At 43.3% G+C, this 144,179-nt stretch overlaps 3 protein-coding genes across 3 annotated transcripts; 1 reads left to right on the forward strand and 2 right to left on the reverse strand.

Annotated features, from left to right (window-relative positions):
- Positions 1-25,356: 25,356 nt before the first annotated feature.
- On the reverse strand, positions 25,357-42,446 carry LOC141112496 (olfactory receptor 6B1-like). Its single transcript, XM_073605425.1, has 3 exons — positions 41,970-42,446; positions 29,206-29,290; positions 25,357-26,297 (listed from the first exon to the last, which is right to left on the reverse strand). The coding sequence occupies exons 1-3, from the start codon at positions 42,444-42,446 to the stop codon at positions 25,357-25,359; spliced, it is 1,503 nt and encodes a 500-aa protein (XP_073461526.1).
- A 26,437-nt stretch (positions 42,447-68,883) lies between these two features.
- Positions 68,884-69,822, reverse strand: LOC141132389 (olfactory receptor 6B1-like). The gene has a single exon (XM_073620756.1). The coding sequence runs from the start codon at positions 69,820-69,822 to the stop codon at positions 68,884-68,886; it is 939 nt and encodes a 312-aa protein (XP_073476857.1).
- Positions 69,823-111,361: 41,539 nt separating this feature from the next.
- LOC141112572 (olfactory receptor 6F1-like) lies at positions 111,362-112,318 on the forward strand. The gene has a single exon (XM_073605547.1). It carries the CDS (start codon positions 111,362-111,364, stop codon positions 112,316-112,318), a length of 957 nt encoding a protein of 318 aa, XP_073461648.1.
- The last annotated feature ends 31,861 nt before the right edge of the window (positions 112,319-144,179 follow it).

The following is a 144,179-nucleotide window of genomic DNA, read 5'->3' on the forward strand; positions in this document are numbered from 1 at the left end:
CCAGTCGGCACTGCTCATCACCTGTCCAATACAGTCCCAACAGTGAAGCATGGTGGTGGCAGCATCATGCTGTGGGGGTGTTTTTCAGCTGCAGGGACAGGACAACTGGTTGCAATCAAGGGAAAGATGAATGCGGCCAATTACAGGGATATCCTAGATGAAAACCTTCTCCAGAGTGCTCAGGACCTCAGACTGGGCCGAAGGTATACCTTCCAACAGGACAATGACCCTAAGCACACAGCTAAAATAACGAAAGAGTGGCTTCACAACAACTCCGTGACTGTTCCTGAATGGCCCAGCCAGAGCCCTGACTTAAACCCAATTGAGCATCTCTGGAGAGACCTAAAAATGGCTGTCCACCAACGTTTACCATCCAACCTGACAGAACTGGAGAGGATCTAGCCAAGGTTACAAAAAAAATTCTGCTGCACTTAAGGTTCCTAAGAGCACAGAGGCCTCCATAATCCTTAAATGGAAGATGTTTGGGACGACCAGAACCCTCCCTAGACCTGGCCATCCGGCCAAACTGAACTATCGGGGGAGAAGAGCCTTGGTGAGAGAGGTAAAGAAGAACCCAAAGATCACTGTGGCTGAGCTCCAGAGATGCAGTTGGGAGATGGGAGAAAGTTGTAGAAAGTCAACCGTCACTGCAGCCCTCCACCAGTCGGGTCTTTATGGCAGAGTGCCCTGACAGAAGCCACATGTAAGCCTGCATGGAGTTTGGTAAAAAAACACCCGAAGGACTCCAAGATGGTGAGAAATAGGATTCTCTGGTCTGATGACACCAAGATAGAACTTTTTGGCCTTAATTCTAAGCGGTATGTGTGGAGAAAACCAGGCACTGCTCATCACCTGTCCAATACAGTCCCAAAAGTGAAGCATGGTGGTGGCAGCATCATGCTGTGGGCGTGTTTTTCAGCTGCAGGGACAGGACAACTGGTTGCAATCAAGGGAAAGATGAATGCGGCCAATTACAGGGATATCCTAGACGAAAACCTTCTCCAGAGTGCTCAGGACCTCAGACTGGGCCGAAGGTTTACCTTCCAACAGGACAATGACCCTAAGCACACAGCTAAAATAACGAAAGAGTGGCTTCACAACAACTGACTGTTCCTGAATGGCCCAGCCAGAGCCCTGACTTAAACCCAATTGAGCATCTCTGGAGAGACCTAAAAATGGCTGTCCACCAACGTTTACCATCCAACCTGACAGAACTGGAGAGGATCTGCAAGGAGGAATGGCAGAAGATCCCCAAATCCAGGTGTGAAAAACTTGTTGCATCTTTCCCAAAAAGACTCGTGGCTGTATTAGATCAAAAGGGTGCTTCTACTAAATACTGAGCAAAGGGTCTAAATACTTAGGACCATGTGATATTTCAGTTTTTCTTTTTTAATAAATCTGTAAAAATGTCAACAATTGTTTTTCTGTCAATATGGGGTGCTGTGTGTACATTAATGAAGAAAAAAAATGAAATGAAAAATGAAAAAAGGATGATTTTAGCAAATGGCTGCAATATAACAAAGAGTGAAACATTTAAGGGTGTGTGAATACTTCTGTCCCCACTGTATTTAGTAAAAAACTCCAAGATTTGGCAAAAGTGGAATTATCATGGTCTAGTCGGTTAGGAGCCTTTAAAATTGTACTTCTACTGCAGCTACCTTATTTGTTCAGAACCCTACCGATACCGGTCACGAGTTCCTTCTTTTCCAACGCCCAATCCCTCCTAAATAAGTATCTGTGGCAAGGTAGAAGAGCAAGAGAGTTGAGTAGTACTTTTAAAAGATTACCACACTACCGCACTTCTTGCACAGGCAAAGGCCTTGTTCCCCCAGTCGCAATCATCTGATTCCAGGTGGCTGGGATTGGAAAAATCACAAATTCAGGGTCAGGACTTATATGACCTGTTATTATCCAGCAGATTCTATACATATAGAAAATCTGATCTTTCACCCACAATGGTGGCCACACTACAAACATGGAAATCCCTTTGAAACATGCAGTTCGGAGATACCGCAACTAAACCCCTTGCCACTTACCATATCTAGCATATCCATGCTCATTCCGGACACACACTATAAACATTTAGATCCATACAATTAGAATATGGCGTAGAGGACCATGACCATTATAGTTATCTACAAATCATAAATTTCCTCCATACTAATACACATACCACTACTTATCTACCGTGGAGAATGGTCCTATTTTTCACCAACCCCCTTGCTAAAATCAAAGGTATATCATTGTTCTACAATATGCTACACAACAAAAACGAATTTACAAAATCCATAACCATTAAAGCATGGGAACAGGATAAGGGATGGGCGAACAGTTCGGCCCGAGCATAAGTTCGGGCCGAACTGTGGTTGTTCGGATGTTCTGAGAACACCGAACAATATGCGGTGTTCAGGGCAAATTCAAGAGCCGCCGGAACACCGTTAAAGTCTATGGGACACTAACATGAAAAATCAAAAGTGCTAATTTTAAAGGCTTATATGCAAGCTATTGTCATAAAAAGTGTTTGGGGACCCGGGTACTGCCCCAGGGGACATGTATCAATGCAAAACTTTTGTTAAAAAATGGCCGTTTTTTCGGGAGCAGTGATTTTTTTAATGCTTATAGTGAAACAATAAAAATGAAATATTCCTTTAAATATCATGCCTGGGGGTGTCTATAGTATGCCTGTAAAGTGGCTCATTTTTCCCGTGTTTAGAACAGTACCACAGCAAAATGACATTTCTAAAGGGAAAATTGTCATTTAAAACTGATCGTGCCTTGTCGGGTCTCGGCAATATAGATAAAACTCATTGAAAAAAAGAGCACGGGAACCTCCCCAGTCCATTACCAGGCCCTTTGGGTTTGGTATGAATATTAAGGGGAACCCTGAACCAAAATTTAAAACAAAATTGCGTGGGGGTCCCCCTAAAATCCATACCAGGCCCTTTGGGTCTGATATGGAAATTAAGGGGAACCCTTCGCCAATTTTCTTTTAAAAATGGTGTAGGGGTCCCCCCACAATCCATACCAGAACCTTCAGGTCTGGTATGGATTTTAAGGGGAACCCTGCACCAAAATTTAAAAAAATGCGTAGGGGTCCCTCTCAAAATCCATACCAGACCCTTATCCGAGCACGCAACCTGGCAGGCCGCAGGAAAAGAGGGGGGACAAGAGAGCACCCCCTCTCCTGAACCGTAGCCAGCCACATGCCCTCAACATGGGGAGGGTGCTTTGGGGTAGCCCCCCAAAGCACCTTGTCCCCATGTTGATGAGGACAAGGGCCTCATACCCACAACCCTTGCCCGGTGGTTGTGGGGGTCTGCGGGCAGGGGGGCTTATCGGAATCTAAGGGCACCCTTAAACTAGGGGACCCCCAGATCCAGGCCTTCCCCCTGTGTGAAATGGTAACGGGGTACAAATGTACCCCTACCATTTCACAAAAAAAGTGTCAAAATCTTAAAAACGACAAAACACAGCTTGGGACAAGTCCTTTATTAAAAAATCAAAAAATCAAAATGCCCCATGATGTCCATTCAACTTCTTCTATCACGCCGCCCAGACCAAAAAAGAAAAAAAAAATCTGTGACGACCCGCCTCCATGGGAGGCTCCCGCCGTCTGACGCTTCTTTGCTGTGACAGTTCTTATATAAATGAGGGCGGGGGCCACCTGGTGACGTAAACGGGTGACCCCGCCCCCTCTGATGCATGGGGACTTCCCCATGGCTTCCCCGTGGCATCAGAGGGGGCAGGGCAACCCAGTTACGGAAACTGGTGACCCCGCCCCCTCCGACACCACAGGGAAGCCATGGGGAAGTTCTGTGGCATCAGAGGGGGTGGGGTCACCCGATTACGTCATCGGTTGGCCCCGCCCTCAGTTATATAAGAACTGTCACAGCGAAGAAGCATCAGACGGCAGGAGCCTCCTTTGGGGGTGGGTCGGTCGCAGATTTTTCTTTTCTTTTTCTGGGCGGCGTGATAGAAGAAGTTGAATGGACATCATGGGACATTTTGATTTTTTGATTTTTTAATAAAGGACTTGTGCCGAGCTGTGTTTTGTGTTTTTTAACATTTTGACACTTTTTTTGTGAAATGGTAGTCGTTCGCGGATTTTTTCTTTTTTTCTTTTTCGGTCCGGGCGGCGTGATAGAAGAAGATAAATGGACATCGTGGGACATTTTTATTTTTTTATTTTTTAATAAAGGACTTGTCCCAAGCTGTGTTTTGTCGTTCTTAACATTTTGACACTTTTTTTGTGAAATTTTAGGTGTACATCTGTACCCCGTTACCATTTCACACGGGGGGGGGGAGGCCAGGATCTGAGGGTGCCCTTGTTAAAGGGGGCTTCCAGATTCCAATAAGCCCCCCCACCCGCAGACCCCCACAACCACCGCGCAAGGGTTGTGGGGATGAGGCCATGTTCTTCTGCAAACCGAACAGGAGGATGTTCGGCTCATCCCTAAACAGGATATCGGTAATTCCTATACAGCAGAGCAATGGCAAAAAAGCATTACACACCATATATGCAGCGACCAAGAGTGTCAACCTATGGGAACTAACTCATAAAATATTACTTGCATTGGTATTTGACATCCTACTGAATATCCAAGTTTATCTCTCAGACTTTCCCACTGTGCTTGAGGAACTGTGGATGTAGGGGCACACTATATCATGTCATGTGGACATGTCCAGCCATGCATGCTTCCTGGTCCAAAATATTCAGATTAATTACACAACTCATAGGGATGCCAGTTCCCTTTTCCGCTGGGATGGCTATTCTGTCCTTAGGAGTAACTCACATCGTAAAAAGATATAAAGCAAATATACCACGCTGCCTGCAATCAATGTAAAAAAGCAGCTAGCACAGCAATAGATCAATTGCAAGGAATGAAAACATGTGAACAGTAAGTGCAGCACTCAGAATGAATCTAAGAATAAACTGAAAAATATATATATACATAAAGTGCACATAAATGATCCAGAAAGAAACTCAAACAACATATATATGCAGGCAATGAGCATAGACGCTAAATATACGTGTATAATAAACCAAAGAATTGATATATTATGTGACAATCAAAATATGAGTGAATGATGTCCAATGAAGTGAAGGAAAAAAAATTATTTTAAAAATAAATTATAGTCCTTAGTGTTTGGACAGGTGAACCAAACAATAAATTGTAGATATCCAAAAGGAGGTTCAAAATAACTGACACTTGAACTGGATAACGATGTGACGAAGGAAAACATGCCCAAACTTGATGATAAGTGATCCACCACCAGAGAGTCAAAAGCCTTACCGGAGCAATTGAACCCAAATGAGTGTACACCCAATGGGTCAATCAGGCTTGTAGGGTCACACACCCAGGGGAAACTGTCACAGAGGACACGACTTCCAACCAGAAGACCAACTCCAACAATGGACCTCAATAGGATAGGTAATGGACAGAGAGCCACATGGATAGTTGCTCCAATAGAACAGATTTATGAAAAGGAAGAAGTAGGCACATAGTGTAATCCCGTTTAAATAAGAAGTAATTTATTCAATAAAAAAAGGAGGAAATACACTCACATTTTAGTAGATAAACAGTGGAATAAAACACTTTGGAATAAAACAGTGACAGCAGAGCGTCCCAATGCATTTCGTCTTAAAAGACATTATCTGTTGTGTCTAAAATATTCAGATTAATTACACAACTCATAGGGATGCCAGTTCCCTTTTCCGCTGGGATGGCTATTCTGTCCTTAGGAGTAGAGTCCATCCCAGCGGCATCAAGAGCCATGGTAACTCACATCCTCCTTAGTGCTAGATTGTCAATAATGAGACACTGGAAGGAGGTAGTGGAAACAGCAAACATTCACGCTACATACGAAATTATGTTTGCATCAACACAAGGCAACTACCAAACTGTGTGCTCCAGGTAGAAACAATGGGTAGATTGGTATAAACTGAGTAGCAGCGGTAATAGCAAGCAACAATTTACTGTCTGAACCCACTTTAGGGCTATTTTTGAGAGAGTTCCCAGTGGTTTACACATTTGGATGCTTTATATGTTGCCTTGAATGCAGATCGCCATTGGGAGGTTGTAAAGGTTTTACCAAGGTCCGATTCCCATTCCTGGTAAGGACGTGATTTGCTAAAAGTAAGTTTGTGTTGAAAAAAATTATAGAATAAAGATATGCTTTTAGAGATTGTGGGTATTGCCGTGTAGAATTGCCACACCCTGCCAGGAAGAGAGATGTGGTGGTTCTTTAAAGATCTTAAAAAATTGGATATTTGGTGGTATTTGTAGATTCAATGAGAAGGTTGAAGATCGAGGGATATAGAAGGCATCCCTGTCACGTACCATTTGTTATGAAAAAGGGGTGGGATAGTATGTTTGATGTGTATACTTGTGTGCTTGGAGATGAGTAAAGAGCTAAGATAGCGGACAGAATGGGTCCAGTGAAGCCAAATTTTTTGAGAGTGTGTGTCAAGTAGCCCCAGTGAACTCTGTCGAACGCCTTCTTCGAATCCAGAGAGAGGAGCAGAGAAGGAATTTGACAGGTCCTGGCATATTGTATAATATTGTAAAAGTGATGGTGCAGCGCTACTAACAATTTGAAATATAAATGGGTGATCTAAAGTGCATAGGTAACCTGATACACATCTAAATGTATCAAAGTTAGAATAATTGTGAAGATACCAAACTAACAATATACATGTGCGGTATTAAAATAATGATATCAGGTGATTAAACCAATGTATACCATACATATAAATGCAATGATATCAGGTGATTAAACCAATGTATACCATACATATAAAATGCAGTGATATCAGGTGATTAAACCAATGTATACCATACACATAAAATACTGTTTTAAACTCAATTATAAACTCAAAAGCAATAATAGAAAAAATGAGTAAAGAAAAAAGTCCACTGAGTGAGAAAAAGTGTTGAAATGGAAATGTCCAAAACGTATGTATCTTGACACCCCAAATGGTAATTTTCAAACCACCGCTGAACGTGCATGAAAAGGGGAGATGGAGCACCGCCACCAATAACACTAATGCCCCGTACACACGGTCGGATTTTCCGATGGAAAATGTCCGATCGGAGCGTGTTGTCGGACATTCCGACCGTGTGTGGGCTGCATCGAACATTTTCCATCGGATTTTCCGACACACAAAGTTTGAGAGCAGGCTATAAAATTTTCCGACAACAAAATCCGATCGCGTCAATTCCGACCGTGTGTGGCCTGTTCCGACGCACAAAGTGCCACGCATGCTCAGAAGAAATTCCGAGACGGAACAGCTCGGCCTGGTAAACTTAGCGTTCACAATGGATACAACACTTTCGTCACAGTGCAATGTTAAAAATGGTTTAATACAGCGCACTCTCTTCTTCTTTATAACGTGAGAAGAATGAAGTTGTTTTGCTGCTCATATTCACACAGACTTCTCACAAACTTCTTTCTTTATTATTTATCAGGATTCCCTTAATATATTTTGATTTGTCACATCTGACAAAATTTTTTTTTTTTTTTTTTTTTTTTAAAGGCAGATTTTTTTTTAATTTTAGGTTTGTATTTTTTCCAAGGCTGATCTTTGTTTTATTTTAGTTTTAGTTTTACTCCAGAATATTTTTGTGTGTGTTTTGTGTGTCAAGTTACCACAACACCATTATTATCTTGTATTATTTAATCTCAAGGAGATTGATTGATGTTGGTGTCCCTTGTTAATTTCACATAGTTTTGAAATGTACCTGAATCCTCACAAATAAACTGTTCTTTTTGAAGGAAAACACACATAGGCAAGTATAATTGAAACCAAAATTCCTTTATTAAGGGCTCAGAACCAAACAAAGAGGGAGGCAACGCTGGATAAACAGCAGAAATTAGCGAAGCCTTGGACCCCCAGGGCAGACATCAATTCTTGAACATTAAAATTGGTGGCCTGAGGAGTCCATATGTAAGGGAGTGCAGTCTGGTCCAGAAATCCCAGAGATCCGGAAAGCAGCAGATGACATCTGTGTCCCCAGGCTGTGGTACCACAAGAGGCTGCATCTTTTGCCAGACCAGACTGGATCCAGGGCCATCACTTTCTGGTCTTCCTTCCACGCTTCCTTCCTGGCTGTGGCTCTGCTGTTGGAGATGTGGCAGGAGGAGGAGTAGGACCTAGAGGAGGAGGAGGACTAGTAGGACCTGGAGGAGGAGGAGGAGGAGGAGGAGGACCTGGAGGAGGAGGAGGAGGACCATGTGTGAGGTCACAAATGTGGGTCTCAGATGTTATTTGGGCCCTCAACCCCTTATTGAGAGCTTCCAACATTAATGACTCACACATGAGTTGTTGGCCCTCCTCCATCCGCTGCATTTTACAGGCAATTATGGCAGCAAAGTCCTCCTCCACAGTGTGTGGTGCTCCCAGGGCCTCTGTAAAAAAAAAGGGACATGGTTGTAATGTTTTGCATCATCAATCACAATCATAAATCAGTACTCCAAACTAACATCTAGTTAACATCATTAATTGGACAACCTGAAATATTTAGAGGAATGCTATACCAGGCTCAATCTGGGCTCCTCCACATGTTGCTGCCTGGAAGGCCCAGGTTGGGCGTCAGAAGCCTCAGCTGGGGGGGAAGGAAGCGTGGAAGACTGGAGAGTGATGACCTGGGTTCAGTCTGGCTTGCCAGAAAATGCAGCCTGTCATAGTTCCACATCCTGGGGACATAGATGTCATCTGCTGCTCCGGATCTCTGCGAATCCTTGACTTTCTGGCGCTCCCTTACATATGTGCTCCTCAGGCCACCAATTAGGATCTTCAAATATGTGATGTCTGCCGTGGGGATCACCTGCTTCACAATTTCCAACAATTGATCCAGTGCTGCCTTCCTCTTTGTTTGGTTCTTATAATGTGGGTGGTTGATCTCCCACAGACAAGGCAGCTCCCTGAACATGTCAATAAATATTGCCATGAATCAGTATCGTTCAAGATATCCATTTTCACTGCAAGACACAACACAAGACAAACCCTAATGTCAGCCAAAACTCTCCTAATCTTGTTACAATATAAGCCTCAATCTAGAAGCAGTATAGGCCCAAGTTTGTCTCTTACCTTCGTTCTTACGATCGGCGCCTCCGTAAAACTCCGTCTGGGCGATGACTCCACCATCGGACATCCGGCCATTCTTCCCCACGTCCACATACAAGAAGTCGTAATTAGCTGACACCATCGCCAACATCACAATACTATTGAACCCCTTGTAATTATAATAGTACGACCCCTAGTTGGGTGGTGGGACGATGTGGACGTGTTTCCCATCAATTGCCCCTCCGCAGTTAGGAAAGTCCCACCGCTGGGCGAAGTGGGAGGCCACAGTCTGCCATTCCTGTGGCGTGGAAGGAAACTGTTGAGGAAAACAAAAAAAACTTAGTATTTTTGCACATAAACATGGAAAGCAGATTAGACACAAAAATTCTTGGCCAACATCCAGATAACATTTCTTAAGGGGAATTTTACAACACCAAAGTATAAGGTACACCTATCATATTCCCCCTCCCCCCCTCTCATGGGCCATTTCTAACATTATAGGGGGGGAGTCTTGGACAGGTAACCCTCTTCACTTCATTGAGAGATGAATGCCTAATAGGGATGAGCTTCGTGTTCGAGTCGAACCCATGTTCGACTCGAACATCGGCTGTTCGATCGTTCGCCGAATTGCGAATGATATGGGCTGTTCGCGCCAAATTCGTGTGGCGCGTCACGGCCCATAATTCACTGCGGCATTGCAGTGCATTGCTTGCTGATGATTGGCCAAGCATGCACTATGACCCGCATGCTTGGCCAATCACAGCGCCGCCTTAACAGAGAGCCATAATTGGCCAAAGCCAAGGAGGCTTTGGCCAATTATGGCTCAGGGGATTTAGTACACGCCCCACACTATATAAGGCCACCTGCACGGCGGCCCTGTGCAGTGTGTTCCGGTGTGCTTAGAGAGAGAGAGAGACAGTGTCATTTCATTTGAGTTAGCTAGATTAGGCAGGACAGTCAGTCAGTTAGCTGCACTTAAAGTGTATTGTGTATATATATGCATCCCAGGTGTTGCATATATATATATATATATATATATATATATATATATACACTGTATTCAGTTTAGCTAGATCCGTTCCTGTTATCTTCTAGACTATTTACATTTAGTGCAGTGCGTCCTGCTCACAGTGTTCAGCTAGATCCGTTCCTGTTATATTCCTACTGACAGGCAGGCTTGTCTTGTTACAGTATTTTGAAGAAAATTACTGGTGTTCTTTTGATCCTATTAGTACCACAGTCAGGCAGCTAGACTATTTACAGTTAGTGCAGTGCGTCCTGCTCACAGTGTTCTGCTAAACCTACAAGTTAGTGGGGTGCGTCCTGCTCACAGTGTTCAGCTAAACCTACAAGTTAGTGGGGTGCGTCCACCTCACAGTGTTCAGCTAAACCTACAAGCTAGTGGGGTGCGTCCTGCTCACAGTGTTCAGCTAGATCCGTTCCTGTTATCTTCTTACTGACAGGCAGGCTTGTCTTGTTACAGTAAATACAGCTACCTGAAGAAAATTGCTGGTGTTCTTTTGATCCTATTAGTACCACAGTCAGGCAGCTAGACTATTTACAGTTAGTGCAGTGCGTCCTGCTCACAGTGTTCTGCTAAACCTACAAGTTAGTGGGGTGCGTCCTGCTCACAGTGTTCAGCTAAACCTACAAGTTAGTGGGGTGCGTCCACCTCACAGTGTTCAGCTAAACCTACAAGCTAGTGGGGTGCGTCCTGCTCACAGTGTTCAGCTAGATCCGTTCCTGTTATCTTCTTACTGACAGGCAGGCTTGTCTTGTTACAGTATTTTAAAGAAAATTGCTGGTGTTCTTTTGATCCTATTAGTACCACAGTCAGGCAGCTAGACTATTTACAGTTAGTGCAGTGCGTCCTGCTCACAGTGTTCTGCTAAACCTACAAGTTAGTGGGGTGCGCCCTGCTCACAGTGTTCAGCTAAAGCTACCTGTAGAAGGTTGGTGGTGTTCTCATACTACAGGCAGGCAGTTGATTTTGCTAGCTGCAGTATCAGTACATATATATATATATATATATATATATATATCCCAGCTTAGTGCAGCTACAGGCCATTAGTATGTCTGGAAGGCCAAGAAGGAGAGGCAGACAGTCACAAGCCAATAAGAGAGGGCAAGCAGGCTCTGTGTCTAGTGCTGGTCGTGGAGACGGTGCATCCTCATCAGCACGTGGCCATGGGACACGCTTGGCCTTTTTTTCGGCAGCTGGCCATGTTGAGCCGCAACATGCGGAAGACTTGGTCGAGTGGATGACCAAGCCGTCCTCATCCTCCTCATCCTCTCTCACCCATGCCCAGGGTACTTTGTCTGGCAAAGCAGCGGCCTCTTCCCTTGGCTCAATGTCATCAGTGACTCCTTCCCTAGCCCCACCATGTCCTCCTGAGGAGTCCCTCGAACTGTTTGACCACAGTGTTGGGTACATGCTCCAGGAGGATGCCCAGCGTTTGGAAGGCTCTGATGATGATACTGAGCTCGATGAAGGCAGTAACACGAGCACGGACAGAGGGGGTGCCCAAGAAGGACAGCAATCTGGCAGTCATGCTCCCCCTGCTGCAGCATACTGCCAGGTTTGCTCCAGTGATGAGGAGGGAGGGGATGATGAGGTCACTGACTCAACGTGGGTGCCTGATAGGAGAGAGGAGGAGGAGGAGGAGGAGGAGGAGGCGGCACATCACCAACGAGGCAGGATGCCCTCCAGGGGCCAGCCTAAGGGCAGCACATTGACTGCATCACACCCCAAAGCTCCACATGTGCAGGGCGCTGCAGTCTCTGCGCGTTATTCAAAAAGTTCTTTGGTGTGGGCCTTTTTTGAGACGAGTGCATCAGATCGCACCGCTGCTATTTGCAACATATGTCTCAAGCGTATCTCGCGTGGCCAAAACATCTCCCGCTTGGGTACCACATGCTTGACCAGACATATGTTGACCTGCCATGCAGTTCGTTGGCAAGCGTATCTAAAAGACCCACACCAAAGAACAAAGAGGACCTCTGCTTACTCCTCATCAGCTGAGATTTCCAACCCCACTAGACCTTCAGTCCTCTCTGAGACCTGCACTGAGAGGAATGAAGGTGTAGAATTAGGTGTGTCACAGCCACGTACTTGTGGGCAATCTGATTTTGGTACACCGACGTCAGATTGTACCAGGCAAATTTCCCTGCCCCAGCTGCTGCACCGCCGAAAGAAGTTTGCTCCCAGCCATCCACATGCCCAACGGTTGAATGCTAGCTTGGCAAAATTGCTAGCACTTCAACTGCTGCCTTTTCAGTTGGTAGACTCTGCCCCCTTCCGTGAGTTTGTGGAATGTGCGGTTCCTCAGTGGCAGGTACCCAAACGCCACTTTTTCTCACGGAAGGCAATTCCGGCTCTCTACCAGCATGTGGAAGGCAATGTCCATGCCTCGCTGGACAGGGCGGTCAGCGGTAAGGTGCATATTACCGCTGACTCATGGTCCAGCAGGCATGGACAGGGACGTTACCTAAGTTTCACGGCGCATTGGGTGACTCTGCTGGCAGCTGGGAAGGATGCAGGACAAGGTGCAGTAGTGTTGGAGGTTGTTCCGCCACCACGCCTACAAAATGCTAATGATTGTGACACACCTCTCTCCTCCACCCCCTCCTCTTCTTCTTCCTCCATGGCCTCTTCCTCGGAACCAGCGGTGCTCCGTAGTCGTTCAAGGGGCTACGCAAGTACGCAGGCCAAAAGATGCCATGCGGTGCTTGAGCTGGTGTGCTTGGGGGACAGGAGCCACACTGGGGCAGAGGTTCTGTCAGCTCTGCAGGGGCAGGTTCAGAGGTGGTTGATGCCACGCCAACTTAAGGCAGGAATGGTGGTTTGCGACAATGGCACCAACCTCCTCTCTGCCCTCCGACAGGGACAAATGACCCATGTGCCCTGTTTGGCTCACGTCCTTAACTTGGTGGTGCAGCGGTTCTTGGGCAGGTACCCGGGCTTACAGGATGTCCTGAGGCAGGCCAGGAAAGTCTGTGTGCATTTCCGCCGGTCATATAATGCCAGTGCTCGGCTGACGGACCTCCAAAAGGAGTTTAACCTGCCCAAGAACCGCCTAATCTGTGACATGCCCACCAGGTGGAACTCAACGTTGGCCATGCTGCAGCGGCTGCACACGCAGCAGAGGGCCATCAATGAGTACCTGTGCGACTATGGCACCAGGACAGGGTCAGGGGAGCTTGGTTTTTTTTCCCCACGCCAGTGGGCCATGATCAGGGATGCATGCACTGTCCTGTCACCATTTGAGGAGGCCACGAGGATGGTGAGCAGTGACAGTGCATGCATCAGTGACACTGTCCCCCTTGTCCACCTGTTGGAGCACACGCTGCGTGGAATAATGGACAGGGCACTTGAGGCAGAACAGAGGCAGGAAGAGGAGGACTTCCTTAGCTCTCAAGGCCCCCTTTATCCAGACAGTGTTCCTGCGTGCCCGCCGATCACACAGGAAGAGGACGAGGAGGAAGAGGAGGAGGAGGAGGAGGAAGATTGTGTCAGTATGGAGGTGGAGCCTGGCACTCAGCATCAGCAGCAGTCTTTAAGGGATCAGTCCCAAGAAACACATGGACTTGTATGTGCCTGGAAGGAGGTGGCTGTGGACCATGTCGTCCTTAGTGACCCAGAGGACTCCGGACCGAATGCCTCAGCAAACCTACGCTGCATGGCCTCCCTGATCCTGCAAAGCCTGCGTAAGGATCCTCGTATTCGTGGTATCAAGGAGAAGGACCAATACTGGCTGGCAACCCTCCTTGATCCACGTTACAAGGGTAAGGTTGCGGACCTTATCTTGCCATCGCAGAGGGAGCAGAGGATGAAACATCTTCGGGAGGCCTTGCAGAAAGGTCTGTGCAACGCGTTCCCAGAGACTGGGAGGTTACAAACTCCTGTTTCTGGACAACGTGTTGCTGAGGCTTCGGTCAGTCAAAGAAGGAGCGGTGGAGAAGATGGACGTCTGACCGATGCGTTCAGACAATTTTTTGGTCCGCAGCCCCAAGGTATGATCGGTTCCAGCAACCATCGCCAGCGTCTGTTTTACATGGTGCAGGAATACCTAGGGGCAAGATCAGACTTGGACACCTTTCCCACCGAAAATCCTCTGGGTTACTGGGTCTTGAGGATGGATCACTGGCCAGAGCTTGCACAGTATGCAATTGAGCTACTGGCCTGTCCTGCATCCAGCGTTCTTTCGGAACGCACATTCAGTGCTGCTGGAGGCGTGGTAACCGATCACAGGGTGCGTCTGTCCACTGACTCGGTCGATCGACTGACCTTCATAAAAATGAATGAGTCTTGGATCACCACCAGCTACCAAGCACCTGATGCTGATGTAACCGAATAATTTTTTTTGAAATCTCAGATCCCTTCAAAGACTGCCTATGCTGATGCTGAGTGACTATCCCTGAGTAATTATCCTCTTCCTCCTCAATCATCACGCTGATAGCTTGTAAGAACATTTTTGGTTCTGGGTGCCACCACCAGTGCCTAAGGCACAATTTTTCAGCCCCTGTTTAACAGGGGCGTGTAATTACGATTTTTGATGTAATACTTTGCAGCAGGGCTCGTTCCTGCATTCCAACTAGAGTGTCTGTGAGGGGTTGCAGTGTTGTGGCACCAGCACCAGTGCCTAAGGCCTAATTTTTCAGCTCCTGTTCAACAGGGGCATGTAATTACAATTCTTGATCTAATATCTCACAGCAGAGCCCTGTGAGGGCTTACAGTGTTGTGGCCACAGCAACACCTAAGGCCCAAATTTCTGCTGAGTATATAGGGCAGGACCCTACTTTCAAACAACTAACTTACAAACGACTCCTACTTGCAAACGGAAGGAGACAACAGGAAGTGAAATCTACCCCTAGGAAGGGAAATTCTCTCCTGTAAGAGTTAATATGGGAAAAACATTTCTCCTTTCCACTGATGCTTTCCAATCCATTGGGACAAAAAGTGAGGTGAAATCTTCTGAAGAGGAGGAAAGACAGCAAAACAAATGTCACAGGGGTGATAACCCTTCCCTATGTTTTCCAAAAAGCTTAAAAAAGATTTTTTGGCTGGAGCTAAACACGTTAAAAATGTACCCGTTCAAAATTACAAAGAGATTCTACTTAACAACAAACCTACAGCCTGTATACTGCTGTTCAGAGTATATAGGGCCTGGTGGCCCCACACCTTTCCTTATTTTAATTTGGGTGCGGGGTTCCCCTTAATATCCATACAAGACCCAAAGGGCCTGGTAATGGACTGGGGGGTACCCATGCCGTTTGTCTCACTGATTTTCATCCATATTGCCAGGACCCGACATTACATTAAACCCGCAAGCAGTTTTAAATGAGATTTTTTCCTTTAAAAATGACATTTGGTGCAGGGACTGTTCTAAACACGGGAAACACGCGTCACTTTACAGGCATACTATAGACACCCCTCAGGTACGATATTTAAAGGAATATTTCACTTTTTTTTTTTTACTTTACGCATCATTAAAATCACTGCTCCCGAAAAAACGGCAGTTTTGAAAAGTTTTTTTTGCATTGATACATGTCCCCTGGGGTAGGACCCGGGTCCCCAAACCCTTTTTAGGACAATACCATGCAAATTAGCCTTTAAAATGAGCACTTTTGATTTCGAACGTTCGAGTCCCATAGACGTCAATGGGGTTCTAACGTTCGTGCGAACTTTCGGTCCGTTCGCAGGTTCTGGTGTGAACCGAACCGGGGGGTGTTCGGCTCATCCCTAATGCCTAAATACAGGGTATTACTTGGAACAGCCCTTCCTTAGTTACACTATTGGCAGCCCACTGGACAGGTAAGAAGTGTCATAATACAAAGATATAAATACACACTGTACACATTTTAGCACATTTGGAAATTCTGCTATTACCTTTTAAGATAATAATAGGATACAAAAACTTTAAACAGTACCATTTGAAAGTATACAGGCAGGCCCTTGCACTACATGCTTTGGGGAATTCATCCATAAATCTGACCACAAAAGAGGTGGGTATAGTGTGTATGGGTTTGGCAAAGTCAGCAGATAGATGATTGAGGATAGATAGAGAATTGGGATCAGCTGACTTAGCAGTTGGGGGGAGGGAGGGTTAATAAAAATGATTTGGGGACACTACAAACAAAAGCCTCTGGCATTCTGCCTGAATTTAAAGCACAAATCACATTTCTAAATATTTTAGGGGGTGTTTGGGGTAAAGCACTACTATGGAACTGAGAAAATACATTGTTAAGTGACTACATGAGGTGAATATAGGGCCAGGAGACCATGCTGGGGAGGTAAGTGAAGGCAAATATGTATGAAGGACTAAAAAAATAATTACATAAAAATCCAGCATGAATGAGGACAAAGGGGACATTCACAGCATATTCCAATCATGGTAATTAGGGAATGAGGAAAGAAATACAATATATTAGCAAACATTAAATACAATAAAATGTGATATTAAAGGATAAAAATCTTACCTTCATATACTCCTCCTGCAGGACCTGGATGATGGCAGAACAGGTCCCATAGATAATGATCCCCAGAGCCTGGGTGGAGATGCCTGTCGAGAACTTCAAGTCCTGCAGGCTTCTCCCTGTCGCCAAGTACCGCAGGGTAGCGAGGAGCCTCTGCTCCGGAGTGATGGCTTGGCTCATGCAGGTATCCTGCCTGCTGATATAGGGGGTCAGCGAAGCCAACAAACTGTGAAATACGGGGTCCGTCATCCTGAGAAAGTTCCTGAAATCATCAGGACGGATCTCACGGAGCAAAGGCATATGAGAGAACTGGTCACGCTGAAGCAACCAATTCTTGGTCCATGAACTCCTCCCCACCCTGTTCATTGACTGGACTTGTGTCAAGGTCAGGACCCCAACACCAAGCCCCCACAAAGCACAAACTCTTCGAGGAGTACGTATACGCAACATGGCTAGAAAACGGTCGGCTGCTCAGAACGAAGTAACAGAACGCACTGAAGAACAGCAAGGCCTGTAAAGAATGACCTGAAAAACAGCAACGAGCGGGCAAGATTGCACAGAAAACTCCGATACGAACTGACTGCACACACTGAAGAGCAGATACAAACCCACAAGCACAAACTGAACCGCAGAAAACAATCTGAAAGCCACGAGTCTGAAAAAGCGCAAATCGTCTCTCACCAAACTTTTACTAACACGAGATTAGCAAAAGGAACCCAAAGGGTACCGCGCTTGGTTCTGAACTGGCCTTTTCTAGTCTCGTCGTACGTGGTGTACGTGACCGCGTGGTTGGCGATCGGAAATTCCGACAACTTTGTGCGACCGTGTGTATGCAAAACAAGTTTGAGCCAACATCCGTCGGGAAAAATCAGAGTATTTTTTTGTCGGAATGTCCGATCAATGTCCGACCGTGTGTACGGGGCATAAGGGTTACCGGAAAGTATGGATTCAGTAGGACCTACTCCCTATGAATCAAAAAGACTTGTCGGTGATTCTTCACCAAAAATAGTAGAGCCTGGATGGATATAGGCATTGATACAACTGGATAAAATAATCTTCTCACAAGGACCACCGATCAACAAGAATGGAAGCTCCAAGATATATAAAATGTCATGTGGATTCAAACATATAGGGCCAAAAAGGAATAAAAAACGCACATAGCATAAATCCGCATAACACAAATTTTATTATTAAAGATGAAAGATTTACACTCCCATTTTGGAAGAGATAAAACAAGCGCTTGTTAATCGATAAAATGACGCAATGGGAACAGCAGGCAGGTGTTATTGGTGGCGGTGCTCCATCTCCCCTTTTCATGCACGTTCAGCGGTGGCTTGAAAATTACCATTTGGGGTGTCAAGATACATACGTTTTGGTCATTTTCATTTCATCAAACACTCTTTCTCACTCAGTGGACTTTTTCCTTTACTCATTTTTTCTATTATTGCTTTTAAGTTTATAATAAGTTGTTCACAGTATTTTATGTGTAATTGTTGTAATCACCTGATATCACTGCATTTTATATGTATGGTATACATTGGTTTAATCACCTGATACCATTGCATTTATATACCGTATTTATCGGCATATAACACGCACTTTTTTACCCAGAAAACAGAGGGTAAACTGTGCCTGCGTGTTATATGTCGATATCTGTTTTTTTAATGGGGGGGGGGGGGCGGGGATCGGGCGGTCCGTCTGCCTCTCCTTGCCCTGGGACAGCGCTGCCAGGACAACTCCAGATGACAATACTGCAAGCCCCCTCCCACACACCGCTCCCTGATGCCATTGTATGGCAATTCAAACCCCTCCACCAACGCCGCTCTCCTCCTCCCGCTCCGCCCCCTTCTTCGAGTGTAGCTTGTGATTGGAGGAGGAGAGCGGTCATGTGACCGTCAATGATTCAGAGCCGAGTTATGTCACATGACCGGGTTCACGGCGCCAATGGAGATGTTCAAAAGATCCACAAGTGACAGGAGGAGCGGCGCACGAGAAGGGGCCGGCAGTGATGGCAATGCAGGTATTCAATAGCTCTGATCCAGAGCATGCTGGCAATGCTGTCCCAGGAGACTGGGGGTCTCCTGGGAGTGCAGAGGAGGAGGGAGGCTTTATAAAGAAAGTATCTGTGCACCGTGCAGGGGACTCTGTGTGTTGTGCAGGGGACTCTGTGTGTTGTGCAGGGGACTCTGTGTGTTGTGCAGGGGGCTCAGTGTGTTGTGCAGGGGGCTCAGTGTGTTGTGCAGGGGGCTCAGTGTGTTATGCAGGGGGCTCAGTGTACCATACAGGGGGTCTGTGTGTTATGCAGGGGACTCTGTGTGTTATGCAGGGGACTCTGTGTGTTGTGCAGGGGACTCTGTGTGTTGTGCAGGGGGCTCAGTGTGTTGTGCAGGGGGCTCAGTGTGTTGTGCAGGGGGCTCAGTGTGTTGTGCAGGGGGCTCAGTGTGTTATGCAGGGGGCTCAGTGTACCATACAGGGGGTCTGTGTGTTATGCAGGGGGCTCTGTGTACCATGCAGGGGGCTCATGGGTCTGTGGAAAGTTTTTTTCCTGAAACTTCCCTCTTAAAGTTAAGGTGCGTGTTATACGTCAGTGCGTGTTATACGCCGATAAATACGGTATATGGTATACATTAGTTTAATTACCTGATATCATTATTTCAATACTGCGCATGTATATTGTTAGTTTGGTATCTTCACAATTTTTTTAACTTTGATACATTTTGATGTCTATCAGGTTATCTATGCACTTTAGATCACCCATTTATATTTCAAATTGTTATTAGCACTGCACCATCACTTTTCCTCTTTTACTCTTTGCAATTGTCATTTGCGGTGCTGGCAGCTTCCCCCCCTTTTTTTGGAAAGTGCGGTATTTAGCACATTTTTTTTATATTGTATAATATTGATAACTTTCCTGGTGAACTATGATCTTAGCATAGAGTTTAACATCCGTATTTAATAACGAAATGGGTCTGAAGTTGGCTGGGAGAGTAGGCTCTTTACCTGGTTTTGGAATGGTAACCACATATGCTTTAAGCATTTCGGAGGGAAACAAGGCAGAGGACATTGCTGCAGAGTAGATCGACTTCAGTGTTGGGGAGAGAGTGTTTTGGAAGATCTTATAGTAGTTGTTTGTTAGGCCATCAGAGCTTACTGCACGGAAGGGTTTTAATCACTTTCTGGATCTCTGATTCGGTGATAGGAGCATTTAGAAATGTTAGTTGTTCTTCTGACAAGGAGGGTAGCATAAGATCTGCCAGAAAGTTTTGAATATCATTGTCTGTATGTTGTGGGGTATTAGGGTCCTCCTTGAGGTTATACAGAGAAGAGTAATATTTAGCAAATGAGTTTGCTATTTCCTTTGAGTTAAGAATTTTACTCTTATCTGTAGGATGAAACAGAAAGGGAATCTTTGTTTGGGACTTACAGTCTTTCAATCTTTGAGCCAGAAATTTACCAGCTCGGTTGCCGGACGAGTAGTGCGTCAGTTTTAAGGAGTTAATATGTTTATCATATTGTTCTATGAGCATAAATCTGAGATCCGAGCGAAGTTTAGACAGCTTATTTGCTGTGACAGTATCTACAGTGTTTTTATTTTGGGTTTTAAGCTCTCTAATATCTTTAAGGAGTTGATCTAGCTTCTGTATCCTCTACCTCTTTGCCCTTGAGCCCAGTTGCAGGAGAAATCCCCCTGATGAAGTCCTTGTGGGAACACCATAAGGTAAAGGGGTTAGATATGGATTGAGTGTTCAGTGCAAAATATTCAGTCAAATTATTGGTTATAGAAGTCACGAGTGCAGGTACTTTAAACAGATGGGAGTTAGCATGCCACACATATGCATGGGTATACTCCTCTCTCACTGTTATAGAGACAGGTGCGTGGTCGGACCACATGATGTCATGGATAGTGTAAGAAGATACGGCTTGTAGTAGATTTTTTATCAACTAGGATTAGGTCAATTCACGAATACGAATTATGCCTGTGAGAAAGAAATGTATATTCACGTTCACTTGAATGCTGACATCGCCAGACATCATAAACATCCTCAGCGTGGAGCAGGGGTTCTAGCATAGGTGGAGGACGTTTAGACTTGGAAGTGGTGTCCATCTTAAAATCCACCGATATGTTATAGTCCCCACATATTAACAAGGCCCCCTTCTTGGTAGTGATGACTTTGTTGAATAATTTCCTCAGAAAGCGAAGTTGATGCGTGTTGGGTGCATAGAGGTAGACTAGCGTGTAAAGCTTGTTATTGAGTTCTCCCACCAGGATCAGATATCTCCCTCCAGGGTCTGCATGTAATTCCTGAAGGGTGGAGGCAACAGAGTCTTTAACCGCAATAAGCACTGCCTTCTGTTTCTTAGGTGCTGAGGCCATGTATATGTGTGGAAAGTTTTTATGGTGAAAAATGGGGGTGTTGGAAGCCATGAAGTGCATTTCCTGTAAACACAGGAGGTCAGAGTGCAGGTTAAGGGCTTCCCTCCATACCGAGGATCTTTTTTGCTGGATGGTTTAATCCATGCACATTGAAAGATACTAGTTTAAGTACCATAATGGGAGGTTACATAGGAATGATAACAGTACTTTATAGGATCCCTGGCATCTCTCAGAGGGTTGATTTGGAGAGGGTTGTAGACTTTGGCATGTCTGTCGTTGTCCTGTTCCATTAGGGTCGTGGTTCATCTCAGGAAGGGAAAGCCAATAAAAGGGGAAAAAAAGGATAATAAAGGAAATAGTCAGAGTAAATATGACCAACAAGGTAAAAAAGCAGATTCTGACTGGAATCTGGTGGCAGATATACTGCACATTTGTCGGGGGTTCGGGGAGATTCTTGGGCTGTAAGCTCCATAGTGTTTCAGGAATCAGGTTTACCTGTTGTATTTGAGGTGTTCAGGTGGAATGTTTTTTATTTTTCTTCTTATGTGACACTACTTGCCAGTTGTTTTGTTCACCTAGTTTAGGTGCAGAGGAGGCTCCATCGGGGGTTGGCTCAGGTAGAATGTCCCAAGAGTGGAGAAATGCCAGGCCTTCCTCAGGACTTGTGATTGTTGAGGTATTATCATCATGGGTAATGGTTAGTTTTGTTGGGTATCCCCAGCAGTACACAGTACTGTGGTTGCGGAGGGCTTTTGTGATAGTGATCAAAGATTTGCATTTTTGCATAGTGTATTGCGAAAGGTCCACAAACAGTTGGATGGAGGAATATTCCTCTGGCGGTTGTGAATTTTTGCGAAAGGCCAGCATAAATTGTTCCTTCACGTGGAAAAAGTGTATGTGCATTAGCACGTCTCTAGGGATTAGGGATGGGCTTTATGTTCGGGTTGAACATGAGTTTGACTCGAACATTGGCTGTTCGCTCGTTTGCCGAATAGCGAACAATTTGGGGTGTTCGCGGCAAATTCGAAAGCCGCAGAACACCCTTTAAAAGTCTATTGGAGAAATCAAAAGTGCTAATTTTAAAGGTTAATATGCAAGTTATTGTCATAAAAAGTGTTTGGGGACCTGGGTCCTGCCCCAGGGGAAATGTATCAATGCAAAAGCATTATTAAAATCACTGCTCCTGAAAAAACTGCCGTTTTTAAAACTTTTTTTTTTCATTGATACATGTCCCCTGGGGCAGGGCCCAGGTCCCCAAACACTTTTTATGACAATAACTTGCATATAAGCCTTTAAAATTAGCACTTTTGATTTCTCCAATAGACTTTTAAAGGGTGTTCTGCGGCTTTCGAATTTGCACTTTTGATAATTCATGTTCATGTCCCATAGACTTTAACGGTGTTCGTGTGTTCAAACAAATTTTTTGCCTGTTCGCATGTTCTGCTGCGAACCGAACAGGGGGGTGTTCGGCTCATCCCTACTAGGGATGTTGTCAGGGAGGTGAGCGGTGGATTCTATCAATGACCACGTCTGAGTCAGGCACTGCAGGCAGAAAAGCTTTCATGAGGTCACATGCTATTGTTGCAGTTGCACAGGCTGAATGGCCTCAGGGACCCCATGGATTTTCACATTGTTCCTGCATGACCTATCCTCAAGGTCAGCGACCTTTGCCCTGAACCAAGTCACCTCAGCTTTATCATTGTGTGCATCCACCAAAGAATTGTAGGAGGAGGCGTATTCACTAATTTTTTTTCACATGGTCAACTCTGCCCCCTATTTCCCCTACTTCAGTTTTGAAATTTCTCATACACTCCATCATATCCGCATGAAGGGAGCTTCAGAGAGAGACAAGCATGTCTTTAAGGATGGTGTCTGAGATGAGCTGATTGGTAGCGGGAAAAGCATTTATGGTGTCAGCTAGTTCCCTTGTGTCCTCCATGGAGTCCTGACATGTGCTCACCCTGCTAGTGTAGGCATCTGTTGCCATGTGGGGGTTTAGATTTTGCTGGGCTGAGGGAGAGTGGTGTAGAGGCATCAGGCGAATGCTGCATGGAGCCCCCCTGCGAGCCTGGGCTTGGTATAGCAGACACGGGGCCGCCGGAGGAGGCTGGAGAGCGGCCGCCGGCGCCATTTTGAAGTGTGCCTTGGGCCGCGGGAGGTAAGTAATGCTGGAGTTTCTGTGGGTGAGACATCTGTTTCCTCTTGCAGGTCATCCTGTGGTGTTGTGCGGGTCTTTAGGCAAGTGCGGGTGTGGATGGGGTAACCTGCAGACACCTCAAAATGCTCGGATTCCCAACACTGGAGCGGAGCTGAGAAGTCAGACATCCATTCTGCAGTGCGGGAGCCATGCCCCTTCATGTTTAAGTAATTTTTTAAACTTATTTGTAAGTAATTGGTCTTATGACAGCCATTGGGGTTGGAATAGTTTTATCCCTCCTCTTAAGAAAAAAATATTTTATATTTTATGTTTTATTCTGTAGGTGCTTGTAGTGACATCTACTCCTCATGAATTAAATAGACATTCATGAAATGTGTTGAGTTACTGGATGCACTCTTTGGATTTAATCATGTGGGAACATCTCAAATCGAATATGCGCATTAATACTAATATAATGTATATTTTATACTGATGCATGGTGAATATAATATTTTGTAAATCAGCTTATTATTTTTAATTAGCTTTTTATGTATGTAATGAGATTTGTATGTATTGATTAGTAATTGAGCATATACATGTATTAATTATTTGTTTGTCATTGATATGCCTCATATAAAGTCCCATGGGAAATGTATTGGGTTGTGTACTTGTTAAGTCGGGATGGAGCCACACCACTATATTCACCACATCACAACTAAATTTGTTTGCCCTATACCTGTCAGTAAAGGGGTGCATCTCTGTGAGGTCCAGAAAGTGCTTCAGCAGCACTGACATCTACAAAAGAAAAAAAAGTATTTTAAAATATCCAAAAATGACATTTTAGCACACCTACCCCTCCAAGAATTTGCTTTGTATTTTGGGGAACCTTTGGAGGGGTATGTATGTTGCCAAGCTGTCAATGAAATGTCATTTGATGGCAATATAAACTATATAATGTTTTTCCTTAGGCAATGTCACATCCTACAGCAAGAATGAAAAACAAATTGTATAGAGCCCCCCCCCCCCCCCCAATACATACTAGACACTTTGAACCTGGTGGATTTTTAAGAGTTAACTCATGCAAAAAAATAAAAAAAAATGTGAAGTTCCCCAGGAAATTAATACCAGACCCTTAATCTGAGCATACAGCCTAGTAAGCCTGGAAAGGGTGGGGGTGTGGGGGTGGCAAGCATGTGGACCTGAGGACCTGAACCATACCAATACCAGGCCACATGCCCTCAACATGGTAGTACCTTGCCAGCGAGGGTCCCGCCTGGCAAAGTAACCCCCATATTGAGGGAAGGTGGTACCTTACATTTGTTTCCAAACTGTAAACATAAAAAAATGTCCTTATTACTTATTTTACAAAAAATGTTGTTGGAATCTAATTTTTTTTGGAAACCAATAAGTTAAACATATTTTTATCATTAAATTGTGCATTTTATAGTATGTTGATGTTGTTTATTTATTGGAGATCATTTTTGTATTTGGTTTTTACTCAGTTCAAATCACCCAAAATAAACAAAACAAAACAATAGAAAATAAAACAAAAACAAACAAATAAAATAGGGAAAAGCATCCCAAATATATTGAAAATATACATGTAAAGTGATGAAAATCTCCAGTGCTCATATATCCCCAAAGTATTCACCCAATACCTGTGAGACCCTCCAGCTATTGAAGTAAAACTCACTAGAAGATATGACCTCTAAGCATAGGTAGGTCATAACACGTATATGAATGTCCCAATGTATCCAACACAGAATCCAAAGTCAGTAAATGGGTGGATTTCTCCTATAATCTATCAATTTTCAGATGTTCAAAATAAATCAGAAACTTGCAATTTCATTTATTTGTATTTAATTTACATTTGTATTGTAAATGTCATAACGGTATGGCAGGTCTTAGGGCTAAAAGCAATCTGATTGGTCAAACTGGGCAAAGGGTTGAGGATCCTCAGTTCGGGTTACATATTGTGTCTATAAAAGTATCTGCATTAAACTGGTGACCCTGGCAACACATTTGCATCACTGCCGTGTGAAGTATCACAGACATTGCCCACATGTTGCTGTTGGATCAAATACCGAGAGGTCAGAGTTCACTCGACTGTCACTTGTAAGAAGATTTTGAAGTAAGTAGAAAGAAATTTTGAAGAAAAATATAATTTACAGAGAGTGGGAGGAAATATGCTGGATATGAATTAAGAAAAAAAAACACTTGATATTGGCTTTAAGATAAAAGTGTAACCTTTTAAGAAACAAAACATTTTTACTAAGTTTGGTCTAGTAAAAATCGTATTTGTTAATGACATCCTTGGAGTGTCTTCTTCAATGCTACTTTCACTTCTCTATTTCTAAGGCAATAGACAATTGGGTTCAAGAGAGGAGTTACAATGGAATAGAAAATGGAGACATATTTGGTTCTGTTAAATGAACTGATTTTTCTTGGCCTTACATATATAAAAAATGTTGTTGAATAAAAAATTGTAACGACTGCGAGGTGTGAGGCACAGGTAGAAAAAGCTTTCATCTGCCCCTGGGTGGTTGGAATTCTTATGATGGCCCTTATGATAGAGAAATAAGTGAAGAATATCACAGAGAGAGGTACAAGACTAATTATCATACCTAGGATGAAATCTACCAGTTCGGCAAGTGATACATCTGTGCAAGCCAAATTCAGCACTGGGGAAATGTCACAGAAAAAATGGTTGATTGTATTAGGGCCACAAAAATTTAACCTGAAAATAAAAATTGCTTTGAACATAGCAATGGAAAAACCAATCAGCCAAGATCCCACTGCCATGAGCTTGCAACAGGTGTTATTCATGATAACTGTGTAACGCAGAGGGATGCATATTGCTACATATCTATCAATAGCCATAACAGCTAAAAGCACACATTCAGTGCAAGCAAGTGATATGAAGATGTACAACTGAGCCATGCAAGAGGCAAAGTTAATCATTGTGTGTTGGGTCAAGAAGTGGCCAAGAAGAATGGGCACTGTAACAGTAACATACCAGACTTCCAAGAAAGACAGACTGCATAGAAAATAGTACATTGGCTTGTGGAGCTTTATGTTCAGTTTGATAGTTATAATGATCACCATGTTTTCTGTCACAGTTAAAACATATATTATTAGAAAGACAAAAAAGAGAAAAATTTGCATCTCTGAACGTGACGGAAATCCAACGAGAAAGAATTCAGTGACATTGTTAACTTGATATGGTTTCATCTTGATGTAACCTGAAAATGTAACATGTACATGAGACATTTAATCCTGACTCCTTTTTTTCTAATCTTTTGTTTATGGAAGAGTTAAAGCAGACCACAAAAAAATCAAGTCTGCCTATTTATTCAGGCCACCATTCCAAAATGCCGCAGTAAAGTTAAAAACAAACTTAGAGGAAATATCAAATATACTTTCCTCTGGCGTTCACCCATGGGGGTTGATTTACTAAAGGCAAATAGACTGTGCACTTTGCAAGTGAAGTTGCTCCAGAGTTTTGTAAATGAGGTGAAGCGTCACTTTGCAATGAATGCCCAATCACATGCAAGGAAAATAAAAAACAGCAATTTGTTTGCATATGATTGGACGATGGAAATCAGCAGAGCGTGCCCTCATTTACTAAGCTCTGGAGCAACTGCACTTGCAAAATGCAGTCTATTTGTCTTTAGTAAATCAACCCCACGGTGCCTAAGCGAGGGAAACATCACCATACTTCCGGTGAAATCCCATGGCATTCTAAGTAGTTCAAATCTTACATCATTTTCACATACGATCTGGGGTACTCAGCCTTCCCCGGGATCTTGCCAGGAGTATAGTGATGTCACCCCTTGCTGCTTGGAAGCTGGGGATAAAAGGAGTAAATTTACTAACTTTTTTTTCTACAATGTGTTTTTTTACTGTGCTACAGCCTTTTGGCATGGAGGGGAGTATTTTTTAAAATGTCTGTCCACTTCCTGTCCCTGTGATGCCTGTACAAGAAACAAGGGGGTTACTGTTGTTTTCGGAACAGGAAAGACAGTGGGATTCTAGCTGGAATTTATTGTTTAACATCAAATTCTGATTATCACTCGGTTTACTAAAAATCATTAACAATGCTAATCAGTAATTTTATTAGGAACTAAAGAGACTTTGTTATGCCAACATTGATTTCCAATGAGGGCAAATACCAGAGTTTGTAGAAAGAACAACTCCCCGACAAATTTAGATATTCATTTTTTACATTTTTTTTTGCACTCTCTCATAGCTCTGTTCCACTGTCAGAGCAAGGGGCATGGGTTTTCAGGAGACTGTCACATTACCCTGAATAAACAAAGTGCAAAGTCTCATTAAACTGCATAAGTTCAAAGTTAATTTTGCTGAAAATAATTGATAAGCATTGGTGTTTTTGAACAGACAATCTTTATATATCTTTTATTTGTTGCATAAAAATAATGCTCCACTGTACCAAGAGATACCAACCTGGGAAACAAGGCATATGGTTTAGTATCCCTATAGCATGAGGGCAACCTGCATGCAAGCCTCCTGCTGTATGAATACTGGCCTAAAAATTGCCCCATGCCTTTTAAAACACCAGGTATTCACAACTTCAAGCAGATGTTAACCCTAGTTGAAGAACATGTATTTTGTTAAAACATTGTCCATTTTTTTACTAAAACACTTTTCACCCTTTTTAACTCTCACCTTCAGTCACCTGCAAACACCTGTAATTCCCAGGGCAGGTTTATGGTGACAACAATGGATTATAACATTGTAAATTGCATTAAAACATACCCCTTTAGTTTCCATCAGAAGCCTATGAGAAAAGGTGACAACGTAGGTGCACTGTTGGAAGACAGGAAGAGAGCATTATTACCCTATAACAAGAAGTGCCTGAATAAGTACCTTTGTTTCAGTATTACCAGATTTTAATCAAAGCAGCAGGTTTAAAAGGTTTTTGAATGAGATCAACTGTATGGAAGATTTGATTTCCTCACTAAACCACATTGAGGACAATTTTCACTCCACCTTGTTCTAACGGAATGATTTTTGGTTCACACAAATCAAACCTGGCCAGCTCTCCACAGGAATTCAGACCTACAGATTGCTGACTGGCCCTGAGGCAAAGGAAGAGTAGAAGCTCTTGTCCATAGCCCCCTCTTCTTCCTCATTACTGGTTTCCTTTCCTCCTCCTTACCCTCATTACTTCATCAACATTAACAAGCTTTGACATGACATTAACATGTTAACAGTTATATAAGATTTAATGATTGAATTTACATATACTTTCAGTGCCCTAGACGGATGACTGATAACTTTCTCACTGCTAATGGGGTAATGTAAATTTCTTTCTTGTGTCTGGTGAACTTGTATAGAGTTATTGGCTTCTTTTTTTTTTTTAATATTCTGCTAGACAAGATATTTGTCTACATAATATTTGGATCACATTTTTTCCCAACTTAAAGTGATAGTAAATCCTTACGTAAGCTGGCTGACATGACTAGCTTTAGGTGATATACAGCAATGAATTAAATCCTTTCACATAAGCTGTACCTGTTTGTCTGCCGCCTTCTCTCCTCCACAGCTTTCCATAGTACACAGTTTAGATGGTATTTCTCAGCTTCCAGAAGGTGTGGGTGGGGAAAGAAGTGATGTCACACACAATGCTCAGTGTGATCTTAGACCTGAATAAAGGGAAAGGACACATCCCCTCCTATACAGCCTCACTGGAAAACATGAACATCTGAGGCTGTCAATCGTCTGCTGTGTGCTGGGGGATTGCCTGGTGTCTGGAAAGAAAATCGATTCCAGTCACACTGCGATCTACAAAACCGATCTGGGGGTGTCAGTAACTTTGTATTGACACCCGCAGCGATTTGCAGAGGGCAGTGTGAACAGCCTGCGAGGAAGATGCGATGTGGGAACCGGCGCTGGAATCTCACTGGTTCCCGCATCGCAATAGTGTGAACCCAGGCTAAATTAAAGTTCTTATCTCTTTTATGACTTTCATATCCCAACTCTAAAACCTTTCTAAATACTCCATGTCAGCCTAAAAGTGTGGATCCTGAAAAAGTACTCTATATCCAAGACAATTTTCTGTACTCATTAAATGTTTATTTTCTTCCTCTTTATTGAAACTAAGATTTTACTTAGTTTTTTAACAATTACTTGACATTGAATGCGTCTCAGTTTTAACAGTTTTGCTGTTAAATAGTATATCCATGTACTTCTCCAGGTTTTCCCTAGATATATTCTATCAAGCATTCAGGGCAATGTTACTACCATGCCAAAGTACATTATATGTATTTTAATTAAACTGAATTTACTATTGCATTGGCTAATTTTTATTGTAGATCTTTTTGTAATACGCCACTATCCTGAGTATTTTATCTGCAAACTGTAATAAAAAAAAAGGAGCCCGTATTTCAGGTTTGGTTCAGCTTATTCAATGTATTGCCAAATTTAATTTGTAGAGGCAACATCATACTTTTGCTAAGCCTAATTTTGGTCTAAACTGCCTGGACTGCAACACCAGCAGGCTTGAATGGCAAAGGCTAATCATGAAAAAGTGCTTACATTAACTTTGTATTGAGAGTGGAGGTAAGTACAATGGGGACTTAGAGTGTGGGGAGGGTGTTGTGAGCTAGTTCACCTTTTCCTGTTTTGTGAAAAGGCGAACTAACCCGTTAATTTAGTCCTGCCCGTTGCTTTCTGAATTAGCAGCACTGCTGAATTTTGATCAGTGTGTGACATTCCGGACTGGAGAGAAATTGATCATTTGATAAACTTCTGTCAAAGGGACAAGCTTTTTTCTCCAATTGACTGCACCCACTGATCAGTGTATTCTGACATTGCCAGGTCCCGCTGTCAGAATACAATGTTCCAGAGGGGGAATTCTGTTTGTGTGGATGGGGGTGTCTGTTCTTTTTTTTTCATTCAGCCCACTGGCTAAGTGAAAAAAAAAACTGAGTGTATGGCTAAGTCTAAGTCACTTTTGAAAGGTTTCCTTTCGCGTTATAATGTTTACTAAAGGAATAGAGCTTGTGCACATTGCAAAATACATTTTCACCTAGCTTAGCGAATGGGGTAAAGTGAGGGGAAATTCACTTTGCAAAGTGAATGTGCTCTATGTCTTTAGTAAATCAAGCCCAGTGTCAAGGTAACTATCTTTTAAAGGGGTAGTTAGAGAAATCTTCCCCCAAAGAAACAGAGTATAATACAAAAAATAAATAAAATAAATTCATGCCTAGTAGACTTTCTAACCCTAATCCACTCTATCCAAAACAAAGAAAAACTTGTCTGCAGTTTATTTTTCTTATGTGGTACAGTATGATAAAACATTATTGGATAAATGCTGTTAACTGTTGAATAGAAATCTGGGTTGCCGGTATTGCAACTGCATTACATATTTGATGCAATTTACAAATAATATTTATATACCTTTCTACAGTGCTTGAAAAATGTAATATGTTATAGCAAGCAAAAAAGCAGACAAGCCCTTTAAACACATCAAGATTTGAAATTCACAAACTTCTTATTTCATAAAGAAAACTATCATATAAATAAGGACTTTCAGACAACTGTAATCATTTCATAAAATATAAATGCTGCGTGATTGGTCAAATAAGAGCTTTAAACTTACTGCATTGTTAAAAATAATCATTCTACAATAAGTACAAAAGGAGGAAAAGAATATGTGTAGGGTAATAAAAAAAAACATTGCTGCTATATGGAAAAATGCTATACAGGTAAGCATGTCAAGCCTCTTTAAATATATTATTCTTCACATTAATGATATGAGACCATCTCTGTTAATTCTTTTTATAAACAGTTTTAAGTTTTATCTAGAGAGAATGGGTTTCTTGAGGTCTCTGTGAGGTTACTATAAGACACATGGGACATTCCTCTATACCCTTTATACAGAAGAGGAGAGTCACAGCTCATCTTTTCTTGTTTCCTTTCTATATGACTGATCATTGCAGCCTGCTCTGGTACTCCATGCAAAGAGAACAAAAAAAATGTGTCAGGTCCCCCTAAAAATCCATGCCAGATGCTTGACCCCTTCAGCTCCAGAAGATTTACCCCCTTCATGACAAGGCCATTTTTTTGTGATACGGCACTGCGTTACTTTAACTGACAATTGCGCGGTTGTGCAACGCTGTACCCAAATACACTTTGTCCTTTTTTCCCACAAATAAAGCTTTCTTTTGGTAGTATTTGATCACCTCTGCAGTTTTTTCTTTTTTTGAGCTTTAAACAAAAAAAAGACAGACAATTTTGAAAAAAAAAAACATTTTTTTTTACTTTCTGCTATAAAACATATCCAATAAAAAAAATGTAAAAATCAAATTTCTTCATCAATTTAGGCAGATATGTGTTCTGCTACATATTTTTGGTATACAAAAAAAATCCCAATAAGTGTATATTGATTGGTTTGCGCAAAAGTTATAGCATCTACAAATTATGGGATATATTTATAGAATTTTTATTTATTTATTTTATGACTAGTAATGGCGGATATCAGCTACTTATAGCGGGACTGGGACATTGTGGTGGACATATTGGACACTAAGTGACACTTTTTTGGGAACCAGTGACACCAATACAGTGCTAAAAATATGCACTGTCACTGTACTAATGACACTGGCAGGGAAGGGATTAAATCAGGGGTGAAACACAGGATCACTACCCTCCCTACTGACAGAACGACGGTCTGGCTTGTTTACATAGGCAGACCTCTGCTCTGCTTTTTTCCCGAACGATTGGTGGGTCTCGGCGGACATCAAGTCCACCAGACCTGCTGATTGACTCCCGCTGTGTCCAATCACAGTGGGAGTGGGTCACTGGAATTGTCAGATCACATTCTAGGTATGTTATCTGGCATAGAGCGGCCACCCTGCAGCAGTAAATGTATGTGGGGTGGCCGCTAAGCATTTAATCTGAACATGCAACCTGGTCGGCCAAGAAAGGGGTAGGGGCAAGTGTGCAAACCTTCCTCTTCTTAACCATACCAGGCCAAATGCCTTTAAACTAGAGGGTCCCTTAGCCATATTTGGTCAATGTCAATGCCAAAATAAGGCCAGTGGCCATATTTGGGCAGTGATGTCGTTGCTTATGTGGCTGGGGATTTTTTTTTTGACAATTCAATTGCCAAATTTTTGATTTGTCAGATTCAGCTTCCATTGATTCCAGTTGGGTTCAAGTTCGGCATCCCAACTTGCTTATAACATTTAATTTTAGAATGAATTGACTTTCCTGGCTGAAAACCACATACACTGTTAGAAATTTGTTCATATAAGATTTTCCATCCTGCTCCTTCAAATTTTCTCCTTACTGTAGTCAGTTTGACCCCACTAACAATTAGAAATGAAAAATATTTTGAATGAAATTCTGCTAGTGTATGGCCAGGTGGAACGCAGAAGATGACATCACTGGAAGCGGAACCAGGGGAAGCAACAAGGGAGAAAAATCTGGAGAGAACACACAGGCTACGCGCTCAGAGTTAACTGCTCCTTCTACAGGCTCCAGATTTTTTTTCCCTGATTCCGCTGCCGGTGATGTCATTGTCTGCGTTCCACCTGCGTTCCACACCAGACCTGGCTGTCTCCCTGGTGGCCGCAGGAAAAAACTGTTTATCTTGTCTCCCATGATTGCCTCCCCGTGGATTAGGATGGACCAGCGACCGGACTGCACCTTATGTCCACAGTACAGATGAGCCTGATTTTATTCATCTTCCTGTAAGTGCAATAATTGTTGTGTCATTAAAATCCTACCTAACTTATTGCACTTAGGTGGCGCTTCCTTCTTGTTCCCTTGTCTTAAAAAAAATATCTGTAGTAACATATTGAACTTTTGAGGCACAACGTTTTGGTAAAATTTGTAATATTCTATTTCGCTTCTTTAAAGAAGTGAACATATAATAAAATACAATTCTAAAACAGTCATTTTAATCAACTGCAATGATTTATAGCAAGTCTTTCTGCTCAACGCGTTTCATGGACATGGTCCTCTTCCTCAGGAGATAGCAGACTTGAATTGCTGCCATCTAAATAGAGTGACAGAATTGATTTGAAATAGTCATACAAATATAGTGCATTTTCATACATCATGCCATAAATCCTCCCCATGGACTGCAATAATGTGTATCCAGATATTCTTTGCAGTTCAACCATACGTGGCACCGGAATCCCAAGATGGGGAATATCCCTCCTCCTTTTCCTCCTCCAACCTCCAGCTTAATTCATTCTATTTAATACTTAATAATTCTTTCAATTGGTGGGTGACAGAAATATCACCCAAACCTTCACCTAATTAATTATTTATTTATTTTATATTCAAGGTTCATTGTGTGTGTTCCCCTCCCAGGGGTCTCCATCAAGGGTTAAATTACACATACCTTCATTCCAGAAATGTCTTAAATTCAAAACGTAATATTTACCTTATATGTTGCATTTAAAAGAAATGATTTAGACATTTAGGTCATTTCTGTTATCGTGGTGACACGTGTGGTCCATTACCCATGTGTTGCCCTTTTCCCCAAGTCGCTGTTACTTCAGAGTCGCTGGGTTGCTGGGGCCTTTATTTTCCTAGATAATTCTAGAGTTTAATGATGCGACCTACTCCAGACTTTCCCTTTAATTACTATGTGAGGCAATGTGTTCTCCCCTGACCCTGCTTCTGGCCCATTACGAATCGCTATGCTACTCCATGTGTATGGGTCAATATGTGGGTCCCTCTAAATTGTCAATTGGTGAAATTTTTTAAACCAATCATAGGTTATATATTCTTTTAATAATGACATATATTGCATTGTGCTTGTTAATTTCTTCCCCCCTATTAGCGGCTGCAATATGGGGATTCAGATAAGGGCATAGCCCTTCCTCGAAATGGTGGGCTAGGATCTGGGCGGAGATCATTGATCCTGGCCGCCAGATCATACCTGGGGAAAATTTAGCGAAGATTAATTCTCTTATAGGGTGTTGTTGTGAGTGTGTAATGGAATATTAATTAAGATCTCAGTGTTTTATTTTTCAGTGCCTCCAAAATTACGGTAAATTAGTGCATACCACAACCCTTTCCTGAGTTCGTTAATTTATGGGGTTATTTTACCAAGATATAAATATCTCCCAACAAAATGAATAAGTAAATAATTTGACTTTATTAATTAACGAGTATATTAATACAATTTTATACATAACTAGATTTTCTGGTGATTGATAGTTCACACATACATTATCAAAACATTAACACAGCAATGAAACAATATATCTAAATATTTCAATTTACTCAGGGGAGCCCAAATTGATCTGTTGGGAAAATATGTGCGGTAATCTACGCTTTATATTCAATAAACGCAATATCCCTTGTTGCTCGGGAAAACAGTCCTCTGAATTTCTCTGGCCGGAAGGAATCCAAAGTATGTCTCACAAAGTCAACAGAAAAATATTGCCAATTTGAAATAAGTATTAAACCAACAGAGCTGCTAAAATTAAATGGAGCAATAGAACTCTCCCTGGAAAAAGGGATTGTCCCCCGTAAGGGTTGCCGAGCTGTGACATGGTTGCCATGGCGTCGGGTTTCTCCTGGTTCGGGGGCCATGACGTCCACTGCGGGCCTCCACCCACCCCCGCCTCCTCCGAGGCCCGGGGGGTCGGTGGCACCGCACTGTGTGTCCACATCATGCAGCCCACAGCTCACGTGCAGTGTACTCTGCGCCGTCACACGGGCACTGTTGGGCTTTCCACATTCGGCGGAGGTGATTGGTCGCCGGTTAGTCGGAGTCTACTTCCGATTGTCGGCGCCCCTCCCCCGCTACGTGCAACACAGCATGATGGTGGTGGGCGGCCCAGTGGTGGTGCTTATAGGGGCGTCATTCCGGGCGATCACGGCACACGAGGCTCTCCATACACCTGACTATACACAATTGGAATCTCTCTTTTCTTTTGATTCCTTGTTCATACAGGTACCTTTTCACTCTGCACTCTTCACCCCCGTTCTGCACTAGCCTCATGCTCTGTTTCCATCACTTACCTCTGGTGGTTGTTACTCTCCGTGGCAACCTTCGGCTGCCAGTGCTTCACCTTATGATCTTTAGTTTTCACATGCACGGGTCCTTTTTTTGCCTATCCATCACTTGCTATTCTTGCAGTCCCAGTTCACCTCCCCCACTCCTCTTTTTCCCCCCAGAGATGCCTTGGGGTCCCGTGCCCACCCTGATTGCTGCCTGCTTGGTCGCCCCCCGCTGGGCTGTCCACCACAGCCCCCTGTTGGGAGCGCCGCCCGATGTCCTTGGTACCCTGCCACTGCACCTGTAACTGATGGGCCTCAATTGGTAGGTATGCACTTCAATGCTGACTGGGTCCTACCCCACCCCATCATTGACGGATTATTTTCCTTATCATTCCCACTATAGATTATTACACACATGCTCCTGATGAGTGGCGGATAAGCCACGAAACGCGCAGAGCTACTTGATGCCGTGTTTTCATTCATTTACATCCTGATCTTCAAGTTTTATGAAATTTGTACCTCTACAGGTTCAAGTGAGGCCTCAGGTCCTGCAGGCATTACCTCGTAACCACAATTATATCCAATCCAATTTTGGTTGAACTTCGGAATTTTATTATGGTTTTACCTATGGTTTTGTATCATCATATGTACCATTTAATCCCTTTATTATCTTGTCTAAACTTTGTACCAATGATCTCATGTGAGACATGTGTATTATTATTTTATGGTAATTTATTTGTGCCTTAGTGCCTACCTATCACTTTGATATCAACATTACATTTATGGCTATCAACAATGTACACGAAATAAAATTCCTTTGTTCAGCTCAACTATCTATGTGCTACCAAGTGCTTCATCTAAAGTCCCACTTTCCCCATTACCTTCGTTTTGTCCCCCGTAAGGGGTTTTCTAGGCAGCAAAGGGTTTGAGAAATACTACATGGAGTTGAATTAATGTAATTTTATTATAACAAAGTATCAAAAATATTTTGGACAAAAGCAGTCAAAACATGAGCTGTGGTACAAAAATGAAAAGCAACAACATCACTAATATAACAGTACACAATGGTACACAGTGTTATAAATGTGTGTACAGATGGTATATGGATACTGTGTATGAATTCTGACACGTTTTGACCCCAACTGGTCTTCTTCAGAGGATTTTGTTAGCTGTAAGGATGTTTACATGTGTTGGAATTCATAATTTTAATCATGGGGTAAAAATGACAATAACAATAATGGACATTTTCATATATAGTTACCAATCACATTGTGTTAAGTGATGTTTCAAGGACCTCTGAAGAGGTACTCCCTTGCTTGATCCAAGAATCCTCGGTCGACCGGTACAGCCACAAATGGAAGCCAAGCACTCATACGTGTCTTACGAGGAGTCACATGAATATGGCAATCCCAGAGGCCTACAAGGGGTGCGGAGTTAGATATACAGCGCCTGCATTTGAGGCATCAAATCACACTGCTAAGAATGTGTACTGTTTTTTGCTAGTAAGAATATTTTATATTGGGAGTTGTAAATGCTCGGCTGAAAGGGACAGCTATAAGCAATATGTACATATATCTATATTTTGTATTGTATCTTCTATGTGTATATTTTGTTATCATCGATCATGTGAGACATGATTAGAAATCAAGATATGAATACTGGAGAAAAAAAAAGAAAGGGGGGGATGGGGAAAGACAAAGTGAGGAATGATTGTGGGGGAAAGAAGGGAAGGGAATAAGGGAAGAAGGGGGAAGAAAGGGACATGGGGGAAGAGGAAAGAATGGGAGGGAAAAATGGGGAACGGAGCTAGAAAAGAGATGGAGGAACAATGAATGGTGAATTGTAAAAAATAAAAATGGTGAAAAAGAAAATTATGTGTGTGTGTGTGTGTGTGTGTGTGTGAAAGTGCCAAGTGAAATGTAATGAGTAGGTGATGCACAAACGAAACCAAACAAAACAAAACAAAACAAAAGTGGTTGTAACGCAAAACCTAACCAAAGGACAGTGCAAAAAGATGCAAGAGGTGATGTAAAAATATGTGTGTGGGTGCAAGCAAAGGTGAACTGGAGTGAGGTTTTTTACTTTGTGTATTTAAGAGGAATTGTTCCAACAATGAAAGGAATCACACTGTGGATATTCTAACTGCAGTATAGGCAGTATAGGCAAATCTAAAATGTCAAAATATATATATCACAATAAGTTAATTAAATTAAATCATATATAATGGTGAGGTATAAAGGGGCATCCATGGCGCAAGAAGTGCACCATGGGATATAACTCATAGAGATATGAGATTGTTGTTACCTGTCCTTAGCCTGCACAGAGAGTGTACAGCCTTCCTGGCAGAACATTTAGGGATCAAAGTGAGATCCCAAAGTGTACCATCCCCATATATAGGGAAATCGTTGATGAATTACCTTAATAGTATGCAGGTGCCTGAAATCCACCCCTCGTCTGTCCCTCCCTGGTAGGGATAGTGTTGCATGGTGGCACTCCACGTGTGGCTCCCCCCGGCGTTCCGGAAGACGGGAGTCCCGGAGCTGCCATCATTTCCGCCGCAAATGCATAATGTCGGGACGTCACGCACATGCACGATGACTTGCGCACGTGCGGGCGTGAACACGGCCTTCGGAAATGATCCAGAACGCTGCTGGCAGGGAGTAGTTACACCCTAGGTGGTGCTGCCACCACCTTATGGATGTATGGGGAAGTACAGGGCCCTTGTGCCTCCCTACCCTGCCAGGAAGACACGCTGTGGCAAAGGCTCCCCATTGGGTAGACCAGCGGACCGAAGGTCAAGGGTCAAACCTATCGAGGGGAGAGGAGAGGAGAAAAAACAACAACATCAAAAATACATAGAATATCAATATTGTTACAGGTGTACATTGATCAATAACAAAAATTGTATTCATAAATGTAGTACTAATAAAGAAAGTCCTTTTGAAAAAAGATCATTTTAAGCTGTGAGCTGTTAGGGTACAACAGTATGGAATCCACGTATTAGCTTAACCAAGGGCAACTAAGTATTTGTTATTGCTAAGTACCAAGCAGGTTGGTATTATATAAAATAGACCTGAATGACATTAATTGGTGTCGTCCTGATATTTTACTTAAGGAGAAATATGGAAGATGATAAACAAGGATATTGGATAGAAAGTTTTCGAAAAACCAGAAAGACAAAAAGTAAATAAAAATAATAAATAATAAAAGGTAAATAAAGCATAAATGATAATATTAGTCGAGAAGGCAAATATGGACATAGGCGGTAGTCCCCAGCCTTATAGATGTAAAAAATATGAAAAATTTATAAATGCCATTTTTAATGCGTTTTGCCTGAGGAGAATCCTTTTAAGAAGGGGGCAAACGAAATAGATTCTTTGAGGCCAGGAGGTGACATGGCCTGTAACTGGAAGATCCATTTCTGTTCTTTTTGTAACAGGATCTTGTTCCAGTCGCCTCCTCTATCTGGTATATGCATTCTGTAAAGTGCTGTAAAGGTTACTTTGGGTACTGTGTAGCCCAGTGGTGTATTTAGGTTTTGTGCTGCCCTAGGCCTGCCTAAACTTGGGCACCCCCTAATTTAAATACGACCCACCCTTTTCTGTTAATGCCATGGCCCTTCCTGTTTAAGACCCGCCCTGTCATCTGTAAACCACACCCTTTCCTCTTTAGGCCCCACCTTTTCTTCTTAGAGCTCCACCTCTTTCTCTCTGTACATTAACCACCTCCCACCCGGCCACCGCACATAAACGGCTGGGTGGTCATTTCCTTGTCCTGAGTGGACGTTCAGGAACATCCCTCAGAGCGAGTGCTCGCAGCACGGCCACAAGGCGCGCTGCGGCTTGATCCTGTGATTATAATGTACACAGAATCCAGCTGAGCAGAGATCGGGATATGGGCGCTGTGATCGGCCCTCCCAATCACGTGACGGCTGTGCCCAATCACAGCCGTCACAATGTAAACGGAGACGCATCACAGCCATCACAATGTAAACAGAGACGCATGTCTCTGTGACAGTTCTCCCCGCCAAGCTCAGTGCAGGGGGGGACTGCAGATCTGTGACAGCTCTCTGTGCGAGGATGATTTTACACAGAGAGCTATTACAGATCACCCCACAAACAGTACACCAAGCACCACTGTCGCCCCTGTCCCCATACACATGTCTGTGTCCCCATAAAACATCTGTCTGTCCCCCATCACTGTCAACACCAAATAAACACTAATTTAGGTTATTTTTACCAAATAAATGTAGCAGCATCATTTTTGGTCAAAATTTATCAAAAGATATTACTTATTTGCAAAATTTTAGAACAGAAACTAAGAAAAATGCTTTTTTTCTTTTTTTTCCGTCTTTTTTTATTTGTAGAGTAAAAAATAAAAACCCCAGCGGTGATTAAATACCACCAAAGAAAAGCTCTATTTGTGTGAAAAAAATGATAAAAATGTAATTTGGGTACAGTGTTGCATGACCGTGCAATTGTCATTCAAAGTGTGACAGCGCTGAAAGCTAAAAATTGGTCTGGGAAGGAGGGGGGTGAAAGTGCCCAGTATTGAAGTGGTTAAAAGTGGGTACCAAGTGCAGCCTCGTCAGTGCCCATCAATGCAGCCTCGTCAGTGCCCATCAAAGCAGCCCCATCAGTGCCCTTCAGCGCAGCCTTATTAGTGCCCATCAGTGTAGCCTCATTAGTGCCCATCAATGTAGTCTCATTAGTGCCCATCAATGCAGCCTCACCAACATTACCAGTGCCCATCAGTGCAGCCTTGTCAGTGCCCATCAATGCAGCCTGATCAGTGTCCAACTGTCCATCAATGCAGACTTACCAGTGCCCATCAGCACAGCCTCATCAGTGCCCAATAAGGGTCTCCAATTGCATTCTAATAATACCAAATTATGTGCTCAGGCTGCAGTTCCTATTTAAGCACCCATTCACATTGGGCCGATTTGGCATGCGATTTGACATTTGAAATCACATGCCAAATCGGCAGCTTTGCCAGCAATGGCACTGTCTGAATTGGTGCAACGCCAACTTTGCGGCACCGCACCGATTCCCAAAAGTAGTTTCTGTACTACTTTTGCTGATTTCAGGTGCGACTTCAATAGACCTCTGTGAATGAAGCCACACAAATGTCTATCAAGTAGCACCTGAAATCGCGCTGACCTTGCTACTTTGAAATCGTGCTACTTCAAGTGAAACAGTGTGATTTCAAAGTAGCATCAATGTGAGCTGGGGCTTAGAGATACAAGTAGCTATGAAAGGTTAACCACATATACAAGCAGACACTAAGGTGTTAAATGCCATTGATTCCAGAAGCACCAGACTGCAGATATTGAGCTGTAAAGAGTTAACCATACATGTAAGCTGCAGTGTACATGTGTCCATTGAAACAGAGCAGTAAAGCACAGCAAGGACACAGAGGGTTAATTATCAGAGAGTCCGTATTTCAGATAACAGGGAGATGATAGGAGAAACTAAGTCAAAGCAGAGATAAGCCCTGTGTGAGGATTTCAAGGAGAGACCATGAAGAGGATCGGGATTTTACTCTAACCCTCCAGGATATGCAGACTGTAGCTGAGTCTGTCCTAGGAGACGCTGACAAGTTCTCCCTCCTGTCTGTGCAGAGGGGAAGGGGAGGGGGAGGGGGGAACTGTGAGCACACGCTGTGTGTGCTCTATGTGAGAGATGCTGCTGCAGCCAGCAACCAGCCAGCAGCCGGAAATGAATGGACTGACTCGGGAGGCAGGGGGGGCTTTTTTTGTGCGGGTGGGCGGTGCGGCCGCCTCCCCCCCACAGGGTGCCGCCCTAGGCCTGGGCCTTGTTGGCCTAGGCCAAAATACAGCACTGGTGTAGCCATGTTCAAGAACGGCATGTCTCCCCACAGGGTGGTATCGGTTGCCGATTTGCATGCCATACATGTGTTTAGATATATGTCTCCAAAACTCTTGCTTGGTTTTGCCTATGTAATAGGCGCCACACTCACACTCCATGAAGTATACCACACCACGGGTCTGGCAGTTCACAAAGTGTGAGGGCGTAAAGATTTCTCCATTAGGAAGACAGAAGGTCCTTTCTTTCCTTATTAGTGGGCAGTGTTAACAATGTCCACATGGGAAGGAACCGGCAATCGAGCAATGTTTAGATCTTTTTTGTTCGTTTTTATACTCACTTTGGACAAGTCTGTCCTTGATTGAGATGGCTCATTTGTAGGTTATAGCTGGTTGGTTGGAAACAAAATGCTTTAGTGTGGGGTCATCAGTGAGAATATTCCAATGTCGTTGTAGAATGTTTCTAATGGCCACATGTTGGCGTGAGTATCGCATGATGATACGATTGAGGTTGGAATCAGAGTCCTTGGGAGATTTGGGCTTGGATAACAGATTGGACCGGGACTGTCCTATAGTTTTATTTTATGTCTTCCATAAGCACGATCGGCTGTATCCGCATGCTAAGAGACAATGTTGGAGGTTGCCAGCCTCTTCAATAAAAAGGGCATCGTTGGAGCAGTTGCGACAAAGTTGCAAGTACTGCCTGTACTGGATGGAGTTCTTGAGGAGTATAGGGTGGAAACTGTCTGCGTGGTGCACCGTGTTCCCAGCGGTGCTCTTGCGGAAAAAGGTACTAGATAGCTTTCCTTCAGGAGAGGTTTTAATCAGAACTTCCAAGAAGGTGACACTGTCATGATTGTAGGTCATAGTGAATTTCAAATTCCGATCATTTGTATTGATCAAATTGAAAAATTCTACAAGTTTAGCCTCAGGTCCCTCCCAGATGACGAAGATGTTCGTCGATATACCTAAGCCACTTGGTGATGTGGCCAGTGTATTCAGCGAGGCCCTCGTCATCCAGGAGGGACTGCTCTCACTCCCCCAGGTACAGGTTGGCGTAGGATGGGGCACAGCAAGTCCCCATTGCTACGCCTTGTACCTGGAGGTAGTGGGAGTTATCAAAACTGAAGTAATTGTGGTGCAGAATGTACTGCAGACTACTCAGGATAAACGCATTTAGTGCTGGATCGTAATGTGAACCTTGTTGGAGAACCTTCTGTACAATAGAGAGGCCCAGAGTGTGAGGGATACTACTATATAGGGCCTCTACGTCAATGGTGATGAGGATGAAATGGTCCGGTAGAGTAAGGTCATCAATCATCTGTAAGAATTGTATAGTGTCTCTGACAAAGGATGGCAAGGTAAGGACAAAAGGTTGAAGATGCGCATCAATGACACGGCTAAGATTTTCAGATATGGCCCCATTTCCAGAGACAATGGGGCAGCCGGGTGGATTTTTGGGATTCTTATGAATTTTTGGTAGGCTATAAAATATAGCCACTTTTGGATGTGGAGTTCTGATGAACTCATATAGATCCTTGGTGATGGCGCCAGTATGAAAGGCGCGATCTACCATATCGTAGAACCTGATGTTATATTGATGGATATTTAAAACGGAAATTTGTTTGTACCATTCGTTATTATTTAAGATGTTTAAACACATGGAGGTGTAATCCTGATTGTCCATAATAACTACATTGTGGTCAAATTGTGGGGATTAGATTTGGTTCAAGGTAATTTGCATATGTCCTGAATGGTCTGTTTAGGAAAAATGGTTACACTAGGATTGGTGCTCGAAGCTGGAAATTTCGTAGAGGTTATTCTCTTGGTAAAGGAGGGTCAGGTCTCGTAAGGTTTTAAATTCCTTCATACTATATGTCGACCAATCGACAGTGTCATCATTGGAATCACAGTTTGCGTGCAGGTACTTCAATAGTAATCTGCGTGCAAAAAGTTGTAGGTCTGTGATGGTTTGAAAGACATCAAAATTTTGTTCGGGACAGAATGTTAGTCCACGAGTCCCGGATAAATATCCACTGTGCGTTTCTTATTGTCTTGCTCAACTGAATCTCTGTTGGCGAGGTTTCTTTTTTGTTTTCCACGCCCTCGACTTCGTTGGGAAGGATTTTGACCCGGTTTGATGGAGGAGGTGGTCTTTGATTTAAGTGTTTTAGATTTATTTGTTTGTTTTTCCTGATGTGGGTAATTTTTAGGTTGTACCAGATAGGTGTTCCATCGATAAGCCCGTCCCTCAGAGAAGGTCGATTTATCCCTCCAGAATTGGATTTCTTTATTTTGTAAAATACCCTGGTTGAAAAGAGACAGGCCATCTTTGAGATTGGCCTGTAGTTCCAAAAATAGAGGATGCTGTGCATATGGAGTCAAAGCTAGTTCCAAATTAGCTATCACTATGTCCAAAAGGGCAATCTGTTTATTGTATTCATGGGAAAGAATGGCCATCATCTCCCGAGAGCACAATTTGAGATTGGTCTCCCACTCGGATTTACATTCATCACTTATTGAATCTATGTTGGGAAATATTTGAACACGTAGTCCAAATCGATTGATATGTTCATTAATATACCTGTCAAACGTTTTAGTGTGCCAAAAGAGGGCAGACTTCCTTTCTAATACCTTAGTTTCTGAAACAGGGAGGAAATTGACAGTTCTATTTGGTCCCCCTTTTCAAAGGTGGTTTCATATTCCGACATTAAACTGGCCCAGTGTTCACCTACAAATTTACTCATCTTAATGGAATATTGAAAACAATTTACATACAATGGATATGGCTCATATCTTGACTCGAGTGCCAAAAAAGGGGGGAAGGGGTGTTTGGCCACCCAATATATATTAGGATAAAAAAGACACTCATAAGAGAAAAGAAATAGCTGCACACCCCGGGTAATAGCAAAGAAAAAGGGATTGTCCCCCGTAAGGGGTTTTCTAGGCAGCAAAGGGTTTGAGAAATACTACATGGAGTTGAATTAATGTAATTTTATTATAACAAAGTATCAAAAATAGTTTGGATAAAAGCAGTTAAAACATGAGCTGTGGTACAAAAATGAAAAGCAACAACATCACTAATAATACAGTACACAATGGTACACAGTGCTATAAATGTGTGTACAGATGGTATATGGAAACTTTGTATAAAACTGACGCGTTTCGACCCCCCGGTCTTCTTCAGAGGATTTTGTGAGCTGTAAGGATGTTTACATGTATTGGAATTCATAATTATAATCATGGGGTAAAAATAACAATAGCAATAATGAACATTTTCATATATAGTTACCAATCACATTGTGTTAAGTGATGTTTCAAGGACCTCTGAAGAGGTACTCCCTTGCTTGATCCAAGAATCCTCGGTTGACCGTTACAGCTACAAATGGAAGCCAAGCACTCATACATGTCTAACGAGGAGTCACACAAATATGGCAATCCCAGAGGCCTGCGAGGGGCGCGGAGGTGGATATACAGCGCCTGCATTTGGGGCATCAAATCACATTGCTAAGAATGTGTACTGTTTTTTGCTAGTAAGAGTATTTTATATTGGGAGCAGTAATTGGACAGCTAAAAGGGACAGCTAAAAGCAATATGTACATATATCTATTTTTTATACTGTATCTTCTATGTGTATATTTTGTTATCATTGATCATGCGAGACATGATTATAAATCAAGATATGAATACTGGAGAAAAAAAAAAAAAGAAAGGGGGGGATGGGGAAGGACAAAGTGAGGAATGATTGTGGGGGAAAGAAGGGAAGGGAATCAGGGAAGAAGGGGGAAGAAAGGGACATGGGGGAAGAGGAAAGAATGATAGGGAAAAATGGGGAATGTAGCTAGAAAAGAGATAGAGGAACAATGAATTGTGAAATTCAAAAAATAAAAATAGTGAAAATGAAAATTGTGTGTGTGTGTGAAAGTGCCAAGTGAAATGTAATGAGTAGGTGATGCACAAACAAAACCAAACAAAACAAAACAAAACAAAAGTGGTTGTAACTAGGGTTGTCCCGATACCGATACTAGTATCGGTATCGGCACCGATACCGAGCATTTGCCCAAGTACTTGTACTAGGGCATCTGCTCCCGATGCTTCACCCGATACCTGGACAGTCAGCAGTGATCGGCGCGTGGGGGAGTTACAAGCTTCCCCCCGCGGCTTTCAGCTGCTTTAGTGAAATCTATACAGTGGTGATCGGTGCTTGTAACTCTTCCACACGTGATCACCGCTGACAGTTACTGCCCCCTCCGTTCTGCTGCCCCTCTATGTTCTGCTTCCCTCTCTGTTTGGCTGTCCCTCTCCGTTCTGCTGTCCCCCTCCGTTCTGCTGTCCCCCTCCGTTCTGCTGTCCCTCTCCGTTCTGCTGTCCCTCTCCGTTCTGCTGTCCCCCTCCATTCTACTGTCCCCCTCCGTTCTGCTGTCCCTCTCTGTTCTGCTGTTCCTCTCCGTTCTGCTGTCCCCCTCCGTCCTGCTGTCCCTCTCCGTTCTGCTGTCCCCCTCTGTTCTGCTGTCCCTCTCTGTTCTGCTGTCCCCTCCGTTCTGCTGTCCCCCTCCATTCTGCTGTCCCCCTCCATATCCTCCTCCTTCCTTTTCTGTATGGACAGAGTCAGCTGACTCTGTCCATTCACATAACTGAAACATTGTAACCTCCTGTGATTACGATGTCTCCGTTTATGAATGGTGAGGAGCCGCTGTCTTCTCTCCATTAATTTTCAGTGCAGCTAAGGCTGCAGAGAAAGGGACTGGGAAATCTCTATCCTCGGTCTCTTTCTCTGTCTCAAGGGGGAGATATCAGGGGTCTGTTAAGACCCCTGATATCTCACCAAAGCCCCCCAGCAGGGCTGATTAAAAAAAAAAACACACACAATTTTTAAAATGTATTATTAATTAGTATTTTTAATTTAAAATTTAAATAAAAAAACACACAGACACCTAAAAAAAAAGAAAAAAAAGAAAGCATTGTAAAAAAACAAAAAACAAAAATTGTAAAAAAAAAAAAAAAAAAAAAAGAAGAACTGTCATGTGACATTAAAAATAAAAGTATCGGTAATCGGTATCAGCGAGTACTTGAAAAAAAGTATCGGTACTCGGTCTTAAAAAAGTGGTATCGGGACAACCCTAATTTAGACAACATCCTTCTCCAAGCAAGCAATCCGGATCAGTTGATATATCACTGGGAGATTCTTCTACAGTCCCAAAGGGAGCTAGGGTGGCTGATAAACTCAGGGAGTGGTATCCAACATCTTAGAGATGAGGGCAGCATTCTTGGCGCTGACTTCATTGGCATCTCAAATCAGAGGCCAGAGAATACTTCTACGCCTGGACAACAGGGCAGCTGTCGCATATCTGCAGAAGCAGGGAGGCACTCGCAGAAGATCACTCCTCAGAGAGGTGCCCAGGTTATGCTCTGGGCAGAGAAGAACCTCCTGCACCTCAGAGCGATGTATCTTCCGGGCAGGTTGAACACGGAAGCAGACACGCTGTCAAGGAACTTCCTGGACAACAATAAGTGGGCCCTTCATCCCTATGTCTTCCATCAGATTGCCAGCCTTTGGGATCCCCCTCAGGTAGATATGTTCGCCTAACTGGACAGGTTCTTCTCTCGACTGCCGCATCCACAAGCCGAAGCAGTGGATGCCCTGTCGTGCCTCTGGAGGTTCACCACGGCGCATGCCTTTCCGCCCCGGGCCATTAATATTCAATTTCCTCCTGAGGCTCCTCAGAGAGTCAGTCCAGGTGGTGGCAGTACTTCCATATTGGCTGAAGAGACCCTGGTTTCCTCTAGCCATGCGCCTCAGTGTGTGCTCTCCAATAAGGATCCCTCCTTTTCCTCAACTTCTGTCGCAGGGCAGTCTAGTTTATCCAAACCCTCAGAAGTTGAATCTTTGAATCTGGAAGTTGAGAAGCGAAGGTTTGAGTCCCTAGGGTGTTCCCCAGGGGTCAAATCAACCCTGCTTAAAGCCAGAAACCCTGCAACCAATGCTATATATTCAAGAATCTGGGGCAAGTTCTTGTCATTTGCTGCCGGGAATGGCTTTGATCCAATCCTCCCCTCTACGTCCAATATTTTGGGCTTTCTTCAGACAGGTCTTGATCTGGGGCTTGGTCTGAGCTCCCTCAAAGTGCGGTTAGCAGCAATTTCTGCCGCAAAAAAAAAAGATGGGCGGAGGATCCCTTGGTGGTCACTTTCCTCAGAGGAGTATTAAAGATTCGCCAGCCTGTGAGACGCTTTTTTCCTAAGTGGGATTTGTCGCTAGTCCTTGAAGTTCTTTCTGACCATCCCTTTGCTCCAGTGGAACAGGTAGCAATATGGAACCTAACACTGAAGACAGCTTTCCTGCTAGCCATTACATCTGGCAGAAGAGTTTCGGAACTTCACTGTTTAGGGATAGGTGATGACCATATCTCCTTCTTCCCAGACAGAGTGGAACTTCGTCCCCTTCGGAGGTTCGCGCTTAAGATCGCTACTCCAAGCCACCTGTTGGAACCCTGGGCACTACCAGTATTTACAGATGCAGATTCAGAGTCTTGTCATGAGCTGGACATCTCCAGAGTGCTCAGGGCCTACCTAGAAGCCACCAGACCCTTCAGAAACTCTGAGAGACTTTTCTCTGGCATCTTGGGTTGTAAAGCTAATCCAGAAGGCCTACAGGGTGAAGAATATGGAGCCTCCATCCCGAGTGAATGCTCATTCTACAAGGGCAGTCTCAGCTTCCTGGGCAGCGAGGGCTAATGTTTCATTGGAGACTTTTTGCAGGGCCGCCACCTGGTCTTCTCACCATATGTTTCTCAGACACTACCATATTGATCCAGGAGCTCTCACAGCTGTTGAGTTCGGAAGGAGGGCAGTTCAGGCTGCAATGTCCTTTTCTGATTAAACACTTATTATTAGGGCATTATCCTACTTGTGACAGCTAGTTATTTATCACCTGTATGCTGCCATGGAGACACCAGGAAAACGGAAAATTGTATCATACGTAATTTTCCTTTCCCGTTGCCTATCCATGACAGCATACACTCCCACCCTCTGCATTCTATACTACAGAAAATGTTGGGGGAGGGACTATGCCTTTAATTTATGTTATTCACTAGTCCTGAGGGAGGAGTCGAGGCAGAGCTCTATCACCTGTATGCTGCCATGGATAGGCACCAGGAAATTTTCCATTTTATTTGAGACACAGAGGTTCACCTCATGCATTGACTCTGTACATAGCGCATTCCTGAATGTGGCTCTCTGTAGATAGCGCACTCCTGAATGCAGCACTCTGTACATAGCACACTCCTGAAGCGGCACTCTGTACATAGCGCACTCCTGAACGCGGCACTCTGTACATAGCGCACTCCTGAACGCTGCACTCTGTACATAGCGCACTCCTGAAGCCTGCACTCTGTCCATAGCGCACTCCTGAAGGCTGCACTCTGTACATAGCACATAGCACACTCTTGAACACTGCACTCTGTACATAGCACACTCCTGAACACTGCACTCTGTACATAGCGCACTCCTGAAGTCTGCACTCTGTACGTAGCGCACTCAAATTTCTCTGAAGTAAGAAAAATGTTTTTTTTTTTGGTTTTCTCTAAATTAGTTAGTTTGTTATTATTGCAAATTTTTGGATTTTTGGATTTTCATTCTTTATAACTTTCAGATTTTCCTATCTTATTTTCGGATTTTAAAATTTTTGAATTTTCTGATTTTAGAATTTGCGAATTTACGAATTCATGAATTTTCAAATTTCTGAATTTTCAAATTTTCGAATTCCAAATTTATGAATTTTCAAATTTACGAATTCCGACTTTTAGAATTTCCTTAATTTTCGAATTTCTGAATTTCTGAATTTTCGAATTTACATAGAATTTATGAATTTACGACTTTTCAAACTAAATGAGTTAGTTTGTTATTATTGCAAATTTTTGGATTTTTGAATTTTCATTCTTTATAACTTTCGGATTTTCCTATCTGATTTTCGGATTTTAGAATTTTTGAATTTTCGGATTTTAGAATTTGCGAATTTACGAATTCATGAATTTTTGAATTTCCGAATTTTCAAATTTTCAAATTCCAAATTTATGAATTTTCAAATTTACGAATTCCGACTTTTAGAATTTCCTTAATTTTCGAATTTCTGAATTTCTGAATTTTCGAATTTACATCGAATTTATGAATTTACGACTTTTCAAATTTACGAATTTACGAATTCCGAATTTTTTAATTTCTAAATTTTTCGAAATTCCAGAATTTTCGATTTTCCGAATTTTAGAATTTGCAATTTTTTTGATTTTTCACTTATTTGTGTTAAATAAGAAGCAATAAAAACATAATAGCTGTTCTAACCCCTCAACAATATAACAAAATGAAAAAAATATATCTGGCATTAGACACTTTATATGTAGCAAGGTTATGATGATTTGCTTGATTGCACAGGATTGATGCATGATTTTTTGCACATATACTTTAGTAAATGTACACCATTCTGTTTTAATGGACCAACCATATAAGGAGATTTTTCTTTTTTTTTAATGTATAAATAATCCTACCTGCTAGATGAAAAATCATAGCCTGATTACAGTCCACTTTTTTATATATATATTTTTTAATAAAGTGAGAAAGCTTGTCAGACCTGGTACAAAGCATGTCTCAAGGAAAGAAAGAAAGTGAGGTGAAATCTCTTAGGTAGGGACAAATATAGAAGTAAAAACTAGTGTTGGTTTTGACTTGGTCTGATTTGCTTTTCTCATATCTTTGACAAACTTTTCTTATAAACTCAAAAATGGATAGAGACTTTCGCAGGACACAGAAATTACATAAGAATGCTGTATCTCAGATGTCAGTTGTATCAGTGAAAGACTAATTTTGAATATAAGTTGAGTACATTTGCACAACACAATTGTTTCTTGCAGTATCTTAAAGAAAAAGCTAAACTTTTCATGGCTAGCATTTGTGTTAACATTTTTTCATGTTTGCTTTCTGTTTGATTTTGTAAACCTAGTACATATTTTTAAATGTACTATATTGACCAAGTTTATATAACCAAATATTTTTAACTTTCTAAAACAAGAAATCCATCACTTACTACTATCTGGACATATGCCTTCCAAAGGGCTTGAAGTGAAAAAGAAGGTATTTTCTGACCGGATTATATTGTATTAAAATCTAGCTCTTCCTTTGAGAGTCCCTCAGGAGTAAAGTCTCTGGGAGGTTTACTGTAAGTCATTTCACGCTTATTTCCACTGGGTCCACAGGACACTGCATTTTGTGAGAACCTCTAGAAAAAGTTTTATTTATTTATTTATTTTTAAGCAAGGTAAACATCTTTTTGTAATGAAAAAATATTGGTTCACAAAGGTGCGGTGCTGCGTTTGTTACCCCAACACTTCATATTCATAATATGTGGCTGCTGTACCCAGGGCCATCTTAATAGCATCATGGGCCCCTGGGCAAAGTAAAGCACAGGGGCCCCCACAAGCCTGCACTACCGCTCACCAAATGCAACCCATTTAAATAAAATGGTCTGTGCTGCAAGTTCCCCACAACCGGGCATGATGCAGCATTTAGAGCAGGGGTAGGCAACCTTTTAGAGGTGGAGATCTACTTGAAAATGAAAATAAAACTAATGTCATTGTAAAAATTTAAACTTAGCCTACCTTAAAAGTTGACTTCAGTGAGAAACTAGTTTCAGGCCTAATTGCAGGGCAGTGTATAGAGGTCAATAAAAAGTAGGATGGTGTACAGAGGTCAGAAATAGGTAAACCAGTGTATAGAGGTCAGTAATAGGTAGGGCCGTGTGTAGAGGTCAGTAATAGGTAGGGTGGTGTGTAGAGGTCAGTAATAGGTAGGGCAGTGTAAAGAGGCCAGTAGTAGGTAGGGCAGAGTACAGGAGTCAGCAGTTTGTAGGACAGATTATAGGGGTCAAGAGAGCAGTGGACAATGTCATTCAGTAGGGCAGTGGATGGTGTCAGTTAGTAGGACAGAGTATTGTGGCAGTTAGTTGGACTGTAAATGGTGCCAGCAAGTAGGGCAGCGGATGGTGAAAGTTAGTAGGGCTGTGGATGGTGTCAGTAAGAAGGGCAGAGAATGGTGAAAGTAAGTAGGGCTGTGGATGGTACCAGTAAGTAGGGCTGTGGATGGTACCAGTAAGTAGGGCTGTGGATGGTGCAAGTAGGTAGGGCTGTGGATGGTGCCAGTAGGTAGGGCTGTGGATGGTGCCAGTAGGTAGGGCTGTGGATGGTGCCAGTAGGTAGGGTTGTGGATGGTGCCAGTAGGTAGGGCTGTGGATGGTGCCAGTAGGTAGGGCTGTGAATGGTGCCAGTAAGTAGGGCTGTGGATGAGGTTAGTAAGTAGAGCAGTGATATATGTGTACAGGGGCTCATATGAAAGCAGAATTTTTCCTCACGTGCAGAGAAGGAAACTGCCGATGACACAGTATTCTTCTTTCTCCTGGTGCTCTGATCCTGGTCAGCCCTCCTCTCTCATCCATCCCATGTAATGCCACACACAAGCGCCTGGGATGGATGTGATAGAAGGGTCGGCCTGGATTAGCGCAGCATACAAGGTAGTTCCTTCCATGCGCTGCTCTGCAATGTAGGAGGAGCTGTCTGGGGGTCGGAAAACAGAATCGCCAATCTACCCGTCACCTGGTTGTAATCAATGGTTAGATTGCGGTCAACGGGTTGCCGGCTCTCGAATTAGGGAGTTAAAATTGGTGGTGAGGAGGCAACATATCACCTCTTCACCACCTGTCAAATGCCTCTGAAAAGCAATCCATGTATGAATTGCTTTTCAGAGTGACCAGTCTTTTTAATTTAGAGAATCAGAAGGTGGGACATATGCCATTGTCATGGTGGTGGTGGGGGGTTATACAGTTGACTCACAAATTTTGCAGACTCTAGTGTGTGTGTCCTCCAATTTGCCACCTGCTGCACACCCTCTATACATCTAGCACAGCGCTGTGTGTGTGTCCACAGGAATATGGGTGGGGCTGCCAGTGCAGGCACAGCTGGGATTGGCTAGTTCACATGGAGGTGGCGCAAACATCATGGGCCTCTTCAGCTCCCTAAAAATATTCACTTCAAATCCTTTCTCTCGATATCTCACTCACACGATTTGCATGAGTGAGATATTCCCTCAGTCAGCAGTAACATGCATGGACTTGGGGGCGAGTGGAGGTGGAGCCGCCGAGACAGGCATTCAGCATTAATCAGAGGTGACAGCTTGGAGATGGCAAGCAGAAAGTGCTGCCGGTACCCACTCAGTCAGCCCTGCTACTAAGAATAAAGCAATGGTGTCACTAGGGTTGGTGTCACCTGGTGTGGTAAAAATGGTGCCCCCCCCATTTTTGGGTCGGAGGTCAATAAGGCCTAGAGGATAGCAGGTTAGACACTTCCTAATAGCTCAATCCCTAGGAACAGTAATGGATAATGGCCATCAGGCCCTCTTACCAGATCCAGCGAAACTGCAGCAGTGATCCTTGCGGCTGGACGTTCGCTCACTCTGGGTTGCCCAGGCCGACTCTGGACAGTAGTGTAGCAAGTATGTACCCTGGCAGTGGCTCTGTCTTTCTCCCCCTTTGGTGGTGCGGGTACAGCGTGGCTCCCTCTCTGGTGGTGCAGGTACAGCGTGACTCTCTCTCTGGTGGTGCAGATACAACTTGTCTCTCTCTCTGGTGGTGCGGGTACAGTGAGGCTCTCTTTGGTGGTGCAGGTACAGCGTGGCTCTCTGTCTGGTGGTGCGGGTGCAGCGTGGCTCCCTTTCTGGTAGTGCAGGTACAGTGTGGCTCCCTCTCTGGTGGTGCAGGTACAGCGTGGCTCCCTCTCTGGTGGTGCGGGTACAGTGTGGGTCCCTCTCTGTTGGTGCGGGTACAGCGTGGCTCTCTGGTGGTGAGGGTACAGCGTGGCTCCCTCTCTGGTGGTGCGGGTACAGTGTGGCTCTCTTTCTGGTGGTGCAGGTACAGCATGGCTCCCTCTCTGGTGGTGCGGGTACAGCGTGGCTCTCTTTCTGGTGGTGCGGGTACAGCATGGCTCCCTCTTTGGTGATGTGGGTACAGCGTGGCTCTCTTTCTGGTGGTGTGGGTACAGCGTGGCTCTCTCTGGTGGTGCGGGTACAGCGTGGCTCTCTCTCTGTTGGTGCGGGTACAGCGTGGCTCTCTCTCTGTTGGTGCGGGTACAGCGTGGCTCCCTCTCTGGTGGTGTGGGTACAGAATGGCTCTCTCTCTGGCTTCCCCCAGTAAAGTCCTCTCCTGTTCTCTTCATTTGTAGCACTGCATTCCTCTGCTTTTTCCGGGCTTCCAGGTTTTCTCTCTTCCCCAGCAGAGTGCATGCTCTGTAGCCTGTTGTCTGTGGACACACCTGGGGGTGCCTATCTTCTGGGACTACGTTTCCCATGATGCTTCCCCAGTGTCTGATTGGCCCTCTGCTCTGACCAATGGGGATAGCGGGCAGGAAGATGGGCGGTGTCGCGGCAAACACATTAGAGCCGCTCTCTGTTCTACCACACGGCTGACAGGAGAAAGGGGAGGGGATGAGCGGGGGGAGTAAGATAAACCCACAGCCCGCCTCTCCCCTGTGTCATGTCGCTGCTGCCAAGCTCTCTTTCTGGTGTCATCTACCCCCCACCGGCTGCCGCCACCGCACCCTCATAGGGACACTCCTGGACTAAACTAACTTGCCAGTACTACATCCCCCCTAGTTTGGAGCCAGGGGCGTACCTAGAGCATTTGGCACCCGGGGCGGATCCTATAACTGGCCTTAAAATGTAAAAACACCCCACTGGGCCCCCTGCATACCTCTGCATCCTTCAATATCTCTTTGTCACTGCTGTGTACCCCTTTACATTACACAGCACCGCACCTCTGGACCCCTTTACATTACACAGCACCACACCTCTGGACCCCTTTACATTACACAGCACCCTGCACCTCTGGGCCCCTTTACATTACACAGCCCTTGCGGACCCCTTTACATTACACTGCACCCTGCACCTATGGACCCCTTTACATTACACAGCCCTTGCACCTCTGGACCCCTTTACGTTACACTGCGCCCTGCACCTCTGGACCCCTTTACATTACACAGCACCCTGCACCTCTGGACCTCTTTACATTACACAGCTCCCCACAGCTCGTCCATGTGAAAGGGCCCTAACAGTTCTGGACCCCCTGCATGTTACACAGACCCCCCTACAGTTCAGACCCCCCATTCAGTACAGACCCCCTCCCTACAGTACAGACCCCTCCAACAGTGCAGAACCCCCCTACAGTGCAGACTCCCCCTACAGTGCAGACCCCCCCTACAATACAGACCCCCTACAATACAGACCCCCCTACAGTGCAGATCCCCCTACAATACAGACCTTCTACACTGTGCAGACCCCCCTACAATACAGACCTCCCTACAATACAGACCCCCCACACTGTGCAGACCCCCTACAATACAGACCCCCCTATAATACAGAACCCCCTACAGTGCAGACCCCCCTACAATACAGACCCCCTACACTGTGCAGACCCCCCTACACTGTGCAGACCCCCCCTGCAATACAGACTCCCCCTAAAATACAAACCCCCCTACACTGTGCAGACCCCCCTACAATACATACTCCCCCTACAATGTGCAGACCCCCCTACAATACGGACCCCCTACACTGTGTAGACCCCCCTACAATACAGGCTGTGCCCAGGGGTGCCCGCTCAATAAGACGGCCCTGGCTGTACCATGTACTTGTATGAGAAAGTGGCCTGTTCTCTTTGTATTGCTTCCTATATGTGAAATCCCTGGTGTTCCTGCCAGTCCCTCTGCTTTCCTATTAAAAACTGACCACTCTAAGCAGCGAGCACACTGTGGTTAGTTCTTCAGCTATATTGGGAACTCAGTATGCTCTCCTCCAATGATCACATTTGTCCTTACATGCCCCCGCTGCCCAGCCATTCACTGGAGAGTTCAGTGTGCTGCTGCAGCTTCTTCTTCTTCCCCCAGCTCTTATGCAGCTGAGAACAGAGGGAATGTGTTCACTTATAAAATAGGGAAAAAAAGGTATAAAAGGTATAATTTATATATATATATATATATATATATATATATATATTTATATATATATATAAATATAAATATTTTATATATATCTATATATTATAATATAAATATAAATATAATATATATATATATATATATATATATATATATATATATATATATATATATATATATATATATATATATATATATATACCAAAAGGTTTTGCCTTTCATTTCTATTTTTTTTTTTTATTCAGTTATTTTACAAGGTGATCGTTTACAATCACTTTAAGATTGTAAATACATAAATAAATATACCTCCTGTTTTACATTATGTGTTTATACTATATTGTGCATCAAAAACTTCTTGCCGTGAACACACATGGATAAATAAATAAATGAATAGGATACTTCTCTTTGTGTTTGTCAATTGTGTCACAATTCATAAAAGCATATAAACCATATGATCAAAGAAAGTGATTTAAAGCAGTGTTTTTAAACCTTTTACAGTGAAGTACCCCTGCAGGTCTAAAAAAAATTTCCTAAGTACCTTTGTCTCGAGAAATTAATTTTCTATTGTTTGGGTGTCATGGTTTCTGTGTGTGCGTAATGTCAGTATGTGTTTGTGATGATTTTTGTGTGTGTTTGTGATGGTTTTGTTCGTGTTCAATATCATTGTATGTGTGCATGCTGCAATGACAGATACACACACATATACTGATAGATAAACACACACACAATCACAAATTAATACAATGACACCCACACATACAATCCAAAATTAACACATTGACAATTCCAAATTGTAAGACACACTTGCAGACACACAAATACCCACAAATTCCCAAATTAACAGACTGGAAGACACACACATTACCAAATTAACACACTGGCAGACACACACACAATCCTACATTAACACACTTGGAGACACACATATTCATAATCTCAAATTATCACAGTGGCAGACACACACACACATATTTCCAAAATATACTCACTAACACAGTGCTAGACTAGCTGACCATTTGGAAAATTAAAAACTTGTTAGTCTGGATGCTCCTCAGAATTATTGACCTGCAAGAGGAACATGGGGTTGGTAATTCCCAAAACCAGCCTGACATGTTACAGTTCCTTTATTGTTTTTTAATTTATTGTAAATAGCAAATTTTTTCAAATGTTTGATAATAATTTATTTTGTATTCTTTTATATTTCTTGCTATTGTATACATTAAAAAAAATGGTAAACAATCTGTTGATTGCAGCTTGGCTTTTTTTGATCTTCGGCCCCCCAGCTGATGAACTATATTGCCAATGAGACCTTGCAGGACTGTGAGAGCCACAGGTATGACTTCCTGATGCAGAGACATGATGGGATTTGTAGTTTCACTACAGCTGGAGTGCCAACGTTTGTGCAAGCCTTAGGATTGAAATTCACTATACGAATTTTCAGCCAGTTTATGAGGAACTGACAGAAATGTATTCAGTGGGTGGCCCGACATCTCTTTATGACTCAAAAGGGCAGAATATCCAATCAGGTGCAGCCACTATTCATAGCTTGCCCAGCTAGGGTAGGTGCCTGTTAAAGTACAAGAAATTATATTGGAAATCCCTACTTCCTCACATGGTCACCTAGGCACATTGGAAGATTCATCCATTTACGTTGTATATTGTGGATGGAGAAATCTGTTTATTATTTTGCAGGCTGATGATGAAAAAATATCACTGCAGAGACAGATTTATCTAACATAGAAGCCAAAAAGAGACTGAATGAAGTGTCCAAAACATTTTCACAGTAGATGTCCCCAAACCCAACCAAAATGTGTAAGATGATGTTTAAACAATCAATAAGTTTCTAGGAACAAGCTTAGGTATTATTTTGAAAGTGATTCTTTACTTTATTATCATGAAAAAGTAAGCTAAGTGAACTTTAACAAAATGGTATAACTTGTTCAAATTTGTGAGTCCCTAAGCCACACTCACCACTCACTAGTTCTAAAATGAGACAACATGCACATGTAAGTTAAATTGGTTGGGGAGGGGAGATTAAGCAAAACACAATGAACAAATTCAAAATGAAGAAAACATTTCGTGTGGGATGGTGGGCAGGGAGGATAGGGTAATGAGAAGGTTAATATATGTGAAGGTAGTAGAGAAGGAGGAGGAAGAGGATGGGAAAAGGTTGGAGAGGGTTAAGGAGGAGACAGAGGATTGAAGAGTGTTGGAGGGGGATAAGGAGGAAGCAAAGGATGAAAGGCTAGAGGGGGTTGAGGAGGCAGAAGTTGTGAGAAGGTGTGGGGGGGGGGTTAAAGATGGAAGGAAAAGGGTGTGAGGAGATGGGGAGAGGCCAAGCAGGGTGGGAAGGGATAGGAGTATGATGGATGATGGTGGGGTGGGGCACTGTGCATTTTTCTGCTGTTAAAAATCAATAGGGTTAATATGCCAGTTGGGTTAAATAGAGGGTAATTTGACCACAGATGAGCCAGACAAGATCCTATCACTTGCAATACCATTCACATAATCCACAAGTCATTTGACAAATTCTAAATCAAACCCAGAGAATGTTTGACTCAACCATGCAGGGAACAATCGGGGAATGGTTTGGAACGTACAATAGCCATCATTCTTTGCAGTAAACAATGAAAATCACCTTTCATAAAAAATCACAATAACATTTGGGTGTGTGTTGATGCACTAAGTGCAAGGGCTCAATTCACTAAGCAGTATTTAGTTCTTTAAGATCAGTGGTACAAAATCTCATAGCATTTTTCCAAAATTTTTTTTCAATTCATTAAAAAAGCTGCTAAAAAAACGCATGCACTGTTTCATTAAGGGATGTGGTATTTTAATGCCGGCACCCGCCAGCATCCTTAACAACGAGGAATAGCTGGTTCTGAAAGAGCTGGCAGCCGCCGCATCCTTCACAACTATGACTCATCCAAAGTCAGTGGGACTTCCTGCTGACAGCAGAATGTAAACAGAAGAAGAGGCGGCATAAAAAAACAGTGTGAGGTTCCGCCATATATACATACCAGGCCTTTCGGGTCTGGTATGAATTTTGAAGGAGACCTCATGCCAAAGTTTTAATAATGGCATCGGGATTCCCCCATTCCAGACCTGATTTGAGCATGCAGCCCGGCAGACCAGGAAAGGGGTGACGAGCGAGCACCCCCCCTGAACCATACCAGGCCACACGCCCTTAATGGAAAACAAACAAATACTCCTGCACATAAGTCTAGTGGCTAGCCCAATAATGAATAATGGTCCACTGCTCTATGGATAATGTTTCCTGGCTTTGCTTCCTTCTAGGACCTGGGATGTTCTTATTGCACTAGAAAGACAAAGAAAGAGAGGGCCCACCAGCCTTGTGCATTATCCCAAGTAAATGTATTTTGTTTAAAAAAGTTAAAACTACTCACAAGCACATAGGTTGGACTTGATGGAATCACATAGGTTGGACTTACCTTCGAAAGCGTTAATCAGAAGGGACCCCTACATGGTCTCCCCTATGATCTGGAAAGTACAGGTCCCAGGACTGTTTAACTATGGGATGGAAGCCCGTTTATACGTATTTATTTTCACATGCTTGTGAGTAGTTTTTATCTTTTTTATACAAAATAAATTTACTTGGGATAATGCAAAGGATAAAGGCTGGCGCGCCCTCTCTTCATTTATCTTTCACACGCCCTCAATATGAGGGGGTGCTTTGGGGTGGTCTTCTCCCCCAAAGCCCCTTGTCCCCATGTTGTTAAGAACAAGAGCCTTTTACCCACAACCCTGGCCCAGTGTATCACCTCCCAGTTGTGGGGGTGTAAGGGGTGACATATTGGAAAAGGGAGCCCTCAGATTCTGGCCCCCCCTCATGTAAAAGAGTATGGGGTTCAAAGTACCCCTACTCATTCACCAAACAAATGGGCAAAGTAAATAAAAATGCAGAGGCATTTTTTGACAAGTCCTTTATTAAAAAAGCCAGAGAAAAAAAATGTCCCCTCAAGTAAATCCGGCATCAATCACGATGAATGCTGGCCACCGACCGGCAAGAAAAAAACCCAATCCGCTGACTGACAGCTCCCCTGCCTACCTGCTGCTAAAAAACTAAGGGGTGGGGTGACCCCGCCTCCTTGTGATGTCAACAACCAGGGCATGTTGAGGGCATGTGGCCTGATGTGGTTGGGGGGGGCGCTCACTCTTTCCTCTTCCTTTCCTGGCCTGTCGGGCCCCACACCATATTTTTTTTAATTTTAGCATGGGCTCACCCTCAAAATCCATACCTAACCCAAAGATTTTTTAAATTTTTTAATGCCAACTCTTTTGTCTACATTCTGCTGTCAGCGGAGAATCCCACTGACAGCAGATGATACATATTTGTTAATAACAGCTGCCGGCTCTTTAACAACCAGATATTTCCTGGTTGTTAGGAATGCAGACGGGTGCCGGCTCCTTAACGATCAGCTGAAATTACTTACACTCTTTAACCATCATATGCCTGGACCACTACTTATTTAAAATATGCATTTATTTATTTATTTCCTTTAGTGAATTGACTTTAACGCTGTTTATGCAGTATTTACCAAGCATTTTTGCTTTTTGAGGTAAATACTGCATAAAGGGACAGTGAACTGGCACTTTTAGTATTACATGTGATAAAATGGGAAAAATGTGACCAAAGTACTGCAGGTGGTATCCTTTAGTGAATAGAGCCCTTAGTTTACCATCTAATATTAATGTTTATGAATGTTCTTATGAGTAGAAGCCCCACACTGATGCACATGCAAACATTTTTGTATTTATCATGGGTTTTGCCATTTGTCACAGGGTCTTCATTCACTATGCATGCAACTCTACATGGTTACAATACTGCACCACTGGAAAAGTAATTTTTAATTCCAGTGTAATTTCGTTACTCTGGTAGTAAATCAGACCTATAGTGTGATACACGGGCAGTGAATTATTATAGGTTTAATCATATTGTTACTTTGTAAGCTATTTCCATTTGTAAGTTTGCATCTGAAATGATTTTGTATTTTCTTGTCTCTTGGTAGTTAGATGATAATACCCAGTACTAGGGATGAGCTTCGCCTTCGAGTCCAACCCATGTTCGACTCGAACATCGGCTGTTCGTTCGTTCTCTGAATTGCGAACGTTATGGGCCGTTCGTGCCAAATTCGTGTGGCGCGTCATGGCCCATAATTCACTGCGGCATCGCAGTGCATTGCTGGCTGATGATTGGCCAAGCATGCACTATGACCCGCATGCTTGGCCAATCATAGCGCCGTTGGTAGAGAGAGCTGTAATTGGCCAAAGCCAGGATGGCTTTGGCCAATTATGGCTCAGGGGGTTTGGAATACGCCCAACACTATATAAGGCCGACTACACGGCGGCCCTGTGTAGTGTGTTCCGGCGTGCTGAGAGATAGAGAGAGAGACAGTGTCATTTCATTTGAATTAGCTAGATTAGGCAGGACAGTCAGTGAGTTAGCTGCATTTACAGTGTATTGTGTATATATATGCATCCCAGGTGTTGCATATATATATATATAAATATATACACTGTATTCAGTTTAGCTGGATCCATTCCTGTTATCTTCCTACTGACAGGCAGGCTTGTCTTGTTACAGTATTTACAGCTACCTGAAGAAAATTGCTGGTGTTCTTTTGATCGTATTAGTACCACAGTCAGGCAGCTAGACTTTTTACAGTTAGTGTAGTGCGTCCTGCTCACAGTGTTCAGCTAAAACTACAAGTTAGTGTAGTGAGACCTCTGCACAGTGTTCAGCTAAAGCTACAAGTTAGTGTAGAGTGTCCTGCTCACAGTGTTCAGCTAAAAGTACAAGTTAGTGTAGTGAGACCTCTGCACAGTGTTCAGCTAAAGCTACAAGTTAGTGTAGTGCATCCTGCTCACAGTGTTCAGCTAAAATTACAAGTTAGTGTAGTGCAACCTCTGCACAGTGTTCAGCTAAAGCTACAAATTAGTGTAGTGAGACCTCTGCACAGTGTTCAGCTAAAGGTACAAGTTTGTGTAGTGTGTCCTGCTCACAGTGTTCAGCTAAAACTACAAGTTAGTGTAGTGAGACCTCTGCACAGTGTTCAGCTAAAGCTACAAGTTAGTGTAGTGCGTCCTGCTCACAGTGTTCAGCTAAAACTACAAGTTAGTGTAGTGAGACCTCTGTACAGTGTTCAGCTAAAGCTACAAGTTAGTGTAGAGCGTCTTGCTCACAGTGTTCAGCTAAAATTACAAGTTAGTGTAGTGAGACCTCTGCACAGCGTTCAGCTAAAGCTACAAGTTAGTGTAGTGCGTCCAGCTCACAGTGTTCAGCTAAAATTACAAGTTAGTGTAATGCAACCTCTGCACAGTGTTCAGCTAAAGCTACAAGTTAGTGTAGTGAGACCTCTGCACAGTGTTCAGCTAAAGGTACAAGTTAGTGTAGAGCGTCCTGCTCACAGTGTTCAGCTAAAACTACAAGTTAGTGTAGTGAGACCTCTGCACAGTGTTCAGCTAAAGCTACAAGTTAGTGTAGTGAGACCTCTGCAAAGTGTTCAGCTAAAGCTACAAGTTAGTGTAGTGCGTCCTGCTCACAGTGTTCAGCTAAAACTACAAGTTAGTGTAGTGAGACCTCTGCACAGTGTTCAGCTAAAGCTACAAGTTAGTGTAGTGCGTCCTGCTCACAGTGTTCAGCTAAAATTACAAGTTAGTGTAGTGCAACCTCTGCACAGTGTTCAGCTAAAGGTACAAGTTAGTGTAGTGCGTCCTGCTAACAGTGTTCAGCTAAAACTACAAGTTAGTGTAGTGAGACCTCTGCACAGTGTTCAGCTAAAGCTACAAGTTAGTCTAGTGTGTCCTGCTCACAGTGTTCAGCTAAAACTACAAGTTAGTGTAGTGAGACCTCTGCACAGTGTTCAGCTAAAGCTACAAGTTAGTGTAGTGCGTCCTGCTCACAGTGTTCAGCTAAAACTACAAGTTAGTGTAGTGAGACCTCTGCACAGTGTTCAGCTAAAGCTACAAGTTAGTGTAATGAGACCTCTGCACAGTGTTCAGCTAAAGCTACAAGTTAGTGTAGTGCGTCCTGCTAACAGTGTTCAGCTAAAACTACAAGTTAGTGTAGTGAGACCTCTGCACAGTGTTCAGCTAAAGCTACAAGTTAGTCTAGTGTGTCCTGCTCACAGTGTTCAGCTAAAACTACAAGTTAGTGTAGTGAGACCTCTGCACAGTGTTCAGCTAAAGCTACAAGTTAGTGTAGTGCGTCCTGCTCACAGTGTTCAGCTAAAACTACAAGTTAGTGTAGTGAGACCTCTGCACAGTGTTCAGCTAAAGCTACAAGTTAGTGTAATGAGACCTCTGCACAGTGTTCAGCTAAAGCTACAAGTTAGTGTAGTGCGTCCTGCTCACAGTGTTCAGCTAAAACTACAAGTTAGTGTAGTGAGACCTCTGCACAGTGTTCAGCTAAAGCTACAAGTTAGTGTAGTGCATCCTGCTCACAGTGTTCAGTTAAAACTAAAAGTTAGTGTAGTGCGACCTCTGCACACTGTTCAGCTAAAGCTACAAGTTAGTGTAGTGAGACCTCTGCACAGTGTTCAGCTAAAGCTACAAGTTAGTGTAGTGCGTCCTGCTCACAGTGTTCAGCTAAAACTACAAGTTAGTGTAGTGCGACCTCTGCACAGTGTTCAGCTAACACTACAAGTTTGTGTAGTGAGACCTCTGCACAGTGTTCAGCTAAAGCTGCAAGTTAGTGTAGTGTATCCTGCTCACAGTGTTCAGCTAAAACTACAAGTTAGTGTAGTGAGACCTCTGCACAGTGTTCAGCTAAAGCTACAAGTTAGTGTAGTGCATCCTGCTCACAGTGTTCAGCTAAAACTACAAGTTAGTGTAGTGCGACCTCTGCACAGTGTTCAGCTAACGCTACATGTTAGTGTAGTGAGACCTCTGCACAGTGTTCAGCTAAAGCTACAAGTTAGTGAAGTGCGTCCTGCTCACAGTGTTCAGCTAAAACTACAAGTTAGTGTAGTGAGACCTCTGCACAGTGTTCAGCTAAAGCTACAAGTTAGTGTAGTGCGTCCTGCTCACAGTGTTCAGCTAAAACTACAAGTTAGTGTAGTGAGACCTCTGCACAGTGTTCAGCTAAAGCTACAAGTTAGTGTAGTGCGTCCTGCTCACAGTATTCAGCTAAAACTACAAGTTAGTGTAGTGAGACCTCTGCACAGTGTTCAGCTAAAGCTACAAGTTAGTGTAGTGCGTCCTGCTCACAGTGTTCAGCTAAAACTACAAGTTAGTGTAGTGCGTCCTCCTCACAGTGTTCAGCTAAACCTACAAGTTATTTTTTTGCGAGCTCTGCACAGTGTTCAGCTTAAGCTACCTGTAGAAGGTTGGTGGTGTTTTCCTGATCCTATCACTACCGCAGGCAGCTAAATAAGCTACAAGTTAGTTTTTTGCGAGCTCTGCACAGTGTTTAGCTAAAGCTACCTGTAGAAGGTTGGTGGTGTTCTCATACTACAGGCAGGCAGTTGATTTTGCTAGCTGCAGTATCAGTACATATATATATATATATATATATATATATATATATATATATATATATATATATATATGTATCTCCCAGCTTAGTGCAGCTACAGGCCATTAGTATGTCTGGAAGGCCAACAAGGAGAGGCAGACAGTCACAAGCCAATAAAAGAGGGCAAGCAGGCTCTGTGTCTAGTGCTGGTCATGGAGACGGTGCATCCTCATCAGCATGTGGCCGTGGGACACGCTTGGCCTTTTTTTCAGCAGCTGGCCATGTTGAGCTGCAACATGCGGAAGACTTGGTCGTGTGGATGACCAAGCCATCCTTATCCTCCTCATCCTCTCTCACCCATGCTCAGGGTACTTTGTCTGGCAAAGCAGCAGCCTCTTCCCTCAGCTCAATGCCATCAGTGACTCCTTCCCTAGCCCCACCATGTCCTCCTGAGGAGTCCCTCGAACTGTTTGACCACAGTGTTGGGTACATGCTCCAGGAGGATGCCCAGCGTTTGGAAGGCTCTGATGATGATACTGAGCTAGATGAAGGCAGTAACGTGAGCACGGACAGAGGGGTGCCCAAGAAGGACAGCAATCTGGCAGTCATGCTCCCCCTGCTGCAGCATACTGCCAGGTTTGCTCCAGTGATGAGGAGGAGGGGAAGATGAGGTCACTGACTCAACGTGGGTGCCTGATAGGAGAGAGGAGGAGGAGGAGGAGGAGGCGGCATATCACCAACGAGGCAGGATGCCCTCCAGGGGCCAGCCTAAGGGCAGCACACTGACTGCATCACACCCCAAAGCTCCGCATGTGCAGGGCGCTGCAGTCTCTGTGCATTATTCAAAAAGTTCTTTGGTGTGGGCCTTTTTTGAGATGAGTGCATCAGATCACGCCGCTGCTATTTGCAACATATGTCTCAAGCGTATCTCGCGTGGCCAAAACATCTCCCGCTTGGGTACCACATGCTTGACCAGACATATGTTGACCTGCCATGCAGTTCGTTGGCAAGCGTATCTAAAAGACCCACACCAAAGAACAAAGAGGACCTCTCCTTGCTCCTCATCAGCTGAGATCTCCAACCCCACTATACCTTCAGTCCTCTCTGAGACCTGCACTGAGAGGAATGGAGGTGTAGAATTACGTGTGTCACAGCCAAGTACTTGTGGGCAATCTGCTTTCAGTACACCGACGTCAGATTGTACCAGGCAAATTTTCCTGCCCCAGCTGCTGCACCACCGAAAGAAGTTTGCTCCCAGCCATCCACATGCCCAGCGGTTGAATGCTAGCTTGGCAAAATTGCTAGCACTTCAACTGCTGCCGTTTCAGTTGGTAGACTCTGCCCCCTTCCGTGAGTTTGTGGAATGTACGGTTCCTCAGTGGCAGGTACCCAAATGCCACTTTTTCTCACGGAAGGCGATTCTGGCTCTCTACCGGCATGTGGAAGGCAATGTCCATGCCTCGCTGGACAGGGCGGTCAGCGGTAAGGTGCATATTACCGCTGACTCATGGTTCAGCAGGCATGGACAGGGACGTTACCTAAGTTTCACGGCGCATTGGGTGACTCTGCTGGCAGCTGGGAAGGATGCAGGACAAGGTGCAGTAGTGTTGGAGGTTGTTCCGCCACCACGCCTCCAAAATGCCACTACTAATGATTGTGACACACCTCTCTTCTCCACCCCCTCCTCTTCTTCTTCCTCCATGGCCTCTTCCTGTGCTTTGTCCTCGGAACCAGCGGTGCTCCGTAGGCGTTCAAGGGGCTACGCATGTACGCAGGCCAAAAGATGCCATGCGGTGCTTGAGCTGGTGTGCTTGGGGGACAGGAGCCACACTGGGCAGAGGTTCTGTCAGCTCTGCAGGGGCAGGTTCAGAGGTGGTTGACGCCACCCCAACTTAAGGCAGGAATGGTAGTTTGCGACAATGGCACCAACCTCCTCTCTGCCCTCCGACAGGAACAAATGACCCATGTGCCCTGTTTGGCTCACGTCCTTAACTTGGTGGTGCAGCGGTTCTTGGGCAGGTACCCGGGCTTACAGGATGTCCTGAGGCAGGCCAGGAAAGTCTGTGTGCATTTCCGCTGGTCATATAATGCCAGTGCTCGGCTGGCGGACCTCCAAAACGAGTTTAACCTGCCCCATTTGAGGAGGCCATGAGGATGGTGAGCAGTGACAGTGCATGCATCAGTGACACTGTCCCCCTTGTCCACCTGTTGGAGCACACGCTTAGTGGAATAATGAACAGGCCACTTGAGGCAGAACAGTGGCAGGAAAAGGAGGACTTCCTGAGCTCTCAAGGCCCCCTTTATCCAGACAGTGTCCCTGCGTGCCTGCCGATCACACAGGAAGAGGAGGAGGAGGAGGAAGTTGTGTCAGTATGGAGGTGGAGCCTGGCACTCAGCATCAGCAGCAGTCTTTAAGGGATCAGTCCCACGAAACACATGGACTTGTATGTGGCTGGGAGGAGGTGGCTGCGGATCATGTCATCCTTAGTGACCCAGAGGACTCTGGACCGAATGCCTCAGCAAACCTACGCTGCATGGCCTCCCTGATCCTGCAAAGCCTGAGTAAGGATCCTCGTATTCGTGGTATCAAGGAGCAGGTCCAATACTGGCTGGCAACCCTCCTTGATCCACGTTACAAGGGTAAGGTTGCGGACCTTATCTTGCCGTTGCAGAGGGAGCAGAGGATGAAACATCTTCGGAGGCCTTGCAGAAAGGTTTGTGCAACGCGTTCCCAGAGACTGGGAGGTTACAAACTCCTGTTTCTGGACAACGTGTTGCTGAGGCTTCGGTCAGTCAAAGAAGGAGTGGTGGAGAAGGTGGCCGTCTGACCGATGCGTTCAGACAATTTTTTAGTCCGCAGCCCCAAGGTATGATCGGTTCCAGCAACCATCGCCAGCGTCTGTTTTACATGGTGCAGGAATACCTAGGGGCAAGATCTGACTTGGACACCTTTCCCACCGAAAATCCTCTGGGTTACTGGGTCTTGAGGATGGATCACTGGCCAGAGTTTGCACAGTATGCAATTGAGCTACTGGCCTGTCCTGCATCCAGCGTTCTTTTGGAACGTACATTCAGTGCTGCTGGAGTCTTTGTAATCGATCACAGGGTGCGTCTGTCCACCGACTCGGTCGATCGACTGACCTTCATAAAAATTAATCAGTCTTGGATCACCACCAGCTACCAAGCACCTGAGGCTGATGTAACCGAATAATTTTTTTAAAAATCTCAGATCCCTTCAAAGACTGCCTATGCTGATGCTGAGTGACTATCCTGAGTAATTATCCTCTTCCTCCTCAATGATCACGCTGATAGCTTGTAAGAACATTTTTGGTTCTGGGCACCGTCACCAGTGCCTAAGGCCCAGTTTTTCAGCCCCTGTTTAACAGGGGCGTGTAATTACAATTTATGATGCAATACTTTGCAGCAGGGCTCGTTCCGGCGTTCCAACTAGAGTATCTGTGAGGGGTTGCAGTGTTGTGGCACCAGCACCAGTGCCTAATGCCTAATTTTTCAGCCCCTGTTTAACAGGGGCATGTAATTACAATTTTTGATGCAATACTTTGCAGCAGGGCTTGTTCCTGCGTTCCAACTAGAGTATATGTGAGGGGTTGCAGTGTTGTGGCACCAGCACCAGTGCCTAAGGCCCAATTTTTCAGCCCCTGTTCAACAGGGGCATGTAATTACAATTCTTGATCTAATATTTCACAGCAGGGCCCATTTCTGTGCCCACCAAGAGCGAGTTACGAACTTACAGTGTTGTGGCACGAGCACCACCACCACCACCAAAGGCCCAATTTTTCTGTCCCTGTTCAACAGGGGCATGTAATTTCAATTCTTGATCTACTATTTCATAGCAGGTCCCTGTGAGGGTTTATAGTGTTGTGGCCACAACAACACCTAAGGCCCAAATTTCTGCTGAGTATATAGGGCAGGCCCCTACTTTCAAACATCCAACTTACAAACGACTCCTACTTGCAAACAGGAGGAGACAACAGGAAGTGAGATGAAATCTACCCCTAGGAAGAGAAATTCTCTCCTGTAAGAGTTAATATGGGAAAAACATTTCTCCTTTCCACTGATACTTTATCACCAATCCTTGTTTCACAAAAAACCCCAAATTTTCAAAAAACATTTGTCATTGGGACAAAAAGTGAGGTGAAATCTTCTGAAGAGGAGCACAGACAGCAAAACAAATGTCACAGGGATGATAACCCTTCCCTATGTTTTCCAAAAAGCTTAAAAAAGATTTTTTGGCTGGAGCTAAACACGTCAAAAATGTACCCGTTCAAAATTACAAACAGATTCTACTTAACAACAGACCTACAATCCCTGTCTTGTTTGCACCGCCTGTATACTGCTGTTCAGAGTATATAGGGCCTGGTGACCCCACACTTTTCCTTTTTTTAATTTGGGTGCGGGGTTCCCCTTAATATCCATACAAGACCCAAAGGGCCTGGTAATGGACTGGGGGGGTACCCATGCCGTTTGTCTCACTGATTTTCATCCATATTGCCAGGACCCGACATTACATTAAACCCGCAAGCAGTTTTAAATGACTTTTATTCCTTTAAAAATGACATTTTGTGCAGGGACTGTTCTAAGCACGGGAAACACGTGCCACTTTACAGGCATACTATAGACACCCCCCAGGTACGATATTTAAAGGAATATTTCACTTTTTTTTTTTTACTTTAAGCATCATTAAAATCACTGCTCCTGAAAAAATGGCCGTTTTTAAAAGTTTTTTTTGCATTGATACATGTCCAAACCGTTTTTAGGACAATACCATGCAAATTAGCCTTTAAAATGAGCACTTTTGATTTTGAACGTTCAAGTCCCATAGACGTCAATGGGGTTCTAACGTTCGTGCTAATTTTCGGTCCGTCGCAGGTTCTGGTGCAAACCGAACCGGGGGGTGTTCGGCTCATCCCAACCCAGTATACTTTTGAACTTGAAAAAGCGGGGGTGCCTAAAACGTTCTGCTATCTAACGTTCAATTGGCTAAGGCCCTACAACAGCCATTTTTTTTTTGTGTAGGATATTGATTGAACCACTGTGAGGGTGTGCCTTTTTAGACATGCCATCTTACTTACTGTCAGGACACAAAGGCGGTATTTACAAAAACTGGAGTGTGCAAAATCTGGTGCATCTCTGCATAGAAACCAATCATCTTCCAGGTTTTATTGCCAAAGCTTAATTGAACAAGCTGAAGTTAGAAGCTGATTGGCTACCATGCACAGCTGCATCAGATGCTGGGTGCAACAGTTTTAGTAAATCTCCCCCAAAGTATCTCTTCAGTGGGAACATTGATAGATAGACAGATAATGGTATATTTTTGATTTACTTTTTGTAATTGTCCTCTTTGTTACAAAGGATAGGTTGGCTGGATTGTGGCTGCCTGTCCAACAGTCATCTAAGATCTATGGCTAGATTAAATAGAAAAGATCAAACAACAGTAATATTTTAGTTTGCTGCTTTTTCCAGCAACAATATTCATTCTAGTGTCTCATACATTAGGGATATTTTTCTGTTCGACAGAGGTATTTTGTTACAGTATCCCAAATGTCTTTGTTTCTGAGGCAATAAATAAAAGGATTAATAATTGGAGTGAACACAGCATACAAAAGAGATATAAGCTTATTTACATCCGATGACTTGGCTTTCTTTGGCCGGGCATACATAAAGAGTGTGGTTGAAAAAAATATGGTGACTACAGATAAGTGAGAGGCACAAGTGGAAAATGCCTTTTGCCTTCCATCAGTGGTGGATATGTTTAAGATGGCATGAATGATACAGAGGTAGGACAAAGCAGTGACTAGCAGAGGGATGAGAAGAATGACCAAGGCAAGAATAAAGTCCACCAACTCTGCTTCTGACATGTCTATACAAGCTAGATTAAGCACTGGTGAAATGTCGCAAAAAAAATGATTTATTATGCTTGGACCACAAAAGGATAATTTAGATATAAAATATATCTTTATTGCAGTAATGGTAAATCCTGATATCCATGAGGTCAAAGCTAATTTAATGCATAAATTCTGATTCATTATCCTAACATAGTGTAATGCATGACACACAGCAATGTATCTGTCAAAAGCCATTACCGCAAGAAGAACGCACTCGGTGCACATCAGAGAGATAAAGAAAAAGAGTTGTGTCATGCACCCAGAGAAAGAAATTGTTTTATTTTCAGTCATAATATTTAATAATAATTTAGGAACAGTAACTGACACATAACAGATCTCAAGAAATGAGAAATTGCTTAGGAAAAAATACATAGGCTTCTGAAGCTTTGAATGTAGTCTTATCATCATAATAATAATTGTGTTTTCAGATATTGTAAGAATGTAAGCAATCAGAAAAAATATAAACAATATTATTTGTAGTTCAAGTAAAGATGGAAATCCACGAAGGAAAAAATTATTAATTTCAGTTTTATTGCTATATTCCATCAGGTATTCTAAATCTATGAAGAATGGCAGTGGTCAAAAACTGATACAATAATTTACCGCAGACATGCTTAAAAAGCATAGTACTAACTGCTGTAAATTTTAAAAATCGATCACAACGTTTTATTCCCATAATATTTCAATACTCTATATGTATATGAGTAACATATACTAATTTAAAATTACTCATTACTAAAATAATAATTAATGTGATCATTCAATGGAACTGGGATAAAAGCAGTATGTTGTATGTTCTATAAAATAAGGATATAGATTGTGTTTAATGTGTAAATATTTTTTTTTTATGCATGTTGCATGCGGTCCTAATAAAGCATAAAACAATGGAATAAATTTAGAGCAATGTTTAATTTAAAATAGTAGGTATAGTCTGGGTTTTTTTTTAACGGCAAAGTTTCAGAGACTGCCCAAATGTTTTATCAAGCATATTATATTTTTGTAAGAGTAATGATCTGTCTCGAAGCTTGAATTTTTATTCTGTTCAGTGTATAAAAATATTACTTCAACTCTACCTTGATGTGATTCTCAAGCTGGTTACCAAGGTAAAACAATCTGTTATATTAGTAAATGAGTGACATATAACTTGTCTTCAAACCATGTCTTGTAACAAAAGCAACCAGGAGCAATAAAATATTGTCCAATGAGAAAAAGTAAATACAAATTAAAAAGTGTATTATCTGATTGAAAACTATGTGATTGCCTCAGATTAGAATAAGCATAGCTGATCCAAGCCAAGTGATAGATCTAACCCTTTCTCACTATCCAAATCAAAAAGCTGGAGTTTGATTTTAACCACTTCAATACTGGGCACTATTACCCCCTTCCTGCCCAGGCCAATTTTCACCTTTGTTGTCACAATTTGAATGACAATTGCATGGTCATGCAACACTGTACCCATGAGAAATTTTTAGAATGTTTTTCGCACAAATAGAGCTTTCTTTTGGTGGTATTCAATTACCACTGGGTTTTTTATTTTTTGCTAAATAAACAAAAAAAGCCTCAAAATTGTGAACAGGCAAAAAATGTGTGTGAACATGGGAACACCGTTAAAGTCTACGGGACACGAACGTGAAAAATCAAGTGTTCATTTTAAAGGCTTATATGCAAGTTATTGCCATAAAAAGTGTATGGGGACCCGGGTACTGCCTCAGGGGACATGTATCAATGCAAAAAAAAAATATTTTTAAAATGGCAGTTTTTTCAGGAGCATCTATCTCATGTGTTTTACTATGCAGCAGCAAAATTACATTTCTAAAGGAAAAAATGTAATTTAAAATTGCTTGCAGCTGTAATGTAATGCCAGGTCCTGGCAATATAGATAAAAATCGAGGAAAAAATCAGCGTGGTTTCCCCCCAGTCCATACCAGCCCCTTTGAGTCTGGTATAAGTTTTAAGGGGAACTCCACGCCAAAATTAAAAAAAAAAAAACAGCGTGGGGTCCCCCCCAAAATCCATACCAGGCCCTTCGGGTCTGGTTTGGATTTTAAGGGAAACTTCATGCCAAAATTAAAAAAAAAGGACTTGGGGTCTCCCCTAAAGTCCATACCAGACCCTTATCCGAGCAAGCAGCCTGGCAGGCGAGCGCCCCCCCTTCTGAACTATAGCAGGCTGCTTGCCCTCAACATAGGGAGGGTGCTTTGGGGTCTCCCCAAAGCACCTTGTCCCCATGTTGATGGGGACAAGGGCCTCATCCCCACAACCTTGGACATTGATTGTGGGGGTCTGCGGGCGGGGGGCTTATCGGAATCTGGAAGCCCCCTTTAACAAGGGAGCCCCAAGATCCCAGCCCCCCCTGTGTGAATGGGTATCGGGTACATTGTACCCCTACCCATTCACCAAAAAAAGTGTCAAAAAGTAAAAAACACAATACACAGTCTTTGCCAATTCCTTTATTAAAAAATAAAAAAAATAAATAAAAGTGTCCCGCTATGTCCATCCATCTTTAATCATGCCACCTGATGAATCTGAAAAATTGAAAAAAAAAATACTCTGCCTCCATGGCATGCGTCCCGCCGACTGCTGTCTTTTCGCTGTGACAGTTGTTATATAGACAAGGTCAAGGCCACCCGCTGATGTAACCAGATGACCCCGCCCTCTCTGACAGCACATGACATCACATGATGTCACAGGGTAGCCCCGCCCTTGCCTATATAACAGCTGTCACAGGCAAGAGACAGCAGTCGGCGGGATGCCTCCCATCGAGGCAGGGCTTTTTTAAAATAGTTTTTGGGTCCGTCGGGCGGCGTGATTGAAGATGTATGGACATTGTGGGACACTTTTTTTGGTGAATGGGTAGGAGTGCAATGTACCCGATACCCATTCCCATAAGGGGGTGGGATCTGGGGGCCCCCTTGTTAAAAGGGGCTTCCGATTCTGATAATCCCCCTGCCCACAGATCCCTACAGCCACCGGGCAAGAACCCCCAAAGCCCCCCCATGTTGAAGGCAAGCGGCCTGGAGCATCCCTCCATCCTGGCCTGCCAGGTGGCTTGCTCAGATAAGGGTCTGGTATAGATTTTAGGGGGGCGACAATTTTTTTTAAAATTTGGCGTGGAGTTCCCCTTAAAATCCATGCCAGACCCAAAGGGCCTGGCATGGACTTTGGGGCGGACCCCACACCGTTTTTATTTTAAATTTTGGCGTGGAGTTCCTCTTAAAATCCATACCAGCCCAAAGGGGCTGGTATGGACTGGGGGGGAACCCATGGCATTTTTTTCTTAATTCTGTCATAGAGTTCCCCTTAACCACTTCAATACACTGTATTATATACTGTACACTGCCTGCACTGTATATATATATATTCTACACTGAATGCAGAATATGCAGAATGCGGTATGTATATATTAATACACTGCCTGCACTCTATATATAGTCTACACTACACTGACTACACTGTATATACTGTATATATATATATATATATATATATACTAAACTGCCTGCCCGCCACTAACTAACCTAACCTGCCTCTAGCTAACTTCTCTCAATCATAACACTATTAAACCCTAACATAGTATGGGGCACGGACATAGTCCCCTGAGCCATGATTGGCTAAAGGCATTCTGCCTTTGGCCAATCATGGCTCTCACAGCAGAGCGCACTGTAATTGGCCAAAGCATGCAGGTCAGGTTCATCAGACATCAATGCACTGCGATCTCGCAGTGCATTATGGGTGTTCCGCAGCGCTCGAATTTACCGCAAATGCCCCATAATGTTCGGTATTCGCCGAACGAGCGAACACTCGATGTTCGAGTTGAACTTACGATCGACTCGAACATTGGGCTCATCCCTAGTGAAAATAACCCAAATCAGTGTTTATTATTTAGACTATAGGAAAGGTATAGGGTCCACAAACTATGGTATATATATATGTATAGACAGGAGGATAATTTGGTGGGATTTTATGGGTGCCAGACAAATAGAATTACTAATACACCAAAGTAAAAAACATCAAAATGTATTAGACATAGGACAAATTTAAAAATTGTACTGGCTATGCATAGATTATGCAGACATCAGTACACATCTAGTTAGATGATAAAGAAAGTCACCAAGCAATAGTATCCCGACATGTTTTGCCCGCTAGGGCTTCCTCAGGGGATGTTTGTTGAGAGACAAAGGTAGATGTGTCACTGCATGAAACAAAGTACAATTATAGACAAAATAAAACAAAATATGCACCGCAAATATACTAGAAAGAATGCCATTGACCATCCGAACCCAACGCTCATCTGCCATCCAATGGGGAATTACCAGCGATTAATGTTGAGCCAAACTAGGGAAACGGACACTACGCTGCACACAGAGAAGTTGGCCGAGAAAAGCCCAGGGATAAGGCCATGGGGCCAGTCTCTGCCCAGTGGAGAAAGAAATGTAAGCGTAATGGCCAAAAAAAACAACAAAAGACATGGGAGCAGGATGTGATAGTGGGGGGAGTGAGGGGGAAAAGGGGGAGTGAAAAAAGGTGGGGGGGGAGGGAGAAGGGGGAGGGGAAAAGTAGGGGGATAGGGAAGGGGGAGGAGGCAGGGAAAAGAGGGAGAGGGAAGGGAGAAGGAAGGGGAAGGGGAGAAGGGGGGGTTGGGGTGTTGGTGGAGGTGGGGGAGGGAAGAAGGGGGGTATAGTGAGGGGGGGAGATAGTGAGGGGGAGGGGGGAGGGAAAGGGAATTAGAAAGGTGAGGGATGGAATAGTGTGAAGATGCTAAGATGTATAAATCTCACCAGGGATAAAAAGGAAGAACCCAGAGTGGGGGGAAGGCATGGGGCAGTGAGGTGAGATAACACCTGAAATTATTAGGCAATTGTGAAATGTACTTACAAGCAACCCAGCTGGGTCTAAGAAAAGGCCAGGGCTGCCATATAAAGGTGTAATCTATTTGGGAGAGTATAAACCATAATAAGTATCCACTTCAATTAGTAATGAATATAAAAGAGAAAATGAACGCTGCAATGGTGGGATTATTTCAATAAGAATTAGACTTGTAAACAGTATAAAAGGACATATATATTGGTCATCTATATATTAGAGGGCCATGACCCTGTGTACAGATCGTCTGCCCCACTTGAAAACGGAAGGTGGGGAAAATTACAGAGGGTAACAGGCAAAATACAGTAGGTGAAAAGTCAACGTATTAAGCAAGGCTAATCAAATGCAGCGAAGCTTGGACAGAGAAACAAAGGGGTTGAAAGAAGATCACGCTCAATGAAATAAAAGAGACATATTTGGTTCAGTGGATTACCTTGTGAGCAAAGATATGTCAGCATGACAGCCCATCCAGTGTCTGGCATTGTGAGTGAGAGGGGGTGTTTTTATGTATACGCGCGCCGTGCACATGTTGACCCACATCGAATGATGCGGGGAGGTGGGCGGCGCGATAAAGCTTAGTGAAATGAGGGGTAGAAGACTACACTACCCATAAAGCACCGCAGACTGTGAGCGGATGTGGAGGAGGCACTGGAGCAGCTGACATGCCCCAATTAGTGGGCGCGCCTCTATCCTCCGTCTCCGCTCATAGGGGAGTGGGGGAGTGGATAGCAGTAGTGGTGTATATACAGTGGGGACGGAAAATATTCAGACCCCCTTAAATTTTTCACTCTTTGTTATATTGCAGTCATTTGCTAAAATCATCAAGTTCATTTTTTTCCTCATTAATGTACACATAGCACCCTATATTGACAGAAAAACACTGAATTGTTGACATTTTTGCAGATTTATTAAAAAAGAAAAACTGAAATATCACATGGTCCTAAGTATTCAGACCCTTTGCTGTAACACTCATATATTTAACTCAGTGCTGTCCATTTCTTCTGATCATCCTTGAGATGGTTCTACACCTTAATTTGAGTCCATCTGTGTTTGATTATACTGATTTGACTTGATTAGGAAAGCCACACACCTGTCTATATAAGACCTTACAGCTCACAGTGCATGTCAGAGCAAATGAGAATCATGAGGTCAAAGGAACTGCCTGAAGAGCTCAGAGACAGAATTGTGGCAAGGCACAGATCTGGCCCAGGTTACAATAAATTCCTGCTGCACTTAAGGTTCCTAAGAGCACAGTGGCCTCCATAATCCTTAAATGGAAGACGTTTGGGACGACCAGAACCCTTCCTAGAGCTGGTCTTCTAGCCAAACTGAGCTATTGGGGGAGAAGAGCCTTGGTGAGAGAGGTAAAGAAGAACCCAAAGATCACTGTGGCTGAGCTCCAGAGATGCAGTTGGGAGATGGGAGAAAGTTGTAGAAAGTCAACCATCACTGCAGCCCTCCACCAGTTGGGGCTTTATGGCAGAGTGGCCCAACGGAAGCCTCTCCTCAGTGCAAGACACATGAAAGCCCACATGGAGTTTGCTAAAAAACACCCGAAGGACTCCAAGATGGTGAGAAATAAGATTCTCTGGTCTGATGAGACCAAGATAGAACTTTTTGGCCTCAATTCTAAGCGGCATGTGTGGAGAAAATGAGGCACTGCTCATCACCTGCCCAATACAGTTCCAACAGTGAAGCATGGTGGTGGCAGCATCATGCTGTGGGGGTGTTTTTCAGCTGCAGGGACAGGACGACTGGTTGCAATCAAGGGAAAGATGAATGCGGCCAAGTACAGGGATATCCTGGACGAAAACCTTCTCCAGAGTGCTCAGGACCTCAGACTGGGCTGAAGGTTTACCTTCCAACAAGACAATGACCCTAAGCACACAGCTAAAATAATGAACGAGTGGCTTCACAACAACTCCGTGACTGTTCTTGAATGGCCCAGCCAGAGCCCTGACTTAAACCCAATTGAGCATCTCTGGAGAGACCTAAAAATGGCTGTCCACCAACGTTTACCATCCAACCTGACAGAACTGGAGAGGATCTGCAAGGAGGAATGGCAGAAGATCCCCAAATCCAGGTATGAAAAACTTGTTGCATCTTTCCCAAAAAGACTCATGGCTGTATTAGATCAAAAAGGTGCTTCTACTAAATACTGAGCAAAGAGTCTGAATACTTAGGACCATGTGATATTTCAGTTTTTCTTTTTTAATAAATCTGCAAAAATGTCAACAATTCTGTGTTTTTCTGTCAATACGGGGTGCTGTGTGTACATTAATGAGGAAAAAAATGAACGTAAATGATTTTAGCAAATGGCTGCAATATAACAAAGAGTGAAAAATTTAAGGGGGTCTGAATACTTTCCGTCCCCACTGTATATATGAAAATGAATAAGTCCTGATGTACTGACACCCCCATCTCTTCTTGAAGCCCAAAAATGCCAGACAGTACAAATACCCCCAAATGACCCCTTTTTGGAAAGTAGACCATCCAGGATATTTAAAAAGAGGCATGGTGAGTTTTTTGAAGTCGTGTCAGGGCTGGATCAGCTCTTCCTTCTCTGAGCTGGCCGCTCAGCTGTCGGCTAATTGCCAGCTCTCATCTCTCTCCACAGTTAACCAGCTGTTGTGGATCTGCTCATCAGTCCCGCCTACTTAAAGATCTCCAGCTCATTTCATTCCTGCCTTCGCCTTGGTCACATCACAAGAAACCATCTCCTGCATTCCTGTTTAACGACGGGCTTTGCTGACATCCCTTCTTGCTCCTTATCCTGCTTGCTGTTCCTCTACTTGGATCCCTGACTTCTAGCCTGACTGATTACCCGATCTCGTTACTGAACTCTGGCTTGGCTGATTACCAGATCTGGTTACTGAACTCTGGCTTGGCTGACTACCCGATCTGGTTACTGGACTCTGGCTATGCTTTGACTACACTTACTTTATTTACCTTTTTATTTTTATTAATAAACAAGTGTGATTTTACAGTACTTCTGTCTCGGTCTGGTTCATGGTTTCTGACAGTAGGCGAAGGCCATGAATTCAGAAGATACAATCAATCCACTTGTTGGTAATATTTTTTCCAGATTGGATGAGCAAGATCACCGCACGGATCAGTTTGCCATGGCATTACAAACGCTCCTGAGTCACACGGCCCACCTGGAATCCCCCACTGTGGCTGCTCCGGTACAACCTGAGTTGCAGGCCGTCCCTGCTGCTGCGCCAGTCTCTGTGCAGGCACCCGTCTTGACTATTGTCTGGTTCCGCCCCGCTTCCCCAGCGATTTGGGGGCAATCCATTTCAATGCAGAGGGTTTCTCAACAAAGTTGAGATATACTTTGAGATGCTGCCCCAGGCGTTTCCCACGGACAGAAGCAAAGTAGGGTTCGTGATATCTTTGCTTTCTGAGAGCCTTGGCCTGGGCTAACCCTCTATGAGGGATGCAAAAACCTGTTGTCTTGAGTTACCCAGAGTTTGTGGCCTCTTTTAAAGGGTATTTGACATTCCTGCACGCTCCGCTTCTGCTGCCAAGTGCCTCATGTCCATCAAACAGAGTACGAGAACTGTTGCCGACTACGCCATTGAATTCTGTACTCTGGCAGCAGAGGTTGCTTGGAACAATGAGGCCCTCGTGGCTGCTTTTTCTCATGGTCTCTTGGATTTCATCAAGGATGAGATAGCAGCCTGAGATATACCTACTGAGCTGGAGAGTTTTATCTCGTTTGCCATCCTCATTGACTCCAGACTTAGAGAAAGACTTTCTTTTAAGGAGCGCTTGTGGAAGCCTCCTGTACATTTGCTTCTGAGCTTTGCAGTCCCACCCAGGCCTCCCTCACCTCCCATGCCTCCCTCACCTCCCATGCCTCCTGGTACCGAGTCGGTCAGTGAAGATGAACCCATACACTTGGGCTTCACTCATCTCTCTGCGGATGAGAGAGCCTTTAGGAGGAGGCAGAGATTGTGCCTTTATTGTGGCCAGGCAGGTCACTTTTTGAAGTCTTGTCCTACCTGTCCTGGGAACACCCGAACCTTGAGGTCCTGTTATTGAGAGACCTTTTGTGGTGTTGTGTCGTCCCCGGTTATCCAGAAGGATAAGCCCCTGGTTTCGGTCACCCTTTCTTGGGCTAAGTCGTCTATCGAGATACCGGATCTAATCGACTCTGGGGTTGCAAGCCTGTTCATTGATGCTGCTTTTGTATCAAAGCACTCGATTCCACTGCATCTGCATGACACTCCACTTGCCATTGAGGCTCTTGATGGGAGACCTCTACAGCCTGCCCATGTGACTCATGAGACAGTTCCTTTGTCCATGGCCATAGGGGCTCTTCACCATGAGATAATCCAATTCCAAGTGATTTCCTCTCCTAAGTTTCCACTGGTTATTGGTTATCCTTGGTTACAGAGGCACAACCCCTCTTTTTATTGGCTCCATGCTGAGGTTCTCTCCTGGTCACCACAATGCAGTGAAACATGCTTCCAGAAGGTAGCCAAGGTCCTGTGTAGCTCTTCACTCTAATCCCTGCCAGAGGAGTACCGTGATTTTAGCGATGTCTTTGACAAAGGTCAAGCCGGTAGTTTGCCTACACACCGGCCATATGATTGCGCAATTGACCTTCAACCTGGTGCCACTCCTCCTTGTGGCCGGGTTTACCCTTTGTCGGTCTTGGAGGATAAAGCCATGGAGGAGTACGTTGCAGACGCACTTTCTCGGGGTATCATCCGCAATCCTTGTCTCCTGCTGGTTTCTTCTTTGTGAAGAAGAGGAGCGGTGAACTGAGACCTTATATTGATTATAGGGGTCTCAATCATTTCACGATTAAGAATGCCTACCCGATCCCGTTGATTACAGAGTTATTTGACCGTCTCAAGGGAGCAACGGTTTTCACTAAGCTTGATCTGAGAGGGGCTTACAATCTCGTGAGGATTAAGGAGGGCGACGAGTGGAAAACCACGTTTAATACCAGAACAGGCCATTATGAGTATCTCATAATGCCTTTTGGCCTTTGTAACGCCCCGGCAGTTTTCCAGGAATTTATTAACAATGTCCTCCGAGATTTGTTGCAGTTATGTGTGGTGGTTTATCTCGATGATATCCTCATATTTTCCAACTGGAGAAGTGTGAGTTCCATCGGGAACAGGTTAAATTCCTTCATTTCCACTGCTGGTTTTTTGATGGACCCAGAGAAACTTTCGGCAGTCCTACAGTGGCCTCGACCCATGGGGTTAGGTCCTCTGCAGCGTTTCCTGGGTTTTGCCAACTATTATTGGAAGTTTATTCGTAACTTCTAGTCTCTGGTCAAGCCCCTGACTGATATGACCAGAAAGAACGGTAACCCACAGAGTTGGTCTCCGGAGTCCATTAAGGCCTTTGAAAGTCTCAAGGCTGCCTTTGTTTCTGCTCCTGTGTTGGCACATCCTGATCCTATGTTACCTTTTATCCTTGAGGTTGATGCTTCTGAGACTGATGTTGGCGCCCTTCTGTCTCAACGTCCTTGGGGCTACTTTTCCAAGAAATTGTCTCCTGCTGAGTGCAATTATGAGATTGGTGACAGAGAGCTTTTGGCAATCATTTTAGCCTTAAAAGAATGGAGACATCTCCTCAAAGGTACCACTTTGCCGGTTCTCATTCTTACTGACCATAAGAATCTTACATTCTTGTCTGAGGCTAAACGCCTCTCTCTCAGAAGGGCGCAATGAGCTCTTTTCTTGTCAAGTTTCAATTACATTGTCTCATTCTTACCCAGTATTAAGAATGTAAGGGCTGACGCCTTTTCATGACAATTTTCCTCCACTTCCAAGTTGGAGCCGGTTCCGGTTCCTGTGATTCCTCCTGATCGTATTCTGGCTACGGTTTGCACCAGTCTTACTTCTCCTTTGGGTGACAAAATTCTTGCTGCTCAGGTCGATGCTCCTCCTGAGAAACTTTGTGACCACTGCTTTGTCCCAGAGTGTCTCCATACTGCCGTGCTCCAGACTTACCATTCTCCCAAAGCAGCTGGCCACCCTTATAAGAATCAACTCGTTTGGGCCATTTCCCAACAATTCTGGTGGCCTAGTCTACGTGCTGATGTAACTGCCTCGTAGCTGCTTGTTCCGTCTGTGCTCAGAGTAAGACTGCATGACACCTTACAGTGGGCCTCCAACAACCCATACCTAATGGAGAGAGGCCCTGGACCCACTTGTCTATGGATTTAATTGTGGAGTTGCCCAACTCCCAAGGCAATACAGTTATCCTTATGGTGGTTGACTGGTTCACAAAGATGTGTCATTGTATTCCACTTAAGAAGTTGCCCACTTCTAAGGAACTGGCTTCCATTTTTGCTTGAGAGATCTTTCGCTTACATGGGCTACCCAAGGTGATTGTCTCGGACAGGGGTAGTCAGTTTGTGTCCCGGTTCTGGCGAGCCTTTAGTGCACAGCTGGGAATTCAGCTTGCTTTCTCCTCTGCGTATCAATCGCAGTCTAATGGGGCTGCAGAATGAGCCAATCAGTCCTTGGAGCAATTCCTACGTTGCTATATTTCTGACCATCACAACAACTGGTCAGACCTATTACCATGGGCAGAGTTTGCTTACAACAGTTCTTTGAATTCTGTTTCCCGATTGTCTCTGTTTATGGCGAATTATGGTTTCCAACCTTCCATGTTGCCTGACTCGTTTGTTCCGCAGAGTATTCCTGCGTTAGAGGAGCATCTCCATGGTCTTCGTTCCACGTACTGTCAGGGCTGGCTGTGGGCTAATTGCCAGCTCTCATCTCTCTCCACAGTTAACAAGCTGTTGTGGATCTGCTCGTCAGTCCCGCCTACTTAAAGATCTCCAGCTCACTTCATTCCTGCCTTCGCCTTGGTCACATCACAAGAAACCATCTCCTGCGTTCCTGTCTAAAGACTGGCTTTGCTGACATCCCTTCTGGCTCCTTATCCTGTTTGCTGTTCCTCTACTTGGATCCCTGACTTCTGGCCTGGCTGATTAACCAATCTGGTTACTGAACTCTGGCTTGGCTGATTACTCAATCTGGTTACTGAACTCTGGTTTGGCTGACTACCCGACTCTGGCTATGCTTTGACTATGCTTACTCTATTTACCTTTTTATTTTTATTAATAAACAAGTGTGATTTTACTGTACTTCTGTCTCGGTCTGGTTCATGGTTTCTGACAAGTTGCAATTTTTTTTACATACTGTCACCAGTGCAGTACAGCATTATCCTATAACTGGTGTGGTGGTGATCAGGAACACTGACTGGTTAAACTTTTTTTTCAATTTTTTATTATATTTTTATCTTTTATTTACAATTTTTTTCTAACACACTGTAAACAAAGCATACAGTGTTACCCTAGTAACTTTGGGGAAGTGATCAGGATTGTTTTTTTTTTTTTTTACATATTATGATTGCTTATACCAGTGACTTTCATTGGTATAGCAACCATTTTTACTGAATGAAACTGGTTCATTCAGTGTCTTTTGTTTGTGATTAGCTGTAATTGGCTATTTCTGTACCATGTGATCACTGTGACCAATCACAGCTTGCAACACAATTGTATACAATGGATGGCATGAAAGGAAGCCATCCATTGTTTACAGTTGTCATGTTTCTGCTGTGATTGATCACAGTGATCACATGGTATTGGCAGCCGGCCGGTACAGTGATCAGTCATCGGCTGTGTCCGGTGGACACAGCTGTGACAGATCGTGCCGATGCGCGGTCCCACAGCTGCGCAAGAGGTGCATTCTGGGAGGACGTCATATGATGGCCTCCCAGAACAATAGTGCTCCCCCCCAGTCATCATTTTGCTATAGGCCATGCGGGAAGGTGTTACATAGTTACATAGTTACATAGTAGGTGAGGTTGAAAAAAGACACAAGTCCATCAAGTCCAACCTATGTGTGTGATTATGTGTCAGTATTGCATTGTATATCCCTGTATGTTGTGGTCATTCAGGTGCTTATCTAATAGTTTCTTGAAGCTATCAATGCTCCCCGCTGAGACCACCGCCTGTGGAAGGGAATTCCACATCCTTGCCGCTCTTACAGTAAAGAACCCTCTACGTAGTTTAAGATTAAACCTCTTTTCTTCTAATTTTAATGAGTGGCCACGAGTCTTGGTAAACTCTCTTCTGCGAAAAAGTTTTATCCCTATTGAGGGGTCACCAGTCCGGTATTTGTAAATTGAAATCATATCCCCTCTCAAGCGTCTCCTCTCCAGAGAGAATAAGTTCAGTGCTCGCAACCTTTCCTCATAACTAAGATCCTCCAGACCCTTTATTAGCTTTGTTGCCCTTCTTTGAACTCGCTCCATTTCCAGTACATCCTTCCTGAGGACTGGTGCCCAGAACTGGACCGCATACTCTAGGTGCGGCCGGACCAGAGTCTTGTAGAGCGGGAGAATTATCGTTTTATCTCTGGAGTTGATCCCCCTTTTAATGCATGCCAATATTCTGTTTGCTTTGTTAGCAGCAGCTTGGCATTGCCTGCCATTGCTGAGCCTATCATCCACTAGGACCCCCAGGTCCTTTTCCATCCTAGATTCCCCCAGAGGTTCTCCCCCCAGCGTATAGAATGCATTCATATTTTTGCCACCCAAATGCATTATTTTACATTTTTCTACATTGAACCTCATTTGCCATGTAGTCGCCCACCCCATTAATTTGTTCAGGTCTTTTTGCAAGGTTTCCACGTCCTGCGGAGAAGTTATTGCCCTGCTTAGCTTAGTATCGTCTGCAAATACAGAGATTGAACTGTTTATCCCATCCTCCAGATCGTTTATGAACAAATTAAATAGGATTGGTCCCAGCACAGAACCCTGGGGCACCCCACTACCCACCCCTGACCATTCTGAGTACTCCCCATTTATCACCACCCTCTGAACTCGCCCTTGTAGCCAGTTTTCAATCCATGTACTCACCCTATGGTCCATGCCAACAGACCTTATTTTGTACAGTAAACGTTTATGGGGAACTGTGTCAAATGCTTTTGCAAAATCCAGATACACCACGTCTACGGGCCTTCCTTTATCTAGATGGCAACTCACCTCCTCATAGAAGGTTAATAGATTGGTTTGGCAAGAACGATTCTTCATGAATCCATGCTGATTTCTGCTAATGATATCGTACGTATTACTAAAATCCTGTATATAGTCCCTTATCATCCCCTCCAAGAGTTTACATACTATCGATGTTAGGCTAACTGGTCTGTAATTCCCAGGGATGTATTTTGGGCCCTTTTTAAATATAGGTGCTACATTGGCTTTTCTCCAATCAGCTGGTACCATTCCAGTCAGTAGACTATCTGTAAAAATTAGGAACAACGGTCTGGCAATCACTTGACTGAGTTCCCTAAGTACCCTCGGATGCAAGCCATCTGGTCCCGGTGATTTATTAATGTTAAGTTTCTCAAGTCTAATTTTAATTCCGTCCTCTGTTAACCATGTAGGTGCTTCCTGTGTTGTGTCATGAGGATAAACACTGCAGTTTTGGTTACTGAAGCCCCCCGATTCACTCGTGAAGACTGAGGAGAAGAATAAATTCAATACCTTCGCCATCTCCCCATCCTTTGTAACCAGATGTCCTTCCTCATTCTTTATGGGGCCAATATGGTCTGTCCTCCCTTTTTTACTGTTTACATACTTAAAGAATTTCTTGGGATTTTTTTTGCTCTCCTCCGCTATGTGTCTTTCATGTTCTATCTTAGCTGTCCTAATTGCACGCTTACATTTCTTATTGCATTCTTTATAAAGTCTGAATGCTGAGGATGATCCCTCAACCTTGTATTTTTTGAAGGCCTTCTCCTTTGCTTTTATATGCATTTTTACATTGGAGTTAAGCCATCCAGGACTTTTGTTCGCTCTTTTAAATTTATTACCCAATGGGATACATTGGCTAATGCCCTTATTTAATATGCTCTTAAAGCAAACCCATCTCTCCTCCGTATTCTTTGTTTCTAATATTTTATCCCAGTTTATGCCTTTTAGCAAGGTTTGTAGTTTAGGGAAGTTGGCTCTTTTGAAATTCAGTGTCTTTGTATTCCCTTTATGTTTCCTATTTGTGTGATTTATACTGAAACTAATTGACCTGTGATCACTGTTACCTAAATTGCCCCGCATTTCCACATCCGTGATCAGGTCTGTATTGTTGGTAATCAGTAGATCCAGTAATGTTTTATTTCTAGTTGGTGCGTCTACCATCTGACCCATAAAATTGTCCTGCAAGACATTAAGGAACTGGCGAGCCTTAAATGAATGTGCGGTTCCCTCCGCCCAGTCTATGTCTGGATAATTAAAATCCCCCATTATGATAACACTTCCCATTCTTGCTGCTAATCCAATTTGTGATAGGAGATCCGTCTCCACTTCCTCCCTCAGGTTTGGGGGCCTATAGCATACTCCCAGTATTATTTTCCCCTTAGCTTTATCCCTTTGGAGCTCTACCCATAAGGATTCCACCTCCTCTCTAGCTCCCTCAGTGATGTCATCTCTCACATTCACTTGTACATTATTCTTGATATATAGGCATACCCCTCCCCCTTTTTTACCCTCTCTATCCTTGCGGTATAGGGTATACCCTTGAATGTTTGCCAGCCAATCATGAGAGCTGTTGAACCAGGTCTCTGAAATTCCCACAAAATCCAAATCCTCCTCGTACAACAGTATCTCTAGTTCACCCATCTTGTCCGCCATGCTCCTGGCATTGGTGAACATGCCACATAGTTTAGACCGGTCGCATATTGTCCTCGTATTGGGTGTTTCGAGATTGCAACTAGGACTTGCTACTATACTCACCTTGTGTTTTTGTGCTTTGGTTAACCTACCACTAATGCCCCCAATACTAGCCTCTGGAATATCTTCCGCGCTGGCTATCTCTGCCTCTGGACCCTCCCCCCCATCGCCTAGTTTAAAAACCCCTCTAACTTTTTGGCCATCTTCCTTCCCAGCAGATCTGCACCCTCCTCATTTAGGTGCAGTCCGTCCCTTCTATAGTACCGGTTACCAACTGAGAAGTCGGCCCAGTCCTCCAGGAACCCAAACCCCTCCTTACTACACCAGCTCTTCAGCCACTTGTTTACTTCCCTAATCTCCCTCTTCCTTTCTGGTGTGGCTCGATGTACCGGTAGTATTCCTGAGAATACTACCTTGGAGGTCCTTTTCCTCAATTTAGCTCCTAAGTCCCTAAAATCGTTCTTTAGGACACTCCATCTGCCTCTGACTTTGTCATTGGTGCCAACGTGCACCATGACAGCCGGGTCTTCCCCAGCCCCTCCCAGTAATCTGTCCACAAGATCCGTGATGTGCCGAACCCGAGCGCCCGGTAGACAACATACTGTTCGGCGCTTCAGGTCTTGGTTACAGATTGCCCTCTCTGTCCTTCTAAGAATTGAGTCCCCTACCACCAGAATCTGTCTTTCCTTTCCCTTTGCTGCCCCCCCACTCTCACTGGAGGAGTTCTTCCCCCGGCAGCTAGGAGAGTCCCTCATCTCCAGCAGTGCTGGTCCCTGACTGGTTTCACCAATGACACTCAAAGTAGCGTACTTATTGGGATGCTCCAGTCCTGGATCGGCCTCCCTGGCTTTTCCCCCTCTACCCCTCCTGACTGTCACCCATCTACTCTTTGCTAGTGCCAGCACCTCTTTGTCTCCACCCGCCTCTGTGCTGGCCCCTGCCGGCACCTGCCGTGTACGTTCCTGGCTCTCATTTAGTATGGAGGGACTTCTCAGTGCTGACAGTTGCTTCCCCAGATTCAGAACCTGGGCTTCCAGGGAAACAATGTGCTTACATTTTGCACAGCAGTATTCGCCCTCGATCTGATGATCAAGGAACGCATACATGCGGCAAGATGTACAAAGAGTCGCCTCTCCACACCCGCCGGGCATCGTACCTATTAAATTTAGTGAGGATTTGGGGATTTTACCCTGTCCAAATTACCTAACAGCTAGCTTCCTGGCACTAATACTCAAGACAATACACAGGTACACAACAAGACAATACACAGGTACACAACAAGACAATACACAGGTACTCACAGACCTACGTGCAATCGCAGAACAGTCGCAGACCTATGTACACTCGCAATACTCAAGTATACAATACACAATACACAAGTACTAACGATCCACACACACTACTCAGACAACACTCATGTACTCACACTACACAGGTACTATGACCCCTGTTATAATCTCCTGTTTTAAACTCTGGTTTTAACTCACCACTTAGAAAAGTTCCACTTGGTATAAGTTCCAGCAATCTCCCAATGAGCAGGCTCAGGATGAGTCCTACACACAGTTATATAGACTGCAGGCACCTGTGAGCAATCACCCCTCCCCCTACTTAATAGCCTGAAGGAACCAAAGAAGAAAAAAAAAAAAAAAAAAAGCTATTTAAAAAGTGACAGAAAAGGCTAATTAAAAAGCTAAAAGGAAAAGCCCCAAAAATGCTACCCAGCAAACAAAAAGTAAAACTTGTTCACTCTCCGTCTGGTTTTAACTCACCACTTAGAAAAGTTCCACTTGGTATAAGTTCCAGCAATCTCCCAATGAGCAGGCTCAGGATGAGTCCTACACACAGTTATATAGACTGCAGGCACCTGTGAGCAATCACCCCTCCCCCTACTTAATAGCCTGAAGGAACCAAAGAAGAAAAAAAAAAAAAAAAAAAGCTATTTAAAAAGTGACAGAAAAGGCTAATTAAAAAGCTAAAAGGAAAAGCCCCAAAAATGCTACCCAGCAAACAAAAAGTAAAACTTGTTCACTCTCCGTCTGGTTTTAACTCACCACTTAGAAAAGTTCCACTTGGTATAAGTTCCAGCAATCTCCCAATGAGCAGGCTCAGGATGAGTCCTACACACAGTTATATAGACTGCAGGCACCTGTGAGCAATCACCCCTCCCCCTACTTAATAGCCTGAAGGAACCAAAGAAGAAAAAAAAAAAAAAAAAGCTATTTAAAAAGTGACAGAAAAGGCTAATTGAAAAGCTAAAAGGAAAAGCCCCAAAAATGCTACCCAGCAAACAAAAAGTAAAACTTGTTCACTCTCCGTCTGGTTTTAACTCACCACTTAGAAAAGTTCCACTTGGTATAAGTTCCAGCAATCTCCCAATAATGTTAAATATAAGGTATACACCAGTCATGAAAATATGTAGCAACCAGTCATGAAAATATGTAGAACCTCATACCAGTTCAGCTCCAGTCATGTCTGAGCCTTTATAACTCCAATGTCCAGTATGGCCCTAAAGAAAAAGAGAAATTCTACTATGGAATATTAAACTGTGCTGCAAAATTTAGCTCTACTATATATAAGATCCTTGGGAAAGGGGAAAGGGTGTTATAATAAATTGGTTTAGTAGATTTAAGGATTTTTCTGTAAAAGTAAAGTTGTCCCTTGAGTAATCACCAGAGACAGAAAAAGACGTAGCATACAAGACCTGATAAAAATCATCAAGAAGCGGGGAAAATGGGGATCTACTGGTTACAAATAATTTGACAAAATTAGGGGGCTCAAATGTGGCCCAGGGACTAAAACAATGCAACAAATCTGAGCAGTGAGCACTGCTGACAAGATACTGGAGACTATGAAACCAATTTGGGGCTTTGTAAGTGATTTATAATTAGCTGCTATTAATGCTAAAAGCAATTATTGTTGTACACATACAGTATATTGCACTGTTTAATAAACTTCCCAAACTCTATAGAGAAAAGAATGATTCTCACAAGGCGTAAAAGCAGCATTTACACAATGACCAGAGTAAAACAAAGACTGCAGCTCTGTAGATCACCCCTTTGGTCATATGATCATGAGGTTGAGAAGATGCAGTAGAGCTGCTGTGATAGAATAGTTGTTCTAAAATGGAAGCTAATATGTGTTGTGAAAAATAGAATTCATTTTGAACATTAATAGAAGCACATGACAGCACCTCAAATACCTGTACCATTCAAAACTTGAAAGAGGTTTTAATCCTTACTCACACTATTAAAAAATAATATAATCAATTTGACTGAACATACACTTAAGTACAGCAAACTAAAATTAGTTTGCTGAAATTAGGTCCAAAAGTAAAGCTCAATAACATTCCTCATTTTTAAATAAGGTCCAGGAGCTGTGGATCTGTGATTTATAGATGAAAATATGCTTGCATGTCACGAATCCATACATTGAAAAAAAAAATTGTAAGGAGAAAATAAAAATTTTACCTTTCATATGGCAGTTAGAAACAATCCAGTAGTGTTAATTTCAGAGGACAAAATGTTATCATAATCATTGCAGTGTCAAGTAAATGTAATCTGCTTAGAGCAGGCATGCTGGCATTTTCTGAGGTTTTACACTTGCTTATGTATTGTTCCCCATTTATTGTTTCTGCATTGATTGGGCAGGTGTAATTTTCAAACCATGATGATTACATAAGGGATTAATCATCTATCCTAAAAGGAATGAATGCCTGAACTGTTGGGACATATTCATTAATACAGAGTTTTTTAGTTTGTTATATTTTTGTGTTAAAGACAGTAAAATTTGTAATGGTCAATTCAAATTGTACACAGCTGTGTATTTTCAATTTAACTTTTTTGTTACATGGGATTTCGAAAGGACAAAGATAGTCAACTGAAAGCACCACATCCCATAATTGACTATGAACTAGGAATAAAGGCTGTTTTGCCTATAGAGGGGGAGGGGAAAAAGATTTTTTTTTCCCCAAGGGACTTTTAAGGTGCTCTTTAAATCAACAATTTGATCAAAAAATTTCTGTACAATTATATAAAAAAGATTTTTTATTTTATTAAATCAAGGTTAAACCATCTGTGCCTCACATGAAAAAATGAGACATGATTCTAAAAATACTTAGACATGAACAATTTCACCTAAATTTATTCACATTATATAGTGCAACATAAAGCAACTACTTAAAGGTGCCATGACAATCTGCCGCTTGCTCGACATGTTTCGCTCTAGTACGTACTTCTTCAGGAGTTTTAAAGGCAATGATTGTAGTGGACTCTAAATAATGAGAAAATGGGCAATGATCAATACATCCATAGTTTAAACATATACAGAATGCATCCAATAATCTTGGATTCAATTGGTAGAATAAAGATTAGTACAGAACATTCCAATACATACACATAAGTTTGAAACAATCAAACAATCCAACCGATTATATATAGAAGATTTGAATTTACATATCTTACCAGGCTGTAGTACACCAATGCAACGTAAATGCTTGAATAGAATAAAATTGCTGCCAATTTCAAACCGGGGGTTTCTCATATAGGAGGGACCTCGCTGCCATAAAGTGACCACAGGGGAATATAAAGTACTTAAAAAGGCCCTTTAAGAAACACAGATAAACTGTAGATTAGAAGAGAGGGATCGCATCTGATGTCATTCACCTTTAATTTAGGGAGTGTATTACCTTTAGTAGAACCAATCATAAATCCTGGCCTGGAACATAGAAGTCTCACAGCCTATACAAATTCTATGAATAGAGATGGCACCATAATCTGGTGAACTGATCACTGGTAAATGCACAATTTAATTGTCCAAAGGGAGCGATTCCCATCAGAACAGTTTTCTAAACAGAGAAAAAGAAAATACAATGAAGGGACCATTAGGATTCAAAGAGTGCGACTTACTGTCAATGGTGACAGGGCTGCAAGGAAATAACTTACTTTGGAGACATTGATACGGCACGCGGGCTTGAGAAAGCTTCACGCATCCTCTGTGGAACGGCACCGGTAACAGAACTATGAGCGGTGTGTAACCGCCTTTATATACCCCCATCACGGCGGTGTCTGATCTCACCGCCGGGATGCGGACGCTCACTGAGATTACCTGCGTCATGACGTGGGGGGACGTAGCGGCGTCATTCTGACGTCAGCGGCGTCCATAAAGCTCAGTGCGCATGTTGGTATAGTTTGAGCCTGTAAAGCATGTAGGCGCCAACGGCGCCATCTTGGCTAAGGGAAAAGATAAGGGAAAGGCAAATAATTTCGCCTTAAAACAAAATGCCCGTCCGAGAATACTGTTGCTATCCTAAAATCTTAAGGGAGATATTTCCTAAGATGGTATTAAAGGCTCATAAAAATAGTTATTTGATCTAAAGACCCCAACGTAACATGACCGGACTCAATTGTATAGGGCCACCACCGTGGGGGCGATTGGTTCTTCACCTCCAACGGTGGGTGCCCCGGGCGTCCGTGTGGTCTAGATTGACAGGGATGGCCCCAATATGAGAATCTTTCCGGGAAATTTTTACCAAACGATTGGAAATGGGAGCAAAATTTGTAAATATATATACTAACAACTATAGCCTGCAAGATAAATAACAACAACCCAGTGGAGGTTCAATGATGTCACAAACATAATACAAAGTATACATGGTCATATTTCAACTATTTATATCCGTTTTATACAGCTCATATATACAAATAGTGCCAACTCAATTTAGAGTTGGAAGTGTTGGATATAATTAATGACCTAAAAGAAAAAAAGAAAAGAAAAAAAGAAGAAAAGAAGGAAGACCTGGGAATAAAAAAAAAAAAAAGAGAGAGAGGGAGAGGCCAAACCAAGGCTGAAGATGCCTCAGTTTTCAAAGAAATGGCTTGAAACTGAACGCATCATTCATGCCTGGATATTTAAGGGCCGACAACTCGTGTATCCAGTGTGCCTCCTTTTGAAGGAGGAGCCTATCGTAATCTCCCCCTCTATCTCCAGGAGGAATATGTTCCAGAGCAAAGAAATGTAAGCAGTTAGTGTCAAAATTATGCTGTAGACCCGCATGGCGGCTGATCGGAGTCTCCATTCTTTTTTTCCGTATCAGGGAGACGTGATCCCTGATTCCACAGAAAAAGGGTCTCTTAGTCTTTCCGATATAAAACATCTTACATTCGCATAGCATAATGTATACAATGCCAATGGATTGACACGTTACTGCAAATCTTGGTTTGTATAGGTGCCCGTTGGGCAATAGAAGATTTCGGGTCGCCAAAATATACCTGCAATAGGAACAATGATGGCAAGGTCTGCTGCCCCTGTCAGTTTCTCTAACTTTAATAGTGTGGCTTTCATAGTGGCTGTGTACCAACGAATCCCTCAGAGATCGACATCATCTAAACGTAATCTCCGGATACGGGTTTAAATGTTTGGCCACTTTTTCGTCCCCCATCAATAAGTACCAATACTTGCTAAGGATTTCACGTGTTTGTTTATGTTGACTAGAGTAAGTAGTGATGAGTCTGACTCCAGGATTCGCTTTTTTAGGTCTAGTATTGTGTAGAAGAGAAGCTCTATTTTGATTTTTAGCTCTAAGGCAGTGGTTCTCAACTCCAGTCCTCGGGACCCACCAACAGGCCAGATTTTAAGTATTACCTTGGGGGAGATGCAGACTAGAATACTGCAATCACTGAGCAACAAATGAGATCACCTGTGATGTATTTCAGTTATCTTGCAAACATGGCCTGTTGGTGGGTCCTGAGGACAGGAGTTGAGAACCACTGCTCTAAGGTATGCTTTTTTAAGGCATTTTTTACTATATCCTCGATTAAGGAAGCGTAAACGTAAACATTTAGCTTCCTTTTCAAAGTCAGACTCATCACTACAGTTACGTTTTGCTCGCAAGTATTGCCCATAGGGCACACTAGTGATAAGGGGAACTGGATGAGAACTGGTGGCATGCAGCAGGGAATTTCCTGCGGAAGATTTACGGTATAGGGTTGTTCTAATGCTACCATCTGGTTTAACTATGATTTGAGTATCCAAAAAGGTCAGACTGGATTGACTGAATTCAACCGTGAACTTAAGGTTGAACCTATTGATTTTTAAATTTTCCAAAAAGGACAGAAGAAGATCTTTAGGGCCCACCCATATGAAAAAGACATCGTCAATAAATCTCCTCCATAGGGGGATTTGTTCCATATATTGCTGCATATCGTCTCTGGAAAATAATTCCCGTTCCCACCCCCCCAGATATAGGTTGGCATAGGAGGGGGCACACTTGGTCCCCATGGCCACCCCCTGTATCTGGAGGTAGTGGGATCCCCCAAATAGGAAGATGTTGTTAGAGAGGATAAACAGCAATAAGTTCAAAATGAACCCATTATACTGGGAGGATATCTCATGATTTTGAGAAATGAAATCTTTAACAATCTCCACCCCCTGCTGATGGGGAATAGAGTTGTATAAGGCCTCCACGTCGAGGGCTACCAGCCACGCGCCCACGGGAAGGGAGATCCCATCGAGGGCGCGTAGCAGGTCATTGGTGTCCTGAAGATAGGACACCAAACCCTCGACGTGGGGCCTAAGGAAGTCATCAATTAATTGGCTGGCTGTCTCTGTGAGACTGCCATTACCGGAGACAATTGGGCGGCCCGGGGGTTTAGTCTGGCTTTTATGAATCTTAGGAAGTGCGTATAGTGTGGGTATTCGCGGAGATGTAACATTTAGGAATTCACAAGTGGACTTATTGATAAGACCGCTACGGTAGGCAGAACCAATTAGGTATTGGTAGCGGTTAATGGTTAGAGTAACGTGGGTTGGTGATACTTTGCGGTACCATTCCTGGTTCTGGACTATGGCCAGCACCATGGACTCGTATTGGCCCCTGTCCATCACCACCAGGTTACCGCCCTTATCGGCAGGCTTGATAATAATGTTTTGATTTGATTGTAAAGATTTTAAGGCCCTGGTTTGAGAGGGGTACAGAAATTTTTTGATCAAATTGTTGATTTAAAGAGCACCTTAAAAGTCCCTTGGGGAAAAAAAATTCTTTTTCCCCTCCCCCTCTATAGGCAAAACAGCCTTTATTCCTAGTTTTTTGTTACATGATAAATATCGTAGGGGTTAGACATGTGCATTCGTTTTCGTCCGAATGCATTTTCGTCCAAATTTCAGGTATTTTCGTTATCGTTTTAACAAACGATAACAAAAGCGCAGAATACGAAAACCGCAAGATCCGGCATAAACAAATGCTTTATTTTCATTTTCGTTGCGACAACAGTTCAATATAGATAGGAGATTTGACATGACGATGACAATAAAAATCTGTGTCTATCGAACCTGTGTTCGAATGTGCCTAACCTTAACTCTATTAGTCCAAGATTATTCTACATAGAGAGAAAAGATTCAACATAGAGAGAAAAGATTCGACATAGAGAAAAGTTCGCTGCTGGAATTGGGTGGTGGAAGTAAAATAAAAATAATGATGATGATGAATGTTATTGGCCATTTGTAACCAAAGAGGAGGGGCAGTAAAATAGCTAGAACTAAGTACACATGTACAGCCAACTTACTTTCACTTACCATTTGCTAGCAGAGAGAGACACACACACTGAATCATTTCAGAAGACAGTCAATCTTAGCTGGTCCGTTTGTCAGGGAACCTGAATTATTTAGCAATTAAGCATAAGCACAGCAGCAGAACAATAGTGAAGCAAGCTACAGTTCAACTTAACTTTTTCATAATAATCTGCTGCTATTGTGTGAGTGTTGTGAACGTGTCGTGATAGTGATATTAGTGTTGCTAGTGTTGTGATAGCCTCAGAGGCTGCCCGTGGTTGTGGGGGGGGGGGGATTTATTATTATAGATTCTATATTATAATGCCATATCAATATCTGATACAACGTCGGATGCCGCGCCCGCCATTGCACTTGGAGATTGAGAAACTAATGTGAAAGTTGGCTGACTGTTGGGGTAGATTAGACCATTCAATATGAACGACAAAGATTTGACAGAGCAATGAAAAACATACAAACATTGAATCTTTGGCTTATGGTGTCTGTCGAAAGTTCTAAGAAGATTCGATGGAGCAGCTAAACTGTACGACGCTGTAATCGTACATTTCCGGTCAAATGCATCTGCTCATAGGCTATAGAAAAATTCTAATGATGGTTGACTAGTTAAATAATTAATAAATATAATTATTACTAGTCATACAACATTAGAATTCTACTACAACTAGCTTGTAGGCGGAAAATTCGACTGGAAATGTACGATTGCGGCGTCGTACAGTTTAGCTGCTCCGTCGAATCTTCTTTGAACATTCGACAGACACCATAAGCCTTCAATGACAGATTCGACCTTAATTAATTTGGATTTTTGGACGAATGCAATTTTGTAACGAAAAACGAAGTGAATAAAAACTAATTTCGGGAGTAACTAAATAAATGTATTTTTCAGACGAAAATGAAATTCCGAAACAAAATTTTTCAGTGTGCACATGTATAGTAGGGATTGGAAAAACAGATTTCAATGTTTTGGGGAAAATGTTTTTTAGTTTATATGCAAAGGTTCAAAATAACTATGCAGTGAGCCAGATTGGCTTGCCTGCTGAACCAAATGGCATAAAAGTTCTAGAGCTCATAATCCTGCTCCATTTCAGGTGGTGCAGGTGGTATTTTCCTTACTGAGGACTAGCCCAGAGATCACACTACTGCATGAGGCATTACCCCACCACAAACTGAAATAATCAAAGCTGTGTAAACTTAGGCCCCATACACATTATTAGATTTTCTGCAGATTTTTGTCTTCAGATTTAGCAAATCTTAAGAGTTTCAGTTTGTATGCAACCAGGCAAGCCCTTGCACTACATGGTTTTGGTAAATCTGAAGACAAAAATCTGCAGAAAATCTAATAGTGTGTATGGGGTCTAACAGGATGGCTAGGTAAAGTTGTCCAGTCAGAGGATGCACATTTCTTTGAGGCTCAGATTATCTCTCTGAAGGTAGATTTCACACCTGATTTGTACTCAAAGGTCAGGAACTTCCCCCTCAGCCTCACCTCTCTCCAAAGATCAAGTAAGTAAACATGCATTTGAAGCTGTAAGTTTCTCCCCACCTGAGGTCTGTGAGCTAGCAGCTGATTTTTCTACCTCCAACCAGCCCACTTCTGAACATACGTTGAAGCAGATATTGTTGAGTTTAAAGACAGAATTGCAGATCTTATCAGTAAACCTATTAGAATGTGAAAATCTGAGAATCCACTTTCATAAGGAGCAGGTAAAAAGAAAAAAATAGACCACATAGAAAGGAAAATAGGGCAATATGGAAAGGTGTTTAACGATCTGAATGATTTCCACAATTACTGTGTTAGTGCTAAAGACAAAATATCTGATCTTGAGGACAGATGATGGAGGAATAATATAAATTCAGGAGGATTTCAGAACCTATTAACCCACCTGAGTTAACATTTTACATACAACAGATCTTATAGCTAAAAAGTTACATAGTTGGTAAGGTTGAATAAAGACACCAGTCCATCTAGTTCAACCTGTGTATGTGTGTTTATGTCAATATCATTTCCCATATGCCTGTATATTGCATTCGCTAAGATACCCATCTCAGAGTTTTATGAAACTATGGACAATTCCAGCTGACACCACTGATTGTGGAAGTGAGTTCCACATCCTTACTGCTCTAACAGTAAAGAACACCCATGCAGTTTAGAGTTGAACCGCTTCTCCTCCAAATTCAATGAGTGGCTGTGTGTCTTCTTAAGCTCCCTGAAACTGAATAGATTTGTCCCTTTGCTGTAATCATCACTGAGGTGTTTGTATATCACCATCATATCTCCTCTCAAGCGTCTCTTCTCCATGGAGAATAAGTTTAATTGTAGTCGTTCCTCTTAACTGAGGTCCTCCAGTCCCCTTATTAGCTTTGTCACGGGTACTCTGGACTCTTTCCAGTTTCAGCACATCCTTTCTGAGGACTGGTGACCAGAACTGGACGGCATACTCAGGAGGTAGACGAACCATAGTCTTGTAAAGTGGTAGAAATATAGATTTATCTCTCTCGTACCCTTTTTAATGCTAATATTCTGTATGCTTTGCTTGCTGTAGTTTGGCATAGCATGCCATTGCTGATCCTGTGATTTTCCATTGTGGAATCCCCAATGGTTCCCTTTCTAGCAAGTAACTTGCATTCATGTTTTTGCCCCCCCTCCCCCCCATGCATTACTTTATATTTTTCAACATTAAACCTGATTTGCCTTGTAGTTGTCCATCCCTTTATTTTATTTGAGGTCCTCCTGAAAGGTTTCTATAATGTGCTATGAAGTTATTGCCCTGCTTAGCTTTGTATCATCATTTATGAATAATTTTAACATAATTGATCCTAGGACAGAGCCTTGGGGCCTTGAAGTAGGCACTGTGATCAGCTGTGATTGGACACAGCTGATTACGTGATAAAGGGCTGCCATGATTGGCCCTTTAACACGATCTGTGATTGGCTGTGTCTAAAGGGCACATCGATCACAGAGCATGCCGGATGTGCACCAGAGGGGGTGCGTGAGAGGCATGGTTTCAGGAGGACGGTCATGGATGCCCTCCTGGAACAACAGAGCCATGCTGTAGCCATCTTTCAGCTATAGTGTGGTAAGGAAGTGGTTAAAGTAGGTGAAAATACACTTTGGGTGGTTATCAAATCAACTGGAGAAGGTTGAATTGAGCATCAATGGATTTTTATTTAATGATATGGAATGATGATTGATTTCTAGCACACAATTTTTGCAGCGTAGATCTAGACTTTGTGGATTTTTATTATTTTTCATGTTTGGGTTTTTGAACCACACTAGAGCACATATTTGTTTTATGGTTTCCTTTTATCTACAAAAATGCACAAAAATTATATATTTTTATGTTGAATATTTTTAGCGCTGCACTATAGTATGTATATGTAGCCCCCTTGTCCTAAATAGGGGCTACTATGTCAATTTAGTTTTTGGCTGGGCTATAGTCAGCTTAGACTGATTGTATAGTTTTTCACCTGGTTTTTCCATTAGCTTAAAGAGGAAGTAAAGCCTCTGAAAAAAAAAAAACACCCTGCTAGACAAAGGCATAATGAGCTAGTATAGTATACTAGCTCATTATGAATTACTTACCTGAGATCAAAGCCCCCGCATCGGCCCTCGTTCACCTCCTCCGAAGCCTCCATCTATCCCGGAGTGACTTTCGGGTATTGCGGCTCCGGCGCTGTGACTGGCCGGAGCCGTGATGATGTCACTCCCGCGCATGCGCACTGGTGCCGCCACTAACGGCATAATTGCCGTTAGAAACGGCATGCTCAGTGAGCCTGCGCCTGATGTCTACGGCGCATGAGCTGTAGACATCAATGCTGCTGTTTCTGCAAATATCTCCTAAACCTTTTAGGTTTGGGAAATATTTCTTGCACCTACAGGTAAGCCTTAATTTAGGCTTACCTGTAGGTTAAAGTGGTTGTAATGGCTTGTGATTTCTCACTGTTGCTAGTAGTTTCCACTGGTATCACTCGTTATAGTATGATATTTCAGAAACAAAACTAAGTTATGAATATTTACATTTCCTTCAGTCAATCCAGTAGAGGTGTATGCCACTGGTGCATGCTGGGTGGAGGGTATAAATATTTGGGACAGGCCATGTGCTTTCTTTCTTTCCCTGGGCTTAAGCCTAGGGAGGTGCCACTGGGTGAAGCTCTGCTGTTTGACCAATAGCCTGTTTTGTGGCCTAATGTGTGCTGACGTGGTCCTGAAGCTGTCTTGCCTGGTCTTGAGGAAGCTATGCCAAGGAGAAGACCCAGGGAAGGCCCCTTGCTGGAGACAGCCAGGAAGAAGACTGGTCTCTCAGAAGGGCCTGGTAACTCACTTGGATGATGCACTGGCAGCCTACAAGGATGCAGGATGGGGCACACCACTGGAGCTAGATCTGTCACCACACATTCTGACACCTGGTGGCTGTGACAAACCAGTAATCTTCACCTTCTTCTCCTCAATGCCCTCTTCTGGTGGGTTATCTTTAGGACTACCAGTTCCCCCAAGCGACCAAGAGACTATGCAATGGCTCAGGTAAAACACTGCCATGCATGTTTGCAGCTGGTATGCCTAGTGAACAGGAGACAAAGTGGAGAAGAGATTCTGTCAGCCCCATTGGCTAACTCCATGTCATCTTATGTGAGGAAAGGTCATATATAACAACAGCACCAACCTGCTGTCTGCCCTTTGGCAGGGAAAGTTCACACACATGCCATGCCTTTTAAACTTCATCAACCTGGTGGTGTAGTGCTTATGCTTACAAGATCTACAAAATCTTCTAAGGCAGGCCATAAGAGTTTGTAGATATTTCAGCTGGTCATACCCAGCCAGTGGTTAGCTGCGTGAAATTTACCATAAACTCTATCTGCCCAATATATGATATACCCACCTGTCAGTACTCTTTCTTGGCTTTTTCTTTCTCTTTCTTTCTCTCGCTTCCCAGACCCATTACAAACCACATACTCTCCAGCCACTGTGCCATATGCTTTGTTGTTTCTGAAGCATGGGGGTAGATTTACTAAAACTGGTGCACTCAGAATTTGGTGCAGCTGTGCATGGTAGCCAATCAGCTTCTAACTTTAGTTTGTTTAATTAAGATTTAGCAATAAAATATGGAAGCTGATTGGTGTCTATTCAGAGCTGCATTATATTTTGCACTCTCTAGTTTTAGTAAATAACCCCTATGGCACGCTAATTTTTTTTTGTTTACCTTAACAAATGTCTTGGAATATGGATTTGTGGTGTTGTGGTGCACCTGGGGTGGCATTTTGTTAAATGTTGCACACAATACAGTGTGGTACTGAAAAGAAGATTGAAAGCTATGCTATGTGACTTGTTTTGACACTGTTGGACAATATGTATGAAGTTGATAATGTTAGCTTCATTTCTTTTCAGAGTATATACTTTGTGATAGATATTAGGGACTTCCAGTGCTCAATTATTGTCTATCGCTGCTACACAAAAAAATAGTTGTCTTTGAAAATACTAATTAAAAAAGATTTTTTGACTGGAAATCAATCATATTGGATTGCTGCTGTTCTGTGTAAGTCAACGCATAATGTACAAGTAAACCAAAGTATTACACATGCAATTTATGGGATACCTCAGTGCAATGTCCTAATGCTGCCCTTGCCAAACCCTTTCCTATATTTAATAAAGTGACTATCCTCCTACATAAGTTGTATCTGTTTCTTCGCAGCCATTTGTTCTTTACGTCCTTGTAAAACTCAGAGATGAAAATATTTTTTTAAGAGACTCACAAAGCAGATAGTGGGGAGCTACAGATACACAATGTACAAGAGCTGTAAGAACTGACTGGAGAGAATGGACCCCCCCTATTCACACAGCACACAGGAATGGAACTGAGGCTGTCAATGACAAGCTGAGTGCTGGAGATCCTTCCCCTGTCACCTTTTTTAGCTCTTGGTGTCAGGAAAACTTGTCAAAAGTGACTCATGCTAATAGGAACGAGACAGCAGAGATAAATGACACAAGGTGCTTTGAGAGAGTAAATTAAACACTACAGAACTATTAGTGGTTCTATAGCATTCTAACTGATTCCTGTCATCAAATTCAGTCCATATAGTATAGTAATTCACTATAATCCAAATCACAACCAAGGATTTTTCCTCAATAGTTTTCTTGACAGGAAAATTCCAGCAGGATTGCCCTATGTTGCGTGGAGATTTCACTGGCAATATTGACAGCAAATTGGACTCCTTCAGTATCAAAAAGTGACACTCATATTTCCAAACCTCATTCATGATGCATGTTGTTTACCAGCAGGGGCGGAGTGACCAGTCGGAAGGGGGCCCGCTGGTGTTCTGCCGAGAAAGTTCTCCTCAGCGGATAAGAGCACCTGAATCAGCTGTACACGGCGCCTGCGTGCCAAGACTATTGTAAGAAAAACAGTTTGTAACAGGCCCCTCGCGGGCTCGCTACGCTCGCCACGCTTCGGGCACAGCCTCGGCGCCTGCGTGCCAAGACTATTGTAAGAAAATCAGTTTGTAACAGGCCCCTCGCGGGCTCGCTATGCTCGCCACGCTTCGGGTACGGCCTCGCTGCGCTCGCCACGCTTCGGGCACGGCCTCGCTGTGCTCGGCATATTAATATTCTAACTCTATGTCCACTTGGATGGTGGGGCTTTAACGTGGACTTAGGGCAGAATGTAGTGCGCAGGCGCCGTGTAGAGCTAACGATCAGCTGTTCATCTTCGGCTATTTTCGGCGGCTCCGTAGTCGTTCGTACTGCGCAAGCGCAGTACAGGGGGGTCCTTATCCGCCGGGGGAACTTTCTCGGCAAGACACTGGCACCGCCTGCCAGAACTCACTGGTGTGCAGCGACCATTTATTTTGGGCTCGACTGGGTCCCTGTACTAAGTAAGATCATAGGAAGGGCGCCCCTGGCCCAAGTAGAAGAAACTACACCAGCAGCAAGCCCAGTGCTCGGAGGCACACGGCACGCCCACACCATGTCATTATGTATTGCACCACGCACTGTGCCCGCTCATCTGCTGCAAACAATCTAGTAGTTGTAACCAGATAAGCTGCCGCCTCCCTCCAAGTGCCTCCTTCACCACGACAAACTGCCCGGAATGTCTAAAGAGGAGAGGAGGAGGACACACCACCACTCCAGCCAGCCACAGCAGGGTCAGGGGTGCCAGCCACCCACTGTGACCCACAGCAGGGTCAGGGGTGCCAGCCACAGTGACCCACAGCAGGGTCAGGGGTGCCAGCCAGCCACCCACAGTGACCCACAGCAGGGTCAGGGGTGCCAGCCACAGTGACCCACAGCAGGATCAGAAGTTCCAGCCAGCCACCCACAGTGACCTACAGCAGGGTCAGGGTTGCCAGCCATAGTAAGCCACAGCAGGGCCAGGGTGCCATTCAGCCACCCACCCATGACCCACAGGAGGGCCAGGGTGCCAGCCAGCCGCCCACGGTGAGTTGGTGACCCACCTACAGCAGAGCCAGAGTATCAGCCAGCCACCCACCCACAGCAGAGCCAGGGTGCCAGCCACCCACTGTGACCCACCCACAGCAGAGCCAGGGTGCCAGCCAGCCACCCACAGTGACCCACAGCAGGGCCAGAGTGCCAGCCAGCCACCCACAGTGACCCACCCACAGCAGGGCCAGGCTGCCAGCCAGCCACCCACAGTGACCTACAGCAGGGTCAGGGTTGCCAGCCACAGTAAGCCACAGCAGGGCCAGGGTGACAGCCAGACACCCATAGTGACCCACAGCAGGCCCAGGGTGCCAGCCAGCTACCCACCCATGACCCACAGCAGGGCCAGGGTGCCAGCCAGCCACTGACGGTGAGTTGGTGACCCACCTACAGCAGAACCAGAGTATCAGCCAGCCACCCACCCACAGCAGAGCCAGGGTGCCAGCCACCCACAGTGACCCACCCACAGTGGGGCCAGGGTGCTAGCCAGCCAGCCACCCACCCACAGCAGAGCCAGGGTGCCAGTCACCCACAGTAGGGCCAGGTGCCAGCCAGCCACCCATAGTAAGTCGGCAACCCACCCATAGCAGAGCCAGGGTGCCAGACACCCACAGTGATCCCCCTACATCAGAGCCAGGGTGCCAGCCACCCACAGTGACCCACCCACAGCAGGGCCAGGGTGCCAGCCAACCACCCATGATGACCCACAGCAGGGCCAGAGTGCCAGCCAGCCACCCACAGTGATCTACCCACAGCAGGGCCAGGGTACCAGCCAGCCACCCACAGTGACCCACTGCAGGGTCAGGGGTGCCAGCCACAATGACCCACTGCAGGGTCAGGGGAGCCAGCCAGCCAGCCACCCGTGACCCACTGCAGGGCCAGGGTGCCATCCAGCCAGCCACCCATGGGGAGTTGGTGACCCACCCACAGAAGAGCCAGAGTGCCAGACAGCCAGCCACCTACCCAGCCACAGCAGAGCCAGGGTTCCAGCCACCCACAGTGACCCACCCACAGCGGGGCCTGGGTGCCAGCCAGCCACCCATGGTAAGTCGGTGAACCACCCACAGCAGAGTCAGGGTGTCAGCCAGCCACCCACAGTGACCAACCTACAGCAGAGCTAGGGTGCCAGCCACCCACAGTGACCCACCCACAGCAGGGCCAGGGTGCCAGCCAGCCACCCACAGTGACCCACCCACAGCAGGGCCAGGGTGCCAGCCATCCACCCACAGGAGTCAGCCAGCCACCCACAGTAACCCACAGCAGGGTCAGGGTTGCCAGCCAGCCACCCACAGTGACCCACAGCAGGGTCAGGGGTACCAGCCAGCCACCCACAGTGACCCACAGCAGGGTTAGGGGTGCCAGCCACAGTGATCCACAGAAGGGTCAGGGGTGCCAGCCAGCCACCCACAGTGACCCACAGCAGGGTCAGGGGTGCCAGCCACAGTGACCCACAGCAGGGTCAGAAGTGCCAGCCAGCCAGCCACCCACAGTGACCTACAGCAGGGTCAGGGGAACCAGCCACAGTAAGCCATAGAAGGGCCAGGGTGCCAGCCAGCAACCCATAACCCACAGCAGGCCCAGGATGCCAGCCAGCCACCCACCCATGACCCAGAGCAGGGCCAGGGTGCCAGCCAGCCACCCACAGTGAGTTGGTGACCCACCTACAACAGAGCCAGAGTACCAGCCAGCCACCCACTCACAGAAGAGCCAGGATGCCAGCCACCCACAGTGACCCACCCACAGTGGGGCCAGGGTGTCAGCCAGCCAGCCACCCATGGTGAGTTTGTGACCCACCTATAGCAGAGCCACCCAAATTGATCCACCTTCATCAGAGCCAGGGTGCCAGCCACCCACAGTGACCCACCCACAGCAGGGCCAGGATGCCAGCCAGCCTGCCATCCATGGTGACCCACCCAAAGCAGGGCCAGCCACCCACAGGAGTCAGCCAGCCACCCACAGGAGCCAGCCACAGCGGACATGGGAGCCAGCTAGCAACAGAGGACATGGGAGCCAGCCACAGCTACAGTACCCATAGTTAAGGGAAGAGGAGCACTACACAGTGCCAATTTTATTTCTACTTTGTGAGAGGTTGGGGCCGGGGTGAGAGTCATGGCATAAGGAGGGGGTCCCACGAGGAACAGAGTGAAAGTGTTCACTGTACACTCTGTTAGAAGGGGCCCCCTCCAGGTCCCATTATACATCTTTGTAGTCTCTAATGGGACCTGGAGGGGACGCTTTTTAACAGACTGTCTGTTGTACTTTGTGCAAAAATGTAGAGGTGGGGCCAGGGGTGGGGCATGGGCAGGGCCTGACAGGGGGTCCTCCAGTTTACCAGTATGTTTTTTACTGGGTGCTCAGGTTTTACACATTGTAGATCAAATGGACAGATTATTGGGTGGGGTTGGGGAGGACCCAGCTGTCATAGTACACATTGGTGTAAATAAGAATGTTAATGGAAGGTGTATTGTCCTGAAAAACAAATTCAGGGACTTAGGTGCTAAGTTAACAAAGGACCCCCAAGGTAGTATTTTCAGAAACACTTCATGTGCCATGACCACACCAGGGAGGCAGATGTACTGTAAATTTGACAGCTAAACAAGTAGCCAAGAAGCTGCTGAAAAAATTCCTGGGTTCCTGGATCCCAGGAATGAAGCCACCAGCTGAAGCCAGCTATCAGCTCTACAGTATGGAATGACTGCACTCAAACAGTTCAGTTGTGAAGATTATCAAGCATGCCATTCCAATTCTGTGCAGGAAAGTTTTCACTCGGCCTCCTACTGGACCATCTTTTCCAGGATGTTCAGTTGGTTTAGGCATTTATACAATGAGGATATAACCCCTTTGCCCTGGGGGAATAAAGAGAGATATATTTAAATTGGGCAAAGGGACTTGAGGGAATAACGGAGTAGTGGTGCCTATAAAAGTGTTTCCCAAAGACTTTCTAGAATCTCAAATAAAGCAATTGTAGCGTCACTCTGAAGATCACCAAGGGTTGTCAGAGGGTATTGGGTCCATCTAGCAAAGTCTCACCTATGCTGAGATACAGTGGGAAATGAAGGGTCACCCAGCAGAAAAACTAGAGACAGAGCTAGAGATGCCAAACCATATAAACACTTGTATAAATCTCACAGGATGAAACGACTGGGTAACAACAGAATAAGGTCTTTATATAGAACAGATGTGGACCATATGAGCTCTAGAAGGTGGTAAGCAAATATAGAGGAGAACTCAAAGTGAAGCCAAGGGATGTCAGCTCTGGAGGTTTGTCATTGAGCTATGCTGTATATAGGCAAACCTAACTGCTGGGTGATAGAGCCATGCATTTAGGAGGCAGAGGCAATAAAACCTTCAGGATCTATATAGGACACATTTATCATATCTAGGTTTTTGTTTAGGTGACACTTCCAAAAAAGTTGTGTTATAGGAAGGCTATAGAGTATGGATGCCCTCAGTCTTGGTAAATATTGGAAGATTATTGTGTTGAAGAATGATTGTATAGTGGGAGTTATTAGTATTCCCAAATATAGAAGAGTATATGAGGACCAGGAAAATTGAAATTGTGTGTTTTAAGTAGCTGGCATAGTGAAGAAGGTGGGTTAATATTTATTGCAATAGATTTAGACAAGTCAACTCCATGGTCTGTCAGACGAGGAAAAATATTTAGAGTGGAAAGGAGCTTATGTAGTGAAGTCATAGGGGTAGATAATAACATTAAAACTTGCACAGTGTACAATCTTTAACATAACCTTTAAAATGTAAATCATTTTTTGATTGCAAATGCCAAGGGATCTATGGTGAGTGCAAAGAGGAAAAGTAATAAGGGTTCACAAAATCTGTTACAAAATCTATTTTTGGAAACCACACTTAGATGATATTATGTTGAGAGAGGGCCTGGTAACACTGTCAAAAGTCTTGTGTTTATCAAGATTCATAAGAAAACGCTATATATAGAAAGCGCTATATAAGTACCTGAAATAAATAAATAAATAAATAAATAGAAAGAGTTGCATTTTATGCATTTTAGCATCCTGAATTATATTAGTAATTAGTTTGATATTATCAGTAGTTTGTCTAAACAGGATATAGCCTATTTGGTTTAGTAATGTCATCATAGTGACCACCACAGTCAGTCTATCAACCAGCAATCTGCCAAATACTTTAAAGTCAATATTAATTACTGAAATAGGGCAGTAGTTTTGTGGTAGCATGTGCCCTTTATTAGTTTAAAGAATGCATAATATATTTGCCAATAACATTCACTCAAGGAAGTGATAGCCCTTTTGAAAATAAAAAATTGTATTGACTGTATATATGAAACCCCTTGGAAAAAGTGTGCATATCTTGGAATTAATTGGTTTTCTGCAGTAATTTGCCATAAAATATGATCTGGTGCTCATCTAAGTCACAGCAATATACAAACACAGTGTGCTTAAGCTGACAACACACAAACAATTCTAATTACTTGTGTCTTTATTGAACACACCAATAAAACATTCACAATGCTGGAGGAAAAGTAAGTAAACCCATAGCTTAATTACTTCAACGAAAGCTCATTGGAGTCAGTAGTCTGCACACCTAGAGTCCAATTAATGAAATGAGTTTGGAGGCGTGGTTTAGAAATACTTTGATTAATAAAAGACAAATTATATGTTAGGGTAAAAATGCCACCAAAGCTGGGATCGAAAAATAATTATAACAAATAATTTTCTATTATTCTTATGGGAGTGGTGGACGCCAACTACATTTCATATCAGTTGTGGGAGCCTATGGGGGTCAAGGAGATTCCAGAATATTCCAATAGTCTACAATGGATCATTGGCTATATAAAATATGTCACTGGATTCCCCCAAGAAGGCTTCTACCATGCACAACAGAGCCGGGTCTGCTATATGTCATCATGGTGGATGAGTCTTTTGGAGTTGCAGAGAACTTAATGTGGCTCCACATGGACTTAGCCACAAATAAATAAGCCATGCCCTTTGAGGAGTTGAATTTGCATTTGGAGTCTGTACTGCAAAGTGTCATGTACTCCTTTCTGTCATAGAATTAAAGGTGGAAAACACTATAAAAGTTGTTCTAGTATGCTGTGTGCTCTAAAATTATCTAATTGACAAAGAAAGAGGCTATATTGAACCTGCCCCCCAAACCCTGCTCAGAATGTACAGTTTATGGACTTGTGCTCCACTTCTTGAGTAATGCAAATTAAAAATCAGTTTGCTGATTTCTTTGTTCCAGCAGAATGTCAACTGTATGTGTTTAATTTCTCCAACTTGAAGTTCACTTTGAATTTATGCTAATGTCTTTTAGCTTAAAATAATATCTGTTTTCATTTGAATAAAGTTTTTAAAAATACTTTTTTTTGTCTATTGTTTTGTTCTCATCATTGCAAAGTTGTGTTTTTCACCAATATGAGGTAAGGCTTCTGTTCACAGAGAATGGGAAGTTTACCCCACGTGGGTGAAAAAGAGAATTATGCTTTTCTGTCAGTATGAAGTATTCTCCATTAGACATGTGCACACTGAAATATTTCGTTTCGGAATTTCGTTTTCGTCTCAAAAATAAATTTATTTAGTTACTCCCGAAATTCGTTTTTATTTATTTCGTTTTTCGTTAAAAATTGCATTAGTCCGAAAATCCAAATTAAGGTCGAATCTGTCATTGAAGGCTTATGGTGTCTGTCGAATGTTCAAAGAAGATTCGACGGAGCAGCTAAACTGTACAATGCCGTATAGTTTACCTGCTCCGTCGAATCTTCTTAGAACTTTCAACAGACACCATAAGCCAAAGTACGTATGTACTTAGTTCTAGCTATTTTACTGCTCCACCTCTTTGGTTACAATCAGCCAATAACATTCATCATCATCATTATTTTTATTTATCTTTTCTCCCCTACGTCGAATCTTTCCTTCCCTACGTCGAATCTTTCCTCCCCCACGTCGAATCTTTTCTCCCCTACGTCGAATCTTTTCTCCCTTACGTCGAATCTTTTCTCCCCTACGTCGAATCTTTACTCCCCTACGTCGAATCTCTTCTCTCTACGTCGAATCTTTTCTCTCTGTGTAGAATAATCTTGGACTAATAGAGCTAAAAAAAGGTAGGCACATTCGACCACAGGTTTGATGTACACAGATTGTTATTGTCATCATCATGTCGAATCTCCTATCTATATCGAACTGTTGTAGCAACGAAAACGAAAATAAAGCATTTGTTTATGTCGGATCTTTCGTTTTTCGGACTCTGCACTTTCGTTATCGTTTGTTAAAACGATAACGAAAATACCTGAAATTCGGACGAAAATGCATTCGGACGAAAACGAATGCACATGTCTATTCTCCATGCGAATTGCAAAATGTACCCCACACGGATAAAAATATGCATTGTTTTGTTCAGCATTGTGCAGTAAGGCTTCCGTTCCCTGAGAAAAAGGTGAAAAAGTATCCAGTGCAGTATGCAGTGCATCTCAAACTTTTCCTAGAACTGGAAAAATAAATAGCCAATAACAAAATGTATGTGCCATAAAAATGTTCATTAATGGCAATAAAGTGCAAAAAGTGGCCCCAGCAATTGGCCAAATGGACTAAAAGATAAGTGATTGTACTAAAGTGACCACAGCCTCCTCCCAGCCATAACATTGTGGCTGCGGAGAGTGGAGGAAATTAAGAAAATGGAAGATTTGATCTTCACTGCACAACATAAACAAGAGGTCCACAAGCAGACCTGGGACATTTGGAATATCTTCATTTATTCTGATGAGGGACAGCACTTATTAGGATCTTAATCCATCTCTATGCAACTACTGGGGCTGCACACCCCTCTCTTTTGATAATTCACCAGCTCAGCTACCGCCATGTCTTCCCCCATGTCTTCCCCCACGTCTTCCCCCTTTTCCTCCTTTCTCTTCTTTCACCCCCTTTTCATCTCTTACCTTCTCTCTCTCCTATTACCTCATTGAAATTTTTTGTCTTCCCATTCTTAAGAAAAGTTGAAAAAGTAGATGAGGAACACCCCAATATCGTGATACTTATAACAAACATCTGACCTTCACAAAGGTGTATTTTATCAGAGATAAACGCATGTTCTATAGTTTCATGATTACCCACGTAATGTACATTGTCTTGAGCATATTTTACCTCTGCAAAGCCATTGTAACTAAGTTTGTATTCTCACTAATGGTTGTACTTTATATTTGAAAAAAAAAGTGACCACAACAACTGGCCAAATGAACAACAAAATAAGGCACCATAGTTACCAGGGACTGTACTAAAGTGGGCACAACAATTGGCCAACATGAGTATAAACTAAAAAACTTTTTTTTTTTTTAAATGATACGTTTTGATAAATGCAGCAAATGGGGGAGGATTGGCTCTAGTGATTGGGAGGGATCCACTGATCTGTGTTGAAAGGAGGGATCTGGGGTTTGGCTCTGGTAGGAAGGAGTGTGGGGGGCGGAGGAGCTGTGATAGACATGAGGGGTAGGGGGATATGTCATGGTCGAGGCAGTAGGGTAGATGAGTGGACCTTGAGAAGCTGGTGCAGATGTCATGTCATTCCTATTTGCTGCTGTTAATTAACCCAGGTGTGCATAAATAATGTCCATTGCATGCTTTTCCCACACCCCGCCAAGATCATCCAATACTAGCCAGAGCCTGTGCTAGGAAGTTGCCTGTGGATCTCTCTGATCTATGAATGGATCCTTGTGTTGTGCTCCCTCTGGATTTCACCAAGCACTGAAAGGATCATTTTTTCTGTCTGTTCAGTGAATTCCTGTCCCCTCTGCAAGTGCCCCTGTCCACAACCGGCGGTGCCAAGGTGCACCACTGATGCAGCAATCTAAACAGGGACAAAAAATGTATTACAAATAATGTATAGAAAAAGGATAAATTATGGAGACAGATAGATATAGATAGACAGACAGGTACCTGACCTGTGAGAACTTGGCTTTCTTCATCATCTGGTCCTCCTGGAGTAGCTGAAGGTGAGGTGACTGTTGTACAGCTCATTTATGTGCTAACATTTGTGGGAGCATTGGAGGGCCTGACCTTACTCTCATCCACACACTCCTCGCTCTCTGTTAGATGTTGTTCTATAAAAAACATAACAAACCAGATCAAGCAGAAGTGCAAAGTGGTCACTTTTGTAAAATTATACCTGTATGTGGTCAGATGTTCACACAAGCACATCTATTATTACATCTTAATTGCCATTTACTTTTTTTTAGTAACAAAACAGTACTAAAGTAAAGGTTGAACAGGGTTCCCACCCACCAAAAAAAATTACAACTATACTTACTCCCTCGACTCTATTGAGTTTCTGAGGAACTCTAGCTCCCTAGTGTATGAATGAGGTTTTTGGGCTGGGCTTCACTCCTGGCTGCCTCCTTCTCGGCTGTAAGGTCACATCGCACCCAATCCTGGAGAGACTTCCATCTCAAGTGGAGTGCTTTTCCTGAAAAAAAAATAACATTTCAATTTACAGTAAATAAATAATAAAACAAAATAATATATACACCTGTATACCTATTATGTATTCTTGATGAAGAGCAATGGCACCACTAACAAAAAAATTTTCTTTGAAACTCTCTTCCTTCTTGCACTGTGGTGGATGAAGCCTTCGTGACCTATATTAGATCTTTGGAAATAAATTATTATTTAAAGAATTCAATCAGAGAAAATTATTTTCCTTAAGAGGAAGCGTTTTTTATCCAGCATTTTTTCCAGCGTTTTTTTTTTTTTTTTATTTCAATAGTTTTTTTGTTCAAGTTTTTTTTTGCACAGTACAGAGTAAGAACCATGGCATTGACTTTTAACAGTATATAGTTGTCATAGACAGTGTAGCATACAGATTAAATACTGACAATCCACCTTCTATACAGTTGAGGTAGGGTGTAAAAATCTCTGTTATATTCCTTTGCTCATCTAATATCCTGGTAGTGGAATCAGTATACACGTTATACGGTGAACCATCCGTGTTATGCTTCGCACTGTACCCCTTATCCTTTTAGCAATTCTATGGTATGGTTTCCAGGGTACGCCCTCCGCTCCAGGAGACCCCAGCTACTCAATAGGGAGCCAGGATATCCCGCTCCTTCATGCCTCGGAGGGCGCACTTCGGGCCTGACAACACCTGGGTCTTCCAGCATTTTTTTTAGCTTAAAAAAAAATGTTAGTGTGCATGGAATTCAGTGTTGGGGTTGGTGAGGTGCTGGGAGAGGGGAAATCTGGGAGAAGGAGTTTAGTAAAAACTATGATTCACGATTCCATGTTACCATTGCTTTTTGATTCTATATATGTAGCCCTTGATCAGATTATTATCTCCAGTCTTTAACATAATGTATACTGTAAGATGAGCTAGGAAAAATACTTACTCATGCAAAACTTTATTAAAACTTTTTTCTATATATAATATTAAGAATTTTTTACAACTGTTCTGATTATTATAATTAGTAAAAAAAAAAGTCACAGAGCCCAGTGCAGATTAACAAAAACAAACATATTAGCACAGTGAATAACATGAAATGTTGGGAACATGGTGCTCCCCAGTGGAGGATTACACTAGTATTTAGATCTTCCATTCCTGACTGCCTTGTCATTTACTGGCCAACTACAGCCAATATTTTTATTTTACAAGGACTTAATGAAATGTCAACCATGTAGCCTGTCAGTGGAGTTGATGTAAAATACCTATCTAATCTAAATCTAAATCTATCACCAAAATGTAAGTAACTATAAACATATTTTGAAATAAAAGTGCAACTTACTGGAATTAATATATACTGTATATTTTATAAAGACGCTAAAAGAGTGTAAACATGTAGAGTTTTTTGTATAATGTGCTATATTTTGTAAGTTTTCTTTAAGCAGGTATTAAGCTTTAGTAAACTGAGAATACCGCTCAAACTAAGGAAGATATTTACTGAAGAGATTTTTATGCTGGCCAAGCTTTCCTGCATTGATTTGGTAATTTACATTTACTTGATCTGTATTACCTATCTGCTTATACCGCAATTAATATAATAATAAGAAGAAGAATTTGAGGTAGCCAGTATGTAGCATGTGAGGATAAAAAAAAAAAACAAGACGTATGCATTGTCTATATCTGATCTTAGTTTATAACTGTTCACTTAAAAATAGATGTATAGATGTTTGACCTCAAAGATCAATAGATGTAGTAACTTAATATAGAGTTATGTATGTACTCTAATTACACTATAACCAAGACTAATGACCAGACAAAATTAGACCTCATGTCACACTTTGATTATGTTCATATTAATAGCATCATCATGTGAAATATATAAATATTATCACACCCATATATTGGTCAATTAAAAATCCATATAAAATCAATCATCAATTCCCAAAATATATATATGAGCATATATGTATAAGAAAAATTACACAAAACAGCTATTATAAGTGAGATTACTGTGTGAAATGATTCATCTCTATGTACTTAAATTGTAAATACATAAACAAAGTTATCACAAAGTCATACTTACTGTTTCAATATTTTATAATCATAATGGACCTCTTTTTGTCCATTACAGCTATCATGAACACAACAAACAAACCAAGGGTAAAAGAGTTCATTATTGAAGGATTTTCTGATGTAAGGGAGATTCAACTGGCCTTGTTTATCATTTTTTTGGTAATGTATATTCTGACCTTTACACAACATGCAGCTATTATTATTGTTATTAATCTGGATTGTCATCTTCACACACCTATGTATTTTTACCTGAACAACCTCTCATTTCTGGAGATAAGTTATGTCACGGTTACTGTACCCAAAATGCTCTCAAGTCTCCTAACAAGGATAAGGACAATCTCCATCCATGCCTGTTTTTCTCAGCTGTACATTTTTTTTGCCCTAGGGAGCACAGAATGTTTTTTACTGACTGCCATGGCATATGACAGATATTTGGCTATCTGTTCCCCTCTTCATTATAATGGAATTATGAACAAACAAGCTTGTTCTAAATTTGCAGGTGGTTGTTGGACAGCTGGAATTTTATCACCTCTGATTCCAACCATATTTGTATTTCGGCTACCTTTCTGTGGCTCAAACATTATTAACCATTTCTTTTGTGATGCACCTCCATTACTGAAGCTCTCATGTCAGAATATTAATACCATTGAGGTCATCAATTTTATCTTGGGTTCACTAATTCTGTTAACTTCATTGCTGCTTACAATGGTTTCTTACATTAATATAATCTCAACAATACTTAAAATCCCTACTGCAGACGGACGGAAGAAAACATTTTCCACTTGTGCATCCCATCTGATTATTGTATCTATATTCTATGGCACTACCATTTTTACATATGTTCGGCCAAGGACTCTTAATGCTTTACATTTTAACAAATCGGTGTCTTTAGTTTACTCTGTTATCACTCCAATGATCAATCCACTTATATACAGTTTGAGAAACAATGATATTAAGCAAGCTTTGAAAAAGGCTGTCAGCTTTAAATAAGCAAATCATAGGACCATAAAATAATAATTAGTAATCATCTTCTACCTCTTTACATCTTAATAGTTACTTTGACACAAGGTCAACTTGTAACCCTCTATGCTTGCTTGTTTAATAGTAACTGTTCACTTTTGCCTGTAATCCTGATCATGCACATTTTAATAGGTTTAGTTATAGAAACTGTCATATAATAGTGGGTTTCTATAGAAAATCATAAGGCATGGGACTGACTTCTTGTGTTCAATAGATACCAAATTTTGAGAAACAAATTTTTAATGGGAATGGTTATCAACACAGGTAGCATTTTAGTGTTGGGTGCTTATAAGCCTTTAAGATTTTATTAGAAACATTTGCTTACTGGAGTTCTCTATCTGGTGGGCATTACTATATTGCTTGTTTTTTTTTAAATAAATCTCCACTCTTTGCTGACCTCAATAATTCTGTTAAATGTTATCTCCAATAATATCATTTTTTGGTACTTTTGTTGTTTTTAGCAGGCTCTAATAGTTTGCATCATTATTATTATTCCTATTTTAAACTGTCAATCTCTCATCCTGGTAAGTTTATGAATAAATGGGATTAGGCTGAGAAAAAAGTATGGGTATTTAACTAGAGGTTCAATAAGCAAATGAGGTTATGCATTGGGTATTAACTATAGCTTAGCATTTAAAGTGCATATATAGATATTTAGGAACCGAGTGTATAAGGGTTACAGCTCCTGTCGATTTTTACTTCTATTCAGGGCTTTGTTGGAAGGGACGGGAAATGAGAGGAAATGAGGGAAGATCAACAACAGGAAAACAGAAAACAAATAAAACATGACATAGATGTTAGCATTCCCCCCCTTAACTTAAAAAAGCATGTTTACAAGGTTGTTCCAGGGATAGGAAGTGAGGGGAAATCTATTTAACTGAGTCCTATATAACAGTAAAGCCAGAACAGGAGTTCTAATCCTTCCCCTTTGGCTATAGATGCTTTAACTGCAAATTGTATTTTCATTGACACATTTAATTTTTCTATAGCTAAAATCCAAATTGAGTACAAATTATAATTAAAAAAAGATATTGCGTGGCAGATATATTAGGTAACATATGTGGAATCAAAATCCTGCTTAACCCCCTTACTATGCTACTGAGTCACTTAGACGACATAGAGGGAGACCGCTACATTAAACTCTGCCTTACTTATTCCCTATTTTACGCTAGGAGAGAAATACTCCTTAGGTGGAAACAAAAAGAACCCCCGACTATAGCAGCCTGGAAAAAGTCAATCAATGGTGTATTGCCTGTGTACAGGCTTACCTATGAAAGCAGGAACTGCCCACAGAAATACGACAAAATATGGTCAAATTGGGTAAATACATGTGGATGAGCGTTGTCTGGGTCCATGGCCCTTTTAGGATGGGGAATACTTGTGATTTAGATTGCATAATGAGTTGTGACCTAACAGACATAAGACACCTAACTTTGGTGGGATGCGGGGAGGTTGGAGGTAAGAAGCTGAGAGGAGAAGAAGGAGTCAGGGAGGAGGGAGGAGGGGTAATAGACATACTTATTATGAAAATGTGTTGTGGTGGATGGTGTTTTTCCCCCCTCCCCTTCGCCCCCCCCGCCCCCCCCCCCTCCCCTCCCCCCCCCCACATCCCCTCCTACCCCTGCCCAGTTCTCCACATTTCCCCTTCCACCTCCTCCTTCTCTCTGCTGGAGAGCCAGGGACGAATTAATATCACTCAGGGGGAGACTTCCCGACCCCTCTTTGCTTCGGTTTTCATGTGAATGATTTTGAGGCTACCCCATCTGTATTAGCGTATGTAAATCTCATAAATTCCTTGGTTACTCGATAGGATGTTATATTAACAACCAATTACCCATATAAAGTAAAGAAAGTATATTATTGGGAAATTCTGTATCTGTATTTAGTGATATTCCTATGTATGACTCCTTCTAAATTTGTACTGTCTTATTGTTTAATAAAACTTTTTTCTGTTAAAAAAAAAAAAAAAAAAGATATTGCAGGCATAGAATGGAATGACAGAATTAGGGGAAGTTATTCTTCTTTGTCTATTGTAGAGATAAGCTTTGAATTTGGGTCAACCATGAATTCAACCCAAACCCAGGCTGTTCACAGTTTAGGCCCAGTTTGGCCAGTTTATCCACCTGCCTGAACCTTCTCCTGCTACAGCCAAAAGTCGCCCATTTAGTGGCGGTAGCACCACTGACACTAAATTACAGCTTCTCATCCCAAATATGGTAAATGACATCAGCCAGGATCCCTGGAAAGTTTTTTTGGCATTCAGCATCTAGTCAAGGAGCTGTCATTTGCAGCAGAAGTGTGACAGGAGGAGATTTTTGCATTTTGGGTCATCTTGTCAGTAGGCCATCTGTTCGCCGTTCATTGTGATTGATGCTGGATCTACATTGCTGGACAACATGATTAAAATTATATTTACATCTTGGGACATGATGTAATCATGACATCATGGGATTATTTAAATAAAGGACTTTTACTAGGGTGGGTGTTATATTTACTATTTACTTTTTTTGAATGAGTAACAAACAGGTACTGTGTACCCTGTGCTCATTTGTTTAGAGGCTGGACAGTTGGAGACCACCTTATTTCAAAGGCGTTTCAAGAGTCAGAAAATACTTCTACATTTACTGGGCTAGAGATGTGGGCATGATGGTGTTGTCCCTCAACATCATTGGTATGCTCCCAATGTAGAGAGTATGTAGCTTGGTATGGTTCTGAAGGAGGAGTAGTGGGTTTGTTCCCCTCCCTTGAATGTTCAGCAAGGCCCCCATCAAAAACCATACTAGAACTTTCAAAAGGATCTGATATGGATTTTAACACCATACCAAACCCTTATCCTGCTATGTAGACTGGGTGGCCTGACAAGAGGATTGTGCCCTCCCCTCCTAGACCTTACCAGGCTAAGAGCCCTGAAGAAAACAAACATACAAGCAAACAAACAACACAGGTTCCCTTTCAAAAAATTATATCAGACCATTATCCTGGTATGTAGCCTGGTTGGCTAGGAAAGGGAGGGGCAATGAGAGTGCACCCATCCTCTTTAACCATACCAGGTCACTTGGCCTTAACATTGGGAGGGTACCTAATTGTTGTTGGGGACAAGGTCTTTATCCCCACATTCCTGACCTGGTGAATATGAAGGTATGCAGAGGGGCTTATCAGAATCCCCCAGATATCCACCCCTCTCTATGTAAATGAGTAAAGGGGTACATGAAAGCCTTTGTTACTCATTCACAAATAGAATTGAAAAATTCTGTGAACATGCAGACATAATTGAAAAGGCCTTTATTAATAAAAGTGAATAAGAGAATAAACTCTGGCCCTTGATGGAAACCCAATATCAATCATGTCATTCAGCAATGTAGATTCATCAATCAGGATGCATAATGCCCCAACAACCTGCAGACATGATGGCCCATACCACAATGATCTTCTCCTGTCACTATGCAAAGAACAGCTCCCCAGCTGACTGCTAAATATCAACAAATTCAGGGGATGCTGCCTGACATCATTGACCATACAGTAACATCTTGCAGGATCCACATATAATTCACATGCAGGTTAATGCATTCTCTAATCATGTTATTGAAAGATTGTGTGTATTTTTAATTTTGCCTTTTAAGCTGCATTAAAAGACCTGCTCCCTGCTGATTGTTTTTTTTTTTTTTTATTTGATTTGATTTAGTTTCTGATCCTCATAGCATAGCTCAGTTACCAGTGTAATTTTTTGCCAAAAGCTTGCAAGATTTGGCTCATTTAGACTTCAGTGGGGTTCAGGTGCTAAGTTTGGGGCTTGCAGATTTCCCACTTGGTTTGGCCAACATCCAGTAAAGCAAAACTTTGAATGATTTACTCATCCCTAGTCTATTGCAACCCCCCCCCCCCCCAAAAAAAAACCTGGAGCTACTTTACATTGAATGTTGAATCTCAAAGGCAGCTATGAGCTTCACAACTTTAGGACTTGAGAAAGAGGAAAACCTAAATATGGAGTCTGTCCCACACAACAGTGAGAAGTGGACTAATTTCACCATTTATTATTTATGTTTGAGCGCAGCTCCTTTCCACCCATTTATTTAATATTTGTGTGTATCCCACAACTGAGTTGCTGCTTTTGTTTTAATTTAATAGGCTAGCGCAGTTTTCTATTTCTATGCAGAGCAGTGGAAGGTGTCAGTAGAGCAGTGGAAGGTGTCAGTAGAGCAGTGGAAGGTCTCAGTAGAGAAGTAGAAGGTGTCAGTAGGGCAGTGGATGGTGTCAGTAGAGCAGCGGAAGGTGTCAGTAGAGCAGTGGAAGGTGTCAGCAGAGCAGTGGATGGTGTCAGTCAGTAGAGCAGTGGATGGTGTCAGTAGAGCAGTGGATGGTGTCAGTAGGGCAGTGGACAGTGTCAGTAGAGCAGTGGAAGGTGTCAGTAGAGCAGTGGAAGGAGTAGGGCAGTGGACAGTGACAGTAGAGCAGTGGAAGGTGTCAGTAGAGCAGTGGATGGTGTCAATAGAGCAGAGGAAGGTGGCGGTACAGCAGTGGATGGTGTCAGTAGAGCAGTGGAAGGTGAAAGTACAGCAGTGGGTGGTGTAAGTAGAGCAGTGGAATGTGGCAGTACAGCAGTGGATGGTGGCAGTACAGCAGTGGAAGTTGGCAGTACAGCAGTGGATGGTGTCAGTAGAGCAGTTGATGGTGGCAGTACAGCAGTGGATGGTGTCAGTAGTGCAGTGGAAGGTGGCAGTACAGCAGTGGACGGTAGCAATACAGCAGTGGAAGGCGTCAGTAGAGCAGTGGAAGGTGGCAATACAGCAGTGGAAGGCATCAGTACAGCAGTGGAAGGCATCAGTACAGCAGTGGAAGGCGTCAGTAGGGCAGTGGATAAAGAGAATATAATTACTTATGCACTAACCAATACCAACTAATATGACAAAAAACAGCCAATGGCAGTTGCCAACACTATAATGTGTCCCCACTGTTACTAAAAATAAAAAGTGTGGCACTATCCCTAATTCAATAAAACAAAGTGTAAAAATACATAACACAAAAAGACCCATTGGGTACTAAATCAAAACCCCAGTGCTGCAAGAGGTTCAGATGAATGTACAAAAAAGCAAATAATGTAAGGAACATCAATAACAGAGATCATTAATACTCTACTGGATATTACAACTAAAAACACCAGTGCTGCATATAATTAAAAATGTGCAAACAAAGCGGAATAAATAGATAAAAAGGAAAAATACCATATACAGATCAAATTCATCAATGAAGTTCAATTGAATGTGCAAATAAATAAGACATAAAAATCAATATTACCCTGCTGGATATTGCAACCAAAAGCACCAGTGCTCCAAATATTAAAAATTGTGCAAACAAAGCAAGATAATTCCACATGCAGATAAAGTTCATTAACGCGGTAGCAATATCCAAATCAGATGACCCTGTTGAGTATTGCAACCAAATGCACCAGTGCTGTAAGAAATCATGTGCAAATATGGCGAATAGGTAAACCAAATAAATTTCATAGGATAATGAAGTTCATCAATAAAGTGTCCTTTTTTGTGTTTTACATCGCACATCAATGTGTCCAAGTAAATACATTAAATAAATCAAACTGATCCAGGTGGTGATAGATGTGCATATACGAAGAAATCCTTAATTGATGGTGTGATCACTCCGTGTGTGCTAACAGCTCACCTCACATCAAGCACTGGTGCTTTTGGTTGCAATATCCAGTAGGGTACTATTGATTTTTATGTTTTATATATTTATTTGTTATTTGGACATTCACTTGAACTTTATTGATGAATTTGAGCTGTGTATGGAATTTTTCCTTTTTTATCTATTTATTCCGCTTTGTTTGCACCTTTTTAATTATGTGCAGCACTGGTGATTTTAGTTGTAATATCCAGTAGGGTATTAACCACTTGCTTACTGGGCACTTAAACCCCCCTCCTGCCCAGACCAATTTTCAGCTTTCAGCGCTGACGCACTTTGAATGACAATTGCGCGGTCATGCAACACTGTACCCAAATGAAATTTTTAGCATTTTTTTACCACAAATAGAGCTTTCTTTTGGTGGTATTTAATCACAGCTGGGGTTTTTATTTTTTGCTAAACAAACAAACAAAGATGGAAATTTTTGAAAAAAAAAAATCATGTTTAATAGTTTGTTATAAAATTTTGCAAACAGGTAATTTTTCTCCTTCATTGATATGCGCTGATGAGGCAGCGCTGATGAGGCGGCACTGGTGGACACTGATATGCTCCACTGATGGGCACGGATAGGCTCAGATAAGGCAGCACTGATGGGCACAGTTATGGCGGCACTGATAGGCACAGTTATGGCGGCACCGATAGGCACAGTTAAGGCAGCACTGATGGGGACAGATAAGGCAGTACTGATGGGCACAGATAAGGTGGCACTGATGGCCACTGATGGGCTCTGATGGGTGGCACTGATGGGTGGCACGGATGGGTGGCACGGATAGGTGGCACTGATGGGCACTGATAGGTACCACTGATGGGGGGCACTGATGGGTGGCACTGATGGGGGGCACTGATGGGCAGTGATGGGTGGCACTGATGGGCACTTATGGGCACTGGTAGGTGACACTGATGGGCACTGATAGGTGGCACTGATAGCTGACAGCTGATCATGTGGTAAGGGGTCAGGACCGACCCCTTACCCTGATCTTTGATCAGGCGAGTCTCATAGACTTGCTGATCACCGAGCGCGCCGCGCGCGCCCTGCAGGGGGCGCGCAGGCCGCTCGTACATGGGACAACGTCAATAGACGTAGTCCCGGCAATGTAGATCCGCGCTGTTGCCGTCATTTGGCAATGGCCCGGATCTGAAGTGGTTAATTATCTCTGTTATTTATGTTCCTTGTGTTATTTGCTTATTTGTACATTCATCTGAACCTCTTATAGCACTGAATTAGGGAAAGCCACACAGTCACTACACATTCCATTATGTCCAGGACTCACCCCTCCCCCTCCCCCATACTGGGTTCCTGTCACTTCCTCACATATGGGATGTTCCCAGTACAGGGGGAGTTCAGAGAAGTCTCAGTCCCACTCAATGTATAGAAGCTCCCCAGCCATGTCAGTGTCCTGGACTTTAGAATGTTCACACTCCCTCCACATACCCCCTTCCTCTCCCCTGCACCTGACCTGTAATAAACTTGCTTGCAGTATCTCCATCTCCTATCAGCTCCAGCTTAAAAGCATGTATCCCCAGCCTGCCCCACCATGACTGAGAACAGGTGAGGGGGGGTGGGGGGAGCTGGGGGAGGCAATGAGAGATCAGGGAGGTGAGGAGAGATAAGTGTGCACGGACTTGTAGTGATAGATGTAAGGGGTGGAGGGGGCGGAACCAGCTCACATAGCAGCAGGGACAGGGAGAACACTCACGCTGCTTGGAGGCAGCTGGGATGCTAAGTTCTGTGGAAGAGAATGGAGAGCTGATGGCCCGCCCATTCAACTCAGCAGCCCCGTTGCACGTGACACTGGAGGGGAGTGGTCTGTCACATACTATTCCTCAAGTAAAGGCTTCTCAAGTAACCCCGCCGCCCCCACACAGGCACAGCGGCATAAAACCTGATGTGACAGGGACCCCGCATGGGCCCCCCTGAAGCACGGGCCGGGTCGCCATGGCAACCCCTGCAATCCCTGACGTTACGCCCACGGCCGTCAATTTACACAGCACTTTACATATACATTGTACATTCATATCGGTCCCTAACCTCAAGGAGCTTACAATCTAAGGTCCCTAACTGACATTCATATACTATGGCCAATTTGGACAGAAGCCAATTAATCTACCAGCATGTCAATGTTTTGTCACTTCAGTCTTTTAGGCACCGTTCACATCTGGTGGTTTATGATCGTGGGCAGAATCGCCATGATTCTGTCCATGATTCCCAACCATACTACAATAGTGGCAAAAAGCACCACATGTGTTTGAGTTTGACTTTAGTGGGGTTGGTTGATGTAAAGGGGCAGAGCACGCTACTGTGTGTGTGTGGGGGGGGGATAGGGGGTGATGTGTCAGGGCAGAAATGACTACTGGGAGGTAATATAAAGGGGCAGACATCTCTACTGTGTTTGTCGAGGGGGATGTACAGGGGCAGTGAGCCCTACTGGGGAGGTGGGGGGGTGATGTAAATGGACAGAGAGCCCTATTGTGGGGGGGTGATGTAAAGGGCAAGGGAGCCCTGCTGTAGGGGGGGTTGATGTAAAGGGACCGAGAGTACTGCTGTGGGGAAGGCAGGGTGTAGAGGGGCAGTGCTGTTGGGGGGTAATGTGAAGGGGGCAGAGGAAGCCACTACTGTGGGGGTGATGTGAAGGGACAGAGTGTCAGAAACCATGAACCAGACCAAGACAGAAGTACAGTAAAATCACACTAGTTTATTATTAAAAAGACTTCAGATATGTGCCACATAGTTTACATGAGGAGATATAGTATTATTAGTAGGTACCATCATCCTGAATATGAATAGGGCAAAGAATGAGGTTTGAGAGAGAAATCTACACAGGGACCTCTCCAACTAGGTCCAATCTCTTTCAAACAACTTTTTATATAGGACTATTACGGTACCAAGGGAAATATAAAGAAACTTTAGTAAAAAAGTAAAGAAATTTATTTGAAATCACAATAAAAAGTCCTACAAGGGACGCATCATATACATTTTTCATGGTTTAACATACACAAAAAAAAAACGGTAATTATTACAGCTTTGTTGACACTTAATTTAGTAAAACTAATGCCCACACAGATGTATGAACAGAGGTTGTATAGTATAATACTTGCAGACGTGACCTCTACAGTTTCGCGGTCACAGCCGCTTCTTCAGGAGGCGTCTGATAGTATATAATCTATAAAGAGAACAATACAGTATCAACATAACAAAGAAATGGGACAATGTCATAAGAAACATACACTTCATGTTGGAGAACATGTTTGAAGTTAAAAATTGCACTCACCAACCTATAACCCAAAAGGGTTTTCCGGAGAGATACTGTGAGACGCCCTCTAGAGGCGTTTCCCCCGGGGGCGGGCCAGGGAGGCAAATTTACGTGAAACTATTGTAAATAGATATAATAAAGACAAAATTTAGAATTTAATACGGCATGTCTTCTAATTGAAAGATCACCCGGGAGTGTGAAGTTAACAAATGGAAAGGCAAGGGAGAGGGAAAAGGGAGAAAAAAAGGAAGACGGGAGAGAGGCTGAGGGGAAAAAAAAGGGGGGAAAAAAAGGGAGAAAAAATGAAGGGAAGGAAAGAGAGGGAGAGAGGGGGAGAAGGAGGGTAGAGACGGGAAGAGGAACATAGAGAAAAGGGGGGTGGGGGAGGGGGAAGAGAGAAAAAAGGGGGGGGGAGAGAGGCTGGGAAAAAAGGGGGGGAAAAAAGAGGGAGAAAACAAAAATAGGGAGGTGAATGACAGAGGCAGGCAGGGAGAGGGGAAGGAGAGAAGGGGAGGGGGAGGGGGAAAGGAGAAAAGGAAGGGACACAAGGGCAGAACAGACAGAGGAGAGTGAAAGGGAACGGGGAGGGAAAAAAGAAAGGGGATAAACCCACAAGAGAAACAGGAAGGAAAGACAGAGGGAAGGAAAGAAATGGGGGGGGGGGACAAAAATGGGGGGGCTTGAACCTACCACCTGTGAAAAGAAGTAAAGGAACAATTTTAAAGCAGGGGGTAATAGTGTCGCTAAAATTACCCACCGTTGCTGTATTGATTATTAAAAGCCAGACTCAGAGACTAATGACACACAGGATGAGGTGACTGACACAGCAATGAGCCGTTGAGTCACACCATAATGCCGGGGGAAGCCACTGTAGAGGAGATATATGGAGAGGAAAAAATGTTAAGGGATGATCTTGGGGATCGGTATGCATTATAAAGCACGCCGAGCAAGGAGGGGGGGAAAAAATGTGTAATAATCAAATGATAATAGTCCCCACTCTTGCTATAAAACAATCAGTACTTACAAGGACTCCAAGCGGCGCAGATAGATTGCTGGATGTCTGCCTGTGTGGATTGACTGACGAGTCTGGGCATCTTAAATGCCTCCAACCCGGAAGTTAAACAGCGCTGGAGATAGCCGCTGTTATTGCTTCCGGGTCCGGTCCTCCACTGTTGCGCAGGCGCGGGGAATTAACCCAGCGCATGCGCACAGCTCAATACTGATCAATGCCAAAGCGTTGATCGTAAGAGGCAGCAGCTGGGCTCCATAGAGCCCCGCCTGCTGCCGGAGGAACGCAAGCCCGCCGAAGGGGGAGAATTAACTCCTCACATCCCTCCGGAACAGGAAGGCGCGTGCAAATAGCAACAATGACTTGAACCAATATACAATAAGGCAAATAATGAATGAATTAAAGGAAAGGGGGGAAAAAAGTGCAAAGTCTCCGGCGGTGGGGACGCGTGGGAGCCCACGGTCGGAGAGATGCATAACCCGATCCCATCCTGAAACAGTAAGCACATTACAAACAACATACATAGCTTTTAATAATAAAGCATATAATATACTGGAAACTTGAAGTCAGCCATAAAGAGAAAACATTAAAAAACTACATATTACACAGTGAAATCACTGTGTATAGAAGGTCCGCTTACGAAACAGACAACAAGGGGGGGGAAAGGGGAGAAGGATAGGAAGGGGGGGCAAGGGGCAGAGTGAAGCACGATACACAATTGAGACATCATATTTTGTGTGTTCGGTATACTATATTGCTGACAAGAGGGGGGGGAAGGGGGGGGAAAGGGGGAGGAAAGGCGAGGGGGGGAAAAGGAGGCAAGGCGAGGGGGGGAAAAGGAGGCAAGGGGGGAAAAAAGACAATGGTTTTAGAGGTTTTTTAGATCACGGCAAAGACTGGGGGGGCTATGGAGATATTATTCCAAAAAGTGCTTGTATGAGTGTGCCTCATTAATGCCAGGAGGAACACATGCGTTCAGTCGCTCAGTCCAGAGGGACTCACGCTTTAAGATTTCACGGTCCCAGTTGCCCCCTCGGGGGTCTTCAGGGACAACCTCTAGGACCGTGAATCTGATATAATCAAGGTTAAAACGATGATGAATGCCGATATGGCGGCCCACGGTGGTGAGCTTGCCATTTGTGGAGGCATATAAATGATCCCCCAGTCTTTGCCGTAACTCCCTAATTGTCTTCCCCACATAAAAAGCGCTGCAAGCGCAAGTCATGAGGTAAACAACACCACATGTACCACAATGGGCTGAATGTTTGGGGAAATACATGTTCCCATTGGGGAGTAAAAAGTGTTGTCCTTCTTGGATCCAGGGGCAGTGGGGACAATTGCCGCACTTAAAGGTACCTCTGGGTTCCAACGGATCAGAAGAGGGGATCTTGTAATGACTATGTGTTAATCTATCCCTTAAAGAGGTGGCCCTCCTAAAGACCAGGTCGGGAGTTGTTTTAATATATTTTCTAAGGGTATGATGATCAGTTAAGATGTGCCAATGACTTGACAATATGTTGCGTAGCTGGTGATGATGGGTGGAAAATTTTGTGATAATTTTAGTCATATAAGGCTGTTTGGGGCGTGGAGGGCCGAATAATAATCTTTGTCGATCAAGGGCTGAGGCCCTATTGAACGCTTTCCTTAAGACGGTGCGGTTGTAACCTCTAGCTAGAAGTCTTGTACGAAGAGCATTAGCTTGTCTATGGAAATCCCCGTCCTCTGTGCAGTTCCTTCTCAGCCTAAGATACTGAGCATAAGGGATACTGCGAATCAGAGGGCGGGGATGGAGACTAGAAGCATGCAACAAGGTGTTGCCGGCCGTGGGTTTGCGAAATAAATCAGTAGTTAAATGCCCTGTGGAATTTTTGATGATCTGTACATCCAGAAACGGGATGCTCAGACTATTATAGGAAAAGGTAAAATGAAGGTTGAAAGTATTGATGTTGAGCTTTTCAATAAAGGTTTGCAAATGTTGCTCCGTGCCTGTCCAGATGACCAAAAGGTCATCAATGAACCTGAACCATCCCAAGACATGGTTCAAAAAAGGTTCCATCAGGTCGTCACTAAAGACGGCCCGTTCCCAGCCGCCAAGATACAAATTCGCGTATGAAGGGGCACAAGACGTGCCCATTGCGACACCTTGAATTTGAAGATACAATTGATCCAAAATAAAAAATAATTCCTAGTCAAGATAAATTCCAAGAGTTTTAAAATGAAAGTATTGGTGGGCCAGGTGTGATGGTCCTGTTCCATCAAGAAGGAGCCAGCCGTTCGGACGCCCTGCTCGTGGGGGATGCTAGAGTACAGAGCCTCCACATCAATAGCCACGAGGAGGGCGTCCGGAGGGATCTGGACACCTTCAATGTGTTTCAGAAGATCAGTAGTATCTCTGATGTAAGAAGGTAATCTCGATACGTGAGGTAATAAGAAAGTGTCTACCAGTTTGCTGGCATTTTCTGTTAATGAGCCTTTGCCAGAAACAATAGGTCGGCCAGGAGGTGATGAAAGGTTCTTGTGAGTTTTGGGCAAGGCATAAAACGTCGGAGTACGTGGGTGTTGTACATTGATGAATTTATAGGTGTCTTCATCGATGAGGCCCTCTAAGAAGGCCCCACCGATGAGTCCCCTAAATTCATCAATGGTTTGTTGAATAAAATGATTTTCGATGGGTAGATACCAATTAGAATTGGAAAGAATTTTAAGACACATTGTCTGGTATTGGTGGTGGGTCATCAATACTAGGTTACCGCCCTTGTCAGATTGCTTTATGACAAGGTCAGTACTCTTTTGTAGTCTAGTAACTGCCCGAAACTGTTTTTGGGTCAAGTTGGAGGGTAATGTTTGCCATCGCTCTTTTTTAAGGGATAGAATACATTCGTGCAAAAATGCCCAAATGGATGGGCATGTCAATAGATCGGGGAAGGCCTTGGATTTCATTTTCAAAGTGATCTTAGAGGTAGGGTAAGAGGACTGAAGAGTATTATCCATTTGACTGGAGGGGGAAGAGTCGGAATCGTCATCTGACGAATCCGGCTCCACCTCACCTTCATCAAATAGCAACATAAGGTCCCGTAGGGCTCTAGATTCTGCTATGGTGAAATTCTTGGTTTTTTCCGCTAGTTCTTTTTCTAGATTCGCACGTTTTCGGTCTGGGTCAAACATGTAATTGAAAGTCAATTTGCGGGCAAACAGATATAGATCTTTAATTGTCTCATAAATATCGATTGGCTCCGAAGGACAGAAGCCCAGGCCTAATTGAAGGACCTGTTCCTCCTCCGGGGTCAGACGATAAGATGTTAAATTGATGATGTTAAGGGAGTGGGAATCTTTTCCATTGGTGGGAGTGACTACTCGTGAGACGTGCTTGGAACCGGGGCCCTTTGCACAAACGTGTCCAGATTCCCTTGTCTGGAGGGCTCTGGGGTTGCCTATACCAAAAAACCCGGTTGTGATAGGAGTGTTTGGATATTGGGTTGTAACAATTTCGGGATGACGTTGTGTAAAGTGGGGTGGAGGGAACCCATGGAGGGGGTCTGTCCACTTGGTCTAGGTGTTTGTGGTGTTTTTAGTGATTTTCCATGTTGTTTGCCTTTTTTAGGGTGTTTGATAGTGGAGTTATCCCCAGTGAGGGACCTTTTACGAGGAGCACCAGGTGCTCGTGACAAAGTGGATCGGGTGGTGGCCTGTGAAGCCAAAGAGGATATCGATGAATCCGATTCCGTATAGTCTGTTGCCGTCGGGATCGAAGGTTGCCAATTGTGACGTTTGTTTTTGCGGGAAAATGATTTTCCGGACCATTTGTATGCATAGCCCTCCGAAAATGCCAATTTATCCTTTTTAATAATGATGTCTTTGTTAAGGTTTTCAATTTTATCTCGTATTTCCTTCCACTTATTTGGGAAGGAAGTAGAATTCTGAATGTTGGGAAATTGATTTAATAGTCAGTCTATTTCCGCATCCAAAGTCATCATGTCAGAACGATACTGAGTGGTGAGCTCTGACATGAGTTCTATGCTGCACTTGGTTAAAGTACTTTCCCAGGACTTTTTAAAATCCATGGAAGGGTCCCTAATGGTGGGGAACAGTTGGATACGGAGTCCAAGAGGACAGACTTTTTCCGTTATGTACAATTCAAAATATTGAATGTGCCAGTGTAGATGAGATTTTTTCTTAAGCAGGTTAAACAGCCTATCAAGGAACGTTTTGGTTTCATCCTCTACCTGTTGATTGGCTAGACAGCCTGCTTGTATGGTGGACATAAAGTCCCCCCAGGCTGTGCCTAGAACATCCATGGCCTAATATGTGGAGGGTAAGGTAAAGCCCTAGCTGTAAGTAAGCGGAACTCAAACTATGAAATTGATAAAATAGCAGGCTGCTACAAGACCAGATATATCTACAAATTTACAATATATATAGAGCAAGTTTATGTAGAGTGGCAAAGGGAAAATAAAGAAAAAGGGGGAACAAGGGAATTGGATCCGAGGATCCGGGTGTGTTATCCACCCAAAATATTAGACTTCAGATATGTGCCACATAGTTTACATGAGGAGATATAGTATTATTAGTAGGTACCATCATCCTGAATATGAATAGGGCAAAGAATGAGGTTTGAGAGAGAAATCTACACAGGGACCTCTCCAACTAGGTCCAATCTCTTTCAAACAACTTTTTTATATAGGACTATTACGGTACCAAGGGAAATATAAAGAAACTTTAGTAAAAAAGTAAAGAAATTTATTTGAAATCACAATAAAAAGTCCTACAAGGGACGCATCATATACATTGTCATGGTTTAACATACACAAAAAAAAACGGTAATTATTACAGCTTTGTTGACACTTAATTTAGTAAAACTAATGCCCACACAGATGTATGAACAGAGGTTGTATAGTATAATACTTGCAGACGTGACCTCTACAGTTTCGCGGTCACAGCCGCTTCTTCAGGAGGCGTCTGATAGTATATAATCTATAAAGAGAACAATACAGTATCAACATAACAAAGAAATGGGACAATGTCATAAGAAACATACACCTCATGTTGGAGAACATGTTTGAAGTTAAAAATTGCACTCACCGGAAGGGCAGGAGGCGGAGCCTAGCAGAGCAGACATGCATTGTTAGAGCTTCACACCGCTGAGGAGAGAAGAGAAGGACAAAGCGGAGCCTGCAGGCTCAAAAGGTATCCATTTGAACCTTTTTGCCCCAGGGAACAAACTGTGAAAGTTTGGGCAGGAAATATGGTACTGGGAGGAAACCGTGGCAGAAATAAAAATCACCTCACAAAGAGCTCACAGGCACTCACTGCAGCTGAAGCAGCTCCAGTCACCTCACAAGACACAGCATCAGGGCGCTCTCACAGACAGAAAATGTCACAGCAAGACTCTCCATTTGAGTCAGATACAGAACAAATCCTCTCACAAACTTCTCCACAAGCCTCCTCAGTATCCCCAGTAATATTATTACAATTTGAAAAGATGCTTCATAAGGCTTTAAAACAAACCTCAGACCAAATAACAAAAAGCCTAACCAAAGAAATAAGAGAGCTGGGAAACCGCACCACAGCCTTAGAAATAAAAATGGATGAAATTGAAATTACAACCCAAGAAAATATAACAGAATTGGAACAATTAAAAAAAGAGAATTTAATACTTCAAACTAAGCTCGAAGATTACGAAAATAGAGCCAGACGTTCAAACTTACGCATAAGGGGAATACCTGAAACTTTGACAGACCTGCAATCTACTATTACTGCTCTATTACAAGAACTAAAGCCAGATATCCCTATTGAACGTTTAGAACTGGACAGAGTACACAGAGCCCTCACAGCCAAAAAGAAAGATGGACCCCCACGTGATATAATCACAAAATTTCATTATTACAGAACGAAAGAACAAATACTAATTGCTGCAAGAGAAAAAAAGGAACTTAATTTTCAAGGACACAATTATCAAATTTTTGCTGACCTATCCCAACTTACTATTACTAAAAGACGATCCATGAAACCCCAACTAATGGAACTGCAACGCCACAACATTATGTATCAATGGGGCTTCCCCTTTTCAGTCAGATTTAACTACCAAGGTACAATTTACAGAAGCAGATCAGCAGATGAACTACAACAAACCCTTTTAAAATTAAATCTGACAGAACCCACAAGCAGCAACACTCCCACACGCAGAAGAATGGCGTCATCTTCACCTTCAGGCAGCACCCAGAAAATTTCAGAACAAAATGGGAATCATCATTCTCACAAAAGAGGCCGTTATGCCACATCATCCATGGACCAAGAAGATTCAATGGACTGACATCCTAATTCCTGATATCTCTTTATTATACTAAGAGATGGTTCTCTATAAAAAACCTATATTTATAACTGAATGTAACTGCATTCTGATAGTCACACACTGTGTGGGATCATGTTACATTCCAGTTATATTTCTTATTACTTCTGATTCATATAGCCTTAGAATATATAAGTGAAATAAGGAAATTCTTGTTCAGTTATATATTATCAGGTAATAACAATAGATTTATTACTTTTTAGGACAAATATGTTCAATAATCCAGAAGTAATGGAAGCTTTTTCTTTCTTTTCTTAAAACAAATATATTATTACCTAACTAGTTCCTAGAATTATGTTTTTGTTTATTCTAATCTGAAGCAATACAACCTCAATTTTATGTTAACATATCTAAACAGTTACATATGAATAAAATATGTAATTGTTTACTCTAAAAGGGTTAAAATCCCAAAATAATTCAAACTATCTTCATCAATACCAAAGTTATTAACAGTACCTTTCTAACTGAATTATTTAGCCTAGGGCAAGACTAACCATATACAACCACCCTGGAATAAATAATTTCAACAAAAACTATATTCTGCACTCCAATTAATGAAACATCATTTTGATGTCTTTTGACATAGCACTTCTCTCCTGTAAGCGGAAGATCCGTGTACCCCCATTAGCCCTCCTCATTCTCCCAACCATATTATGTGGGAGTGTGACGAAGGCACTTATTCCCCTGAGAGAGATATTTATTCTCTTTCACGGGTAAATTGTGATTACTTGCAAAAAATAATTTATACAATGTATCATCTAATCTCATATGTTTTTTGTTTACTCTTTACTCCAGAATTCACTGGTTTCTTTTCTATCTATTCATCTCTTCAGTCCACACAGGTTGATCTGCGCAGTCAGCTCTGCATAACAAAAAGTAAGTCAAAACTATTTGATCTATTGCCATGGCACCACTGAATATACTTTCCCTGAATGTTCAGGGAATAAATGTCCCTCAAAAAAGGACCAAAGCCTTCCGTACTTTCCATAACAAGAAGGCTCACATAGTATGCCTCCAAGAAACACACTTCACCAAAGATTCTAATCCAAAATATATTTCTCCTTTTTATCAACAAATTTACACGGCTTCTGCCTGTACCAAGCAAAGGGGAACTCTAATTGCATTTCACCGATCCACACCATTCACCTTATCATCAGAAATTAAAGACCCAGAAGGTAGATACCTGATACTCATGGGTTATATAATGGATACAGCAATCACGGTGATTTCCTACTACGCTCCTAACAAACAACCTACACCATTCCTCTCACATATATTACAAGTGATTAATACACACAAAATAGGAACAGTGATAATGTGTGGGGATTCGAACCAGGTCCTCCTCCCATTTCTAGATAAATCACCTTTTACACCATCCAAAATAACCTCTAGATTACCTTTTTCTCAACTTCTTTCCAAATACAATCTGGTAGATTCATGGAGAGAAAGTAACCCAATGAAAAAGAAATTCACTTATTTCTCGCACCCTCATCAAACCTTCACCAGAATAGATCATATTTTTCTAACAATAGGAATGATACCAGAAATTATTGCATCAGATATAATTCCGATTCCGTGGTCTGACCATAATGCAGTATACACTACTATAGCCTCAGCCATACCAAAAGCGCATGACCCAACGTGGTACTTACCGGACATAATGCTCAAACACCCACTACATCAGATGGCCATTGAACAAGCTTTAAAGGAATACATATCAATTAATAATACAACAGACATCTCCCCAATAACACTGTGGGAAGCTCATAAGCCTATCTTGCGTGGTACAATACAAAGACAAATGGCACTATTTAAACGGGAACGCAAAAATCTAGCAAAAAAACTAGAACTCAATTTTAATGCAGCCTACATATCATTTCAAGATAATCCATCTCAGAGTACAAAATCTCATCTGGAAAAATCTAGATTGGAATACGATCTATTTCTCACTGAGTCAGTTGATAAATCCCTCAAACGCTCCAAACACAATTTCTACATGAATACAAACAAACCAGGTACATATTTGGCTCGGGCATTAAATTCAACTAACAAATCTTTCAAACCAATACGTTTGAAATTATCAAAAAATGTTTACACTTGTAATCCAGTTAAAATAGTCCATAAATTTCACTCACATCTCGCAACTTTATACAAGACAAACAATGAATTTAATCCTACAGAAGCTGAATCCTTCTTCTCAAAAATAACCTTACCTGAGTTATCTCAGAATCAAAAAAGCAGTTTGGATGAGCCTATAACTATAGATGAAGTTGCTAACGCCATAAAAGACCTAAAACTTAACAAAAGACCAGGCCCAGACGGCTACTCGGCTTTATACTATAAAACATTCTCAGAAATACTCTCTCCCATTCTCACTGAAACTTTTAACAAACTTCTAGATGGACATTCTTTTCGGCAAGAAACACTAATGGCAATTGTTTGTATGATCCCAAAACCCCTTTCTGATGATACTTCCTGTGTGAATTATCGGCCTATCTCTCTGTTAAACCTCGATATTAAATTATTAGCAAAAATAATAGCAAAACGCCTCAATAGCATTATAGGAAAATTAATACATAGAGATCAAGAAGGCTTCATGCCAAATAGACAGGCAGGCGATAATATACGCAGGGCAGTGTTATTGGCACATATTGCTAAAAAACAGAAAATCCCTTTATGTTTTCTATCTCTCGATATTAAGAGGGCATTTGACACAGTATCCTGGCAATATATGCAATATTCATTACAAAAATGGGGTTTTGGACCCCACTTTTTAACATGGATCAAAGCATTATATAATAAACCCAAGGCCTATATAAAATATGCTGGATACAAATCTGAAGCCTTTAATATCGAAAAGAGGTACCCGACAGGGTTGCCCATTATCTCCCTTATTATTTGCCCTTATACTCGAACCCATGGCCCAATACATCAGAACAAACCAAACTATAACTGGCATTGAAGTAGGAGGTATTACACACAAATTATGTATATTTGCAGACGATATATTACTTTTTCTATCATCACCACAGGTCTCTGGTCCTAACTTAATACCAGCTCTTGATGGATTTGCAGCCCTATCCGGCCTTATGATTAATCCTAAGAAATGCCTAGTGCTTAATATTTCACTCACAAACATGGAATTGATCCTGGCTAGGGCTGCACTCCCATTCACATGGGCAGAAAAATCAATCCCATATCTTGGAATTCATTTAACAGCATCTCATTCTGACTTATTCTCAACCAATTATCCTCCTGTATTAAGACAGATCACAAATCTAATAAAACAATGGTCGTAACTTCCTTTATCCTGGATAGGGAAGATTAATGCAATCAAAATGACTATTCTACCCAAATTGCTTTATCTATTCAGAGTCCTCCCTATTCCAATTCCTTCCTATTTTTTGAGAATAGTACAAAAAAGAGCAACTTCGTTTATATGGGGCTCTTCTAAACCACGTATACCTATACACACACTACATCTTCCCAAAAATAAAGGAGGCCTGGGATACCCTAATTTTACTAACTACTACAGAGCAGCACATTTGGCCAGTCTGTCCAAATACCATGCAAAACAGGAAATCCCATTATGGGTATTTATAGAGGCTTCAGAAAATGACCCTCTATTAATATCAAATTTATTATGGCTTGATCCTAAAGACCGCTTTAAAATTCATAATCCCATAACTAAACACTTCTTATCTCTCTGGGATAAACTAAAAACCAAATATCAGTTACAATCTCCACACAATCCTCTCCTTTCTTTTATCAGAAATCCGGCCTTTTATCCGGCATGGATCTACCCAAATTCTTTTAAAGCTTGGACAACATCAGGCATTCAGACACTAAATGACTTCATAGCATCTAAATCATTCCTTTCATTCCCATCGCTTAGAGAAAAATATGACCTACCAAACTCTGAGATATTTAGATATCTCCAAATCAAAAATTTCTATACACCATTCCTAAAGGGGGATACACCATTATCCCAATTATCCATTTTTGAATCAATCTGTACAAAAGATCCATTTGCTAAAGGTACAATTTCATCACTTTATAATCAATTATATGGAGTAGCAAATCTTAATAGACCCTCTTACGCTCAGAGGTGGGAGGAGAACCTGGGACGAACTTTAGAAGACACGGACTGGTCTAATATATGGCTCACATCTAAGTCATCTTCACCCAACATCTTGGCACTGGAGACAAATTATAAAGTCCTAACTCGCTGGTACCTTGTACCCGCTAGAGTGGCAAAATATTCACCTAATACCTCAACTCTTTGTTTTCGAGGATGCCCAGAAATAGGCACATATTTACACATATGGTGGACGTGCCCAGTAATCCAAACCTTCTGGAAGGAAGTCTTCGTGATTGCATCTAAAATATTTTAAAAAATAATACAACCAGATCCATATTTAACTTTACTTAATCTAAAACCGGAATGGTTAACACTCTCTCAATTCAAACTTATGATCCAACTAATAACGGCTGCAAAACAAACAGTGGCCAAGGCATGGAAATCTCCTACATTGGTACTAGCAGAAACAATTCACAGAATGAATAATACAATGTCCCATGCTAAGATGGTAGCCATCGATCAAAATCAAATTCCAAAATTTGAAAAACTTTGGCATCCTTGGATAAAACAACAGTTCCTGTCAAATTTCAATGACGCTGTCCTGTTGCCATGGTAACAGATTAAATGACTTACAGAGACACCCATTCTTAGGCTTCAAAGAGAACTAAAAAGAATAATAAACTGACGAGCGGGACAACCTTGTGGACCATACCTCTACCTTTCAACCCTTTTTCTTCTTTCTCTTTCCTTTTCTCCACCTTACGATTAAAGCTCATTATCAGAATTTATTTGACCTATATACACTCTACTTGTAAACAATATGTATAGTAGGTATAAATCATTTAAATACCTACAAAAGTAACTAAGGAAATGATATATATCTTTAATTTAGGTTTACGTGAACCCAATGTTTAATATTTGAAATTTCATGATATTTACCTATATAAACCCTACTGTAAAACAATGAGCTTACTTTATAGATCCTTGTAAACTTACTTTATGTATCTTTATGTATCTTTATAACATTGTATACTCAATAAACTTCTTTTGACAAGGAAAAATTGCACTCACCAACCTATAACCCAAAAGGGTTTTCCGGAGAGATACTGTGAGACGCCCTCTAGAGGCGTTTCCCCCGGGGGCGGGCCAGGGAGGCAAATTTACGTGAAACTATTGTAAATAGATATAATAAAGACAAAATTTAGAATTTAATACGGCATGTCTTCTAATTGAAAGATCACCTGGGAGTGTGAAGTTAACAAATGGAAAGGCAAGGGAGAGGGAAAAGGGAGAAAAAAAGGAAGACGGGAGAGAGGCTGAGGGGAAAAAAAAGGGGGAAAAAATGAAGGGAAGGAAAGAGAGGGAGAGAGGGGGAGAAAGAGGGTAGAGACGGGAAGAGGAACATAGAGAAAAGGGGGGTGGGGGAGGGGGAAGAGAGAAAAAAAGGGGGGGGGGAGAGAGGGGGGGGAAAAAAAGGGGGGGAAAAAAAGAGAGGGAGAAAACAAAAATAGGGAGGTGAATGACAGAGGCAGGCAGGGAGAGGGCTCTATGGAGCCCAGCTGCTGCCTCTTACGATCAACGCTTCGGCATTGATCATTATTGAGCTGTGCGCATGCGCTGGGTTAATTCCCCGCGCCTGCGCAACAGTGGAGGACCGGACCCAGAAGCAATAACAGCGGCTATCTCCAGCGCTGTTTAACTTCCGGGTTGGAGGCATTTAAGATGCCCAGACTCGTCAGTCAATCCACACAGGCAGACATCCAGCAATCTATCTGCGCCGCTTGGAGTCCTTGTAAGTACTGATTGTTTTATAGCAAGAGTGGGGACTATTATCATTTGATTATTACACATTTTTTTCCCCCCTCCTTGCTCGGCGTGCTTTATAATGCATACCGATCCCCAAGATCATCCCTTAACATTTTTTCCTCTCCATATATCTCCTCTACAGTGGCTTCCCCCGGCATTATGGTGTGACTCAACGGCTCATTGCTGTGTCAGTCACCTCATCCTGTGTGTCATTAGTCTCTGAGTCTGGCTTTTAATAATCAATACAGCAACGGTGGGTAATTTTAGCGACACTATTACCCCCTGCTTTAAAATTGTTCCTTTACTTCTTTTCACAGGTGGTAGGTTCAAGCCCCCCCGTTTTTGTTTCCCCCCCCCCCATTTCTTTCCTTCCCTCTGTCTTTCCTTCCTGTTTCTCTTGTGGGTTTATCCCCTTTCTTTTTTCCCTCCCCGTTCCCTTTCACTCTCCTCTGTCTGTTCTGCCCTTGTGTCCCTTCCTTTTCTCCTTTCCCCCTCCCCCTCCCCTTCTCTCCTTCCCCTCTCCCTGCCTGCCTCTGTCATTCACCTCCTTATTTTTGTTTTCTCCCTCTTTTTTCCCCCCCTTTCCCCCCCCCCTCTCTTTCCCCCCCTTTTTTTCTCTCTTCCCCCTCCCCCACCCCCCTTTTCTCTATGTTCCTCTTCCCGTCTCTACCCTCTTTCTCCCCCTCTCTCCCTCTCTTTCCTTCCCTTCATTTTTTCTCCCTTTTTTTCCCCCTTTTTTTTCCCCTCAGCCTCTCTCCCGTCTTCCTTTTTTTCTCCCTTTTCCCTCTCCCTTGCCTTTCCATTTGTTAACTTCACACTCCCGGGTGATCTTTCAATTAGAAGACATGCCGTATTAAATTCTAAATTTTGTCTTTATTATATCTATTTACAATAGTTTCACGTAAATTTGCCTCCCTGGCCCGCCCCCGGGGGAAACGCCTCTAGAGGGCGTCTCACAGTATCTCTCCGGAAAACCCTTTTGGGTTATAGGTTGGTGAGTGCAATTTTTAACTTCAAACATGTTCTCCAACATGAAGTGTATGTTTCTTATGACATTGTCCCATTTCTTAGTTATGTTGATACTGTATTGTTCTCTTTATAGATTATATACTATCAGACGCCTCCTGAAGAAGCGGCTGTGACCGCGAAACTGTAGAGGTCACGTCTGCAAGTATTATACTATACAACCTCTGTTCATACATCTGTGTGGGCATTAGTTTTACTAAATTAAGTGTCAACAAAGCTGTAATAATTACCGTTTTTTTTTTGTGTATGTTAAACCATGACAATGTATATGATGCGTCCCTTGTAGGACTTTTTATTGTGATTTCAAATAAATTTCTTTACTTTTTTACTAAAGTTTCTTTATATTTCCCTTGGTACCGTAATAGTCCTATATAAAAAAGTTGATTAATAAAAAGGTAAATAGAGTAAGAGTAGTCAAAGCATAGCCAGAGTCCAGTAACTGGATCGAGTAGTCAGCCAAGCCAGAGTTCAGTAACCAGATCGGGTAATCAACCAAGCCAGAGTTCAGTAACCAGATCGGGTAATCAGCCAGGCCAGAAGTCAGGGACCCAAGTAGAAGAACAGCAAGCAGGATAAGGAGCCAGGAGGGATGTCAGCAAAGCCAGTCTTTAAACAGGAACGCAGGAGATGGTTTCTTGTGTTGTGACCAAGGCAAAGGCAGAGATCAAGTGAGCTGGACGGCTTTAAGTAGGCAGGACTGACGAGCAGAATTAACAACAGCTGGGTAACTGTAGAGAGAGATGGGAGCTGGCAATTAGCCGGCAGCTGAGCGGCCAGCTCGGGGAAGGAAGGGCTGAGCCCAGCCCTGACAGTACCCCCTCCTCAAAGACCCCCTCCCCCTCAGAGGACCACCGGGCTTGAAGGGGAAACGTCTATGGAATTCACGGAGGAGGACAGGGGTATGTATGTCTGAGGATGAGACCCAAGAGCGTTCCTCCGGACCGTACCCCTTCCAATGCACCAGGTACTGAATGCGCCCACGGAACCTATGGGAGTCAACAATGGATTGTACTTCATACTCCTCATGGTTCTCAACCTGTATAGTGTGAGGACGTGGCACAGAGGTGGTAAAGCGGTTGCAGACCAAAGGTTTCAATAAGGAGACATGAAACACATTTGAGATGCACATACTAGGAGGATGGTCCAACGCGTAAGCCACTGGGTTAATCCTGTGAAGGATATGGAAAGGCCCAATAAACCGAGGTGCGAACTTCAGTGAGGGAACACGAAGGTTGCGAGATGAAAGCCAGACCCTGTCCCCAACCTGGTAGGAAGGCACAGGCAGGCGTCTGCGGTCAGCATGGAGTCTGTGTCTATCATTAGCATGACGCACAGCCTCCTGGACTTGTGCCCAAGTGGAACGAAGACAACAGAGATGCTCCTCTAGTGCAGGAATACTCTGAGGAACAAACAAATCAGGCAACATGGAAGGTTGGAAACCATAATTTGCCATAAACGGAGACAATTGGGAAGCAGAATTCAAGGCACTGTTGTAAGCAAACTCTGCCCATGGTAATAGGTCTGACCAGTTGTTGTGATGATCAGAAATATAGCAACGTAGGAATTGCTCCAAGGACTGATTGGTTCATTCTGCAGCCCCATTAGACTGCGGGTAATACGCAGATGAGAAAGCAAGCTGAATTCCCAGCTGTGCACAAAAGGCTCACCAGAACCGGGACACAAACTGACTACCCCTGTCCGAGACAATCACCTTGGGTAGCCCATGTAAGCGAAAGATCTCCCGAGCAAAAATGGAAGCCAGTTCCTTAGAAGTGGGCAACTTCTTAAGTGGCATACAATGACACATCCTTGAGAACCGGTCAACCACCATAAGGATTACTGTGTTGCCTTGAGAGTTGGGCAACTCCACAATGAAATCCATAGACAGGTGGGTCCAGGGCCTCTCTCCATTGGGTATGGGTTGTAGGAGGCCCACTGGAAGGTGTCATGGAGTCTTACTCTGAGCACACATGGAACAGGCAGCTACTAAGGCAGTTACATCAGCATGTAGACTAGGCCACCAGAATTGTTCGGAAATGGCTCAAACAAGTTGATTCTTACCATGATGGCCAGCTGCCTTGGGGGAATGGTAAGTCTGGAGCACGGCAGTATGGAGACACTCTGGGACAAAGCAGCGGTCACAAGGTTTCTCAGAAGGAGCATCAACCTGAGCAGGAAGAATTTTGTCACCCAAAGGAGAAGACTGGTGCGAACCATAGCCAGAATACGATCAGGAGGAATCATAGGAACTGGAACCGACTCCAACTTGGAAGTGGAGGAAAATTGTCATGACAAGGCATTAGCCTTTACATTCTTAGTACCGGGTAAGAATGAGACAATGTAATTGAAACTTGACAAGAAAAGAGCCCATCGTGCCCTTCTTGGAGAGATTCTGACGGTCAGTAAGAATGAGAACTGGCACAGTGGTACCTTTGGGGAGATGTCTCCATTCCTTCAGGGCTAAAATGATTGCCAACAGCTCTCTGTCACCAATCTTGTAATTGCACTCGGCAGGTGACAATTTCTTGGAAAAGTAGCCACAAGGATGCATAGCACTCTCAGAGGTAGGACGTTGAGACAGAAGGGTGCCAACACCAGTCTCAGAAGCATCAACCTCAGGGATAAAAGGTAATATAGGATCAGGATGTGCCAACACAGGAGCAGAAACAAATGCAGCCTTGAGACTTTCAAAGGCCTTAATGGACTCCAGAGACCAACTCTGTGGGTTACCGTTCTTTCTGGTCATATAGGTCAGGGGCTTGACCAGAGATGAGAAGTTACGAATAAACTTCCGATAATAGTTTTCAAAACCCAGGAAATGCTGCAGAGGATGTAACCCCATGGGTCGAGGCCACTGTAGGACTGCCGAAAGTTTTACTGGGTCCATCGAAAAACCAGCAGTGGAAATGACAGCCCAGCAATTTAACCTGTTCCCGATGGAACTCACACTTCTCCAGTTTACAATAGAGATTGTTCTCTCTTAATTTCTGAAGCACACGACCGACAACTGTGTGGTGGCTCTCCAGGGATTTGGAAAATATGAGGATATCATCAATATAAACCACCACACATAACTGCAACAAATCTCGGAGGACATCGTTATTAAATTCCTGGAAAACTGCCGGGGCGTTACAAAGGCCAAAAGGCATTACGAGATATTCATAATGGCCTGTTCTGGTATTAAACACAGTTTTCCACTCGTCGCCCTCCTTAATCCTCACGAGATTGTAAGCCCCTCTCAGATCAAGCTTAGTGAAAACCGTTGCTCCCTTGAGACAGTCAAATAACTCTGTAATCAACGGGATCGGGTAGGCATTCTTAATCGTGAAACAATTGAGACGCCTATAATCAATAAAAGGTCTCAGTTCACCGCTCTTCTTCACAAAGAACAAACCAGCACCAGCAGTAGACGAGGATTTGCGGATGAAACCCCGAGAAAGTGCGTCTGCAACATACTCCTCCATGGCTTTATACTCCAAGACCGACAAAGGGTAAACCCGGCCACGAGGGGGAGTGGCACCAGGTTGAAGGTCAATTGCGCAATCATACGGCCGGGGTGGAGGCAAACTACCGGCTTGGCCTTTGTCATAGACATCGCTAAAATTACGGTACTCCTCTGGCAGGTAGGAGAGTGAAGAGGTACACAGGACCTTGGCTACCTTCCGGAAGCATGTTTCACTGCATTGTGGCGACCAGGAGAGAACCTCAGCACGGAGCCAATCAAAAGAGGGATTGTGCCTCTGTAACCAAGGATAACCAATAACCAGCAGAAACTTAAGAGAGGAAATCACTTGGAATTGAATTATCTCTTGATGAAGAGCTCCTGCGGCCATGGACAATGGAACCATCTCATGTCACGCAGCTGCAGTGAAATCGAGTGCTTTAATACAAAGGCAGCATCAATGAACAGGCCTGCAGCCCCAGAGTTGATTAGAGCCTGTATCTTGATAGACAACTTAGCCCAAGAAAGGGTGACCGAAACCAGGGGCTTATCCTTCTGGATAACTGGGGATGACACAATGCCACCTAAGGTCTGTCCATGACAGGACCTCAAGGTTCGGGTGTTCCCAGGACGGGTAGGACAAGACTTCAAAAAGTGACCTGCCGGGGGGCGTGTCCTGACTATGAAGGGGTGAAGACGTGTGTCTCCGCAGCTCCGTTTTACCGCCACACTTAAGCACCGCTAAGGGAGAGAATCTTACCCCATCCACAGCTAAGGATGTCACAGAGGAGCCGGGCATCCTCACAACCGCCGCGGACCGACCGCACAAGACAAGGGCAGCTGGAATCTTTCTTCCCGGGGACCGGCGGACGGGACCATGAGGCTCCAAAGATGGCACTGGCTGCAAAGGCCCAGAGAGCTTCCAAGGCCTCTCAGAGCGCCACTGCACGTCCTAATCGGTCGGCCTGTTCACCCATACCATCACAAGGGTCGGTAAGTGAATCAGCTCCCGACCTCCCCAGGCGCTCCTTCATCCCCTGATGGTGATCCTGAAGCTCCAGACCCCCTGGATGAGGCAGATATCAGGCGCCATATTTGGTCTCTGCCCACAAAACCTGACCTGGAGTACTTCGCTGACAGGGTAGAGAAGGCTCTCAAAGAGGATATAGCACAGCTTAAAGCTGATACATCACATTTAGGTGGCAGAATGGAATCTCTGGAGCAGGGGTTTGAGGAAGCACTCCCAGTCATCTCTATGCTGCAGGACAAGTGTACCACTCAGAATCACCAGATTGAGGCTCTGCTTTGTCAGTTAGATGATATGGAGAATTGCAGCCGCAGGGCCAACATCAGAATCCGTGGGCTACCTGAAGCAACTGGTGGTAAGGACATTATTCCCACCCTGGAAGGGATCTTTAGGGAAATATTGGAACTACCCACCACAACTAACTTAGAAATTAACTGTGCTCACAGGGCCCTGAAGCCCCCCTCCCAGGATGTCAATAACCCAAGAGACATTATCTGCAAGCTGCATAGATACACACTCAAGGACCGCATAATGCAGAAAATGCGCGGTAAGCCCTACTTCGATTTTGATGGCGCACATTTGGCCTTTTACCAGGACATCTCCAAGTGCACTCTAATGCAGCGCAGATCTCTTCGCCCCCTACTGGTAGCTATCCAGGTCGCAGGCCTACAATACAGATAGGGCTTTCCCTTCTTTCTCCAAGTCACCAAGGAAAATAGGACTGTAACTCTCCGCACAAAAGATGATCTACCGAATTTCCTTTCCTCTCTGGACCTTGATCCGGTGGACTTCCCCGACTGGAGAGGAACACCTGACTTTTCTGTCGCCAAGCTCCCACCACCCCAACCATGGCAGTCCACCAAACGCAGGAACCACAGACGGGACCTCAGACGGCACCCATCCGACTCCTCGGCTGGCCCTACCTCCGCTAGAGACTAGTGGAACAATTCTCTAGGCTGGAGAGACTTCTCCTTTTGATTGTCAAGTCCGAGACTTTTCTGTGTTGTCGCCTTAGAGCAAAGCTTATTTCTAAATACTCACCCTGCCATGATATTTTCACTTTTTAAATATTAACGTGACTGTCAGAAAAGGGTGCTGACCCATATACATCATTGGTGCCCTAATCATATATAAGTGACTTAATTGTCCCCTTATCCCCTAAATTTCCCCAGCCAGGGGTAACATTCTTGATTCCCCCCTACACCGCACACTGTTATGCCCCGTACACACGGTCGGATTTTCGGAGCGTGTTGTCAGAAATTCCGACCGTGTGTGGGCTCCATCGGACATTTTCCATCGGATTTTCCGACACACAAAGTTTGAGAGCAGGCTATAAAATTTTCCGACAACAAAATCCGATGGCGTCAATTCCGACCATGTGTGGCCTGTTCCGACGCACAAAGTGCCACGCATGCTCAGAAGAAATTTAGAGATGGAACAGCTCGGTCTGGTAAACTTAGCGTTCGCAATGGATACAACACTTTCGTCATGGTGCAATGTTAAAAATGGTTTAATACAGCGCACTCTCTTCTTCTTTATAATGTGAGAAGAATTAAGTCGTTTTGCTGCTCATATTCACACAGACTTCTCGCAAACTTCTTTCTTTACTATTTATCGGGATTCCCTCAATATATTTTGATTTGTCACATCTGACAACATTATTTTTGTGTTGTATTTTTTTTGTTTTTGTTTTAAGGCAGATTATTTTTTTTTTGGTTTGTATTTTTTTCAAGGCTGATCTTTGTTTTATTGTATTTTTAGTTTTACTCCAGAATATTTTTGTGTGTGTTTTGTGTGTCAAGTTACCACAACACCATTGATATGTTGTTATATTTAATCTGTAGGAGATTGTTTGGTGTTGGTGTCTCTTGTTAATTTCACATTGTACTTTAGAAATGTACCTGAATCATCACCAAAAAACTGTCCTTTTTGAATGAAAACACACATAGGAGAGTATAATTGAAAAAAAAAATTTCATTTATTAAGGGCTCACAACTAAACAAAGAGGGAGGCAACGCTGGAGAAACAGCAGAAATGGGTGAAGCCTTGGACCCCCAGGGCACACATCAACTATTTTCAAGCAAAATTGGTGGCCTGAGGAGTCCTTATCTAAGGGAGTGCAGTCTGGTCCAGAAGTCCCAGAGATCCAGAAAGCAGCAGATGACATCTGTGTCCCCAGACTGTGGTCATACAAGAGACTGCACTCTCTGCCAGACCAGACTGAACCCAGGGTCATCCCTCTCTTGTCTTTCTTCCACGCCTCCTTCCACGATGTGGCTCTGGCGGTGGAGTTGTGGCAGCAGGAGGAGGAGGGGCCAACTCACTCAGGTGGGTATTGGGTGTTAGTTCCCCACTCACCCCCTTACTTAGGACTTTATACAGAAGGTCCTCACATAGCTTGCGTTGACCCTCCTGCATGCCCTGCAGTTTTGTGGCAGCCATGCAGGCAAAGGCCTCATCAGGAGTGGGTAAGGCTCTGAGGGACGCAGAAGCCTCCTGAATCAGCCTGAGTGCAGAATCCTGCATGTGAGTCGCCTTCCTCGCTCTTTTGTATGGAAGGCGGAGGGGAGGAACCTGCGATTTGGTTAGGCTTTGACTTGTCCCAGGCTTCTCCTGGCTGACACTTAACCCTCGCCTCCTCCTGGCTTTCACTTAGCCCCGCCTCCTCCTGGCTGCCACATTCCACAGCCTCCTCCTGTGTGCCACATTCCACAACCTCCTCCTGGCTGAGGTCTTCCTGTGTATGAAAAAGGGACATTGTTTTAGTATTTTTTTCATCAATCACACACAATTTTCACCTCTTGACTGTTGCAAATTGAATTTTAACAAATATAACAGACTATCATTCTGAGCCCAGCATTTTTCATTCTTGTCCCAATTTTGGGTGCCCACTACTGTCTATTGATATGTAAAACACTTTTTGCAATCAGCAATTAGTGATCAATAATGACATCTAGTAAACATAATTTATTTATTGACCAGAAATCTGTAGAACAATGCTATACCTGGCTCCAGCTGGGCTCCTCCACTTCTTCCTGGCTGGAAGGCCCAGGTTGGACATCGGAAGCCTCAGCTGGGGTGGAAGGAAGAGTGGAAGGAAGGGTTGAGAGGGATTCCCTGACTTCAGTGTGGTCTGACAGAAATTGCAGTCTCTCATAGTACCACAGCCTGGGGACATAAACGTCATCTGCTCCAGCTCCTGATCTCTGGGAATCCATGACCTTCTTGCGCTCTCTAAGATAAGTGATCCTCAGGCCACCAATTTTGGTTTTTAAATAGGGGATGGTTGCTGTGGGGACCACCGGCTTCACCAACTCCAGCAGTTTCTCCAGCGCTGCCTGCCTCTTTTGTTTAGTATTATAATGAGGATGTCTCACCTGCCACAGACAGGGCAGCTCCCTGTACTTGTCTATGAACAGGGGGAGGAAATTGTTGTCGTTGAAGCCATCCATTTTCTCTGCAAGACACAACACAAGACAAACCCTAAGGTCAGGCCAAACTCTCCTAATCTTGTTACAATATAGGCTTCAATTTTGAAGCAGTATAGGCTCAAGTTTAGATCTTACCTTCCTTATCACGATCGGCGCCTCTGATGCTCCTTCCTCCGCTCACAGATCGTACGTAATACGCACGAGTGTTCCGCTTTATACACACTGCGCATGCGTGTAACTACGCCCACCCCTGATGTTCTTTCTAGTCTATTCCCCGCCCCTTTTTGTTCTGTGCAGTGGGGGAAGAGCACATGGCGGAGACACAGCAGGTGCGTGCTAATTACAGCAACGAGGAGGAGGAAAGCCCGGATCCAGAGACGTACAGATCCAGAAGGAGAAGATTTAAGGCATCAAATATGTCCTTTGGGGAGATGTTGGAGATGGTGGACATCCTGAAGAAGGCCGACTATGATGGAAAGTATGGACCTTACCCCAACCCCAATGTCCGAAAGGCCAAGATCATGGTGAAAGTGGTCAAAAGTCTGCACCGGAATTTTGGGGTAGGACGATCGAAAGATCAGCTCAGGAAACGGTGGTCAGACCTCAAATTACGAGAACATGAGCAGTACAGAAAGATCCGGAGAGTGCTGCAAAAAAGTAAGTAGTTGTACGGTGTTCCTATTCTTTTTGTCTTTATTATGTTCGTGCTGCTCCATGT

The sequence above is a fragment of the Aquarana catesbeiana genome, linkage group LG01 (genome assembly GCF_042186555.1).
Source record: "Aquarana catesbeiana isolate 2022-GZ linkage group LG01, ASM4218655v1, whole genome shotgun sequence".
NCBI classification, from domain to species: domain Eukaryota; kingdom Metazoa; phylum Chordata; class Amphibia; order Anura; family Ranidae; genus Aquarana; species Aquarana catesbeiana.

What these genes read in the sequence shown, in the direction of transcription:
- LOC141132389 (XM_073620756.1), bottom strand. Translation starts at nt 69,822, where the DNA reads ATGGAATATAGCAATAAAACTGAAATTAATAATTTTTTCCTTCGTGGA.
- LOC141112572 (XM_073605547.1), top strand. Translation starts at nt 111,362, where the DNA reads ATGGACCTCTTTTTGTCCATTACAGCTATCATGAACACAACAAACAAA.
- LOC141112496 (XM_073605425.1), bottom strand. Translation starts at nt 42,446, where the DNA reads ATGGTAGATCGCGCCTTTCATACTGGCGCCATCACCAAGGATCTATAT. An exon ending in ATAACTCCCACTACCTCCAG is followed by an intron (nt 29,291 to 41,969) that starts GTACAAGGCGTA and finishes AATGCTTGATAG; the next exon opens with AATATATCTAGGGAAAACCT. An exon ending in TGAGACGCATTCAATGTCAA is followed by an intron (nt 26,298 to 29,205) that starts GTAATTGTTAAA and finishes TTACATTTTCAG; the next exon opens with GTTACATCAAGATGAAACCA.